The following is a 136,258-nucleotide window of genomic DNA, read 5'->3' on the forward strand; positions in this document are numbered from 1 at the left end:
ATAGCAATTTCGGCCGTTCACGATGGGCTATGTGGTGCCCACCAGGCAGGAATCAAGATGAAATGGATCCTATTTCGACAAGGGATGTATTGGCCTACTATCATGAAAGATTGCATGGAGTATGCCAAGGGGTGCCAAGATTGCCAGAGACACGCAGGGATACAACATGTGCCAGCAAGTGAATTACACTCAATCATTAAACCATGGCCATTCAGGGGATGGGCTTTAGACCTAATTGGCGAAATTAGCCCATGCTCTTCTAGGCAACACAAGTACATAATAATGGCTATAGATTACTTTACCAAGTGGGTAGAGGCAATTCCTCTACAAAATGTTACCCAGGACACGGTGATCGATTTCATTCAGAATCACATAGTGTATCGTTTCGGGTTACCTGAGTCACTTACTACAGACCAAGGCACAGTATTTGTAGGCCAAAAAGTGGCATCATTCGCGGAATCTTGGGGCATAAAACTTCTAACCTCGACTCCCTATTACGCTCAAGCGAATGGTCAAGTAGAAGCGGCCAACAAAACATTGATCTCCTTGATTAAAAAACATGTTGGTCGAAAACCTAAAAGATGGCATCAAACATTGGGCCAAGTGCTTTGGGCTTACAGGAATTCACCTAAAGAAGCTACCGGGGCAACGCCATTTCGACTAGCATACGACCAAGAAGCGGTGTTACCAGCAGAAGTATATTTACAGTCATGCAGAATTCAAAGGCAAGAGGAAATTCCAAGTGAAGACTATTGGAATATGATGCTTGATGAATTAGTCAATCTCGACGAAGAAAGACTATTGGCGTTGGATACCTTAACCAGGCAAAAGGATCGCGTTGCTAAAGCTTATAATAAAAAGGTTAGAGTTAAATCTTTTACGCCCGGTGATTACGTATGGAAGGTTGTCTTACCAGTCGATAAAAGGGATAAACGCTATGGAAAGTGGGCCCCAAACTGGGAAGGCCCTTTCACAGTCGAGAAAGTACTTTTAAACAACGCTTATTCGATTAAAGAATTAGGAGGTCGAAATCGACAAATAACGGTAAATGGCAAATACTTAAAAACGTATAAGCCAACGTTGCATGAAATAAACATCGAATAAGGAAGCAAGAATAAGAAAATAAATAAAGTAAATTGCCAAACTCGAATGTTTTATTAATTAGAATAGAGCATTTACAACTATGGCAAAGAAACTTTAAAAAGGGGGATTGGCCCTATAACTATCGTATTTGGCCCTAAGAGGCTCCATGCGCCTCAAGACATCCTCTTGTTGGGATTCCAGTCTCGATTTCTCCTGTCGAAGATCCAGCTCCTCACGGGCAGTGGAAGAAAGCTTGTCCACCAAGGCTTTCAGAGCTCCCACACTCCCCTCAGGGTCCGCTTGGTTCAGAGCAGCCTTCAACTCTTCGAATTCTTCCATCTTCTCCTCAATTTGATGTTCAGCAAAGAACACTCGAGCAGTAAGCTCCTGGTGTTCTTCATATAGGGGTACAGCTTCATGCAGGAGGCCCAGAAACTCCAGGAGAGGGGTTTTTACAGAGGCAATAATATTCCTCTGCAAAAGCTGGTTAATGAGCCTGGTAAGCTCTTCAGCCAGAGAAAGAGAGGAATGCAATTCCCAAAACAGGTCTTCGTCAAAGGCCAAGCTCCGGATCTGGTTAAGAACACGATGGCTAGCCATGGTTGAAAGGGTGTGTAAGAGCAGGAAAGGAATTCTGGAAAAGAGGCAAGGGAGAGTTTGAAGAAGTTACTGAAGAGAAGTAACCAAGAATGCTCTATTTATAGTATAACAACAAAGGAGTGCATTAATTAGTGGCAATCAGTTCCCAACTCTTCATCTTATGGTTACAGGCCACATAAATTACCACTACCATCATAAATGGCTTTGGCCTTTAATGAACAAAGACTTTCATTGAATCAAGAAAACGTGGTATAAGATGGCAATAAATTGGCTTATTTCCCAGAAACCAAGTAATGACTACGTAAGGGGATGCAAGGGAGTTTGAATGGTGCAACAATAAGCGAATAGCCGTCAGAATAAATGCACAATGGAAACTGAAAAGACATGGCAAATTAAACGTCAAATTATATGGCCTACGTGCCAAAACCATTGTCGAAATATTACATGCAAATTGGCATCGAAAGCCATGGTTAAAATAGTGCCATCATTACATATTGATAAGAGAGAGTCCTAAAGCAGGGATTTAAAAGAGTTCAAACGATCAGCGAAGGTGGCAATCTTGGCATCGAGATCCTTCTTCACGGCCTGGTCAACCTCTAACTCCTTGATAACATCTTTTGTCGAGATGATCAGAGCCTTGGAGTCCTTAGTAAGCACATCCAACTGAGCCTTCACGGCAGGGCCTTCCTCGACCAAATCAGCTCGCTTTTTCTCCAACTTGGTAATCTCTCGATGCAGCTCCTCAAGTTTAGTGTCGACTTCAGAAATTTCATCTGCAATTAAAACCTTCCTAGCAGTGAATTTCTTGAAGTCCTCTTTCATTGCTGCAACTTGAGCTTTACCAGAAGATACTTTTGCTTCCTTAAGGCTGACAGCTTGACCAACTTCCTTAACTTGATGAAAAGTGGCTGAAGCATCCACTAGGAAGGATTGAAGGTTGGCCAAAGCAGCAGCCTGATGAGAATCAAGTTTTTGGCCAAGAAGGAAGACGAGCAATTCCTTAGCAGCATGGCTCGCTTGAGGATCAACTTGGATCTGGTCGAGAAACCCACTGGCGAAAACAATAGCCTTCAGCCGACCCATACTCTCCTCGATTTGCTGAAAATTGGCCACCCCGCTAGATTGAGTAGTCTCAGCAGTGGCATCAGCTTGATGGGGTGGAGAATCCCATTCCAAGGTGCCATCGAGAAAGCCATCCAAAGCTGCCAGCGGGTCCTCCTCAAATAAAGTGTCGAGCTTTTCACTAGACACATGAGATGAAGAGCCACCCTTGGCTTGAGGCGAAGGTTGCACAGTGGCAGTCGATTTTGGAGGAGGCATAGGGTTATCATCCTTGCCTGGAAGAGGTTCTGCTTCGCGAATGGGAGAGGTTGCACCTTGAGTTTCCTACAAGAAAAACCTCTTTAATGCCCTTTTCGATAAAGTAAAATGCATATTAGAGGAGCCAACAAAACATGAAAAATATAAAGATACCTGGCAAGCAGATTCCTTAGAAGGGCTCGAGTTGGTGGAGCTTCTGGAACGGCGAGGAGACTTATGACCAGATTTGCTCCTGACCTTCCTCCTTCCCTCAGATGTTGAGGTCTTTTTAGCCGAGGATGCGGCCTTGGGAGGTTTCTCGACACCTTCAGCTTTGGATTTTGCAGGATTGGGAGCTGGAGAATTCTCACGGGATAGAGGATTGGAAGTGGAATGCTCATGGACATCAGCCTAAAAGAAACAAAACAAACAAGAAATGACTCATATTAGGAAACCACAGGTTAAAATGTCACAAGGTACCCTCGAGAATGGAAAACATACCTGAATGGCGGCGTCGCCACCACCTTCTTTGTCATCAACTTCTGGTTGAGCATCAGATGCCAACTTAGAAGCCCCACTGGTGGTGGAAACACCAGCCCCTTTGGCCCTCTTCTGACTGGCCGAAGCAACAAGCTGAGGTTTCCTTTTTCGACTCTGTCGAAGAATACGTTAGTTCATAATCCAAAGAAATTGAAAAGAAAAAGGGAAAAGCATGAGGAAAGTACCTTGAGCTTGTCAGCAAGACTGACATCATCATCCTCATCATCATCATCATCATCCTCAATCACGACTGGCTTGTCCTTGGAAGAATGAGCCACTGGGGAAATAACTTGAGGAGCTGGTCGGGTAATGACTTCAGCTGTAAACAAAAGAGAAATTAAGAAGTAAAACAGGAAAACCTAGGCCAAGTCGAAGTATTACCTTGACCAATACGCATGTTCAGCGATATGTGGTTGAAGATTTCGACGGGCACATGATACGGAAAGTTCCATAGGTGGTACTTAGTCCAAGTCAGTCGCTTTCGAGGAGGTAGAGCTTGATTGGCCAACACATTTATGTTTACATGGTCAACCCATTTAGGCAAGACCGGTGGAAAGGCCAATGCAAACCTACTCGTAGGCAAAGATGGGAACCTAAAGCCAGTTTTTCGAATAACAAAAGATAGACCCTCCTCACCAGGAGGAACAACTAACTTGGATTTCTTGGCTTTAAATTCCCATTTTTGCCTTAATACTTGAGCTGCTTTCGCAACCGTATCTCGAAGGCGAAGAGTTGGGTAATATACCACACAAAGAACTCTTGAAAAGATCGAATTTCTGCCAGGTGCATACCTTTGGTCTTCTTCGGATCCTGCTTCTGCAAAAGAAAAGCATCTGTCATGCATTGCAGACAATCTACGAGGGGCTTCGAAATTTGAGCCCAATACTCAGACCACCAGGCTTTGAAAGCATTAGTGGCATAATATGAAGGAGCGTAAGCGAAGGGGCTCAGGTTGAGGAGTTTCTTGTTATAAAAATGAACAGTCGTGTCGAAAGCAGAAGCCCTCTTAATAGCTCCGGGGTACAGGACTAGACTCTTGTCAAATAAAGTGTTGGGTAGAACTTGGCTAAGCCCAAACTGTCGAGAAACCAATTGAGGGTTGTAGCCACATAGAGTGTAGTCACTGCTAGCAAAGCCCACAGTTAAAACCCTAGGAGATAAGAGGGTCCTCCAGAGCGTGATGTGGTGTTCTTTGGGCAATGCAGAATCAGAAGCATTAGGGTAAGAATTCCTCAGCCAGAAAGGGCCACGAACAGCCTTGCTGTAAGGAGAGAAACTGGAACGATAATGCTTCAGCTCGAAAAACATGGTAAAGTACTTTCTGAAATCAGCTTCAAAACTCGACGCATCATAAGCAGGGGTCAGGGTCTCGAGCCTGTGGGCATCAATCCTGGTGTTAGAAACAGTTGGAGGATTATCTTGTGCCGGCAGAAGAGATTCGAAGACTGCATTCAACCAAAGTTGAAACAGCCAAAGAGGTCCAGCTGCATTCAGAGAGACGGTCTTGGTATTCCGGATATCCTCGACAGCTTCATTCAGCATTTGATAGAGGTTGCCAAGGACAAGCCTAGCCATAGCGAGTTGTCGACCCTCGTGAAGTAGATTGGCTAAGGGCAAAAGCTTGGCAGGAATACGCAAAGACTTGGTGCAAAAAACATAAGCAGACAGCCAATACAGCAAGAAAGCGACATGTTCAGCATCAGACACCTCACCACTCTCGACATAATGGTCCTTAATGAATCGACTAAAAGAAATGTTGTCAGTAGGAATCGAGATGGGTTTAACAGTGGCAGGTGCAGAGTGATAATCATCACCAATGGGCCATAATCCGGTGATAGCAGCAACATCCAAGAGGGTGGGGGTGATCATGCCAAAGGGAACATGAAGGCAATTAGTGGACCTCTCCCAGAAATAAAGTGCACTCAACAACATAGCAGGGTTATACGAGATTGGAGATCTCGACAGCTGAATCAAGTCGAGAATCCCGACATCCTTCCAGTGTTGCCTCTTATCTTCCTCAACCCTATCTAACCATTTCAGGTAGGCTTTGTCGTTAGCAGAGGGGTTAGGAGGAGCTGAACGAAAGGCTCGTTTTGGGTCGGAAAGAAATGGCATACGGTAAGAAGGTTGAAATGCCAAAACAAGCTCCTCTCCCCTAACGCTAGGGTGAAATGATTCATGTTCTTCAGGGAGACTATTGGGCCTATCATGCTTCACTACTTTCAAAGGACCCAAAATGGCGCGTAAAGTACCATTAACAGAGAAAGGAATGAGTACCTGGGATTTCCAGATAGCTCTCTTCTCTGCGTCGTTGGGGGGTTCCGGGATTGCCACGCGCTTGGATTCATCCAGCTTAAGCTCAGTGGCCAACGGAATGGTCTGCTCAGGATTGGAAGTCATTGAAGAAAACGGTAGATATTCCAGAGAAAACGGAAGAAGATGAAGTGAGAGCGCTGGGGGAAGGAGCTGAAGGTTTGAGAAAAGAGTAAAGCTTGAACGAGGAATACCAAGAGGGTATTTATAAACAGAAGGGCAAACGGAACCCAGGCCGCATTGAGCAGTAATTTATAAAAATTTGGGGTCCAAACGATTATTTTATTAGTTAACTCATGTCACCTCTCAGCTTTTTGGCATAGGTGAAATCATGGCCCTAAAAAGGCTATAACTATCAGCTAGTGGAGAAGTCATCAGACGTTATGGCTGCTGATTGGACTTGAAGATCGAATGGTCGAGAGCACAAAGTACTTGAATCGTTGGAATCGAACGGCTGCGATCAAAAATGCTTGGTGTCTTCAAGCTAAAGCAGTCGACAACCAACATTCTTGGGGGGCAACTGTTAAGCTAAAAATTACGAGTACTACGACTCTCGACACCATGATGCAAAGGTGGGTTCTCGACAGAAAGGGTTATGGCGAAATCGGCAACTCAGCACACGGTGTCCCTCAAAGTCAAGTTAGTGAGAGCTATATCTCGACAAACTCAGCAGATGAAGAAATCTCGATCATCTTAATGGAAGAGGCAGTTACCGAGTAACAAGCAACTACAAGCACGTGCATATACCCACGACGCCACGAATAGCAACGGTTGCCCACGACTCAAAACCATCCACGTGGCAATAGAGTCACGTGCGCGAAGACCACCGGCTAAACGTGGGACATGGCGCCAAAATTCAAAACCCACGAAGCCATCATGCATCCAAGAAAAACCGCCAAGAACGTGGGCAGGAACAGCACTATAAATAGAAGAAGCAGCAGCAGAAAAAGGGGTTCCCAACTCAAACTCTGAAAATTCACCAAAAGCTCCAAATGTCCGCATCAATGAGACTCAAGGAGCACAACGTGATGATGGAGGAGTATGTTGCAGAACCAACGCTTTAGTTTTCTCGTGTTTAAGCTTATTTAATTCCCAGTTCCTTTATGCATTTTCTTGTCGAGATCCACATTTCTTGTTAGTTTTTGTGTTATTTTATGTATGTGACTCCTTTGTAATTGACCCGTGTTTAATGAAATTCAGTTCTGTCTAAACTAATTCGTTTTTGTCAAAAAACACACACACACACAATACTTTGGCAAAGCGTTTTCTCAAAAGGATCCTGAATCTAAACTTCCTTTAGTCGAGCTAAAAGGATATTTGTTTACCAAAAATCCACGTAAACAATTTTAAAAGAAAAAGGTTAGAAAGAGGATCACATGTGATTATTCCTTTGTGCTGATAACATACATATTTGTACAATCTTTTTGTTCTTTTGGGTGTCTTTTCACTATAGATTATGATCAAGGTTTTTGGATTGTTGTGGGGTCATGCTAAAAATATTTTAATTCAACTAATGGTCTTTCGGCTTAAATTGTTTAATATGCAGGATAGGGTAGTGTTGTGGCATGTCTATGTTTCTAGAAAACCTTTTTTTTAATAATAAACTTTAACGTCACCAAGTTAACTTTGAACATTACTGCGATAAATATTTAAATTGTTTTTATAGATTTTACTTTTAGATAGTAATTTGTGTTCCCGAATGATAGCTTAAGTGGAGCTAAGAGACATATAAGTTGAAAGGACAATGTTCAGAGTTCAATCCCTGACAAGTGTAATTTAAATTTCGATGTACAAAAAAAATTTGTAATTTGTGAATTTTCATGTCATCAACTCAATTCTAACCAGACCGAGTTAAATCCACGACACAACCCACTAAATTTTTGCTTGATATTTATGTTTAGTTGGATTCTCACTAAGTGCATGAAGCCAATTTTTAAATGTACTAGTAAGCTTTGAGTTGATTACATGGGTGAGGGAAGAGATGACGCAAGATCATAGTTATATGACTGAATCACAATGAAGATTTTCTTGAAAGGAAAATCATTGGAGTTCGATCTAGAAAGATAATCGTGGATATGGGAATTCTTTGCGTTGCTTCTCTTCAACTTGATTTCTCTTTAACAAAATATTTTAGAAGATTCATATTGCATGTCAGGTATATGAATTTGATTTTGGTGTATCGGATTTGGTTGGAGCAATGGAAGATTTTTTTAATGCAAATTTATATCTTTGAAAATTGTTGGTTAAAATAAATAAGATTAGGAAGTCCGGTTCATCCGTTTCTTAGTTAACCACTGTTGAGAAATGGAGAGCGAGCAACTTGAAATTAAACGGCTAAGAAATGAATAAACAACTAAAGAATAAAGTAAAGACGTAGAAATAACACTCTCAATCGTAAATAAAGAGCTACAAAATAATGGAAATAAGGTAAATGAAGTCCAAGAAATTTATAGTTTATATTCATGTGTTGATTGATTGTTTTTTTACAAACGACCATCATATCCCCAATTTATAGGGTAAATCCTTGCTAACTACAATGATTACAAGACATAAATTACTTTACGCACGCCCTAATCGCTACACTTGAAGATCATGGTCTGGTTTGTGTCTCTTTACTCAAGCTACTATAACAATCTTTTCGTCTCAGCGGAGAAAGATATTAGCGATCCATCTAAAGAATGCAGTCCGCCATTAGAGTGAAAAGACGCTATAAGAATTTCACTCAAGGTATGTTGCCTTTTCGTCTCGGCGTAGAAGGACCTAAGCAACGCTATACGCAATCCATACAAGGAATGCAGTTTTTTCATCTCGGTGAAAAAGGACATAAGCTATCCATTTAATGAACCCATTATGTCATTTGAGTGAAAAGACATTTTAAACAATCCACTCAAGGAGAACAATCTTTTCGTCTCGGAGAATAAAGACATAAGCACTCCACTTAAAGAACGAAGTCCATTCACCTCTGCGGAAACAAGAAATCCACCCAAGGGGTACAACCTTTTCGTCTCCACTTTCTCCTATCATTGCTTAATTGAAAACCTCCAAGTCTCTGATTCTCAAACCTCCGCTTCTTTTATAAACATCATACCTTCTTCCATTTGAGTCTTGAATATCTTTGTTCTTATCGGATTAGCTCTTCTCCTTATTTGTGATTTTTTTTCCTATACACCAAACTCAAATATAATATTATTTCTTGGGCTAAACAAGAAAACAAATGCTCTTATAGCACTGTCCAAGTGACTTAACTTTAAAATCAAACTTATATGTTTCACTGTCTATAATTCTAATTCTTAAAAAAAAAAAAACAAAAAAAAATCTATAATTCTAATATATTTATCGAATTGAAGCTGTAGAAAAAGCGGAATTTAACGGCTATGCATGAATAAAGAAGAGTCTGAGTACCATTAAGTTAATAAAAATAAAATAAGAGGATAAAAAGCAGGATGGAATAAAAGGGGCATAAAACAAGTTTTTTTTAAGACTAAAGAGCCAATATGCTATTTGATTCCTGGTTTGGGTTAATATATTTATTTACTAGGTTCAGATTCAGTCCTTTTCATTGATTTTGATACTGTACATTTTGTTTAAGGTAGTAATTGTCATTTTGGTGCTTGATGTGATACCTTAATTTAAATGAGGGTACGATACTTTAAATGACGTAAAACCTCTTTCTCTCCAATTTTTTTAACTCCTAAAAGCCTCTAGCACCATCATTCATGAGCATTTTAGTATATTATTTCATTATCTTGTCGTTCTTCAGACACCAATTTTCATATCTCACTCTTATTGTGGTCAATAACTCTCTTGTTCTAACATCGCATACATTTTCACTTCCACCACTAGATTCTAGCTTAAAAAGAGCTGCAACAACCGACATGACGTTTAAGATTCCAACAAAAGTTAAAAGGTCTAAGTTTCTCTCTTTCTCCGCCCTTCAATTTCACAATTTCATCCAATCGGGGTACCGTACCAAAAAAAAATTTAAGGGTACACAGAATTTGCCTGTCATTTTTATCTCATTTCCTAATCGTCTAGTTTCTTCCTTGCAAAAGGAAGATATTTTTTCTTAATTACTTTTAGTTTTAACTTTATTATAAACACGTGTAACCAGCAGCTATTTTACATATATTTAATTCACAAACTATTTTATTGTTCGTGAAATTGAAAGCAAAGTGATGTACAGTGTACTTCATATACTCTATTAATTTCTTAATAATTAAACTCTAGAAAAATTTCAGGAGAAATGAAAATGAAAATAATATATAAGAAAAGTTGTTCCAGAAATATTAATAAATAATTCCAAATTAAATTAAATTTCAATAATTCTATAATAATGCTATTGCTATTCATGATCAGGATGAATAGATTGTTGCTTTTTTTGGTAGATGAATAAATTGTTGCTGATGTCAACATATGAAAATGTAAAATAAAATGAGTGTGGATCCAAGTAAAAGTAATTATTTTGAAAGTAACTACATAACCTTTTATTATCTATGTCCATCACATTCGAACCAAAAAAGTTGTTAAAATATATACCTATACATATAAAAGTTGCGTGGAATTGATGGCAATATACATATATAATTAGTAAAGAGAATCACTTTTATTTTCTTTATATGTTTTCTTTACTAGCAATTTTTTTTTTTATGTATGCTGTCACGGCTACTTTACTTATATGATCAAATAATAAAGCCGGTCGGTAAAAAAACACTAAGGTAAATAATGTGGTCAATAAAAGTAAGACAAATGTGATTACCGAAGAAAAAGGGAAGACAAGTGATCATAGAAGAGTTTATGCTTTCTCATGATTCTTTACGTTTGAGTTACAAATTCCAAATGGTAGGTGAAGATATTTTGAACCAGAGATCGACTAGGCTCTAAGCATGAACATGAAGCGGTGAACATGGTGTTGACGTTAATTTTGGAGTTTGTAGTTGATACTTTCTACTAACAAGTATGATCATATATTTATAATAGGATTAGGAAATTATTTCCTTAATTAGCAAAAGAAATAATAAATTAAGTGATATAATATGTAACTATTTAATTGCAAATTAAATGAGACGATATAAGATAATTCTAAGTGAAATTTGATACAGACACATTTCTTGATTTAGTGAGGGTTTGCTATAATCGAATCTCCGATTTGGATTTTCTTCGATTGACAAGATATGTTTCTTATTAAATGTCCCATCAAAAGTGTGGTGTGGTCAGAAATAACAATTTTGGACCCTAAATACTGAAAATGTGCCTGATTTAGAGCCATTGTGAATAGATCGGCAAGTTGATATGTTGTACTGATGTGCGGACTTTGATGAGACCCTTGGCAATTATGTCCAAGACAAAGTGGATGTCGAGGGAGTTGTGTTTCATGCAAGAATGCATGATAAGATGGAGAGATAGGTGTGTGGCTTCTATGTTGTCGCAATAAAGAACCATAGGGTAGTGAAGCGGAAGTTTTAACTCATGAAACTAGTTATGAACCCATCGAATGTTGGAAGTGGCAGATGCAAGGGAGTGATATTCATATTCCTTATATGATTGCGCAACCGTATGTTGCATACAAAAGCTCCAAGAAATTGGAGTATCACCTGAGAAGATTAGCAACGCCGAAGTAAATGTGCTATCGGTGGGTTCCAAGTCAATCTACAACGGATTATGCCATAAGAGTAGTTGATGGGCGTCGTCGTAGAAATAGACCATGCATGGGAGTTCCTTTAAAATACCAGAAGACGTGCTTGATTGCACTTACACTTAAATGATCCTGAATTAGCGCATACACAAACTGAGAAGGTAGTTCATTGCAAAAGCAATGTAGACCTAGTTAATGCAAGATGTTGTTGGTCACCTATGGCTTGACGGTATATGTTGACATCACAATGGGGCAATACAGTATGCAAGGAAGTTTGCACCATTGGCGTGGTCAACATTTTGGCCCATCCATTTTGTGGCGATGAAGGATGTCCGAGATGTAATTGTGTAGATAGATAGCGGGTCTTCTTAGGATGAAACTACCTCAATTATATTCTTTGCATGCACCAATGTCCTTTAGTGCATAAGTCTCGCTAAGTAGCTTGATGCGTGGAGATCAATGGAGTATCACTACCTATGAACACAATATGATCGACATATACCAAAATATATAAATGAGTGTCACCTCGACGATAAAGAAACAAGGAGTGGTACGGTCTGATTGTGGCTGCATAAATCCAAGATCCTTAAACGCACAATTTAGTTGTCGGCAAAACCAAACTAGGACGTTTGACCTCATTGATCTTACGCTCGCCTAAATCACGAGTATATATCAAACCTCTTTCAACCACAAAAGGTAGGACCATCTTAATCACTTCGGACCATTTCTAAACTTTGCAGCTCAAGCATCCACGTGTCTCAGATACTCGAGTAAGGTAACTCTTATCCAAAAATATTATAGGCCCACTATATTGGCCGAACTAGAAGAAATCTTTCACAATTAAGAGAATTAAGTATTTGATAAATATGTTACACGATTATATCACATATATGCATGATTCTCTTCAAGTTTATAACAATCATATAATGTATATATATGTGAATAAGTGACACACTCTTTTTACATAATTTTCTCTCAACTTTACTGAGTAATTGCAAGTACCCACTTTGGTGCCACCATCATTATTCTGGATACATGAAGAAGACTCATTGCATGAGAACACTCCCCTTTCCAGGACGAGGAGCCTCTATTGAATCATCCTTATTGAAGTTAGGAATTCTACATCAAACATATTCATTTCTTAAAGTGGGGATGCATTCAAGTAACAATTTGATCATCAATTTGATGGCAGAATTTTGTGACCAGCACTAGCACAATCTACATCAAAAACTTTAGGGTATAAAAAAATTATAGTGCAAACCAAACTAATTTTGTTGTTGATCTGATCTTAAATATGTTAGCTGTTTGGCACGACCGACCAATGTAGCTAATGGCAGGTTTAATTAGGACAGTAATGATATCAATTAGAAAGTACATACTAATTTATTAGAACTCACACATCCTCTTCTATCCTCACTCACATAACACTAAATTGATTTGGTATTTGTGAGCCCAATTCAACCAGAGCACTCTTGCTATTCTTTGACCCAAATTCCTAACACAGAACCCTTTTCTCCATTGAAGCAAACTTTTTGACTGAAAGTGATGGATAGGACTACACAAGATCCATGGTCAACAAGTCAATCTGGATTAATATCCTTTGTCTTTTCCTATCAATTTAGAGTGACAAGCTGGTCACACGCTTGGGTAGGATTACATAGCCATCACTCACACCATATAATCCACCATCTTTTGCTTGTCTTTGCAAGTCCAGCATCGTCTAATTAATTAAAGGGCTTAATTTTTTTAATCAACTTAACTATTTAGTATTCATGATAGTCCATCCTACCAGATAAATATCTACTGTTACTTGGAACTGTAGCAACAAATACTCTCTAATGCATTTTATATCAGGAAAAAATATACCCAGTGTCTAACCAAAATTAACCGGATACTGTTTGTATTATTGTCCTCTCAAAAGCTCTCCTACCCAATGTCTTACTAATATTTTATTATTTTGGTAAATTCCTCAAGCTCTCATTTCTCGTCCACTTCTCATGTTGTAATCAAGCAACAGTATAGACATCAATATAAAATTGAATATAAGTTTATAATAGGACGTGCCTCAAGAAGAAAATGCAAGGGTTAACTTCTTCCACATAGTTTATAATAGGACGTGCACAAACACATTAAGTATATAAGCCAATACATGCATATTCAACAACACAATCTCAGTTACAACAAATAGTCCTATGTCGATAAAACTCCAAGGGACCTACATAATCTCTATTTTAGCGTATGTCATCTACTCAATGCAGTTCCGAAATTAACCAGATAAATACGCCAACTTCATACTAAGCAGACAGGACAAAAACACGAAAATCTAGTCGGTTGGCCTATGGCGAGCAACACATATATAACAATTAAACCGATATGCGATTTGTTTCTGAAACAAATTAAATTTTCTTCTGGGCATTTCCCGTCAATCTAATTCCCCTAGATATATCATGGAAAAGACGTCTCATGCTACGTACGCAAACTTATATGTTATTTTGACGCGAACACAAAATAATCGCGTGACGTGTCAGGTTCATCATTATTTTCCGCCGCTGGGAAACAACAACTAGGCAACAACTAAAGAGTCCTTCAAAACCAAAGTTTCAAGCTCAGCCATCGGGCGATCCACGGTCCTGATACTAGTCGAAAGACTGTGAACCCATTTCCAAGCCAGCCAATCCGCTGCGATGTTCCCATCTGGGGAAATCCAAACCGGCTCACCCTCCAATTTCGAGAGAGAAGCTCTTTTCTTTACCTATTTCTATTAAAAAGTCTACTAAAAGAAGAAAAATAAATAAAGATCAAACAAGCAATCTTATCCTCGCAATTAATCCACATATTTGTATATAAATAATTTAGATGAAGAATTGTCAATAACGAGGCAATCATTTTTAAGAGGAGACGATCTATAAAATAATGAGGAAGAAATATTTAAGAGAAGTTAGGTTTTGATAATAATTTTTTTTCTCCTAATTGGCTAGTTCTTAAACTACACGCGCGTGTTCAAATCATGAGAAGTTCATACTACTTTGAAGGATTCATTTCAATTCTTGCTAATACTACGAAACAAATATGTTCCACCAAAACTCTCACGTGTTCGATGCTGCTCCAGCGAGGGTTGAATCTGCTTCTGAAATTTGGGTTTTTTTTTTGGTCAAGAAATTTGGGTTTAAGTTATCTCATTTTATCCTTCATTCATGGTGGTTCCGGAATATACAGCAAGAGAAAAAAGAAAAGGGAAAGAAGAAGAAAAGAGACAGGATAATTTGAGTGTAAATTGTAGAAATTACATATATTAACTGGATCAATACTAGCAATTAGAACACCATAAAATTTAGGATAAATTGTGTACCTCTCTCTTGAAGATATCTTACAGGTCCTTTTGATTTGCGGAAGCAAGCACACAATTGTATGCAACAGCAACAAGATCTTCCACTTTATTTCTTGTCAGATCTTCCACTTGATTTCTTGTCTCTGGCAAACTGTCTCTGGCAAACTACTCTTTGATGGAGCGAGCAAGCAGTTAAAGATTGTTCAGAGTCAAGTGGAGATCCTACCCTTTATTAATAAAACATGGAAAACCTAATTTCCATCCATCATGGATATTAGGCTCATTAAGCCCTACACAGAAGTTCACACACTTGTCTATTGGGCTCAACCCAAATTAACTTATATTCACATGTGATTCCCAAAATAGCCTATAAGGATCACATTAACATATAGGCTCACAAGGAAAAAATATATCAGTTAACATTCAACTCATTTTAATAAAATAAAAAGTCATCAATCAATATAAGCCTAAATTAGAATAAAATTGTAACATAAATAAGAGTAAGGACAATGTGGGTTTAATGGTGAGGAGAGAGTGAGTGGGTGATTTTTAAGTAGAACTTTAGAGGAGAGAGTTATTGATTTTCAGTACAAGCTTTAGGTGAGAACCACCATGATTGGAACCCCTTTCTACGTCTGATGAAGGTCTATTTAAACTTTAAGGGATAGTTTGGTTGGAGGAGAACTGAGGAGGTAGAAGGATTTTTAAAATCTGATTTTGTTTGATTCAAACTTTAGGAGGGAAGGGGAGCAAAATCCCTCCACCCTCAATTTTTTGTTCCCTCAAAAGTGCGGGAATTAGGAGGGAAGATAAATTTCAGACAAAATTAACCCTGCACAAATTTAAAAATTCAAATTTTTTATCCTAGATTTCCCTTCTATATTTCACATCTTTTTTTTCCTTCGTTCTTCATACCAAGCGTTGGTCCCCCTCTACAGTTTCTCTCCACCGCCGCCGCCACCTCTCCGGTCTCTCTCCGCTACCTCCGCCTCCTTCTCAGCGGCGCCAGTGAATAAACTAACTAAACATTTTCTACTCATAAAATGATACCAAAGTGAAAATCAAAGTCATATTGAACAATACTCAACAGTCGTATTTCATTTATAGCAAATATAGTTACAGAATAATGACGCAACCAAGGGAAGTAAACAAAACATAAGTAACCAACAACAAACCCGGCGCTTAGGATTCTATATTGTACTTGAAGCTCTCTGCACTAGTTCACCAGTTCAAAATAGTAAAAAAGCAGTATCTAGCATCACTGTTCCAAATTCCAATTACTTTGATGCCTTCTTTTTTTTCACTGTGCAAGGTCTCAAAAATTATGGTTTGTGTTGTGATGAAGGCTTAAAATTATGCAGAATTATTGTTGATGAAGAAGAATGTTATATTGTGTTGTTAAATTCAAGTAAATCTATAAAAGGGTATACAAATAATTTTAATTATAAAATATCTTCTCTCCCCTCATAAACCAAATAAAAATAAGTTAGTTTCCCTCCCCTCCCCTCCTTTGTTTGTTTGTTTTTTTTCTTAAGGAATGGAAAATAACCAAAAGGTAAATGGGCCAATTTGAAAGAAACTAGCCCAATTACTATTATTTTGTGTACAAGACCAAATTAACCTATTTGATTATTAGCAATAAAAAGGTTCCTTTTTTTTTCATTTTGTATTCTTTTCTGTCGCAATAAAATATTTAGAAATTCAGAAGAGTCGTCACCAATGTTTTTAAAGTGGGAAAACATTAGAAAACTCATAAACTTAAGATCTTCGCAATCAGAGTTGGATTCGGGAGTCAATTACGCGTAGGGAAGGTATTAGCACCCTACGACGTCTAAAATATTTAGAAATTCAGAAGAGTCGTCACCAATGTTTTTAAAGTGGGAAAACATTAGAAAACCCATAAACTTAAGATCTTCGCAATAAGAGTTGGATCCGGGAGTCAATTACGCGTAGGGAAGGTATTAGCACCCTACGACATCTGTTTATAAACAGTTAACTCTAATTAATTGTGTAAAATTTATTAGTTTTAAAACTATTTGTTTCACCTTTAGAGAATGATTTCGATAAAAAGATTAGTTTATATTTTATTAAGGAAAAAAGATTATTTAAAAATATGGCTTGACGGTTGTTGATGCCCGCTCCTACGTATCCCCAAAGTGCGATGGAGAATTCAAAGCCACATAGTTCTTGGGGTTTAAATAGATTTTTAATTTGGGATGCCTGACGGGGAATCGCTTCCCGGCCTACGTATTCTCTTTAGAGAGACATCAAGGCAACGTAGTTCTAAAGGGGAAGCTTGAAAAAGCTTGATTTGAAAGTACTGGAGAATGCTTGAAGAAGCTTGATTATGAAAGGTTTAAGGAAGCCGGAATTTGATCATGGGAGGCTTAAAGAAGCCATATCTTGACCATGAAAGCTTGAAGAAGCTTCATTACGAAAGACTTGAAAAAGTTGAAGTTTGAAGTTGAAAGGCTTGAAGAAGCCTCGAGTTAAAGAAAGTAATTTTAGGAGTTTTGAGAAGTTATTTTGAATGAGATCTTCTAAAATTGAAAATGATATTTTGGATCTTTTAATAATAAGCAAGATATCTTGAGGCTTTATATTTTAAGTATTTTAACGGTTTTAATTTGTATCTTAAGAGCATCAGCAACAAAGAAACTTTGTGAGTTTCTTTATGACATGTCATCTAAAATAAAGTTTCTTAACTGTTGCAGAAAATGAAGTTTCTCCATGTGGCAAGCAACTTTCTAGAGAAACTTTGCCAAAGTTTCTCTTCCAAATTTAATGATTAAAAAATAAATAAAAAACAAATAAAAAACAAATAATTATTTTTTTATATTTGAAACAAGATAAGAGGGACAAAATAACAAACAGAATTGAGATGATTGAGTTAATTTTGAATAACTCAACATAATTAAACAAACAGATGAGATATTTGCTCGGCTATCAACGTTAAATTAAATTTGCACTCAATTGCAATTTTTTCTTCACCGTTCACATCCTTTCTGATAGTGATTTTTTCTTCAAGAATGGATGGCAACCACAATTTCAATGCTTTCTACAATTGGATGAAAAACGCTGAACCTTCAAATGATCAAAATACCCAAACATCCCAAAACTCTTCAAATCTTGCACCTTTCCCAGACATGGGAAATATTTCCATGCATCCATTGCTTATCCATTTTGCTCCACAAGTGGCAAATATGGGTAATCCATTTGCAATGTCTAGCCAAAATTGGGGAAATTTTCAACATGTAATTAATCCCACCATGTATGGAGGAGCTTCAGCGGAAAGTAGTGTTGATCAACGGCCGCAAACACCGACGGGGGTTGTTGAAGAGTCTCAAGTTCCGAATCTTTCATCCGATGTCGATGCTGATGCTAGAATTGGTGAAGAAGGTGGAAGAGTGAATGGTCACTCAAATCAGAAAGTAAGATTTACACTGGCGGAAAATACACTTCTGATTCAATCATGGCTCAATATTTCAAAAGATCCAATTAAGGGAAATGATCAAAAATCAGATACTTTTTGGTCAAGGATCACAGAGAACTATAATGAGTATCGCGGTGATTCACCAGAGAGGGGACTGGGCGCACTCAAAAATCATTGGCAAAAGATAAATTCTGCTGTCCAAAAGTTTATTGGGTGCTACAACCAAGCCACTGCAAGGAAAATAAGTGGGACATCCGAGAATGATGTCCTGCAGGATGCATATACAATATTTAATCAAGATGAAAAAGAATTATTCAAGTTTGAATATGCATGGCGTTTATTGAAAGATGATCCTAAGTGGAATTCACAGTGGGGTAGCGATTCTTCAAAGCGTACAAAGAAGTCTGCTTCAAGAGACACATCTACACCAGCATCGGATACGCCAACATCTCATTTACTCCGCCCAATAGGAATAAAAAAGGAAAAAAAGAAGGCCAAAGCAGCTAAATCTCAAGATGCATCCTCTCTACTTGTTGAGCTTAGGGCAATGCAAGAGTCGCAAAAAGAAAGATTGGCAGAAATAGCAGAATTGAAACAACAAAAGGAGACGCATTTCCAAATAAGAGAAAGAGAGTTAACTTTGAAGGAGTATGAAATTATCATGAAGGACACATCTGAGATGACTGAAACACAACTTCAGTTCCATACTGAGTTGTGCAAAAAAATTAAGGAGGTGCATAAGTTGGATTAGACTTTTATTATTATCATATATTATTTATGTTGCATTTGGTGATATTTTGTAATGCTTTAATTTGTGGCCTATCCCAAAAAAAGAGTATAGTTCCATGGTGTCTTTAAAATAGGAATGTAAGACAGGGACTTATATAAAGAGAATTGAATAACATAGCCGCATAGGTCATTTATTGATCAAATTTCAAAATAGCAGCTTACAAAAGTTTTGTTTGCTTTATATTTGTAGTAATAAACTAAAGAGAAAAAACTTTAGCTCTTATTACTAAGGGAAAAAGAATTCATGACAGCAGAAAAGAGAGCTCAACGCCTGAAGTATTTAGCGGCCCTCATCCTGATTTTGCAACGTACCTTCGAAAGAGAGCTCAAGTTCGTGAAAAGGCAGTACATCGTCATCTTCAAGCAGATTTAGTGGAGCATGTTTAGGAACATTTTAGACGTGAAGATAATCACAATTAGATTATATTTGGTTATCTTGTTATTGTATTTTAATTTGGTAACGATAGGTTATTTGCAACCAATTTGTAAAAGATGCTAACCCTAGCATAAAAAAATCGAACCAATACCATCAGAAACGCAGGCTTGAAGCCTTCTATGATGTTGCTAATGTATGTCATGTTGATGAATGAGCAATATTAGCTTAGCTATATGATCTGATTATATTTTCCTACTTAATTCAACTTTGCTAGGGGTGAGAGATCAATATTCATGTTCTACATTTTTTTGGTGCTGAAACCGGCCTCTATGTTGGTGCTCATGAAATGAGTCTGGATTCAATTATGTATGTTCAAGTGGGGAATTTTGTTTTCAAAAAAAATTTTAATTTCAAATATTTCAAATATATTATTTGTTATAATAACTAATTTTTTTAGATAAACATAATAACTAATTTATAAAAGAATGCATTTGAAAAATGAATTAACAGCATAGAAGACCAGTTCAAATGAGAATAACAACATACAATTAAAATGAAGTGCAGCTCTCATATGAAATGATACGTTGCAAAAAGTTAGAAAAATAAGCCTATTCTTTTGCGTTTCTAGTGCCTTTCCAATCTCAAATTAAGTTATAACAAAAATAAGAATTAATTAAAATGAAATATAAATAATAAAAATATAAAAAGGTGAGGTATATTGTGGGGTCCATTTAAGAAACTTTTTAGAGTTGCTGGGTTGGAGTAAAAAGTGAGTAGAGTTGATTAAAGTGGTTTAAATGACATGACATTACCAAAATTTAAATTAGAAACTCTAATGAGTTTCTTGGATAATGATGGCCTTAATGATTTGGGGCTTTATTATTTATGGTACATGTATTACTCAGGAGATTTGATATTCTAGCACCGTGCCTCCGCTTCTAAATCAGATTTGGGGGTATGAATGTGATTGGTTACCGGAGAGAAAAACCATTTCTAACAATATATAATATATACATTGAAAATTGATTATCTTGTTTTTTTTTAAGAATAGGACTCTAATTAAAAAACAAACACAGGGTACAGTGCTGGAAGAAAAAGAAAACAACGAAGAAGAAACCCGGGAAGGAGACGGAAAACAGAACCGGCGATGGAAGAGAGAAGCGCGAGGCCTGGTAGTTCCGGCGTGCGGCACCATGGCTCCAGACGCGGCGGAGGCACGGTGGCAAGGTACGAGATGGTGGTGCGAGGTTGATGTGCAGCGTGGTGAGGTTTAAACAGAGGGAGAGAAGTGAAGGAGATCGATGATGATGAGGAAGTGCAGCGGCAGAAGTGAGGACGAGAACTGGTCTTGGTGGCGAGGAGTGGTTTTATACCAAATCCTTGGCGGTGCAGCAGGTGAGGCAGCGATGGTTTGAACAGCGACGGCGGTAGCCATGGAAGAAGGCACGAAGGAGGTTTGAATGGTTGAAGGTGCAACGGTGCTTGTGATTTACGGTGAAGAGAGAAAGAAGGGTAGATGTCCAGATTGGAGAGAAGAAGTAAAGAGAGAAGAGCTTCCCCTAATTCAATTTCTATCATTCTGAGAAAAGTCAAAGGACCAAAGGGGTGAGTTTTAGAAATAGAGCATCCAACTTAAAATAATTTTACAGATTCATAATCAAGATTCAAATTGAGATTTTGATTGTTTCGTATATATGAGCAGAATTATGAATCCTTAATCATGTATTAGTCTAAGCCATGTTCAACAAGTTCCATTTCAAAAAGGATATTCAATAAGCTCAGTGATCAAGCATGTACAAGAAGCATATAATGAAAGTAAGGGAAACTTACTTGATTATAGCAGTAAAAGAAACTTTCACTCTCGAACATTGCTCATTCCCCTTGTTGCTTTCTATGTTCCGTACCTTCTCTTCTTTCCAAAGGCAAAACTCTAACACTCCCGTGTCTCTTATTATTTTAGAATTGCAGTTCAAAAATGGAACTACAAAACACTAGTAGTCACTCACGTTTCCCCCTCACTCTGAACATCTGAACTTGATCTCATCACCAAACCTTCCCCTCTATTTATAGCTGCAGGTCTAGGCTTTCTTGCTCACCAATCCTAGAATATTTTTGGGAATCATTCCTCACCATTCTTGGAGAGGAAGAAAAGTCCATCTAGAATAATCTAGTTTATTTATGCTATTTTATTATTATTTTCGTAATTAATTAATAATAATTATATTTCTAAAATTATTTAATTAATTATATTTCTAAAATTATTTAATTAATTATTATTAACATAATTTTGGGTGCTGATTTTGATATATATAGTTATATTAAATTAATTTCATTAAAGGTAGGACAAAATTAGGTGTTCACATTTTCAAAACAAAATTAAATTCCAATTAAGATTAAGAAGGTTCGGTTTCTTGTAGGTTTTTTCCGGTTCTATTGGTTGGCTTGGGGTCCGTTGATTTTTTGGGACCTTAGATAGGTTTTGTTGGATGTTTTAGCTTCTAGTCGGGTTTGTTTAGGCTTTGGGGGCTGGTTTTTTGGCGTATTCCCGGGCGTGAGATTTTTTTCTTGGTGGTTTTTCGAACTCTTTCAAGATTGCTTCTTTGATCCCTGTGAGAAGGGTGTATATCTTACAAATTTCTTCATCCTTTATTAATACTTATTTCTATTTTCGAAAAAAAAAGATTAATAAAATAAAAAGAGCCGGATGAAATTAGGGTATGACACTTATAAAAGTTAAATAAACAACATTAATTAATATTAAAGTGTTTAATTACAAGTTTTTAAATTTCGAAATTCAAACATAATGAGATTAAAAAATGACACCAAATATTCGTCTATAAATGCTGTAATTTTACAATATTAATTTTGGAAAAAATGTTAATGTAGATTCCATATATTTTTTTAAAGAATTTAAGAGCATTAATTAATTATTTCGAGGCATGATTCTCTCTATGATCAAAGAATTTTCAAAATTAAAATTCAATGAAAGCATTAAATGATATTTTAAATAAGTTTATACCGAAAGATTCATAACTTCTTTTCCATTTAAAAAAACTAAATAACTGCAATTGTGGACAAAAATTTGGTGCATATATTCTAATCATTATTAAATAATTCTCAAATTTATCACCACATGGATCCATTACTTTATCAACCACAAATGTTTTTTTATAGACATAGCAAAAACAGTTAATAAAAAGTACCAATTTTTGTTGTTTATCAAACGAATATATATGCTATCATTCAGATCTGCATATAGAAGATGAAGAAGTACAGAACTTATGTTTAATTGAGATTAAAAAAATATTGCAAGACAATCGAAGGTCACTTAAGGAATTTTCATATCTTAAATTTCTGAAATTCATAATTTCAGAAATAGATTCGTTACGGACGAGTTGAATTATAATAGAGATGAAATGGTAAAGATTCATGATGAATTGATCAATTGTCTTACTTCAGAGCAAGAGAGAGTTTATAAGAATGTTTTGAATGTTGATTTATCAGATAACGGTAGATTCTTTTTTCTATATGGTTTTGGAGGAACGGGAAAAACATTTGTTTGGAATACATTATCTGCTACTTTGCGTTCAAGGGGTCTTATCGTGTTAAATGTCGCATCCAGCGGAATTGCATCTCTATTGTTACTTGGAGGTAGAACTACTCATTCAAGGTTCTCTATTCCTATTTCAATAAATGAGATATCAACCTGTAATCTTCGTCAATGTTACTTAGAGGCTGAATTATTGAAGAAAAAAAAACAAGTTTAATTATTTGGGATGAGGTACCTATGTTAAACAAACATTGCTTTGAAGCTTTGGAAAATTTTCTAAATGACATTGAAGACATTGAAGACTCGGTCTATCCATGGTTATGACATTCCAATCGTATGAAAAGTTGTGGTACTGGGAGGCGACTTTATATAAATACTTCCTATTATCTCCAAAGGAAGCTGTTCTGAAATTGTGGGTTCTGCTATCAATTCTTTATATATGTGGAAGCATTACAAGGTAATGAAGTTGACTGTTAATATGAGATTGCAAAATGCTACCTCAACTTCTTCAACAACAGAAATAAAAGAGTTTGCTGATTGATTGCTTCAAGTGGGAGACGGTACAGTTACAACCATTGATGAGGTTGAATCTCTTATTGAGATTTCTCCAGATCTTCTTATTGAACAGTGTAAGGATCTGTTACTTGAATTAGTAAATTTTGCATATCCGAAACTTGTGTTTAATTTGCAAAATAAATCATTCTTTCAAAAAAGAGTAATCCTTGCACCAACACTTGAAAGTGTAGAGGAAATCAACAATTTTATGTTAGCAATAATTCCTAGAGATGAAACAGAGTATTTGAGCTGTGATACTCCATGCAAGTCAAATAAAGATTCAGGTGTTAATGTGGAATGATATACATCTGAATTCTTAATGATTTTAAATGCTCTGGAATTCCAAACCATAAAATTAAATTGAAAGTCAACTCTCATTCGGTCGTGATACTCTATCATGCTCATTCGAAACATTGACCAAGCTGCATGATTGTGTAATGGCACTCAAATGATAGTCAACACCCTAACTAAATATATAATTGTTGCTACTGTTTTAAATGGAAACAAGTTCAGGGAAACGACCTTTATTCCTAGGATGAGCTTAACTCCATCTGATTTTAGCATCCATTCAAATTTCAGCGCATGCAATTCCCTGTTACATTATGTTTTGCAATGACTATAAATAAAAGTCAGGGCCAAACTTTATCTCATGTTGGACTATATTTGCCAAGGCCTGTCTTTACTCACGGACAGTTATATGTTGCACTTTCAACAATTAAATCTAGAGAAAGGCTGAAGATTCTCATCATAGTTTACGAATGAATTGTTTCTAGCACTACATGTAATATTGTGTATCAAGAAGTCTTCGGTAATATTTGAAATGTAAGTACTGATATTTCTTACAATTATTTTCAATTTAAATTTTTTTAATAGGAAAACTGATATTTTTTTCTTTTAGTTGTTGACAACATAAAAAGATGTCAAGCAGTTTATTGATCATCTAATTCGAAGGGTTATTAACGCTGTTATAAGTTTTGTTTATCATTTTCAAATGATATCAAGTTTATCTTTGTATAAGTTACTAATTATTACTCTTATATATACTTTTTTCCTTTGTAAGTTCTGTTGCTCAAATATGTTTACATGGCTAGACTACAAGATCAACTTTGAAGTTTTTATTATAAATCATGGACTACAAGTTCTAATAAACTTTCGTGTTGTTGTCATTGTTATGTTTATATTATTTAAATTTCATTGTAATGTATTCCTTAAAAACTTGGTTATTTTTACTATTTAAATGTTAACATTGCGAAGTCTATACATCTCATCAATTTAATATTTTTACTGTGGTCGATTAACCTACATGTTTGAAACATATTTTTTGTTCCACATATGTTCTGTTGACTTAATAAGAGGCTGAACCAAGTAAAAACATATTTCTACTGATGTATTTATACAGTTAAGTAAATCACCGTGCAACGCACGAGTAAAAAACAATAATTTTATATTTAAGACAACAATACAATACATTTATGCAGCTGCGGTATCTGGAATAAATTCTTCATTTAAAAGAGTCAAACCCAATTCAATTAAGCCACTTTCACTACTCCGTAAAAAAAAATACTTCCTCCGTTCCTAATCTTTTGTTGTTTTAACTTTTGGTCTAAATTCCAAAACTTTTGTTGTTTTACAAACCCAATGCATTTTTTCTCTATTTATTCCATGTATACCCTCATTTAATACTATATCTCTCACCTACCACCTCTTATTTTCACCAATCAAAATCATAACAAGTTTCTAAACCAATAACTATAATTCTCTTTCTTCACTTTAACTCAACATTAAATAGGGGTATTTATGTCAACAAATATATCAATGATTGCACTCTTAAACAATGTGCAGAACCTTAAACAACAAAAGATCAGGAACGAAGGGAGTACTCACTCACTAAACTAAATTGATTGAATTCAGTGTGAAATCCCGTTGTAAATTTATTGCATTTTCTTCTTAATGATGAAATGCAAGATAAAACCAATGCATTTTCTTCTTAATAGAATAATGTTCCATTCACACCTCTCTTGGAGGTGGAATGATGAGAGAGATATGAAGAAAATTAAATGAACAGTAAGAAAGAGAAAGTATGAGATGTGATAAATGATAAGACGAGAGTGGTAGAAATAAAAATGGGTGAAAATGAAGTGTTTTAAAAATGAGGTGTGTATATATCATTATTGTAGTACATATTTTGTTACTACCTCCGATCCTATTTATAAGAACTAAAGAGAAGAAAAATCTTAATTCTTTTTATAAGAACTAAATAAAAATTTGTGTAATATTAATTATTTTTTTCCAATGATACCCTAATTAATTATAACAAAATGTGTCTCATTAATTATTTTCTCCTATTCCCACACTCTAACACTAACCAAGGTTTTTAAAATCGGACCGGTGATCAAACCGGTGAGGACATTGATTCAAGGTTCATTGGTTCAACCGTAGTTGAACCGGGATCCAACCGGAGATGAAGATGTTAGATTTCTGGTTTTTTTTTTTCTAGAAACTGTTAGTTTTTTAATGGAAACATGACAGAGGACCAAAGTTACAAATGACAGTAAATGTGAGGGACCACTCTTCTAATTAAATTTTGTGAGGGACTAAAATCATGGCTTTAGTAAACGTGGCGGACCAAAGTTACAATTAAGAAAAAAAAAACGTAACTTGTTAATTTACTCTTTCATGAAAACAATGGAGGGTAAGTTAGCAACCTCTTATAGCTCTTATAGGATTGATAACTCTCACTTACTTTTTTTTCAAAAGTAGAAATTATATATATTGAATGAAGGCGAAGATACAAAATCTAACTCCAAATGACCTGAAAACAAGACAAAAAACGAGATGAACAGCTGACCCCTCAAAAACCCACATAAAAGCACAACACAAATGCCCCAAAAACACTTCTACATACTCAAGGCCCCAAGTGAAAACAAACGCCACCAGCTAAGCAACCATAAAAACAAACAACGTAAAACAACGAAAAACGGCAGCCCAAAAAGAACCTCTGCGGGAAGGACCGGGATCAACATTAAAAAGGGAAAACCAACCACTATGGCAGCGTCCTGCGAGCACGAATATGGGCCTCTAATTGAAGCAAAGCAGTCTCATCTATACAATCGTACCTCATACCTAGATATTTATCCATCAGAAGGGCACTTCTTGCCCTAGTCATAACACCAAAAAGCTCTGAAAACTCTGCTGGTAAAACCATCAACTGATTATTTCCATTTCCTTCCAACGAACTCGAGTCCTTAGCTAACAAAGAACCACCGACAACCCCAATAAGATCCTTCTTCTCCCCACCTCTCTTCTCATACTTTCTTGGTCTTCCCCTAGGCCTCAGATAACCAACCCCACCAACAGATGTCTTCAGCTAAAACCCTATGTTATCCAAAACTGTAGGGTGAAGTGCCACCTTAGGCTCAACAACTAGGCTCCCATCCGTCAAAAGGAGATCCGTCTGATTGGAGCAAGACATAGTCTCGGCAGCAATCTTATCACCGACAGGAATCAACTGCTCCATCCAAAGACCCTGCAAAGGAAAATGAGAAAAAGACACACCTAGAGCTGGAATAGCTTTAAGACGAGTGAGGATGTCATGATCCACAAACAAAGAAAATCCACAAGTTTCCTCAAGTCCCACCTCATCAAAAGAAGCAACACAAGTTCCAAGAGCTTCCCCAACATGCCCAAACTCTTCATCACCCTCCACGGGGACATCAGAAAGATCTCAAGAATCACAAGACTCTAAACCAGACTTCACCCCAAAACACACAGAGCTACACCCGTTCATCTCAACATCCGGATCAAAGGAGCCAATGTCCACACAGTTTGAGATGACAGATATGGGCCTAATGTCGTATTTTCTAGGCATTGAAGTGAAGCAGACCAGTGGAGGGGTTTTTATTTCACAGAAGAAATATGTAGCTGATATTCTTAAGAAATTTAAGATGGAATCATTGAAACCAATGTTAACTCCAATGGAAGAAAGATTGAAATTGGAAAGGGAAAGTGGAGGTGATCTAGTGGGTAGACTCAGGTATTTGACAGCAACAAGACCTGATATAGTTTATGGAGTTGGACTCATAAGTAGATTCATGGACTCACCAAGACAATAACATTGGCAAGTTGCAAAGAGAATTTTGAGGTATATCAAAGGAACAATTGATGAAGGAATTTTTCACTCCAGTTCTACCAAGCCAGAGTTGATTAGATACACAGACAGTGATTGGGCAGGTGAAACTGAAGAGGCAAAGTAACAACTAAGAAACAACAAGTGTGTTTTCATCTTGGAACAGGTGTGTTTTCTTGGTCTCAACTGCAGAGACCAATATTTAGAGTGATTCAATTATTATTAGTAAAAGTATAATTATAAAAGGCTGTTGGCTTTGACATATTGTAATAATTGTAATCACAAGAAAAACAAGAATAAAAACTCCAACGAGCTTCAATATTTTAGGAGAGTTAGAATGTTATTTCTGAGTATTTTTATTCTTATAGCATCTTACTTTTATCAAGGCAATTGAAACAAAATTACCTTAAACCAAATCGAACCTCGATTATCTCAATCGATCTCCATGTCTTCCGCAGTCGACGAAGAGGCAATTAACCTTCAAAATATAATATGAGCATTTGATCAGCTTATAAAAAAAAAAAAGCCCTTTTGATCAAATCGATTTCAAAAACAGAGGACAGAGCCTCCCAGATTATCAAGATGCAGAAATTAAACATCAGTAATCCAAAAGATGAGTGGATTTTGATTAACCTTCAAAGGAGGGTCGTTTCCAATTTCCCCCGCCGGGGAGATGCCTTCCAAACTGTGGGCGGTGGACAGAGTATCTTTGTTAGATCTGATGTTTCATATTATAATGATAACTTTATTTTGACTTAATTACACTTTTAGTCCTCTTAATTTTACCTATGAGTGATTTTATCCCTCAATGTTGTGTTTAGCAGATTTAGTCCCTCAACTTTTTAATTCCATCATTATCATTCTACTTAAAACTTTCAAATTCTTCTTATTATTTCTTTCCATAAAAAATTGTTGATCAAAATTTGAAATTTCAATAAAAAAATTCTACATTCACATCTTTAAACTCTAATCAAATATCCTTCATAATTTAACTAATTTTCACCATTTTAACTTTTAAAATTGTATCATATATCAAATTCACCATAAACTCTATAATATTTGAAAAGAAAGTGAAGATTTAATCATCATATGCATATGAAAATTGAGAGAGACTATTATAAAAAAAACAAGAGAGGCCATATTCGCTTAAATTTTAAAACATAGGGACTTGATTAGCTTGACCAAATTCACACATAATCAAAAGTAGAGAGACAACACAACTATCCAATCATTATATTAGGTAACCGAAAGTGTAATTAAAGTTGTATTTTTACTTTTACCTAAGAATAAATAAGCAAACCTTGAGTAGTATTAATAGTATGTGACAAGGAATTTGTGGCAACTTTGGGGTCCAAGTCCAAGACCGGTCGGAATGAATTTTGTAACACGCAGTAACTTAATTAATGACACTGCATGCGTGTTCTAGTGCAATAAAAACTGCACAATCCTACAAGTTGATCAACTGCATGTGTAATTCCAAGTTCTTCAGACATTCCTCTTCAAGTTCATCGTTCACAATGGCGGGGACTGAAGCCAAAGCCAAAACATCCGATTCCAAGCCTGCAAAGCAGCAACAAGGTAATTCGCAATTCGCACTGCTCTGATGTTTGTTCCTGCATGCATGGTTTTAGCAGCGACGATGCTTTGCAGGTGGGGGGAAGAAGAAGGAGGTGAAGAAAGAGACTAGGTTAGGGCTCACGCATCGGAAAGCTGAAAACTTTGGAGAGTGGTATTCTGATGTACTTCCTCCATTCCTATTTATCTGTCCTGGAAGAGAAGGTTCACACAAATTAAGGAAAGCAATTAAATGTGTTGATTTTCATAAAAATATTATTTGTTTTCTTATATCACCCTTTAGAATATGTATTTTATCTTTCTTCATTTACTGTTTATGTAAGGACATTTCTTGGAAAAACATCAATTAATATTCTCTTGAAACTCTAAGTGGACAATTATATAGGAACAAAAAAATTTCTTCAAAGTGGACAGTTAATAAGGAACGGAGGTTAATAAGGAACGGAGGGAGTATTTGTTTTGACCTGATCTGTGTTTGGTCAACATTGCTAATTTCGATCTGAGTGTGTTTTGTTTGAATTTGGGTTTTGATTGATCAATCAGGTTGTTGTTAATGCGGAAATGATTGAGTATTATGATATTTCTGGCTGCTATATTCTGAGGCCTTGGTCAATGGCCATATGGGAGATAATGCAAGTAAGTTTGTTTACATGGATATAGTTCTCCAGTGTGGAATGCCTTTAATTTGTGATACAATGTGCAGGCTTTTTTCGATCCAGAAATTAAGAAAATGAAGATCAAGAACTGCTACTTCCCTTTGTTTGTGTCTCCTGGAGTTCTGCAAAAGGAGAAGGACCATGTTAAGGGATTTGCTCCAGAGGTCACAGTTTGTGGTTTTGTTGCGCCATGTTATTTAGAATATTATCATTGAATGATTATTCATGGAGTTTCGTTTGCTAGTAAAGTTTTGGAGATCATTGCATGCCTACGTGATTTATTTTCCTTGGACCAAGTTTTCTTAGTGTCTGTTTGGTCCAAAACCATGGTTTAAGCGAAAGCTTGTGTCTAGTAGCTTTTGTTCGAGCAATGAGTTTTTAATTCTCAATGCAAAACCAAACATACTATTAACCAGGGACATACTGTGCTGGATAACGGGATATACCAACAAAAAAATATTTGAATTGGTATTTTTAATGATTGCTGTATAATAATCTATACAGCAGCATTGTTTTCTTGAATGACATTTGATTTTCAAAATATTAATATTTTTTGGATTATGTCTTGCTCATTTTCCAGGTTGCTTGGGTGACTAAGTCTGGGGAATCTGAGTTAGAAATTCCTATTGCTATTCGCCCAACTAGTGAAACCGTTATGTACCCCTACTACTCCAAGTGGATTAGGGGGCATCGTGACTTGCCACTGAAACTCAATCAGTGGTGCAATATTGTTAGATGGGAGTTCAGCAACCCCACACCATTCATCAGGTACTGAGTAATCTTTCCCCCCCTTTTTTCACCTTGTTTTGTTTCTCCATTCTGTATGCCTATTTGTTGGCCACATTTGATGTAATGAACACTTCCAAACTTAATTAAAAGACTTCAATTTTGGGGTTTTCAGCTTTGTTTATGTTTTCCACAACGCCTTGAAACTTTACTTGTTAGTTGTTACCTTTATGAATGGATGTTCATCTGATAGTGATTCTGATGAATTGGTTACAGTGAAGCAGGCTTACAAAATATGTTTTTTTAAGTTTGTTTTCAATCTTAAATTTGCAAGGAATAATTTTTGTTATATGTTAATTATCTTATTGTTAAATATGATGTCAGATATTTTTTCTATAACTCTGTCACTTTTGATTTACATTGTAGAACTTGTTTATAGTCCATCTTGTGGTGCTCATACAAATTTCGATTGCAGGAGTCGTGAGTTTCTTTGGCAGGAAGGACACACTGCTTTTGCAACCAAGGAGGAAGCAGATGCAGAGGTATTTTATTAAATGATTATTTTTAGGAATCTCTCCTTTGTTTTATTTTTATAACCTGCCTTAATTTTGTCATTTTTTGTCTTTGCATGTCTAGTGAGAGTTGGTAAGCACTTATCTCATATTGTGCTTTATGAAGCATTCTGTTTTTTCAAAACGACTTTTATTATATTTCTCTACCTTCCCTTTCTTGTGGTTTTATAGTACTTAAATTAGCTATGAACTTCCATTTGGCTCCTGGTGCAGTGGTGCATACTGCATACTATTTTCTTATACTCATGAATTCATATTTTCCACGAAAGAATGCAGAAATCCCATCTTCTGAAAATTTGTTTGAAAATATTCTAAACTATTGTTGTTGCAGGTTCTTGAGATTTTAGAATTATATAGGCGTATTTATGAAGAGTATTTGGCAGTTCCTGTCATAAAGGGTAAGAAAAGTGAGCTTGAGAAGTTTGCTGGTGGACTTTACACTACCAGTGTTGAGGTACATGTTTTACATTCTTCTCAAATACTGATGTATTGTTTGAATTTTGAAAAGTTGTTTACAAAATATTGATGTTGATTTTTGCTAGGCATTTATTCCAAACACAGGTCGTGGTGTACAAGGAGCAACTTCTCATTTTCTGGGCCAAAATTTTGCTAAAATGTTTGAGATTAACTTTGAAAATGAGAAGGGAGAGAAAGCAATGGTCTGGCAAAACTCATGGGCCTATAGTACTCGAACGGTAAGCCTTGATTTCTTGATTAGACATGCATTGGAGGATTACTCTATATTAATTGCATCTACATTCCTGGCTGTTATTTTATCAGATTGGGGTGATGGTTATGGTTCATGGTGATGACAAGGGATTAGTGCTACCTCCTAAAGTAGCGTCACTTCAAGTCATAGTGATTCCTGTGCCTTTCAAAGATGCTAATACTCAAGGAATCTATGATGCCTGTGCTGCAACTGTGAATACATTATGTGAAGCAGGTATTCGTGCTGAGTCAGATACTAGAGATAACTATTCTCCTGGGTGGAAGTATTCTCACTGGGAAATGAAAGGCGTTCCTCTAAGAATTGAAATTGGGCCAAAGGATTTGGCAAATAAGCAGGTTATCAACTTTCGCCTACCGTTCTACTGATTTTCATATCTGACATTTTGCTTTTACACTGTCAGTTTTCTAACAAAATACCAGATAAATTTGTTCATATTTTTCACAGGTTCGTGCTGTTCGTCGTGATAATGGAGCAAAGATAGACATTGCTAATGCAGATTTGGTTGAGGAATTGAAGAAGTTGCTGGATAATATTCAGCAGAATCTTTTTGATGTTGCCAAACAAAAACGAGATGAATGTATTCAGATCATACATACATGGGATGAGTTTATACAAGCTTTGAATGAAAGAAAGATGATCTTTGCACCTTGGTGTGATGAGAAGGTATGGATCGTATAGTTTCGTCCGAATATAAGGATTCCAGCATTTTGATAATATGCTTGACAAGTTTGATTTTTAAGGCATTGCCTTGTTTGATTGCATAGTCTCAGCTTTTATTTCTACTTGTTTGGCTATCTGATTGTGGTCAATTATGATTTATTTAGCTAAGGTACATTTTTATGTGACAGATATACAAAAAAAAAAATATCAAAACTGTCCTTGAAAGCTTCATTATCAGTTTTAAAAATAATGAAGCATATTTTCTCCTTTTTTTATAACTAATGATGCATATGATTGGGCAACCCTAATGAGCTTCCGATTTATAATTTCCATTCATCATGCACTTCATTTGCTAAAGAATGTCATACATACCAAATAAAACTGAAGATGCAGTTATCGTTCATGTCATCTTTCTTTGAAAAAAGTGTTGATATTGTTGAGGAAAGAAAGACACGACTTGATTTAGACAGTACGATAGAGCGAGAAAGCAGAATAAATCACACAGAAAACTTTGGTCACGCAGTTCAGCCAATTGTGTCTACCTCTGCGGTTATAAAGTAGCTATAGCTCCCTTTATTGATTCTTAATAATCAATTGTGTTTACAATAGCAATTTCTCTCAACTGCCTAATTGTCTCACACCTCTGCAATAGCAGTTTCTCTCAAGCCCAATTGTTGTGTACCCTCGCACACCGCTGAATTGCGGCGCACTTGTACACCGCCCAATTGCGGCGCACTCCGCACACACTTGGTACACACTAGCACATGACACACTTTTATTGTTAGATGTCTTATCTATTTATAGGACACTACTAATTCTAGTATTACAAGATAAGATAATCTAAACATCTTATCTAAACTCATTAGATAAGATAGAGTCTTATCTTAACCCATAAGATAAGATAGAGTCTTATCTAAACCCATAAGATAGAATTCCTCTAACCCAATATCACAATCCCCTTAAATCAAATTCAAATAACTGATAAGATAATGAGCCAATCCCAACAGATATTTTGGAAACCTGATTTTGCAATGTATGTTACTCATTAGACATTACATAACCGTCTTATGCATAATGTTCAAACATGTCTGGCCATGTATGGTGTGTGGTTTAGTGTCTTGATTGTAACAGTTTTCGGTCAATCATAATGCTTCAGGAGGTGGAAGCAGATGTCAAAGCAAGGACAAAAGGCGAGACAGGAGCAGCTAAGACTCTTTGTAGTCCCTTTGATCAGCCAGAACTCCCAGAAGGTATAATCCTTCTTGTTCAAATGTGTGGCGGTGTTATTATGTGACGGTTAAAACCTTTTTGCAGCTTTAACTTCTATATGGGCTTGCCATGAACTATTGTTTTATATTTCTTATTTTATTGGTTAATCCCGTTAACTATTTTGGTGCAATTCTCTGATATAGATATAGGAACGATTGTAGCTCTGTCAATATGCATTATGCAATATATAGAGTTCTATTCTTCATCCCTTTTCTGTCAGTAAATCTCAATAGTCAATTCATAAATAGAAGACTTTTCTGCCCCTAATGAATAATTGTCAGTATATCACAGTTAATGTTGATGTTGCTTATTGAAATCTTATGTGGTTTGGTTTACAGGCACCAAATGCTTTGCTTCAGGAAAGCCTGCGACAAAGTGGTCATACTGGGGCAGAAGTTACTAGATCTTGGTTGTGGTATTTTCTGGAGCTAGTTTGACATTTAACCTTGTCTCATTTGTGGGTTACATAAATATTAGCTTTCTTTTGCTTGAGTACATTTTTGTTTTACTTTGATTTTATACCTATACATATAAAAGTTGCGTGGAATTGATGGCAATATACATATATAATTAGTAAAGAGAATCACTTTTATTTTCTTTATATGTTTTCTTTACTAGCATGTCACGACCCAAAATCCTAAGCCGTGACCGGCGCACAGACTACCACCCTAGCCTGGCAAGCCTCTTCCTCATAGAATCATTTTCCAAACAATTTATTCAAAATATCTTTGTACACATATATAAAAACACTAGAATCTCTTTTGTAATTCCAATAGTTACAAATTAACAACATCTGCCAATGAGTTCTTCCATAACCAGTATTTTAAGTGAAATATAAAACCAACTCGAGCACAATGAGTTCTTCCATAACCAGTATTTTAAGTGAAATATAAAACCAACTCGAGCACTCAAGTTCCAACTCTTAAAATATAACAATAAATCACAATCCCAAATCTAAATCCACCTAGGACTCCCTATAGCTGCAGATAACCAGGATTAAATAAAAGACACCACTATGACAACCTGCTAAAGGAAATAAGTCGAATGATCTGAATCTGACAACAGTCTGCTACTAAGCTGCCTGAAAATCTGTGAAGGGAAATAATGAATGGGGTAAGTCACAAAGACTTAGTGAGCAGTCAACAACCACCATGAACAGGAAGGGGAAACAAACTAGGCACGAGTTTTTCGCTCTCAGCTCAGTATAAACAATTTATATCATCAATAATACCAGTTTAAATCATTTCAACTATGAACTTGACAAAAATCATAAAGTTCATAAATAACCATTTCAAATAAATACAGTTAAAATCATGCACAGATATGAAAAACATAAAACCAGAAATATAATTAATAGGGTCACACATGTAGAACCATGAGGCGGCTCCATCTCGTTGATAGCCCTCTCCTCCTAAGGGATGGCCTCTCCGATAGGGGTGGCTCCATCTAGCGGATAGCCCTTTCCTTTCTCAAGTCACATCGTGTCATCGGGGGAAGCTACATCTCATTGATAGCCCTTTCCTCTTAAGGATTATCTTACCCAAGAGGCGGCTCCATCTAACGGATAGCCCTCTCCACCCGAAATCATGTCATATCTCATCAATCTCATCGGGGGAAGCTTCATCTCGTTGATAGCCCTTTCCGTGCACTGGCGGCTTCATCTAACGGATAGCCCTCTCCTCCCGGAATCAAACTAGCTAGGTGCACCTAGGCCGTTACCTCCGCTAACGGCTACGGGGTTCTATCAAGGATCCCCAAAACCGTTTTCTCAAACCAATACAAGTCTCATCAACAGTCTCAAAATCATTTTCAAATGCTCATCAAAGCTTTTCAAAATAACATTCTCAATATCAACTTTTCAATGCTCATCAAAGCTTTTCAAGTTCACAATCTCAATTTCACATAATTTCCAAATTAACCCAATGTCATTCTCTTCTCATACCAATTCATAAAACATGCTAAAAATCAGTTTCATAAAATCAACTTTCAGAGTTCAAGAATGATAGTCAAACATACTAAAACACGTTTCCCCAATTTAGATAAATAGGTCACATGTTAAAGTAATTAAATCAGTTATAAGACTGTTAAAAATATGTCATAGCAGTTGAAAACCACTCACCGTTACGAAGAACAAACACGATTGCTCTCCACAACTGCGCGACAACCAAACGAACCACTAACCGGCAGATCTGAACACCAAAAATCAACTTCAAACCTTCAGCAACAATTATCTTATGTCGTACTACCCGTGAGCAACTATGAAATCCCCAATTATGTACCCAAACCCCTAAAATAATCCTACTCAAGTCTAACATATACTATAATATCATTCTTTAAATCTATAAGTGATAGATATACCTCAATAACCCGACTGAGTAATCGTGAAGCGGTGGGTACTCTTCTCATTCTTTAGCACAAACCCTATCTCCCAAAACCATGCCCAACATCTTTTCCACTTGCAAGATAATTTCTCTTCACCAACGTCTATTTGATGGTGGGGGTATTGTGTAGTATTTTGTTTCCTTTAAAGAAGAAAGAAAATTGAAGAGAAGAGAAAAGAACCAAAGCTGCGCACAGGAGAAGAAAGAAAGCAACGAGCACAGAGAGAGAAAAGAATTGTTTTTTTTTACGGTTTCAGCAATTGTGGGTGTGGGGCTGCGTGGGTTATGGGGTTAGGTTAGATTGTTTTTTTGCTTTATTAAATATATATGTATATATTTTTTTTTTTCTATTTCCTGTACCTTTTTTTTAACAGGATGTTTCACCTATGTTACTCTTAATATCAACAAGCACACGTCAACTCAACTCAATGACAGAAACCAGTAAACGGCCGAAGCCTCTCAGAAAACGGAGACACACGTCCCAATAAGTTTACTCGGCTGAAGCCTTCAGAAAACATTTGGCACAAGCCTCAGAAATAGTCAATATAAGCAAGCATGCAACATTGCAAGCATAATAATCATAATCCAATGGCAATCAATATAAACATCTTCATCTCAAACGCAGGCAGTGCGATAAAAGCAGGCAAGACTCAAAGACGCTCTAAAACTGAGTTACCCTTACCTTCGTGAGTAGAAGTTGTGCATGGAAGTTGTGAACCTAGAACAAGGAAACACAATCATCAACACAAGCCTCACTAGAAACAACACTATCTAATAACACTGATCTAAACCGGAAAGAAAGCTTTTAAAGCTTCAGAGTTCCTATTTAAGCACAAATTGACAACAGAGACTTCGTTCGCTAAAACGAGCATAACTCGAGCTACAGAACTCGGAATGACACGAAACCAACGCCAAAATTTTGACAATTGAAAGAGCTACGCAATGGCTCAGGTCATAGAGACCCAAAAATTATTTTTGGACACGGTACCCTAACAAATAGGTTTCGGCCACTCTCAAAAATCGGGTTTCCGAACTTTTTCTTCGATCTAAATCGATTCCTAGGTATTCTTAGGCGATATCTAGGCCAGGGAAACTCTCTTAAAAATTATCGGGTCGAAAACTGTCACAGGGGTATTTTGGTCAATATTTTTAGCTCGGAAACTCAAAATCAGAATTTCGAAAAACAAATTAAATGGGGTCGATACCAACGACGATTATGACGACTAATCCTACTGATGCTAAGCTCAGTCGAGAGTTTTTGACTCAAAAAGCGGAACCTTTGTCAGAAATGGGTATTTTGAGCAGAATTGAAGTTCGGCGGCGATTCGGCGAGATTCGGCGAAATGTAATCCGCTAGAAGTACTCTTGGGTTAGTAGGGAATAAGTTTAGACAGAGAAATCAAGTTATTTGGACAGGTTTACAAAAAGCTCAAAACTTTGAGCACAGAAAGACAGAGAAAAGCGACAGAATTTACGATCAGAGGTAAGGAAAAACATCAGTACCTTGAGGCCTACGCGTAGCAACGAACTGTGGGACGATCAGGCAAGAATCGGCGAAAAACTCTTCTCCTCCTCCTCCTCTTGAAGCCGCGGGTTTGGGTGTGTGTGTTGGGGATTTTTTTGTTTTTTTTTCATTTTCCAAGCTATTTATAGGAAATGGAAAACGCGGAAAAATGAAAATTTCGGGATTCCGGTTTTTCCTGTGCCATCCTCTGTAAATTCTAAGATAGGTTCTGGCGACAGAATTCCAGAACTCAAAATAGGTTTCTCGGAATTAAGGCAAACGATCCAAAGTCGGTGTAAATCTATTTTACCCGAAAAACTACTTTTTGCAGTTGATGTCGGATGAGAAAACTTCTTTCTGAAGAAAGATTAGAAACATCGAAAGAAATGGGTGTACGCGTGTGAAATCTTCGTTTGAAACTCCGAATAGAAAAAGTCTTCATCAACCGTTTATTCTAGGTTTCTTGAGCTATCAGGGTTTTAGTTTCGGCAAACCTCCGAGAACTAGAATCGGACGTTCGTACATTCCAGGGTTTCGTATCGAAACGCTTTTCATGGAAAGGAATAAGATAAATTCTTATAATCCTCTGAATATTTTTGAATTCCGCTTCTACAGTGCTTTAAGAGCGGATTAGCCTTTTACTAACGCTTTCGCCCTAAGGCGGAAGTGAATAAAGCTCGTTCTATAACCTATAGTGATTATAGTACTATTCTTTTAGTCATTTTCTGAACTTTCTTCTTCATAATGCTAATCCAAACATTAAACACAAGTCAAGTTCCCCTCACGCTGACACAAATCCTATGCGTGAGTTGGAAATTAATTATCTATTTAATTCTAAAATCCTGAGTCTTACAACTGTCATTTGTGATAAGCTGCACCAATACACAAGAAATTAATAAATACTATTCTATTCTCACAAACTGTGTCAATGAAAAAGCTGTAAATAATCTTGTCTCATGCTGTGGTTTATGGAGTAAAAAAACACAATCAGAGAAAGTGGTTCATGATGAATTATTTGGTTTAACCATATACTCATATTAAACTTTAGCAAGGATGTAATAGATGGAAGAAATGTTAAATTTCAAGAGCAAAACTGGTTACAATTCATGACACCAATAGTCAGGGTTAGGGGCAAATCAGGGGTAATAGAATACGAGAGCATAGAGGAAAATCATGAGCCATATTTTACACGTTTGATAATTTTAGTCAACATTCCTTCATCAGGGTAGGCCTTAAGTGCAAAGTTTATAAAATTAGGAGATTGGTAAAAAAAATTATAAATTTCACAGAATTTTTAATTACTTGATCCATATTAATTCTCAAGCAAGGTTTTATGTAAAAATCTAGGTAAGAGAGTTAATTTCATCAGAGTATGAATGTTCCTATCTCGAAAAACTAAAATTATGATGTTAACTTATAATATTTACCTGTAGAAGATCTCCTATGTATACAACAAGAGCTCCATGTACAGGACGCACATCTACCCATTGATTCTCATGAAGAACTTGAAGACCGCCAAGTTGGTCTTGGAGAAGTAATGTAATGAAGTTACGATCAGTATGTTTGGTAGTACCAATAGCTAATTCAGGTTCAGGGCATGGTGGAAAGTAGTGACCAAAACCAAAGAGTCCTTCAGCACAAGTCAGTTCTTTTAGGTAAGAAGGGCTCAGTCCCAGAGCCTCTGACAATAACTCAAGGATTGTAAAACCCAATTCCTTTATTCTTTTTGAATACTCAATCACAATATCTCTGCAAGTACACACTCAACTCATCAATTACTAAAATAATTCAAATGGACAGATCATGAACCATGAGTACATGTCATGTAATGTAACAATAGGGCAATCTACTAACTTGAGTAACTACTAGATTACCTGTAAAAGTGCCTTGTTTGAGTTTAAGTTAATTACGAACTTATGACAATAAGCTCTCTCAAACACTAGCATAGGTGTATGTGCCACGAAAAAAAATAAGCTCTTCCAACACGTAGCATGTGTTAGGGAAAACTTACGTAAATACTAAATAGCTTATAATCTACCTAAAAGTTGTTTTTTATCTTATTTTCATAAGTGGGTCTGAATAGTTTATGCAATACGTGCTTGAACCAATTTATTTGAGCTTAATCTGTTTAGTGTTTACCAAAACTCACTCATATATCATAGAAAAGATGAAATATTAGTATTTACCAAAAATTACCTGCATACTGATGGTATTTCATCTGGTTTAGGTGCATCAGCTAAACAAAATGTATCTCTCCAATTAGCAGTTTGGCCACTAAACAAGCTAATGTTGGTATAATACATAACTTTTTTCTTCAAATCCCTGGAATGGAACTGTTTTCTAACCTCAGAATCCTGCTCATGAAACCTCCTGATTCCATCAATCATCTCATCCAAGACACTAGTCGGAATTCCATGATTAATCACCTGGAAAAATCCCCACTCATGACATGCACTTCGAATTTTACCAATCACCTCTGAATGTTCATCAGTGAGGTCTATGAGGGGAATACTAGTCAACTTGGAATTTTCAGGAGTGATGTCCAAGTGCTTGTTAGCATGGAACATGCGTGGGATCTTGGTTATCCACACTCTACAAGGCCTTTAACACCAGCTTTTGAATCATCAAAGGCTTTCACTTCAGCTTCCCTATCATAATGAGTGGAATCTGTGACTTCCTCTAACTTCTTTGTGTTTTTTACCACCATGTTGAGAGTGAATTAACCAGCACCTGAATAGCAGTGGTTGCTGCTTCCTTCATTTCTTTTTCTCTCAGAAGCTACTGGCCTAGCTACAGCTATATGATTTTTATTTATCACTTTTCTTTTTCTTGTACCAGTGAGTCTTCATCTTACTACATCAGCCATCAAGTCTTCATTAATTTTTCTCCTTGCTCCAACAAAGTTGTGACCACACAAAGTTTGGATCTTGTCTTCATTTTACTTTTAAAAGAACGTTTTCCGCCATAAATATTATCAAAATATGAAATCTTGTAGAGAACAATTAAGATGTTATCCAAGTGTTTAATAGTAATGTATTATGTTTTTAGAGGTGTAAATTTATTTATATATACTGTTCCCACAACTTAAAAATTCGGGATCTGTCTTTGCATATGGTCATTCAAACAAACGATGAGAGAGTCGAGGGAACCACCTCAACGGTGAGGGTCACCGTCACCTACACTACCCCATCTAGACGAATTTGGATTAGGTGACGAGCAGCCCACGAAGGCTTCGTTTGGATTGATGTTATATAAGGTGCAGAGCGGAATGAAACATATTGGAAGGGAATGGAATGGGATGGAACATAATGAAAACCCCTTACCATTATTTTGACACTTTGTGATGGAATGGAATAAAGGTTGTGGTGGGACGTATGGCCGCACAACCTGGAGAACGGTAGGGGCAGAGGGAATTTCCGGTGGAGCGGTGAAATGCGTAGAGATCGGAAAGAACACCAACGGCGAAAGCACTCTGCTGAACCGACACTAACACTGAGAGACGATTATTTGAATAATAAGCGGAATGGAATGAGTTTTAATTATTTTTTCCCTCTAATATTACCATTAATATAAAGGTCGGCTTCTGTTACCATTACAAGGGTCATTACTTCCATCTCCGAGCATCACAATGAATAGAGTCCATTATATCAACTCACCGTTTCAGATTGTCATCCTTTAATTTATTTGTGTAACTGGTGGAATGCTATGGGTCCGCCTACCAGACACAAAGGAAAAACTGGTGCAAATTTGCACAAGGGGGAATGGGGGCTATGAGTATGAGTGTATGACCACTTGTAGTGGATTTTCCCGGTTTTTCTAATCAACTTCTTCATCTCCATTTCATCTTCCTCATTTATCCTCATCATCATCTTCTCACCATCTTCATCTTCACCTCCCTCATCCATCTTCATTCTCCAACAACAACAAACTCAAAGTTAACTAAACTCATAATCTTTGAAAACTAGCATATGGCAATAGCTTAGCAAGCCACTGAAAGGGAAATACATGCCAATGAGATAAAAATCAAAATTTCAGATCCCACGAACACTACATGCTGAGGAATAGATTAAGATTATTCAAACTATACAAATAGATGCCACGATTTTTTTTTCTGAATAATGTGAAAAAAAAAATTATTTAGCAAAAAGGGGTAAAAAAAAAAATTTAGCAAAGTGGGGTAGTTTTTTGAGAAAACGCCATGTGCGCTATGCCACGGACGGTAAATCATGGCCTAAAGTCTGTAAACAAAACGCTTTTCCGAACGTGTGGCCAGAACCTCGGTTTCTAAAAAGGCTACAGTTTTATGTTGCCTAAAGTTTCTTTACATTCACACCAAACTTTTTTTTTCTAAAAAATTTGTATAAATTATATTAACTTATGAGAAATAAATTATTATATTTTTGTATAATTTCATATATATGAGTTTACTATATTTATTTGTGTTATTTATAGATATTTATTTTAATGAACTAAATTAAATCTGGGCTTTTCTCTTTATTTAGATATTTTCACTAAAATTGTTATATATATGTAAAATTTCATGAATTAATTATTGTTATTTGTGTTCTTTATAAATATTTAAAATAAATTTAAAAAACCCCATATTTATTTTTTATTTAAAATAAATATTTATAAAGAGCACAAATAAAAATAGTAAACTCATCAAATTATACAAAAATAAAAAAATATGGAAAACTCGGGGTTCTGCCCACGCTTAGGAACGCGTTGCCTTTTCAGACTTTTGGCCACGGTTTAGCAACGGTATCACAACGGTGTGGCCTTTTCTGAAAAACTACCCCGTTTGCTAAATAAACTTCTTTTTTCACATTATTATTCAGAAGAAGAAAAATTCATTAAACAACCTACACATAATCATTTAATTTTTTAATAACTTCTAAAATATATATTTACAAAAGACATTTAACTTGACTAATTTCAATATTTAATCTATATAAAATATATTACTATGTACAATTTTTATTTTTCCCAACTTTAGGTCAATAGTTAATATTTTTGCTTTTGGTCGAAATATTTAACTTCACAAGAAGCGACATCATATTCATCACTAGCACTAACCAGCTCCAAATAGGTTAAAAAGTGTTATAATATATTGTGTTTGTATTTACTATGCTGCTGCATCAACTTTTGAGTAGTTATGACAGCTGACATATGCAGCTGTTTGCACTACAAAAAAAACGGGATTTAGCGGCGGTTTTTTAGTGTCGGTTAGTGCAGCCGCCGCTAAAACGCTAAGTTAATATTTAGTTTTGTGACTTAGCGGCGGTTGAGAAATTGATAGCGGCGGTATAACCGCCGCTAATGTTTAATATTAAAATATTCATGAATCCACGCTTCGCTCCAAGACGCGGCGAGAACTTATATTCCTCGCGCCCTCTCCAATTTATTAACAATAGAAACCCTATTTCCCCTCCATGTTCCCTATTTCCCCTCCATGTTCCCTATTTCCTTGTAACCGCTCCACCTCTTCACCCAATTCTGATTTCGTTGTTGACAAACAGGTGCATAAGCCTTCACCGCTTAGGATCCTCTCGCTCCTTGTTCCAATCGCTGTTCTCAGGCTCCATCTCTGTTCGCTGGTCCAGCTCTGTTTCTGCTCGCCAAAAATCTCCCTTTGCACTGGGTTTTCTTCCTCAGGTAATTGCACTTCTTGACTTGGACTTTGTTCATTGTTTACTCCCTTTGTTCACTATGTCGTTCATGGCAAGAAGTGGGTCTTGAATTTTTGTCATTTTGCAATTGCTAGTGGAAGGCAGCGTGGTCGTCTTTTCGTTTGAGGAGGAAGTTCGAAGAGGACAGTATTGGGTTTGTGCGTTATTGGCTTGAAGGCAAGCGGTGAGTTCATCGTTTTACAAATGTAAATTTCTTTGTAGCTTTTAAAATCCTTGGTGCTTTGGTTCCATGCTTTCCTTGCTCCTTCATTGCGCTTCAATATCATACTCTTTCTCCTTTTGCTATGTTCTACTGTTTGTTTTTTGGGTTAAGTTTGTGCTTCAAAGTGTTCACTGGGAGTTGGTCTGCTATGTTGTAGTGTTTCGGGTATAGATGGATTTTTGTATTGTAGAAGATATTATTACATATCTAGCTTATTTATTAAGTCAATGGTCTCGTGCATTTGTGTAAAATTTGATGAAAGTTGAAGTAAGTTTGCCATGATAAAAAGTTAAGAGAAGCTAATGGTAGATTAGGGAGGATTACCATACTTATCATACAAATTCTACCTTATTCCCACCAAGCTACATGATTATATAATCTTAGGAGCATAAGGAACTAATATATATCAGATATAGTATTGCAGCAGCTATCCACAAAACACGTGGTACTGTCCTCATCATTAGCAGCCCCAACTTAAGCCCATAGTGTTACTTTAGAGAGCTCATTTTTAAGTAGTGCCCAGGGTCCAAGTCCCATTCATAATAGAAATCAGACCTACTATGATGATGCAGACCCATTTGAGCCCAAGTTGCACATGGTTATGAAAATTCTTGAACCAATTGATTTGTTTTATTGTCATAGTTTATACACACATTTACTAGTTATTGATGATGCTACTGCGTTCTAATGCAGTCACCTGTTGTTGGCTTCTTGGTGTTATCCTGAATTTAAGGACAAGGTAAACATGAAAAATACTAGTGAACTATATGATATGTGCTCCACGCTTCAATTGATTTTATGATTTGGTTACTAGACTTTTGATGTTTGTAAATATTTATTTGATTATCTTAATCTTTTTCATTCTATGTACTTATGAACCTATGATTATCTTTTTAAGAATTCAAAAGTCCTTTGGACTTCCAAAATGAATGCTCTTATTCATTCCCTACACTAGTAACATACTTGTAATACTGTTGTGATGGGTTTAGAATGTGGGAGATTCATTTGTAGCCGTAGAGTTGGTGGAGTTTAGGCAATTGGTTCATCAAGGATTGCATTGTAAAACATGGTTCATCTTGGGCCACCTATTCTGTTACAAAGGCTTTAAGATAGATTTGGTTATCTATTAAAATACATATAATTTAAAGGGCTTCTTTCACGATCTCAAAATAAAAGCTCTTCTCATTTTCTTCACTAGATTTATGTGCTTTGTCTTTTTCTATAAGTATATATTTTTAAAGAAATGCTGGTGAAGCTTTTAGATCACCTTAGAGTGAACAACTTTTTAATTTTTTATTAGTTTGATGACTTACTTGATTTCTTAACTCTAATTGCAGGGGTTTAATATATCTTTTCTTTCTTTCTGGAGTTGTGTATCTTGGTACTTTGATCCTGACGTAAGGTAGCTTCTATCTTTTATTTTTACATACACTTGTTCAGTATCAAATGGAAACTGTACCATGTCAATTTTACGCTCTTTCTTTTTTGTTGTAATGTTTTTAGATTCAAGTAGTACTAGGTTCTATTTATTTAAAAAATGTGCCACCTTATTGCTTTCAGAATTCAATTGCCTTGAAGTTTTAATTTTCATTGTCAGTTGGCCCATTTTGAATGCTTGCCCGTTATTGTGATTAGATTGATCTTTTGTTCGAATATTAAACATATTTTATTGAGTTGATTGCTGACTAGTTTAGTGTTTGATGGCATGGTTTGTTGATCACATGCATGATGTAGAACTTGAAATGACATTGTATATTTATAGTTTTATGGCAATTCTAACCAAAGTATTATGTAACATTTAAATATTCTTGACTGTCCACTTAGATTTTTTTTCCTAACTAAGCTATCATGTTTGTAATTTATTCGTAGTAATTTGTTCATATGGTCATAACAGAATTCAAGTACTCAATGATGGATAAATCTTGGATTAAAAAGCCACGAAATTCAGCTGAATATATTACAGGACTAAATGGTTTTCTCGATTTTGCATTTGAACACAATTCCAGTTTGAATACAATAATCTGTCCTTGTGATAAGTGTGGTTTTAATAAGCGGCTCACGAGAGATTAGGTGCTTGATCATTTGTTATGCAAACCATTTCCGGATGGTTACACATTTTGGTATCGTCATGGGGAGACAAGAGAAAAGGAATCTGCCGTTAGAACACCAATAATAGAAGAGGGCCCTCATAATGAAGATCCAATTCATTGTATGATAAATGATGCTTTTGGGATCTCTAATCACATGAATGAAGAACCTGAAGTGCGAAACGAAGAATGCAGTGGGGATGACAACGCAATTCCAGAATTGAATCAGGGAATACAAGGTGAGGCCAAGGAGTTTTATGAGCTACTTAAAGATGGGGAGAAAGTTTTGTATGATGGATGTACAAAATATACAAAACTTTCCTTTTTAATTAAGTTGTTCCACATCAAGAGCCTTTGTGGTGTTAGTGACAAAGCTATGGATATGATTATTGAGTTGTTGCACGATGCTTTTGAACAAGCAAATATACCATCGTCTGGTTATCAAGCGAGAAAAACCGTTGACAAGCTTTGCCTTAATTACACTAAGATACATGCATGTCCAAATGATTGCATGTTGTATTGGGGGGAGGATAAAGATAAAGAGAAGTGTAAAGTATGCAATGCATCAAGATGGAAGATTCCCAAAAAAATGGAAGTGTCGGTATATATGTACTTCTTAAGAGGAGGAAGATACCTGCAAAAATTCTACGATACTTTCCTTTGATCCCTAGGTTGAAAAGATTATTCATGTCTTCAAAAACTGCTGAAACCATGACATGGCATGCTAAGGAAAATAACAATGATGGTATGATGAGGCATCCTAGAGACTCTGAGGCCTGGAAGCAGTTTGATTTGGCACATCCTGAATTTGCTAGAGACCCTCGAAATGTACGCCTTGGCTTAGCAAGTGATGGGTTCAATCCCTTTGGCTCAATGAGTAATAGCTATAGTATTTGGCCAGTGGTACTTATTCCTTACAACACCCCACCGTGGACTTGCATGAAGTCAACGAATTTCATTCTTTCAAGTATCAGTCCTGGGAAGCGACAAATTGGAAATGATATTGATATTCATTTGCAACCACTTATCTTAGAGTTGAAAGAATTGTGGGAAAATGGAGTGGAGACATATGATGCCTCAAGAAATGAAATATTCATTATGCGAGCTTGCCTTTTATGGACCATAAGTGATTTCCCTGGCCTTGGGGTTTTATCTGGATGGAACACATACACTGGGCTAGCTTGTCCTGTTTGTAACTTTGATTCAGTTCCTGTTCGTCTTCCATATAGTAAAAAGTCGTGTTTTATGGGACATCGTAGGTTTTTGCCTACCGGACATCGATTTCAGAAAAGTCAGAATCGATTTGATGGAAGTGTTGAAGTTAGAGATCCACCAAAAGCATTATCTGGTTCAGACATTTTAAATCAAGTTAAAGATATAATTGTCACATTTGGTAAAGAACCTGAACCTGATCCTGAGTCATCTAGCAAAAAAAAGAGAACTCGTAAGAAGAAAACGGTTGATGGGAATCAAACACAACAATGGAAGAAGAAAAGCATATTTTTTCAACTTCCATATTGGGAGTTTAACAAGTTGCGTCATAATCTTGATGTGATGCACATTGAAAAAAATGTGTGTGATAATATCATTTTTACTTTGTTGAATGATAAAGACAAACGAAAAGATCATGTGGATGCCCGAAAGGACTTGCAAGCAATGGGCATAAGGAGAGACCTTTGGCCTTTAGAGGATGGTAAAAAGTGTCCAGCAGCTTTGTTTACAATGACAAAGGAGGAGATAAATCTTATGCTCAATATTTTGAAGGATGTGAAAGTGTCAGATGGATATTCAAGCAATATTTCAAGGTGTATTGACACTCATCAAAATAAGATTTTTGGGCTGAAAAGTCACGACTCTCATGTTCTAATGGAGCAGCTGCTACCTTTATCAATAAGGAATGTGTTACCTCTCCAGGTTTCTACAATATTGGTTGATGTATGCTCATTTTTCAAATCATTATGTGCCAAGGTACTTGATCCTAAAGATTTGGACAAGCTCAACGAAAGAACCAAACTTACAATGTGTCATTTGGAAATGTTGTTCCCTCCATCCTTCTTCACTGTTATGATTCACCTTATGGTTCACTTGGTCGATGAAGCCAAACTTGGAGGACCCGTGCACTATCGTTGGATGTACCCTATAGAGAGGTATACATCTTAATTTTTTCCCATTCATTACATTTTTATTTGCATGTTAAGATTAAACTCATTTGTTTTACATAATAGGTTTTTGGGAAAGTTGAAATCTTTTGTGCGTAATAGACACAACCTGAAGGCTCAATCGCTGAAGGTTGGAGATCTGAAGAGATGTTAACATTTTGCTCAAGATACCTAGAAAATGAGATAGAAACCAGATTTAATCGACCAAGGCGCGTGGATGATGAACCTCTTCCATCTCTTTCAACTTTGTTTCCTTGTATTGGTAAACAAGTTGGAGCTGCAACCAATTTCAATTTAACATCCAGAGAAAAACTACAGGCACATCGACATGTGTTGATTAACTGTAAAGAAGTTGAACGCTTTATTCAGTAAGTATGATTTATATCATATCTTTTCTCATTCAATATCTAATCATCTCACTAACAATCACAGTTTATATAGGGAATTTAGATTGATAACCAAGTTCAAGTTAAGGGATCGTACAAGCTCATCAAGCGAAATAGAAAAGGCAGTTCATCGAGGCATTGTTAGTTGGTTTTATGATCGTGTAAGTAGCCATAATTGTACACGATGTATTATGCTTTAGCAAGTAATCCGCTGATACATTTTTATTTGACAGATCATAAATGATTCCAATGAATCACACTCTAATGATCTTCGTGCACTTGCTCGAGGCCCGCTTCAACAAGCAAGGAGGTTCAATGCATATAATGTAAACGGATACAAGTTTCGAACCTTGCAACGAGAGGAGTTGTTGAAAACACAAAATAGTGGTGTATATTGTAGCTTTGGAACTAAAAGCTATGCAAGTTCTAGCGATAATAGGCCAAGAGAAGGTTTAGTTCCTTATTATGGGAAAATAGTTGACATGATTGAACTAAACTATTATGGCCGATTTGCGGTGACTTTATTCAAATGTTAATGGGTCAATACTACACACTTTAGACATGTGAAGAAAGATGCATTAGGTTTCACCTCAATCAACTTTTCTCATCTGATTCATACTGGCGAACGGGAAGATGATGAGCCGTATATTGAGGCTTCTGAAGCTCAATTGGTTTATTTCGTGGAGGACAAAAAGGACAAAGGATGGTGTACCCCGGTACATATAAAACCAAGAGACCTTTATGATATGGGCGAAGATGCTGAAGATGCCATATATGAAAGTGAACCTTTTCAACCACAAGACTTAGCCATGGGTTGGCCTGAGGGCAACATGGATGTACAATTGTCAAGGCCTGGATTGAATGTAGAATTTGACTAATTGTAATTGGTTTTAAAGGCATTAGCTTCTTGATATCATTTTGTAATATTACTTTATTCTTGTATTTGGGTTGAAGCACCTTTTGTGCTTCCTTCTATGATTTTTTATACATGTCCAATAAAATTGTAATATGGCAATTGTTGTAAAAGGTTAACTTGGTTATATTCCTTTCTTCTTTTTTAAGTTTAATTTGTTGCATGCCTTGCTTTACCTTTCTTAGCTCTTAATTGAATCTTCTTAATTCTTGTGTTGTTCTCATAATGAATGAAGGTATGGCATCAAACAACAATGATCCTGATTTGCTTGATGCTGACTTGGACACTGATACAATACACTCAGACCATGAAACTGAAGTCCAATGTAATGAAGAAGACAGTGGCCGGTCTTGGACAGTTCAAGTGATAGGTATGATTTTTTGTAATTTAGTAGTGCTTTATAAATTAGTGTTAGACAAATATATAATGTATGTGATTTTGTGTATTTTTTTGTTAGATTCACAAGGGAATATTAAAGAAAAGGATTTAAAGGTAACAGAAGTTTGGAAGCTCCCTCCTGGTGAAAAGGTAATAATTCCTTTTGATGGAGCTGTACCAATGGGAACAAAAGTTGATGGCTTATTGGGAGGATGCCTTGGTGTATTGTCAAGGGACTTTGTAGCCTTTCCCATACGCTATGAGAATTGGCCGGCTGTTTCAAAGGTTAAGAAAGATGCAGCATGGGATAATACTATTAAGGTATGAATGTGAAGCAATTTTTGAATTATGAAATTCAGTTTTATTGTAACTAACATTTAATGTTTTTTAAGGAAAAATTTTATTGGGATGAACGTTTTGAAGATGCTGCACGTTCTTACATTATGAAGGACATTGGGAAGAAGTGGAGGAGTTTTTGACTTAGATTGTATGCAAAATACTATCGCAAGAAGAAAAGTTTTGAAGAGAATATTGCTAACCCTCCACTTTCAATTCCTAAAGATGATTGGGCTGAGTATCTTATTTACCGTTCCAAACGGAAGACTAAGGTATTACTTTGAACTACAGTGTTTTAGATTGAAACCATAGTAAGTCTAATTACTTATTTTCATGTTTACAGGAAATGTGTGAAAAAAACCAAAAGAATAGAAGCAAACTCACTATTAATCACACTGGTGGATCAAAGAAGCTTAAGAGAAGAAAATATGAAATGGTTACAATGATTTTATTGAGTTACATTTACTTGTTGTTTTATTATATTTTGATACTAACGATTAACATGTATTTTTTAATAGGAGGCAAAGACAAATAAAGAAATTAGCAGAGGAGTTTTATATGTTGAAACTCATAAGAAGCATAATGGGTCATTTATTAATGAAGAAGCACAGACTATATGTGTAGGTTTTTTTTTATTGTAATTGTAATTTGTTATTTAGGATGCACAAGCTATACTTGTACAATCATTATTTAAGTGTTGTTTTTATTATCATTGTAAACTCATGCAGGAAAAGATTTGTAACATTGAAAGCCAAGGCACCACCTCAGCTAAGCCATCTCAAAATGATTCTCTTGGACAAGTCTTAGGACCAGAACGTTGTGGGAGAGTTCGGGGCATGTCTTTTGGAGTGTGTCCTTCCCAAGTTTTTGGGTCTAGAATTGAAAGATTTTGTGGCACTACTCCCTCCTCTTCTACTGCTAGTGCCACTGACATGCAGTTGCAATTTGAGGTTGATAAATTACAATCAAAAGTGGCATCAGATTCCCAGTTGATTAAAGAAATGGCAAACACAATCGCCCTTCTATGTCAGCAGACAAATGTGCCTTTACCTGCTTCAGTTTCCTCAGTTACAAGTGAAGTAAGTTTTTTCCATTCACTCATTAGTGTGATTTGGTGTTTTTTGCATTGATATTTGAATTGCATGCTATGTATACTGTACATCTTATTTCTTTTGTAACATTTTCATTTGCCTCAACTTTTTTGGAACTTGCATTGTCAATTGATTGGCTACTGAAATATATAGAAAAATTATCATGCTTCAAGGTGATATATGTTTCAGTGTTAATTTCTCATTCTGGAAGTAGTAACTTTATTTTGTGCGTATTCTCATGATACTTATTGGAATTGAATGTTGCTTGGTTCATTGGGAATATAACATAGTAATCTTAAGTATGTACATGTTAAATTGAGATTGGCTTTTTGTTGGTAATTATCTAGGTGTTGTTATCATTTTCTTGCTGCCTTCTTGTTGTTTGTTGGTCGTGGTCTCAGTGCAGGTGAAAGGAATATAATGGAGTTTTGTCTTTTAGCGGGCCTTTTAGTGTTGTAGTGTGTAGGAATGGGCTATGCGGATGCTGTTGGATTATTTTAAGTCTTTAGAATTTAGCTTTCATTTTGTTTGATATTTTGCTTGTTTCATTCATTCTCAGTTGATTCGCTACTTTAAGTGAAACGTAGAAAAATTGCTTCAGGGTGATATCTGTTTTAATTTCTCATCAAACCAAAACCACTTTGCCTCTCAGCTTAACAATTTTTCTGCATAATTTGTGTTGGGCAGTAGTAACTTTATTTTGTGCGTATCTGTCATGATACTTACTGGAATTGAATATTGCTTGTTTCATTTGGAATATAACAATCATCTTAAATATTATGTACAAGCTTCAGATCCTGATCATGATGTATATCATAAAAAACACGCACAATTTTGAAGTTCTTTAGCTTGTTGTAATGTCCTATGACCATACTTAGGATGTTCATAAGGGATATGCTCTGGTATTTTATGAATTAGTTCATTGTTATGTAACTTTATTTAATTTTAAGTTTCCTGTAGAATTAACATTGTATAATGCAAAACCATCTGCTGAAATTGAAATGCTATGTATATTATTAATGTTTGGGTGCAGAAGTTTTGATGGTTGGGTTGTGAATTCGAGTGATTGGTTGATGTGCTTTGAAATTTTTAGTTTTGCAATTCGTTGATTCAATCTTTAGTGTCTTATTTGTGTTTTTGTTTTTTTGCAGACAATAGTGCAAGATGTTGTTGCCCAATTTCCAACTCAAGGAGAAGCTAATCAATCACAAAATGATGAAGCAAATGAACCAAATAATGTTCGAGGTTGATATGGATATCTAGTTTACTAGGAAGTACTTATTCAATTCAATGAAACTTATCCTAGCCTTGATGAGAAGACTTTTAATTAGTATTTTGTTGTCTTAGACGTTTACCTCCCTACTGTTGCAGGTTTTGCTATTGTTTATTTTGTAGTACACTTTTCTTAGAAGACTATCTTATGTAATACTATTATGTTTTATCATCATTTAATGAACCTTTTAATTTTATCATATATATGATGTTTATCTATTTAGTTTATCATATAATGGTAGAAAAAACTAATATAGCTTAAAGATGAATTTTAATAAATAAGAAATTGTGAGGAAAAGAAATCAGAAAAAAAAAAACGCACCTACTATCTGGGTTAAATATAAACCTCGCAATCGCAAATGTATATAGCGGCGGTTAAAGCCGCCACTAAAGGAAATAAAACTAAAAACAAAAATTTTAGATTTTGCGTCGGTTATAACCGACGCAATAAGCCACATATATTTAGCGGCGGTTACAACCGCCGCAAAAAAAACCGCCTCCAAATATTTAGCGTCGCCAGTTTTTACGTCGTTTTTTTAACCGACGCCAAGGGTTTTAGTGGCGTTTATAACCGCCGCTAAAGGAAAAATTAACCGCCGCTAAATCCCGTGTTTTTTGTAGTGTTGTATTCTCCTATTTATGTCAGTTGTATGTTACAGCTGTTGGTATTCTCCTGTTCTTCTATATAAGGATATCACATCTTCTGTAATCACTCAGATTATCAATAATACATTTTCTGTTATATTTCTATTTCTCTCTTCTCTCTCATTGCTTCTCTAATTCTAACAAAGAGAACATGGGCCTCCACCGAAAAAGGCCTGAAAGAGAAAAGATCAGACCCAAAAAACTAGGGAAAAAGTTCTAGAACCATTGATCCCCACTTGAGGCAGCAAAATTTTCCAGAACAGATTCTTCTCCCTTCTTCTCCCCTGACACCATAATAACTCCCCCATAAAAATAGCTATTCTTGGTTTATTAATTCCATTATTAACAACCTTTTCCATAATTAAAAAAAATTCCAATTTTGAATTACAGAATTAGTCAAGATATCCTGCGATTCATTAATTCCATTAATAACAACCATTTCGGAATTTCAATTAATCAAATCATCCTCGTGGTGAGAAAAATACTTTCGTTCCTAATATTTGGATAAACTACATACATATAAGTTTTATTTTAACTTTCTTTCTTTTCTAATCATAAATTTAAGTTTTATTACTTTCAAAACAAACTAAAAACAAATTAATAATGATAATCATTATATCGTTCAAAAAATAATGATAATCATTATAGTGTTAATAAGTAAAAACAATATATAGAATACAGTTTCAAAAAAAAAAACAATATATAGAATACGTTCAGAAAAAAAAACAATATATAGTGTGTAACAAAATCAATATGTGGTTAGCCTACTGTAACAGAACACCTGTTGTTAGCCTAGAGATAAGGAGTCAGCCTAACAGCAAGTAGCTAGAGATAAGAATAAATAAATCAGAATACAATTATGTTTGAATTAGAGGATTTGTTATCTAAGAGATAACGCCAATAGAAGCAGAAATAAGTGCCTAGTACGTAGTAACTAAGTGATCCTATATTTATGTATCTTTTAAATTTAGATGTTAACTAAAATACTATAAATACCTTGTCAAGCAACACTAATAAAACTCACCTGCAACATCAACTTACACCAAGAACTTCATTGAATTTTTAGATGCTCAAAGAAGGTTTGACGGCCACCACATATTCGGAGAAGTAACCGAGACTCTAATTTTCATAAGATTTTTAGTTGATTCTTCGAATATTGGTGGCATTCAAACCTTTTCAAGTGTCTCTGTTCATATCATTCTTAAATTGGTGGCATTAATAACAGTTTTTTTACAGTTTTGTTATGTTCTTGCTTAAAGTATCATTCTTAAGTTGTTACTTAGTAAAGTGTTTACATTTGTGCATATTAGTGAATGAGCCTGACAATTAAGCATTATACTTCCCAGGTCTCTATAGCCGAGAAGCAATCCAACAGTGTTTTAAAACTCGGCTCGGTCATCGACTCGGTGGGGGTACTGAGTCAATGAGTCACTGGTCGGACCAGTGAGTCACCGGTTCGAATGTTTGACTCGGTGTGTATTAAAAAGTAAAGAAAAGTACAATACAATATAAAGTTAAAATATATATAATGAATCACGTTTAGAGATCAATAAATTAGAGGTGGTGTATTGGTAAGAGTATTGCACTTCTTCCTTCAGATCTTGTCTTCGAGTCCTCCCCACCACCTTTTTCATGATAATTTCAATTTTTTAGAATTAAATGGATTGCTGGATAACTAAATCAAGATGAATTGGGCCTAGATGCTGTCAACAAAATTTAAAAAATCGAAGGCCCAATATAATAGATAATATTGGACAATCAAACTTGTAAAAAAGTATTGGACAATCAAAGACCCATTGTCAACAAAAAAAAAAACTGGTGACTCGCCGGTTTGATAAAAAACCGGCCGAGTCACCGAGTTAACCACTGAACCGGCCGGTTCAAACCGGTTCAAGCCGGGTGGAATGCTCAACCGATCAGAAGTGTGGCTCGGACCGGTCACGTCACCAAGTCCCGGTCCAACCGGTCGGACCGGCCGGTTCGAGCCGAGTCTTAAAACACTGCAATCCAATGTCGAGACCTAGGGCAGCGCTGACATCAATGCAGCTGTTGCGTCGCTCAACGCCTAGAAGCTCGAGATGTCCTCCATTGAGCGCTCCCTCCAGTCCCTCCTCTCCGTTGTCAACACCCAAGAGAGTTTTCGCCAAGCCGTTGGCTACACGCTCTAATGCCGCCTCTTCTACATCCCCTCGTCCACCATTTATGTTGGTGTCGCCGGCATTTATGACTACATGCCTCCCGGTTGCGCCGTCAAATGCAAAGTTGGTCCAAACATGTTATAAAAGCTTATTAGATAGCATGTAGAGAAACTTGTGTAAATAGTTTAAAACCTTGATATTATAGCTTATGTAATTTAGAAAAGGTTTTTTCCTCTTAGTGTAGGGACTAATAAGAAGATTGGCAGTGTTGTTGTGTTATCTCTGATAGCTAGAGCTCTAAACCACTTAATCATCAATACATTCCTCTACATGGAATCTGTAAGAGGATTTTGTATTTTTCTGGTGAGTCTCTGATTTATGGAAATATAATTAAGAAACAAACAATTGTGGTATCTTCCTATGAACCTGAGTATAGAACCTGACCAACACTTTTTGTGAGCTTCAATGGCTCACCTTTCCTTCAACTCATTATGCTGTACTGCGATAGCCAATCAGATCGCCATATTACTGCTAAAGAGTTTTGACAAACCCGCCAAGTGACCAAACATACTGAGATCATTGGCACGTTGTGCGTGAAAAAACTTCAAGCCAAGCTCTTCCATTTGATATCGGTTTCATCTTCCAATCAACTAGACATATTCACCAAGCCCTTGGATCCTCAACCTCTCTTATCTTCTTTCCAAGTTGTGACTGATTAATATTCACTCTCCATCTCTTGGGGGTATTGGAGTATTAATTACACAGGTCACTTGTATTTTATAAGAATCTAGTTTGTTAGTTACTAATTCTGTTTTAGTCTTAGCTAGTTTGTTCTCGCTAATTCTCTTTTTACCTCATATACATAAACATTTGATGACATGAAGTCATGAATGAGTACAAGGTACATTTCATTCCATACATTGTGCATTTAATCAACACATATATTATTCATTTATTTCATTTTTCCAAAACATTATGTAAATAATGATAAATGTCACTTATCATGGAAAACCAGAAACTGGCATTTTATTCAGGTATATTACAGCCAGCTCCATAGGAATGATATCAAGAGTGCATTCCCATGTTCAATTCACAACCTGAAGGGCTCCAAGGAAGAGTTCCCATCAAGGCCCTTTGCATAATAATGTGCCATGAAATCTTTGATGGTAACATCCTTGTAGATTGGTTGGTTTTCTTCTGAAAGCAGTTCCTTAATTGGACCATAAACCTTTGATGTACCTTCAATTGGGTCAAGGGAATTCACAAAGAAGCTTGCTATAGAAATTCTTGGCCCTATGTTCTGTGCTAAGACCCGGTGATACACACTGACAAACCTGTCATTTGTCATAAGCTGCACCAATACAAAAGAAATTGATAAATATTACTCTATTCTCACAAACTGTGTCAATGAAGAAGCTGTCACTAATTTTGTTTCATGATGTTTTGAAGTGTTTGATAAAAGAGGTTTATGCGGTGAAAAAACACAATCAGAGAGTGGTTCATCAATTATTTGGTTTAATCATATATTGAACTTTAAGAAGGATAGAATAGATGAAAGAAATGTCAAATTTTCAAGAATCAAACTGGTTATCATTCATGACAACAACCAATATTCTATGTTGGCAGTCACAATGGTCATAGGATAACATAAAAAAAATCAATTATTTTTACTTGAGGGAGGGTCAGGCTCGATGTAACGGTAAGGTTGCTGTCACGTGACTCTAAATTTATAAAAAGGTCTAACTCAACCCAAAAGCTAGCTCAAGAGTTGAGGGTTGCTCTACCAAAGCATTTGGTTGGCCACATCTCTAACCAATGTGGGACTTCTAACACACCCCCTCACGCCCAAGGCTGGACATCTGGAGCGTGAATTAACATTAAAGGGTGGTCCAATTTCGGGGGGTCTCCACAACAAATGGATTTAGGATAGGCTCTAATACCATATGGTTGTGCAAACATTAACTCTTGAGCTAGCTTTTGGGTTGAGTTAGGCCTCTTTCATGAAAAAAATGCTAGGTAAAACTACCTACATTAGATCCAAAATGTGAGTCTGACCCTTCTTGAGCCTCGCACATAACAAAAATTTATAGCACCAAATCTTCCCTTTATAGGTAAATATAAATATAATTGTACCTTTATTGTCAAGAAACATGTTTCTTAGATTAAAATTAATAAAAGAAAAGACAGGGAAGATCATAGCTGTGCTAACTGTTAAGAGGAGGAAAAAGTCCAAGACTGAGAAACAAGAAGGAAAGTGTCATCATTTTCTCGACAAGTAAATAAAAACAAATTGGTAACAGATATTAACTTGTAGCTATCGAAAAGGAAAGTCCAACTGATGTGGTACACGAACTGCTGAAAGAAAAGGGTGTCTGAATGAGATTATCTGAACCACTGAAAGTTAAAGCAGGGATAATAAAATACAAGAGTGCATAGAGGCAAATCTTGTGCCATATTTTACACGTTTGATAATATTAGTCAACAATCCTTCATCAGGGTAGGCCTTATGCAAAGTTTATAAAATCAGGAGATTGATCAAAATAATAATAAATTTCACAGAATTTTTAATTACTTTATCCATCTCAATTCTCAAGCAAGGTTTTACGTGAAAAATAAGAAAGTTAGTCCCACCAGAATGCGGATGTTCCTACTCATACAACTAAAATTATGATGATGACTTATAATGTTTACCTGTAGAAGATCTCCTATGTTTACAACAAGAGCTCCATGTACAGGACGAACATCTACCCATTGATTCTCATGAAGAACTTGTAGACCACCAAGTTGGTCTTGGAGAAGTAATGTAATGAAGTTACCATCAGTATGCTTGGTAGTACCAATAGCTAATTCAGGTTCAGGGCATGGTGGAAAGTAGTGACCCAAACCGAAGAGTCCTTCAGCACAATTCAGTTCTTTGAGGTAAGAAGGGCTCAGTCCCAGAGCCTCTGACAATAACTCAAGGATTGTAAAACCCAATTCCTTTATTCTTTTTGAATACTCAATCACAATGTCTCTGCAAGTACACACTCAACTCATCAATTACTAAAATAATTCAAATGGACAGGATCATGAACCTGAGCCATGAGTACCATGTCATGTAATGCAACAATAGGACAATCTACTAACTTGAGTACCTACTAGATTACCTGTAAAAGTGTCTTGTTTGCGTTTAAGTAAATAACTAAATTAAGAACTGATAATAATAAGCTCTCTCAAATACTTGCATATGTGCATGTGCTACGATAAACTCAAATAAGCTCTTCCAAACGGCGTAGCATGTATTAGGTTATGTAAATAGCTTATGACCTACCTAAAAGTTGTTTTTATTTTCTAAGTGGGTCAGAATAGTTTATGCAATAAGTACTTGTACCAATTTATTTGAGCTTAAGCTGTTTACCAAAGCTCACTCATATATCATAGAAAAGCTGAAAATTTAGTATTTATCCCAAATTACCTGCATACTGATGGTATTTCATCTGGTTTAGGTGCATCAGGAGCAACAGCAAAACCAATTGTATCTCTCCAATTAGCAGTTTGGCCACTAAACAAGCTAATGTTGGTATAATACATAACTTTTTTCTTCAAATCCCTGGAATGGAACTGTTTTCTAACCTCAGAATCCTGCTCATGAAACCTCCTGATTCCATCAATCATCTCATCCAAGACACTAGTCGGAATTCCATGATTAATCACTTGGAAAAATCCCCACTCATGACATGCACTTCTAATTTTTCCAATCACCTCTGAATGTTCATCAGTGAGGTCTATGAGGGGAACACTACTCAACTTGGAATTTTCAGGAGTGATGTCCAAGTGCTTGTTAGCATGGAACATGCGTGGGATCTTTGTTACCCCACACTCTACAAGGCCTTTAACACCAGTTTTCGCATCATCAAAGGCTTTCACTTCAGCTTCCCTATCATAGTGAGTGGAATCTGTGACTTCCTCTAACTTGTTTGTGTTTTTTACCACCATGTTGAGAGAGAATTAACGTGCTTTCTGCTTCTTTTTTATCACAAAAGGTAGAATCAATGTTGAGTATAAATGGTGGCTTCTAAGGTGAGTCAATGACTCAAACTGTGCATTGGGAGCAAGTGGTGAAAATAATTCTAAAACTAAACAAAAATGAGTAGCGGGTAATATATCCCTTTCTTGTACCAATTTGAAAGGACAGAAACTTGCATGAACCAAAGAAACACCCGTATCCCAACTATTTATTTTCTCAAAAGAGTGACTTCAAAATCATAGTAGGTAAGAGCAAAGGACTTTTCGCATGCCTCATTTGTCTTATAAAAAAATTATATTGCAACAAAAAGCAGGACAGATCCACTTAAGAATAGAGTGGGGCATGTGAAATTAGATTATAAAACCTCATACCAAAACAAAATGTTGGTCTAGTGGTAAAAAAACCTAGATCTCCATAAGAGTAAGTTTACAAGATGAAACCTCAGGAAGGTCATTTATTTGGAGAGACTGTCATTGTATCCTAAACATGTTAACACCGTTAAGGACTAAAAAGATTACAAAACCTCATCATACCTTCTTCTCTATCACCTTTCATCTTCTTCCTCCCTTTATTTTCTTCCGAGCCAACCCCAACTCTTATGGTAAAGACTGTAAACGTGCATGATTGTGCTAGTACTGCTCCCTTAAGCAACCCTGCTTCTTATCGTCATTTAGTTGGCAGTGTTTTATACTTAACTACTACATGGCGTGACAGTTCATGAGTGTTCCGGGAGAATCTCGTCAACAATGGTATCAGAGCTGATGGTTAAAAGGATGGACTCACACTTGAGGGGAGTAATAAATGTCTTTTGTATTTTTCTTGGTGAGTCTCTTATTTATAGAAATATAAGAAACAAACAATTGTGGTATTATCTTCTTTTGGACCTGAATATAGAACCTGACCAACACTTATTATGAGCTTCAATGGCTCACCTATACTTCAACTCATTATGCTGTACTGCAATAGCCAATCAGCTCGCCATATTACTGCTAAATCGAGTTTTGACAAACCCGCTCTTCCAGTCAAGCTCTTCCATTTGATATCGGTTTCATCTTCCAATCAACCAGACATATTCACCAAGCCCTTGGAATTTGGATCCTCAACCTCTCTCTTATCTTCTTTCCAAGTTGTGACTGATTAATATTCACTCTCCAGCTCGTGGGTGTATTGGAGTATTAATTACACAGGTCACATGTATTTATAAGAAGTTGGTTAGTTACTAACTCAGTTTCAGTCTTAGCTAGTTTGTTCTAGCTAATTCTCTTTTTACCTCATGTACATAAACATTTGATGACATGAAGTCATGAATGAGTACAAGGTACCTTTGCATTTCATTCCATACATTATGCATTTAATCAACAAACATATTATTCATTTATTTCATTTTTTCAAAACATCATATACATAAATGTCACTTATTATGGAAAACCAGAAACTGGCATTTTATTTAGGTATATTACAGCCAGCTCCATAGGAATCATATCAAGAGTGCATTCTCATGTTCAATTCACAGCCTGAAGGGCTCCAAGGAAGAGTTCCCATCAAGGCCCTTTGCATAATAATGTGCCAAGAAATCTTTGATGGTAACATCCCTGTAGATTGGTGGGTTTTCTTCTGTAAGCAGTTCCTTTATTGGACCATAAACCTTTAATGTACCTTCAATTGGGTCAGGGGAATTCACAAAGAAGCTTGCTACAGAAATTCTTGGGCCTATGTTCTGTGATAAGACCCGGTGATAAACACTGACAAACCTGTCATTTGTGATAAGCTGCACCAATACACAAGAAATTGATAAATATTACTCTATTCTCACAAACTGTGTCAATGAAAAACCTGTAAATAATCTTGTCTCATGCTGTGGTTTATGGGGTAAGAAAACACAATCAGAGAAAGTGGTTCATGATGAATTATTTGGTTTAACCATATACTCATATTAAACTTTAGCAAGGATGGAATAGATAGAAGAAATCTTAAATTTCAAGAACAAAACTGGTTACAATTCATGACACCAATAGTCAGTGTTAGCAGTTGACTATTATCACAGATATACAATGGTCATAGGATAACAAAAAAAGTAGACAGAAAAAGCAGTTATTTTTACTTGTCATATGTAAAAAGAAACAACTATATATTGTGTCTTTATTGTCAAGAAATATGTTTGTTAAACTAATATTAATAAAAGAAACGACCGAGAAGATCAGAGCTAGGCTAATTGTTAAGAGGAGGAAAAAGTCCAAGACTGATAAACAACAAGGAAAAGTGTCACTATTTTCTCTACAATTAAATAAAAACAAATTGGTGACTGATATTAAGTTGTAGCTTTCTAAAAGGAAAAAGTCCAACTGAATTGGTACATATTTTGCTGAAGTAAGATTAGGGTGATTGATTGAGATTATCTGAACCACTGATAGTCAAAGCAGGGATAATATAATACTTGAGCACTGAGGCAAATCATGTGCCATATTTTACACGTTTGATAATTTTGATAATTTTAGTCAACATTCCTCACAATCCTCTCAAGGGTAGGCCACATGCAATGTTTATATAAAATTAAGAGATTGATCAAAAGAATAATAAATTTCAGAGATTTTTTAATGGCTTTATCCATCTGAATTCTCAAACAAGGTTTCCAGTAAAAACATCACTGAGAGAGCTAGTCCTACCAGGATGTGAATGTCTCTAACTTGAGGAGATTGCTACCCTAGATGATAATCAAAATAAAGAAAGTTATGAAAATTGATAATAGTAACTTGTAATATTTACCTGAAGAAGATCTCCTATGTTTACAACCAGAGCACCATGTACCGGATGAACATCGACCCATTGATTCTCATGAAGAATTTGAAGACCACCAAGTTGGTCTTGGAGAAGTAATGTAATGAAGTTACCATCAGTATGCTTGGTAGTACCCATAGTTAATTTAGGTTCAGGGCATGGTGGATAGTAGTGACCCAAAACAAAGAGTCCTTCAGCACAATTCAATTCTTTGAGGTAAGAAGGGTTCAGTCCGAGACCCTCTGACAATAGCTCAAGGATTGTAAAACCCAATTCCTTTATTTTTTTTGAATACTCCATCACAATATCTCTGCAAGTACACAATCAACTCATCAATTACTAAAATAATTCAAATGGATAGGATCATGAAATATGATTGCATGTCATGTAATGTAGCTGTTGGGATTGGGAACTCTTCTAACTTGAGTAACTAGTAGGTCACCTGTAAAAGTGGTTTCTTTGCGTATAGGTAAATAAATTAATTAAACACTTATTACAATAAGCACTTATCGCATAAGTGCTTATTCATAAGCTAAAATGAGAAACTTATTGAAATAAGCTGAAAATAGGTTATAGGTTATAATCTCTTATTCATAAGCTAACTTGGACAACTAACGAAAGTAAGCTTAAAATAGCTTACAGGTAGGTCATAAGCTATTTATAAACTCTCTCAAACACTTGCATGAACACATATGCTAGAATAAGCTCAAATAAGCTCTTCCAAACAGCATAGAAATTTTGAGCTTATTTCAATTAAGCTGTTTACCAAAACTCACCCATAACATAATAGAAAAGCTGCAATATCTAAAGCATAGCTGAAAAATTAGCATTTACCCCAAATTACCTGCATACTAATGGTATTTCATCTGGTTTAGGTGGATCAGGAGCAACAGCAAAACCAAATGTATCTCTCCAATTAGCAGCTTGGCCACTAAACAAGCTAATATTGGAATAATACATAGCTTTTTTCTTCAAATCTCTAGAATAAAACTCTTTTCTAACCTCAGAATCCTGTTCATGAAACCTCCTGATTCCATCAATCATCTCATCCAAGACACTAGTGGGAATTCCATGATTAATCACCTGGAAAAATCCCCACTCATGACATGCACTTCGAATTTTACCAATCACCTCTGAATATTCATCAGTGAGGTCTATGAGGGGAATACTAGTCAACTTGGAATTTTCATGAGTGATGTCCAAGTGCTTGTTAGCATGGAACATGCGTGGGATCTTGGTTATCCCACACTCTACAAGGCCTTTGACACCAGCTTTTGAATCATCAAAGGCTTTCACTTCAGCTTCCCTATCATAATGAGTGGAATCTGTGACTTCCTCTAACTGGTTTGTGTTTTTTACCACCATGTTGAGAGTGAGTTAACCAGCACCTGAATAGCAGTGCTTGCTGCTTCTTTCTGATCACAAAATGTAGAATCAATGCTGAGTATTTATACAATGATTAAAGTCCGATAAGGAGAGATGACTAACTCAAATGGAAGTCAAGGAGGTATAAAAAATGTTATATAATTAAACATATGGGCTGCTTTCCTTGTTCCAGAAAACGTGATTGTTTTCTGGCATATGTAACTTAAGTCAAATAATATTTATGTTTTTAATTTCTGAAAATATTATATTTTCTTAATTAATAGTTTATTTTACCAACAAGGTGTTGGTTTAGTCGTAGACAAATTAAATTCTCATAAAGGTGAGGTTGCAAGATCAAATCCCGAAAAAGTCATTTATTGATAAGGACCTATTGTATCACGAATGGGTTAACAATTATAAGGATAAAAAAATTATTATTTTTATTTTCTATAATTTGATTTAATAAAAATTATTATTTAGAAAACTAGGCCAGACAGATCGGTTCAATCGGTCCAACCAGGGACGGATATAGTGACCAATATGATGATGACCCAAGTTTCAAATAATGAAAACATGGTAAAAATAAATAATTAAGTTTTAACTTTGTAACTCAAGTAAAATTAATTTTCTGTTTTATTTTTCCTCGGGTTAATTTTATTAATATATTTTATAAAATGTATTTACACCAATCTTTTCAAATAATACGTACATACATTATAATTTATTCTATAAAAAATATTATATACTTTTAAAAAATAATTATTTTTTATCCTTACATATCCTTTTTTTATCTTTCACCAACCTCACCATCACCATCCTCTTTTTATCCTTCATTATTCACGATGTTCTTCTTCTTTAATCTTCACCATTGTAATTTGTAACCATCATCCAACCTCTTCCTTTTCTTCATCAATCATAACATTCTCTCACCACCATTCTCTTCCCACATTAACCCTACCTCACCCACAATCATCTTCTTCATCTCACTCACCTACATCACCCACAATCATCTTGCTCATCTTACCCATCATCATCGGCTCTTCCAATCTTCACCATCGAGGTGGGGCTCTCAATTACTCATCTTTCCTTGATGTTTTTCAACGTTTTTGGCTAAGTATGTCGTTTTTTTTTCACACCTGCAGTAGGTGTGAAACACACATTTTTTTCTGTCTGGTAAATTAATTTTCTCACTTTTAACTGTGAAAATCATCATGATTTCTCACTTAAAAGTGCAAAAATCAACTTAAATTCGCAGTTATAAGTGTGTGCTGTAAGGATCATAATGCAACATAAAATTCTCACTTTTAAGTGCAAAACTCACCGTACTTTCTCACTTAAAAGTGCGAAAATCAACTTAAATTCATGAGTGCGAATTTTTATTTTAACAAATACTATTTTGGGTTTATGAAAAAAGAGGGATGACGTTAAACTAAGGGGGAATGGAACCAAAATCAATCCCCTAATTACTTTATGCTTACAACTAAACTAATAAAAAAATTTAAATTAAACTGATTAATACTATATATATTATTATTATTATTATTATATATATATAACTTTTTTTAAACCTAAAAAATATAACTTAGCTTCATTATGCTATACTTAATTTTTCTCGTTCAATTGTGATTAATATTTTAATTTTTTATACATGGAAAACAAGTTTCACAATTAATACCGACGACAACTCCGGTGAGGAGCACGACACGGATGAATAGTGCAGATAGTCCAATCATAACTCTGGTGGTGGGAGAAGTGCGTCTTCAAGTTGATGGCAGTTGGAATCCTTCTGTGCATCGTATGGGTTTCGGTGCAATTCCGAGGGACTCCATGGACAATTGGATTTCGGGCGTGTCAGTAAGCCTGGGCACGGGCTCCCCCTTCGTTGCAGAGTTGGTAGCAATGGAATCTGGTCTCCTCCACGCTTGGGACCTTGGCTACAAGAATGTAGTTTGTGTTGCAGATTGCAGTCAGGTCGTGGAAATTGTTCAACAAAAAGTGACGTTTCTAACTACTGGAAGAATGAAGCAATTTTAAGAATCAGGAACCTACTAACAAGAGATTGGACAGTGAATGTAGGGTTAATCCCGAGGGAAAGGAATACTCCTGCAGATACCATGACACGCCAAGCAGCACGAGAAGGGTTGAATATTTTGACGGCATTGTGTGCTCATAGTCTAGTGTAGCTTTGCTTTTACCGTTCCTATGTATAAAACAAATATATTTAAAACAACTTTTATTTTAATGTAAAATCATTTTATAATTTGAGTTTTACTAGACATATAGATTTAATCCTAGATTTATATCAACATTTGAAATGAATTGAATTGAGTGGAGGTTATTGGAGAAAAAGGGGCTCACACACACTGACAGCATCGTAGCGGCAACATCATCATCATCATCCATTCTCAGCAAAACAAAACAAATCACATTTTTCTCACACATCTTTCTTTATATATATATATATCTCTCTCTCTCTCTCTCTCTCTCTCCGCGTGAGTGAGTGAGTGTGAGTAGATTCATTCATACGCAGATCTCAATTCGCAGCGTTAGGGTTTTGAAGGGTTTTTCCATTTCTTCAATGGCTACGCCGTTTCCCATTCCCCTCACTGCAGCTCAGGTTCTTCTTCTTCTTCTTCTTCTTCTTCTTCTTCTTCTTCTTCTTCTCTCGTGAATTCGTCAAATCTATCTTCTTCTTCTGTACTGTAATCTGTGTTTTCTTGATTGGTTCAGGTTGGGACTTACTTCGTTGGCCAGTACTACCATGTGCTTCAGAATCAACCAGAGTTCGTTCACCAGTTCTACTCTGATGCCAGCACCATGCTCCGCATCGATGGCAGCGCCAGAGACACTGCCACCGCAATGCTGGTATATTTATTCCCTTTTCTGTATCTATAGCGCTTCTTTTTTGTTTTTCTTGTTTAGGATTGGTACCGTTTTGTTGACCTGCATTGGATGTGAATAGGGCTGCTATGCTATGAGTCCGAGTAGGTTTTGTTGTGTGTGTGTGTGCTGCTTATGGTCAGTGTTGTCAAATAGCGGGTATCGCGGAGCTATATCTGAGGGCTCCCCTCTATCCGTTATTTGCGCCTATTTTCTGCTCTGGGGGGTTGAATTAGCGGATTTTTGGCTTTCAATCATGGTGGGTTTTAGTTGACTGGTTTCACTTGTTGCATTTAAACGGGATATAAAAATGAGGTCATCACATTCTGCTGCGGCCATTTCGGCATTACGATAGTCTTTACGTGTAACTTTTACAATTGTTGCGTGGCGTGGCTTTTTGCACTGCCGCTACCTCATTATTATGGCTTGCGTCATGTGATGCAGACCGCACTATCAAACCATGTTCAACGGTGTGAACTCTTTACATTTCAAATGGATAAAAATCATTATTTGGAATTTAATGCATGCTAGTTTTATTGATTATAGTGTGCCCTTATTATCTGGTATTATTGCATCCTCTTTTGAAATACTCCTGTCCATTGCACTTACTACGAGTTTAACTTTATAAGCTTATGGGAACAACCGAAAAAGAGATGTATTTGAATAATGAGCAACTTGTTCGTTCCATATCACAACCTAGTAACCAGAATGTTTAATGCCTCAATTAGAGTTGTTACTTCCTGTGGTTTGTTACCAGCTGCTTCTTTTTTTCCCATAGATCTCTCAGTTGTTGCTATGGATCTCTATTTTCTTTTATGTTTAGCTTGGAATAACTTGCACTTGGACTTGATGGCAGCCTTGATTTGACTTGTCAACGATGAAGAGTGTACTTTTTGGCATGCCCTTTGAGATCTTTTTTTTTTTTTGCGGACTGAAGGAGTCATAATTTTGTTGTGTTAGTTGGCTTTGTTTGTAGGAAGTAGTTCCTTGCGTTATCATGGATTTATTAACGCTCTTTGTTTTTTTTCTGACAACTGTTTGAAGGATCCTTCATTCCTTCCTAAATCGTTTATGCAATTTGTTGAAAATTGTAGATTTGCATTAGCAATGATTTGTTTTATTGAACTTAACATTAATGTATCAGCAGTTGGAAAAGAAAATTTTAAAATGGCAATGGACTACATATCCTCGCTTAGTGGGATTAGGTTTTGGTTGTTGTTATTGGTGGTGGTGTTGGTAACTGACGGCATATAATACTATGGATTCACCCAGGTTTCTGTCTTTAAAGATGCATTGTCTTGATGATTGAGGGCTTAAACATCTTTTTCTTGTTTACCTTCAAATTTAGAATATGAATGCATGAAACAGTTTCAACCTCCCTATATTCTCACTTTATCTTGGATCCTTCCAGCCTATAATCCTTAGATAGTAGTAGTGCCCTCTTAGTACTCTATTAAATACTTCATATGTGAAAACTAAACTGATAAGCTGTTCATTCTGCTGATAGATTTCTAACACTTTATTTAGTACTTCATTTTTTAAAGAGGTTTGGCATCTTCAATTGTTTATGGATGTACAATTATAGTAAAACTCTTATAGCTCATGTGAACTAATTAACTAAAAAACTTTTTGTGGTGTGGGCAGCAAATTCATGCACTGGTTATGTCACTTAGTTATACTGGAATTGAAATCAAGACCGCACAATCTCTGGAATCTTGGAGTGGTGGTGTTCTTGTGATGGTTTCCGGATCTGTGCAAATTAAGGACTACAACCAGAGGAGGAAATTTATGCAGACATTCTTCCTTGCGCCCCAAGAAAAAGGTTTTTTTGTGCTTAATGATATTTTTCACTTTGTTGAAGAGGATCACTTTCCCCACCACCAAGCAGTCTTTTTAGCTCAGAGCAATCTTGATTCCAAACTGAATGCTCCGAGTACAATTAATGAGCCAGGTAAGTTCTGAGTCAGCTTGTGTTCTTGTACCTGAATTGAAAAGTTATCAATTTTTGCAATATAAATTTGTTTCTCCATATGTAATTATTTGAACTCATGTCATTGTGTCTGTGTCTCTAATAAGAACCTTGGGGGAATATATATATCACAAAAGCTAGTCGTTCTAGTTGGCGAGCTTAGGCCTTATAAATACCACACTAGAATCTCATACTTCCAATGTGGGGCTCAAGTCCCATGCCTTGTAGTTGGATCCTAGCATCTCACTCTGCTCCGTAGCCCCGGGGCCCATGCTGGCTAGCTGGGCACTGGCCCTTTGATTAGTCCTAGGTGAACTTGCACCGCTCATTTTGCAGCTAAGAGACATGGGGAAAGGTTCGGATATGGTGATACCAATTGATAAGAACACTGAGAGAACCATACCACAAAAGCAAAGCTAGCTGCTGTAGTTGGAGAACCCAAGGCTTTCTAAATCCCACACTATTATCTTATACTTCAAATGTGGGACTTATGTCCCATACCTTACAATTGAGTCCTATTAGTCTTCCCTTGGGTGTTACGGTCCTTTTATGTGATTATGGATCTCATCTAAGTTCACGTATATCAGGCTGCTAATCATGTGTTCTTTAGCTGTTTTGCTAGTATCGAACAGTCTCTAGTTCATATGTTCTTTTAGTAAGAAATCCTAAGTCAAGTTCATAAACCTCAAGCCATTATCTTCCCCACATTCACTTCTACTGTTTACAGGTACCATGTTTGTAATTTAGCATTATCGCAATTGTCTTGGCTACATCATTATCAGTTGTCAACTGCCTCTGACCATTATTATCTCATTGAAAACACTTAAAAAACACTAAACTCTTCAAATTGGTTGGAAAAACTTTCTGTTAGCAAATTGAAGGTTAGCTTTAAGTTTCAGATATTGAATGATAAAATCGGATATGAATTTCTAGTACCTGAAATTGAAGAGTTTTGCAAACTTAACCTTGCCCCTAGACCGAAATGCAGATTATGGCTGCAAATGTTTGGCTATTGTTTTACTTTATAAAGTTGGTGGCTGTCAATGAAGCTTATCCATAAACCAAAACCTCAATCCGTTATTATTAATGATAAAAGTTGTCCTTGAAAAAAGAAACAATTTTTACTTCAGAAAATTTTAGGGAAGTGACCACTTTGGCTGATTATGCAATACAACTCATTCTGTAAACTTTTAGATTTCAAGTTATTAAGAGCCATGCATTTTTCAGTATCCAACTATCTGCTTGGGGAAGATATCCAGGCTCGGGAGTTTGCTGCTACAAATGAGGTCAAAGAAAATGGTGTAGTTGGTAATTATGGATTTTCAGAGCAAGGAATGCAGCGAGGCCCTGATTCTGAACATATTAGGGAGGATAATGCTGTTGAAGAGTCAATTGGTTTGCTTCAATCCTCAGGGAATCCAGTGCAAGACCATGCACCTGCATCTCCTGAGGAATCTGCCGGGGAGCCACAAAAGCACACTTATGCCTCCATAGTATGTGTTAATCATCATATTAATCTCTAAATTGTGTTTTCTGTTGAAATTCAGTTATGACATGGGAACTGACCATTTTATGGACTGTTATTGGAAGTTACGGGTTGCGAAAGGACAATCTACACCATCTGCGGCTTCTCAGCCTTCTCATAAGCATGTGTCCTCTTCAGAATGGGATCCTGCTCCCCAGAGTAGCAGTCAGCAAACTACTGCTTCAGCAAATGCATTTGAAAGGTCTGAAACTGAGGGAGTGGAGGAGCTTCCTGCAACAGAAGATGAAGGTTTTTGTGTGTACTTGTTAAGAATTGATTATTATGTTCATCCACTTGTATAGTTACTTTCTGGTATTGAGCATATTTTCATGGCTCACTGTGAGCTAAACTAATATGTTTAAAAGAAGCTATGAAGTGTTTTTATGTTTAGACCGTTGGTATTTATCATATATTCATTGGTCTCTACCATTGATCTTTATTTCCTTGTAAATGCTTGCAGATGAAATCAAATCGGTTTACGTGAGAAATTTGTCACCTACGGTGTCTCCTTCTGAAGTTGAAGAGGAATTCAAGAATTTTGGTAGAATCAGACCTGATGGTGTTGTCATAAGAAGTCGTAAGGTATATGCATTTTCATATTCAAATTCAAATATAATATTAATTTTAGTACACTTATGTCCCATTATGATTTATGATCTGAGCTTTTTACTTATACCCAGGACGTTGGTGTTTGTTATGCATTTGTTGAATTCGAAGATATGTCAGGAGTTCATAATGCAGTCCAGGTTTGGATTTGCTTGTAAATTATAAGTTTGAGATGTGTATTACCCATTAATTATGATGTAGTTTCATGTTTGTTGTATTATGTTTTCAGGCAGGATCTGTTCAGATTGCGGGAAGACAAGCATACATTGAAGAGCGGAGACCAAACAGTAACATTCCTTCTCGAGGAGGAAGTATGCCCTTCTTTTGCCATCATTATTTATATCATTATTATTATTATATTTTAATTTTACTTCCTTTTTTCTCCTCAATTTCTTCATCATGGATGGTTCCAACATACTGTTTTGGACATATAATTGTGGTGAAACAACCTATCTCTGGTTCCAGTTTTACTAATTGAGGAATGAGTTGATGGAACTGGTAGTGGATTCTTGTGTGACATGCATTTTTGAGCAATTACATGTGCTAATTTTTTATAAGGATGACATTAGGTTTACTGTGATCGTTCAATGTTCAAATTTGTCAGCATCACTGTTTAATGGTGCTTCATGCATGTGACATCCGGATGATGATATGTTGTCTGGTTTAACCAGTTTATGCTTCAGTGAAAAACTCATCATAAATTTTTCAAAATGATATTCTAACACGATTTTTTACCAGCCATTTATATCAAAGACTGAACAGTCACTCTGGTCCTTGAAAGATTAGTGGTCGCTCAGTGTGGGTTTCTTAGCTATAGAAATAGGCATTTTCATCCATTAAAGAAAAACAATCAAATTTAGTTCCAATAAGATGAAAATTACCTTCAATTTAGTCCTTGAAAGATGAAAAAGCTTTTCAGTTATAATGCCTGGAAAGACTAAATCGAACATCTTTCATCTTTCAGGAACTCTTTTGCCTATTTTTGTATTTGAAGGACTAAATTGACCGTTCCCTAATCTTTCAGGGTCCAAAGTAACTTATTCAGTCTTATACTAGTGATGACATTGACACTGATCATACTAAGCAGTTTTTATAGATTTACACCCACTTCCTCTTCCATCTTATTTTCACTAACTTTTTATTCATATCCCTATGTTCTTTTCCTATCACATCACCCATTATATCTCTCACTTCTCTCTTCTATTATTTTATCTCTCCAAGGTGGATGAGGAATTTGGGTGTGAATATATTTGTTGTTATGCTGAGTGAATAGTTGCCAGTTTCCACCTTCTGTTTTCCTTGAAGTCTTCCTGTTTTTCTCAGCATAACTCAACTATTCCATATTTTCAGCTTTGTTTCATCACACATTCACACTTGTTTTCACTCTGTTAACAGGACGGGGTAGAGGCAGGGGAGGCTATCAATCAGAGGCACCAAGAGGTCGTTTTGGTTCTAGGAGCTATGGCAGGGGAAGTGGCCAAGATGGTGGTGATCGTGAGTATACCAAGTCGAGAGGAAATGGTTTCTATCGACCCAGTCCGCGCCAAGAGAGGGGATATTCAGGACATCAAGTACCAAGAAATGGTCAGAATCTAGCTGAGTCGTGAAGCAAAAAAGAAAAACTAGCAAGCGTATCCATCCAGTTTTGGGTTCTTATATTTCAGCTCTAAATAGTCAATTTTCAATAGATTAGACCAAATATTGGATATATTTAGTCTTATATTAAGATGCTCAGGGAATATGATGGTGAGATTTTCGTTTCTGATAAATTTTGTTCATGGGCTTCTGGTTTATTTGTTACTCTAGGACTTATATGTTTGGAAATTACATGACACATTTTTAGTCCCAATGGGAATTAAAAAAATTTAGTTAAGCCTTTTCTTTAAAGTAGCCAGAGTTTGTACCAATTGCTTGAATTATATTGGTGTGCCCATTTCTATTTCCATAATAACTGATGTAATGCATGTGTTTATTTATATTTTGTATTTAACATCTTATAACTGGAATTTTTTAAAAAAATTGCCAACGTTATTATCTTATATACAGAACATGATAAGAAATTATAAATTATTAACTGAGATATAATGAAATAATAAAAATTAAGTTGATAAATAATATAAAGTTCTCTTTAATTTCTCGTTGAACTTGACGTCATTTTGATGAGGACAACACCACCAACAAAAAGAAGAAAAAAGATCTCAAGCTTGAATAGTTGTAATAATATGTAGTTCTTCTAATGCTTTCTAGCTTAGGTCTCAATAGGAAGTTCATGCTTAGTATTGAGAAAGTTTTGCCCTCTTAATCTCTTAGAATGTGTTTTTTTTAAAACAGAAAAAGAAACTAGCGCCTCAAGAAGGCAACACCAAGAGCATCAGCTTGCAACAAGGACGAATCACCAGCCAAAGGTGCACTCCATAATAAGGAAGTGCTCGTACTAGAGGTTCCAAACTTGGGTTGTCCATTGTCTTAAAATGCGTTTTAAGTAATAATGGAATATTTTCAAATGTAAAAGACTTAGAAACTGTAGGAAAAATACTTCAAATAAAAGGTTTTCATAATAGGGACAACAACTTTTGGTAATAGATTACCATATATGGACTTGCTGATACTTGAGAGAGAAACAACTTGTGGAACGATTATCAGATCCTCTTAATCAATTACTAAAAGCTGTTGTGAGTTAAAACTTTTGTTTTTCAACATGCTCGAGTAGAGGCTTCTCATTACTCATAATATTCACTAGGAAGTATTTATGGTTATGAGATAGGCTGCTTATAAATTTACATATATAGACACAATATGGATGTCATTATCAAGTTTTAATTTTATCTTTCATACTTAACACCCAAACTTGTGTGCATAAATCAAAACGTAGCTAAATATTTCTCATTTTCAAGTGTGTTTGTTCTGGTTGATAAGACTGCCTATTTATGGGAGTTGCAAAAGGAATTGTGAAGCTTAATTTACAGCAACATGGATGGGTTGCTTTAGCATATTTGGGTGTTGTGCAGATTTCAAGTTTAGACAATCCAATGTTTAATCTTTTTAAGAACAGATAGTTGTTTCATTGAACCTTACAAATGAAATTTATGACATAAACTGAATTTCCAAATATGTTTCATGATTGAAATTGAAATATTGTTTAATGTCACTATATAATTTGCTCTTATAATGCCGATAAAGTACTTATGTGTAAAAAAAAATAACTAATGAAACTCAAATAAATTATGAGGATTGTTAACATACATATGTGTTCCTAAATAAAATTTTCCTGCCGTAATTCATTCACAACTTTTCATCAATCTTTTAGAAAAATCTTTCTCCTTACACAACAAAAATATTTTCAATCTTTTAATAAAATGAATCTTTCTGCTTAGACAACAAAACTATTTTCATACTTTTAATAAAATCTTTATCCTTGCACAACAAAAATATTTTCATAATTTAGGTTTATTTTAAATCTTGATCTAAAACATATTATGCATTAATTGCTGAAATGATTAATCAAACAAAAGAAATAATATTGTTACTCAATCAATTAATCAAACCAAAGAAATGATATTGTTACTCAGACTTTGACCAAAGTTTCATACTCACAAAAACCGTCCTTAGTCACCCGTGCATAATGCACGGGTATAAGTACTAGTTAATTTTAAATGTAATAAACAAAACAATTTTTCATTATCAAGACAGTTTTACTTTTATTTATTATAGATATGCGTTGTGTTTTCCATTTAAACAAATTTAAATGTGGGATGTGCCTGGATGATTGAAGAGGCACCGCCTGAAGTGATTCTACTTATGGACGCTGATGTATTGACTTCTATGCCCCGTACCACTTAATATACTTATCAGTTTATTTCAAAAAAAAACATTTGTTTGTTTACCACTTTAAAAATTGGTTTGCAGTGCATCATTAGAAAAAGCATTAGTGAGCTGGCTATTTATTTGTAGCAATTTCATTTTTAAGAGTATGTACTAAAAAAAGAATTTGTTGACTGTTTGGTACATCTTTCATAGCTGTACCTTGTGGTGTTTACCATATATGTCCAATTACAAAAGGTTATACCCGAATCAAGTCTTGGAAATTATGAGATTCTAAAATTAGTGGGTATGCTTTGTAATGACACAGTTGCAACTCATGCAAGATAACTTTACAAACAACTAATCCTGAAATAGATGGAAGTCAAAACAATTGAAATTTACACATCATAACCGAACTAAATCAAGGGTTGAAAACTATTCATTGCCCTTTGATTTGCTGTTCTAAGTGCGCAAATGCCTATTTCTCTTTCTCCTTAACCTTCATGTAACGCAGTCACCATCCTCACCTTCATTTCCTTTCTTTCTTCCCAATGCTCAAAAGCAATTATTAAAGCAAGACAACAAAAACAAATCCTATGATAAACTCTAGTGTAAAAACTTTCATATCCATTCGTTTTCCTTCTTGATGTTGCAATTCCATCAACACTAGGCAAAACAACAACAACTTTGTGAAGTTCAATCTATAAAGCCTTTCATTTCCATTTCCATTTCCGCCATCCTTTTATGCAAAATTCCAACATTATTTAGTAGTGGTATAATGTCTAACATTTTGGCATGTTACCAACTCATAGAACTCAATGTCATATCTGCACAAGACTTGGCTCCCGTTGGTCGATCCATGCGAACTTATGCAGTCGCATGGATCGATCCAGATCGCAAGCTTTCCACCCGAGTTGATTCTGGTGGTGGTACCGACCCGACTTGGAATGATAAGTTTGTCTTTCGAGTCGACGAAGATTTCTTGTATGATGATGCATCAACAATAACAATTGACATCTATGCTCTTCATTGGTTCCGAGACATCCTTGTCGGCACGGCCCATGTCCTCGCTGATGACCTCATCCCACCACAACCATCTAAGCCTTTCCACAACAAAACCAAATCTGCTGGTATGCGGTTTGTAGGGCTCCAAGTCCATAGGCCCTCGGGTCGCCCTAAAGGGGTTTTAAACGTTGGTGTGGCGGTCCTTGATAGCTCCATGCGGAGCATGCCACTCTACACACATAACAACATCCCAGCCATTGGATATCACCATGATCATGATCATGATCATGATCATCATAATCAACCAAGTCATCAAGTCATGCCGGAGCTTCGGCGCACCAAGAGCGACACTAGCTCAATGATCGGCTCAGAAGCCATGGCTCACGAGAAGCTAGCCAAGGCTAAAAAGGGAAAATCAAGTTCCGTAGTTACGCCATCTGAAGCAAGCACAAAGAGCAAGAAAAAGAGTAACTCCACATTGAGCGGCTCATATGTGAAGGAAAGCCCAAAGAAAAAGGGTCATAAAATGGGCAAAACAAAGAAAAACGTGTTAGCGGTAGACGGCTCACCAAGCCACTTCAAGGCCACGCCACGAGCCGCAACACCAAAGATAAATGTTGGTTATGAAGTTAAGTCATCGCCTAGGAGGGAGTATCAAAATACTCCAACCGTAACGAGGGCTTATAATAATACTCATAAAGGTGGAGTGCGTGCCACTCCATTGCATGCATTCGCAATGACGAATGCAGCAATGGCAATGGAGTATGGCACTCCATACAGATCAAACATGGTTCATCGACCTATCATGACGGACTCAGAGCTGGGTCCGTCAGCTTCAGAGGTAGCTGCGGCGGTGGCAAGACAACCAATGGTGGAAGAGGGGGAGAATTCTACAATAGGAGGGTGGAGCTTGGAAGAAAGTGAAGAGGGGCTACAACCTAAAATTGAGAGGTGGCGGACGGAGCTGCCGCCGGTGTATGATGGTGGTGAGAATTCTTCCTTGCCAGTGTCTAGCAAGAAAGAGAAGCACTCACGCAGGCACACAGATGGTGGCAGTAGTGGCAAGGGTGGTGGTAGGAATGGCTTGTTCTCTTGCTTTAGTGTTATATGTGGTGTTGAATGCTCCATTGTATGCGGAGGTGATAAAAAGAAGAATCGTCGTCGTAGAACCCAGTCAGTGGACAATTCGAGCTTTCTATGAGGAGAGAATGCAAGTTGGGTTGCAATACACTTGTTTTAACCTTTTTTTTCAATAAAGTCTTGTCTTTCTAATGAATTCCAAATCTTCTTTCCAATTATTTATTAGATTATATCATTTTGATGATGAATAGTTTATTTTCAGCAATACTACTTGGTACGAATACATTTATACAAGAAACTCAACATTTGTTTTCATACCACCCTTCTTCGGTCTATTTGGCATTTTTATTCTTTATTCGAGGAGAGTGGGTTTTTTTTTATGACATCAAGGAAAAAAAAACACAGTCAAGAAAAGTGGAAAAAGAAAGAGAAAGGAGATTATTTGTTACAATAATCCACAAATAATCATATTTTTCATTTAAAAAATAGTTTAGAAATTTTGCGTATTTTATCTTTCATATAAAATTGATGAACTAAATATAGAGCGTTATTCCGGTATCCTTTAAAAATTTGAGGATTTCGAACCCATCTGTTTACTATTTAGAGTATAAATGACTAAATTACAAATAATAAAATTCTATTATCAAAAAAATCATGATAAATTAAGCCAAAAGGGTATGAAATCCCCCCCCCCCATTTTTTTATGTGTGCCATGCGTTGTCAAGGAAAAATGTTTTCAAAAATTATTGCTTCTCAATACTATATCAATGGGCATTGCAGCTATTTTCTCTACAATTCTCTTCAGCAAATTAATTATTCGCTCTTAAATCTTATATTCAATGGTTCAGATTAATTAGTAAAAAGATGAATTGATCGAAGTTTATAAACACTTCACATTTTAAAGGGGCAGCAGAGGAGTGAAGTCAAGTTCTCCTCTGCCAGACATATCATATAAATATTTGGATAAACTAACGAAAATAGCTTATAACTTGCTTATATAAGGAACTTACACCCAATTATAAGAACTTCTTTTCAATAAACTTCTCAAAGTGACTTATAAAATGAACGTTTATATCATACGCGCTTATTGCTATATGCGTCTTTAAACTGAACATAACAAGTATACAAACACGCTATTGGATAATTCAGTTGGCTTATTATAACTAAACTTCTTTTAGTGACTAAATCCAAGAGCATCAATCTACTAATGGTCACAAATTCTTCTGGAGAACAAAAATGGTAAAATTTAATAGCTTACAGTTCTGATTTATGGCAGTAATACAAAATCCAGCAAGGTATATAATACAACGTAGATATTGCAGTAATATCCTACTGCAAGAACTCTCTTGGATCAGTAACGTAACCAGTCAATGCAGATGCCGCAGCTGTATATGGTGAAGCCAAATATATTTCACCTTCCTTGTGGCCCATTCGGCCCGGGAAGTTCCTATTTGTAGTGGAAACACAAACCTGCACAACCAGAACATAAGCAATTGAGTATTTAGATTCTCAATCTCATCATCGCTAATGCCGAACTTCAAGGGTATGCAAACCTCCCAAAACCCAAAGGCCCCAACACTCTTTCAAATGACAAGGTAGATCACTCTCTCAACCCTTCCTCACATTTATAGCCAACATGCCTTGTTTCATTAATTGTACCTAAACTAGTCCCTCTCACTTAACTATAAAAAAAAATAGTGATATGAACCATTTTATTTCTTATCATGCAATTGTGTAGGAATGAAAAAGTTATTTCCTTGTATTTGGATTATCTTTAGCCCCCCAAAGACAGGTCAACGCCAGTATCAACACTTCGTTCAATGTTACAAGGATAATAAAAGTAATACACACGGAATTTGAGCTATAACAGAATCAAGGAACTTGCCTTAGGTTCATTCATGCGTGCATATGTATCTTTTGGGCCACCCAAACAAGCACCACAACTAGGACTAGCTGGTGTGTCACACCCAGCTTCTTCAAATATCTGTGAGCAAGTCTTACCACCAGATCCAGGGACCGGAAGGCTGTATACGTCCATCCAAACCTGAAACTCCAATAACAGAATATGTTTGAATAGATTCATCTACCATTAGTTCCAACAAGAGATTTATTGATGATGGTGAATCAACTGATACAATATATAATCATGATTATTTTTTCTGACCTTCTGTGTTGCAGGTACAAGAAATGTGGGAACTTTGACCGTTTTACCCTGCAGATGGAGACATGGGTTTCTTCATTAGCTTGTGAAATTCAGAAGAGACATTGGAACAGTCATGTCATAAAAAGCTCTATAAGACAGTAAATGCTGCATTGCAAGAAAAATACCATACAAGACAATATGCAGACCAGGCCTACATAATTCTAAGATAAATATCAATCATACAATACTCCCTCCGTTCCTAATTATAAGACCTAGTTTTAAATTTTTCATGTTCCTAAATATAAGACCTTTAACAATAATCTAGCAAAAAGTATTTTACTCTTCCATATATGTTTTCAATTCCAAAGTTTTAATTACCATCTACCATTAATTAGTGAGAGAAAATGACAAAGGGAAAATATGGAGGAATGTAAGCATTTTTAAAAAAACTAATACACTAATTAGACACATTTAATATTTTCTTAATAAGCGCAATTTGTTGTATTAGGTCTTATAATTAGGAACGGAGGGAGTACTAAATAAGTCAAATGTTACAGTAAATATTGCCTTTTACATAAATGTAGTAAAGAAATCTAAGACTCAGAAAGAAAAGCTGGAAAAAAATATCGTATCAAAACTCAAGTCCAACATCTTCCACGAATAAAAGGTTATAAATACACCGATACGCAATAGAAAAATATGATGCTTACTGATGCTAGAAAAATTTTTGCTGCAGCCATAAAATCCTCTGTTTTTCCACCTGTACAAGATCCTATGTATACTCTGTCAATCTTCACATCCTTGCACTCTCTTGCCAAAGCACGGTTATCTGGTGAATGAGGCTGCAATATTTACAAGCATTATATTAGCAGAGGAACATAATGGCAGCATCAGGTAATAACAACATAAAGAGGCATGGAAAATAAAGGCAGAATTAATAAAGCTACTAGAAATGTAATGAAAGGACTAACCTTTGCCACCAGTGGTTCCAATTTTGAGACATCAAATCTATACTCAGAAAGGAATCTAGATGCCAACCAAAAGAGGATATCAGTGATGAATAAAACTGATTACTAATGAATACTAATAGTTTAGCAGCTACATCCAGTTTTTCTCCCCTATAAATATCACATACATTGTACCACGATTAATCCGTGAACAATGTCTCGTTCTTTATTGTCCTTGAATTATTTCCATGTCCATCATGTTAATCCTTGAACTATCTCGACAAAAACTACACTGGAGGACAAGGAGAAAGTTTGGGGACTACTTTTTGTGGGAATTTCGTGTGAGTCTAAGTTGGAAAAGGATGTCAAGATCAGGGACCAAATTGACGGTTTAGTTGCATTTACATACTACCACTTTTCTATCATAACTTATAAAATCAAAAAGATAAAATGTAATCTATTGAAGACAAGATAATACGTGGAGCATTGACTTTTCCTAAACACTTAATGTAATAGGATAGAAACAAGTTAGAAGACTATGACTACCTTGCTTGCTGGTCACTATAAACCGGTTCATAGGCTACTGATGTCTTACCCTGCAGATGAAATGGAGAGAAAGCATTAGAAGCAATGATGGACAACAGAACAAGAGATGGATACCATATGCATAGGGAAAGCATCATTCATGGGAAATCACACATACCCACCATGTCTACACAACAAAATTTAATGATGTGGCATATTTAGCCAGCAAGATTAATTATTACAAACCAACAAGATAGAAAAAGAAAAACACAGTACTTATACTACTAAATCCTAATCAGGATTACCTGTGACAGAATGAATACTTACACTACTCTGAATTTTTTTTTTTTATACGCAAATGTTAGTTGTTAGAAATGTTAGTAAATTAATCCCTCCTCCGGGTTCGAACCCGGGACCCTTCACCCCCCCCCACCCAACCCTTATGTCCCTAGCTCTTACCACTTGAGCTATCCTTCGGGGACTTACACTACTCTGATGATAAGAGAGTAAAAGTGTAAAACAATTACAAAACTTGAATCTTTATTTCGAGATCATTCAAGATATTCATAATTATTCTAAAATATAATCAAGATCATGACATATTTGCTAAGGACTAAAACTCCTTTAACCTAAAGCTTTCTAAGATTAAAACTGTCATGAAACAAGAAGTGAGAAGTGACACAGCTAGAAACTGGAATGATCATTGTCTTTGTCATGAACCAACTATCTCAAAAACTTAAGTTGTCTGGTGAAGACACAAAAATGGTTTTACATTATATTTCTAACACGCCCCCTCACGCAAGATCCCATTGGGCATGACCTGTGGACAATGTACAGAATCACCTACGGAATTCTCCTTTTTTTATTAGAATAATGGGGGAACCAAGGGTCGAACTCTATACCACTTGGTCATAGAAGCTCTGATAGTATGTCATGAACCAACTTCCCAAAAGCTTAAGTTGTTGGGAGAGGACACACGAATGGTTTTATATTATATTTCTAACAGTCCTGATAGAAATTTCTTGGAAATCAAATACAGTAAGAACTAAAACTTCTAGATTAGATTTGAAAAGCTTCAAACAGAAAGAAAACATAGGAGATCGAGAATCAATAAATTTGGACATTAAATCATTTACTAACGCTGTTGTGACTTGTGAGTACCAACGTGAATTACCATCAGAATGATAGTTAATGAAAAGAGCAGTTGCCACCAGTATGATTCATGTGAGAAACCTCTAGAATGATTGTCAGTGGGAAGATGAACACTAATAGTATGCTTCATCTGCGGGACAAGTCTGGAATCAAAACGCACTAAAACCACAACTGGAAGATCAAACAAACACCCAAAAAGAACACCATGGCACAAACCAGGGATAACTTCCCACAAGGAATGTCAAGAAAAATCAACTTAAGGCAACTAAAAATGACTCAAACCTGATGATAGCATGAAGAACACTCTAGATCTGAGTGTCAAACATGGCAGATCATAGCCCAAGGAACTCAAATAGCTATGACAAGGTGTAGAATGGGGAAGGTGGGGCTTGATCAGGCTGGAAATGGTACTGTGAGGCCAACATTGGTGAAGGTGAAAGGCAAGAGATTCTAGAAAAATAGGACATGGATCTAATACAGTAGCTGCAAAAGGAGCGGCTGCTGCTAGAGAAAGAAAGGCAGGACCCCAGGAACAACAGATGGACAGCCATGCAATTTCAGGGGGCAGCACAAGGCTTCATCTCAGAGATCTGGTGGCGGTGCAATTTCAGGCCCTGGCCAATTTGGATACTTCAGAGGAAGGTGAAAAGCTGCATGTGACAACAGTAGATCTGACATTCACAGTTGCAGAAGAGAGAAAAACTAAACTGGTCTAGGGTTTGGAGGTCAGAATTTCTCATGGCCAATAGAAAACAAAGGAGGGCATAATAAAACCCTTCACTTGGTCGTTCCTCTGAATACGATCTGTTTAGTTTGAGAAATAAAATAATTCCAATTTTCGAAGAACTCAACAGTGGAATAACGACAGGAAGGCATTTTGACATTCTGATGTGACACAACAAACCACCAAAACCTTATTCAACTAGTACGTATTATACTCCTAATCCTAATCAAATAAGAACAAAACCAGGAAATATAATAAAATATAAAATAACTCCCAAGAGATCACCTAAGATGCTCTAAATTACATTCAAGATATTATGAGATATTTACTAAATATCAGTGTTGTTCATTGCGGATGGTGGAAAGCCGAAATCCCGCCATACAAGACAAATAATGGCGGAATATGGCGGGAAGTGGCGGAATATGACGGAATATGGCCGCCATATGGTGGGATATCGGCCATGGCGGAAAGCCAAAAAACCGCCATGGCGGCGCCATGACAGATATTTGATAACACTGCTAAATATTCAAACAATGTCAAAGTTCTGACATAATCTTCTGTTAAAAAAAAACCATTGAGAGAAAGATCACAGAAAATGTAAACATAATATAACTTCAGAGGCAAGAGATTAATTTCAGTACATCTTCTCAGCTGTACAAACCTCAAGATATTTATATGTAGTGCTATCAGCAGGAACAACACCATTCTTTCCTCCAGCTTCAACAACCATGTTGCACAAAGTCATCCGTTCTTCCATCTGCCCAGAGGGACAAATTACCAAAACAATATTTATGATCAAAACAATAAGATTCAGAGATTGAAGAAAAATTGACAGTTACATCATAACATTTCACAGAACATACTTACAGTTAAACTTTCAACAGTGGTGCCAACAAACTCCATAGATTTATATGTTGCACCAGCTACACTTATTTCACCAATAATCTGGAAGGTGAATCATACACTCATGTAAGGATGTAATTTTATATTTTGTATATGCAAGCAAGCTAATTAGACAACTCATAGCCTCATGACTATGATATACCTAACACACACAAATGTACAGGATCAAGCATACTTACTTGCAGAATTAAATCCTTTGCAAGCAAATAATTGGGCATTTCTCCATCCATTACAAATCTCAGAGTTGGAGGCACCTGCATGTAAATGTATATCAAAACAATTCTCTCTCTTATTATAAATAAATAAAACAAAAAGGTATCTTTGTACTTGTATTCTAGTCCAAGAAGTTTTGAGAAACTGCTTATTTTTCTATCTACTCCAATTCTTTTCTCTAGAAATGTGCAGGTAACTATTGGTACAATTTAAAAGCAGCACATGAAAAATAGCTAACAATGAAAAGCTAGAATATGCTATTTCAAATAGAAGAATTGCGAACATTGAGAGAGAGTCCCAAGTAAACAGAAATTTTAAAATTAGCTAGCTGTCAAGCTACTAAGAGCAGAATGAAATTACAAGCAAGAAAAATATAAATTAAACCTATTAGAGTCCATTACCATTAAATCACAAACCTAAGGATAGAGTTGGTAGTAAAAGGCAAAGAGAATAAAAAAAACATAAATGAGTCCACAACATATTATCTATTAACAACTATAGGTATGTGTACGAGTCTTGTCATTGACACCATGTCCCTCCCTCCCATCTTCGAGATAACAGAGCAATCAAATGCTGCAACTGTGTTAAAAGGATGAGCCTTACAGTTTTAGATATAATAGTAGGTTGTGAACTGGGATAATGCTCTTATAAGTTATCCTATATTACCCTTATAAATATAGAAATATGAAGCTAAACAGTCAGATCAGTGACCCTGTTAGAATTTGGAAATCCTAATAGCCAACAACAGGGCAAAAGGGAGAGCAATAGGAATATTTTTGGTGTTTTTTTATATTTAAAACAGAAAAGGATGCTGGAAAGTAAAAGAGAAGAGATAAGGAGAGAGGGATGCAAAAACAATCCCAATGGATTTCAAAGAGGAGAACCTTCTTTCTAAGGGTGGAACCCTTCCAAGGGAAAATCCCTTTACAAACTCTAATTCCCAAATCATACTCTAACCTAAGGAGAGTACCCCTATTTACAATAACTAACCCAGCTAAAGAAATAAAGATAGACTTAACCGCTAAGAAATAAAGATAAAGATAGGCTTAAGATACATATAGACTAACTAACAGATAAAAATAAACTAAACCCCTAATATTTAGAACACTAACAATCCCAATAATTTGAGAGAAGTTTCTCTCCTCGTCTCCTATACCTTCTAATAGTATCTAGATTCTAGACCTGTTTTCATGTTGAAATCCTAGCCAAACCCCAAAAAGAAATGCAGATCCAAATAATTTGTAGATCAGACATCAAGATTGACAAAAGGGAAAAGTATTAGCTATGAATCAAGCAAGAATAGGGTGTTGATTCAAGTCAATATGCTATTTTGTGAAAGCTGATAGCTATCTTGTTCCATTCGTGCAATTTACCTAAATCTTATTTGAGGTAACAAGATGTCATTGTCCTGCACTTTTTGGATCATAAGAAGACTGTTTCCGATGCAACTCCATTGACACGTTATGATTTGCTTCTCATGAAGTTATTTACAAATTTGGGTGTGATATTTTACTGTGGTTTCTCTTAAGATGGCTTTAGGGAGAAAACAGCACCGTGGGAGAAAGTAGACATGTTAAGGAAAACAAAACAGAGGCCCCTAATCACTACTGGTTTTAGCAGGGTTTACAGTTTGAAATTGAATGTTAACAGATCTATTGCTTGAATGAAACCCCATCTAGTTGCAAGGGGATATGCATAGATGATATAACTACAATAGTACTTCTTCTCTGGCAAAGTTGACACCAACTCCTCTTTTTTTATCTACTTCGCTACCTCTTATAATTACTCCTTGCATCAGTTGGATGTAATGAGCATACTTCTTCATGGTGACTAATAGAGAACAGTGAAAACTGCGTACAGAGCAACCATCTGGATTTGCAGTTCAGATAAAAAATGGGAGCATTTTTTGCTCACATTAGTCATTTTATGGCTCAAAGTAGTCGCCTAGGAATTTGTTTGGTGGGTTTAGAGATGTATCTTCTATTTTGGATTGACAAGGGGTGCTAGTGGTGATACTAAGTTTGGCTAAATATTTTGCTTATTATTTTTGTAGATGATATGATGATCACAAACAGTGAGGATATATGTGCAGAAAAATAACAAAAGCTAGCTATAATGAAAGAAGAGGGAAAAGACCCAAAAGGTTTAATTTTAAAAGCATGTCATGTTAGGAAGGCACAAAGTGGCACTGAACTCAAGTTCCCAAAGTGAAAAGAAACATATTTTCAGCACACTGAAGTCTGAACAACATTATTAGACCTTAGTTAAACATAAAATTACCTTAAGCAAAAGCTTCCCTGCTCCCAACACGAAACCTGCATCGGTATTACCAATCCCTGTAGCGAATTGACCAAATGCTCCAGCAGTACAAGTGTGAGAATCAGTACCTAAGAGAACCTAGAGGCAACAAAACGAAATTAGCAAAGCAGGAACCAACTCTGTCAAACAGAGCCACAATACTTCACTATGCTTTCAAATAACTTCTAAACTTTGTCAAACCTCTCCTGGCCTGCAATGACCTTCCTGAGCAAGGGCAATGTGGCAAACACCTTTGTAGTCTGGATTTACCTGCATTGTTATAAACCCACTTTCAATGCTGCTGCGTTACAGTGCTCTTTAATAATGGAAACAGCCCAGTTTCTATTGAAGAACTCAAAATTGTACGTACCTTAAAATTACTAAGATCCTTAATATCATAGAAGTACTTGATATTCTGCTCATGGCAGAAATCTCTTAATATGTCTACATTGCGATTGGCACGTTCATCACTTGTGAATATGTAGTGATCAGGTATTATTACAACCTTTTCACGGTCCCAAACCTTCAAAGGAACAATGCAGTCATGAAATTACAAAACTTGGGTCTTAAATACAAGGAGAATGACTGTCAAGCAATCCTACAAATATTAGAATCCTTATATGCGCCGTGTAAACATAACTACTTAACCCAAGATAATTTTCCGGCAGAAGCTACTGGATATGTATTATGCACAAATAATTCTCAAGGTAAAAGAATCAACAATTATTCGTGTAATGGAAATGAACAAGTGTTAAATTAAACCACCAAATTACCTAAACTCAATAGAGCAGAACATCCAATCCAATCACATATAATGTATTTTCACACATAACCTCTATAATATGAATAACCAATGCTAGTTAAGTTTACAACCATCAAAATTCAAAATTACAAAATGAGACAATGAGTAACAACTAACAACCAAACCAAGTTACCTTGGCATCCTGACCAAACTCTCTCTTGAAAATCCCAATAGAGCCAGGGCCACACACATCATGTGTCATCAAAATATCAACATTGACCCAAACATTGTCCCCAGGGGTCAGGTGGGCCTTCTCAGAAGCTCTGGCCAATATCTTCTCTGTCATGGTCATCGCAGTCTTCACCTGAAACCAATCAAACAAACCATAATCTTCAACAAAGACTCAAGAACAACACAAAAAATCCAAAAGGGTATTGAGAAAACAAAGCAACGGAACTGATCCAGTGGTAGAAGGTTGGCGCTGCAATTGCTGAGGCGCCGCAACGGAACAAGAGATTCTCCTGGGAGCTGGCTTCTGGCATCGTTGGGAAGAAGAGGAAGAGGAAGAGGAAGAGAAAGCAGAGAGAGCAAGATCCTTCTTGGTGTTGAAGAAGGAGGTGGAAGACGGAGCAACAATAGAGGAAGCCATTGATGATGTTGAAGCACGAAAGCAAGAACAGCAGGATGTGATTGTGGCGGCTGATGAAAATGGATACTTCAGATTTATTTGTTTGTCTTTTGTTTTTGTTTTTGTTTTTTATTTATTTATTTTCATTTTTCATTTCTTTTTTCATGTGATCTGAGTTTGCTTGATTCTATTTTGCTTCTTGCACCTGAATCAGGTGGACAGGAAGCAACACATAATCGAATTAGTGCTTTGTGGTTTTGAACATATTCATATAAATTAAATGATTAATATAAATATTTAATACATTATTTTTATACCAACAGTAAAATTCGTCGATAAGTTACAAACGATTTTTGAAAGCCGCCGAAGAAAAATTACCGACAAGGCCAATACTTACGGTTTTGTGTTGGTAATTAAGCATTATCAATGACTTTTGGTCATAGGTAATCAACTTTCTATTGTTATAAAAGTTGTAAATTTCTTTGAACAATGTGAACTCATGGATCAATACCCTTGGTATCGTTGTTAATGATAGTTTTGAGGCAACTTTCAAAAACTTGTTGAACAATTTTCCATTCTCAATCCTAGCCTAAAACATGAGGGTGCTTCAGGCAGCAAGGTTGTACATGAAGGGATGATTTGTGAGTTAAAGAATGAAATTTTTCGTTCCTTACCCAGATGCTCTCGGCAACCCTTAGTAGTCTTGACGTGTTTCCCACCTTTGGATTTAAATTTTGGCTTCTTTAAGGCTATGTAATTGTGATACTTTTTCTATTTCCCTTATCAAGAGAATTGATCCAATGGATTCATAGATATATTCATTTACTTATTGTCTTGTTTTCTTATAATTTAAGACAATTGGCAAGTACTGATTCTATCTTACATGGTTGGAACCTTTCTCTACTTCTAAAACCTTCTTGTCACAAAAGTTCAAGTGTGGTAATCAACTTTCCGCTTTTGTTGTTGGGACGAAGAAGTTTCACTCTTATATTTCTACATTCAAGCTCAAATTTGTTTAAGTTGGTTGGTGGCGTCCTTTTTAAGAACGTATGAAACGTTGTCCTATACAGAACAAAGTCAATTACCATTTCGAGGATTTCCTTTGATCCTATCTTTGGATTACAACAAGTTCCGTATGGAAATTGAGTAAGAAAATCACTAAGAGGTTTGTCTCTTCGCTGCCTTGTGCTTTTATCAATATACCCTTCCTGAATGTTCGTCCTCGTTTAGGTAATTTCCCCTTATTGCATTCAGAAAATTCATGCAGGGGCAACTGAGAAAATTGTTCCCATCAACAATTGAAGAAGCAGTGATAAATTTGAACCAGCACAAAATGTTCCTCTTCAAGGTAGACAAAAATTATTTGCAAAGCGAAGCATTTGCATTGTCAACGTCCATGATTTTCATGGCTTCCATGCATTCGGAAAAATAATCCACATGTTCCCTTGGGCTTGCTCTTTTTGGAAATGAATCCAAGTCCATCTCCTCGAGCAAGCTTAGTCGTAGATTCAAAGATTGAATATCACCAATGAAAGACACATAGATGGCTCCTTCGAGGCGCAACAAATGCAGAGAGTCAACTCAGTATATCTGAAATCTCTTGATTCTAGTGGAGCACGATGTGAATTCATCATTTTGTCGATTCCCACAAACGACGCCAAATGTTCTTCCCGATATTGCTTTAATCTCCTTGCTGCTGGTGGTGGTGCACGACCTAAGATGGCTTAGGTTGCGCGACGAAGCTGCATTGACAAGGCAAAGAGCGTACTGCAGAACATACTCTGACGCCCAAGTCATCGGACAACTTTTTCTATTTCCCTTATCAAGAAAATTGTTCCAATGGATTCATAGATTTCTTCATTTACTTATTGTCTTGTTTTCTTCTAATTTAAGACAATTGGAAAATATTGATTCTCCCTTACATGGTTGAGACCATTCTCCACTTATGAAACCTTCTAGTCACAATTTCTCGTGTGGTAATCAAATTTCTGCTTGTTGTTGAGGTAAAGAAGCTTCACTCTCATATTTCTGCATACGGGCTCAAATTTGTTTAAGTTGGTTGGTGGCGTCCTTTTTAAGAACACATGAAATGTTGTCCGATGCAAAACAAAGTCGATTACCATTTTGAGGATTTTCTTCAATCCTATCTTTGGATTGCAACAAGTTCCGTATGGAACTGAGTTAGGAAATCACTAAAAGGTTTGTCTCTTCATTGCCTCATGCTTTTATCAATATACTCTTTCTGAATGTCCGTTCTTATTTAGGTAATCTCCCGTTACTGCATTCAGAAAATTTATGCAGGAACAACTGAGAAAATCCTTCCCAATCATCAATTGAAGATGTAGCGATAGATTTGAACCAGCACAAAATGTTCCTATCAAGGTAGACAACAATTCTTTGCAAATCGAAGCATTTGCATTGTCACCATCCATGATTTTCATGGCTTCCATGCATTGGGCAAAAGAATTCACATGCTCTTTTGGGAAATGAATCCAAGTCCATCTCCTCGAGCAAGCCTAATGGTAGATTCAAAGCTCGAATATCACCAATGAAAGACACATAGATGGCTCCCTCGAGGCCCAACAAATGCAGATAGTCAACTCTTAGATATGAAATCTCTTGGTTCGAGTGGAGCACGTTGCGAATTCATCATCCTGTTGATTTCCACAAGCGACGCCAAATGTTCTTCTCGAGATTGCTTTAATCTCCTTGCTACCGGTGGTGGTGCACGACCTAGGATGGCTTAGGTTGCACGACGGAGCTGTGTTGACAAGGCGCGTACTGCAGAAGATACTCTGGCACCCAAGTCAGCGAGAGAGCAAAGAAGAATCTTAGAGTCTTAGAACACTTAGCTGTGACATGATGTTCCTTAACTAAGTCATCTCGTTTGCCTTTACGGTGCTCACTCAATCGAGATACTTTTATGTCAACTGGGTTGCTATTGAGTCTTTTAGCCCGACCGTAATTCACAAGAATGATTAAGGTGAAGATTAAATAACTAAAATAATATGTATTGTAATTATTTTGAATATAATGAAATAAAAAAAATTAATCAATTGTCACTCCAAGACATAAACTAAAAAATATTTTTAATACGAATAAAAGAAAACAAATATCAAAGTGTTTACATGTGAGAGAACGAAGGCAGAGAGAGACAGAGATACAGAGACACAAGTTGCGGTTTCACCTTTTACAAGTTAAAAATGACTTTCCCTTTCCCTTTCCTTCGTTACGCGTGTGGCGGGAACAAATCACTTTGCTTCCTCTGTCAGTGACTGTGTCTGTGTCTGGGGTTTTATTTATGTTTTCGAAGAACCCTTCAAACACTCTTCTTCACTTTCATTTCTCTTCAACCACAATGCACAGACTCGCCGCCCGAAACGCCGTCGTTTGCTGCTTCCCTCGCTGGCGCTCCCTCGCTCTCTTCCTCCACTCTCCTCCACCTTCTTCATTCCTTCCCTCTCGCTTCCTCCAGTAACCTCTCTCTCTCTCTCTCTCACACACTTTTGATTTTGTTTTTCTATTTGTGTCTATGATTCGGTTTCTTTCTTGAAGTTGATTAAATATTTATTAATTATTATGCTTCATCAATATCATCCATTTTTTGTTTTTTTTTTCCATTACTCTTAGTTGTGTAAATGCTATAAAATTTCTTTCAAACATGAAAAATGGAGTAAACTCTTAGTGTATGTTTGAATACACCGCGTAAAACTCGGTGAGCCAAAATTCTGATGGACAGAAGCAACTTCCCTTAGCTTTTATGACTGTCCAATGTAATCTTGGCTTCGCGGTGGGTTTAAACACGCGGTTAGTATTTTGTTAGATTGTAAGCCGAGTATGTAGTGAATGTTATCATTCTAAATTTAGAAAAAAAATGGTCTCCTTTGTTGGAGGTATAATATTTGTTGACATGATGAAATCCTAATGATGTAAATTTCTATTGTCTTGTGGTGTGGTGTCTAAATTGTACAAACTGTTGATGGACAGAATACATGGACATCTAGAAAATGTATCATGCTTTAAAGATACGAAAGTTTTAAGGGGGAGCAGTAAAGTGAACAAGAAGCTCAAAGTACCAAAAAACGTTTTAGATGATAAAGATCTTTCTCACATTTTGTGGTGGAAGGAGGTAGGTCAGTTTTTTTTTTTTTTTTTTTTTTTATGGCATCTAGTTAAATTCCAAACTTCTATTCTCTGATTTTATTCTTTGATCATCAATCAAGGATTCTTTTCTGATACCCTTGCACTCTCTTTCTTGTTTCCTTTCCAAATTACTGCAGAGGTTGCAGATGTGCAAAAAGCCTTCAACTGTCCAGCTAATACAAAGGCTTGAATATTCTAATTTACTTGGCTTGGATTCTAACTTGAAAAATGGAAGGTGAACACTTATTAAATTGAGGGTTGCTATTTTATGCTTTTCCTTTGTCTTTTTGTAACTGAAAAATGAGAACATTAGTGCCTGGTTTCTTTGTGAAACATTTTTCTGCAAATCTCTTAGCACTTTTCTGTATACATGTTCATCATTTTTTATTATATGTGTGCAACTGGTTGGCATACTCTATTCTGCCCCATTATTTCTATTCTCTGTAAATAAAATTTCTTATTGGCTACATAAGTTGCAATACTGGTAAGTTCTTTGTTGTTCAGCTACATGCTCATAACAAACGGACAAATATCAACAAGAACACAATTTATAAATGTATTTTTATTTAATTGACTACTCTTAATTCTTAGCCATTTACACTAGCTATTTTTTCATGGAAGATTGCAAATATTTGAACTCTCTTATCTCTAGTTTATTGAAACATTCTTGCAAATAGTTGATGGAAAAATAATTTTTTTGTTTGTCTAGTCTGAAGGAAGGATCGCTCAACTGGGAAATGTTGCAGTTCAAGTCAAAATTTCCTCGTCAAGTTTTACTCTGCAGAGTATGTTAAAATTGTACCATTCATGGACAGTTTAGTCAGGAATTGTGGTTTTGTAAATTTAGTCTGAAGGAAGAACATTTGCCATTCTCATTCCATAATAAAATTCCGTTCGTTCTTTCACTGGTACACTAACATTAGCTCTGTATACCTACCCTTAATTGAGTATGCTTTCTTTTGGTATCTCTTTTTCCCTTTTTTATTTTCTTCTCAGGTTGGAGAGTTCTATGAAGCTATTGGAATAGATGCTTGTGTTCTTGTTGAGTATGCTGGTTTAAATCCCTTTGGAGGTCTGCGATCTGATAGCACTCCTAGAGCTGGTTGTCCTGTTGTGGTACTGACATTCTTATTCGTGTACATGTTGTGTATTATTTATCTTTGCTGACAAACTTCAAACTTTTATAGTGGTGCCCTGATTGGTTATACTTATTTTCTCCAGTAGTTTGATTTTATTGGTAACTGTTAGTGGAGCGTACCAGAAGTAAAAAGTGGTCAAGCTTTTGTCAATTATATTTTATACGTAGTGTTTGTGCAACAATAAATGTGGTACAGATGCCATTCTATGAATAATGCTGGTATTTGAGCGGTGTTGTATGTTGAACTTTTGTTCATAGTTTCATAGTTTTGACAGCTTGATCAATATTCAGAGTGTTTATGTTTGATCAGTTTGGTTGTTGATATGTTATATATGAATCTTTGGTATTTTCTTTGGTCACAGAATCTTCGACAGACTTTGGATGATCTGACGAATAATGGTTATTCAGTGGTGAGTGTAGCAATTAAATAGTGTTCCACTTTTTTTTCTTTTCTTTTGTTGGTAGCATCGTTTAAAATGGAATCCCAAATTACTAGCCCTTATTTATGCACATGCATTTTGTACATTGTTGCTATGATGTTTACCAGCTTACCTGTTTTATGAATAAATGTATTTATACATTTTAGTCTTAACAGTGCATTGTGGAGGAAGTACAGGGCCCAGCTCAAGCTCGATCTAGGAAACGTCGCTTTATATCTGGGTAAGTACAACATTCTCTATAAACCATTGGTGTCTCGCTCTCTCTCTTGGGTCTTGGTGGAGCTTGCATTGGTTTGAGTGAGGAAAACAAACTTGTTCTTTCTGCTAATGTTTACCTTATATGTGAGTATTAAATTGATGATTAATGGATATGCTTCTATGCTCCTTTTCTTTTAAGATAGAAGAATTTTTTTAATAAATAGAAAGAAGAAAAGGTTATATGCAGAGGGACAGAACCAGAAAAAAAGGAGGGGGGGGGGGCAAAAATTTAACACATTAAGCAAAATAAAAAATGTTAAATCCTTGTGAAGGCTGTGAAGAATGAACACTATAAACATATTATCCAACTTCCCTTACACCTTTTGTAGATCATCACTAACTAGCATTGAATTTAGCTTAACAATAGTGGATTGAGCTTGATTCCAATAAGAGGGTAGGTCATGATCAGTCATTTGGAGGGTTGCTAAGTGATGAAAGGTCTCTTACAATTTTTGGGATCAATAGATCCCATACATCAGTTGCATAAACCTAGGCCTTTTCCCATACATCATAACATGTTTTGTATGAAGAGAAATGCACCATCAACTTGGGATCAATAGATTCCCATATTAATGGTAAAATCTAATAATCAGCTTGTTTCCTTTCATCTCTCTGCCTCGTTAATGTCGCATGATTTTTTTGATGTGGTGATAAAAAAGACCTTGCCTCAAAAGTCCAAAACCAAACCTCAACAACATTCTACCAATCCATAGTGGATAGGTGTTCAAGCTATCTTACATAATAATGCTCATGTTTGTCAATTTTTTCAACTAATGAAAATTTAAATTTCTCTTTTTTATTGAATATGTTACTTATTGCAAATCTTAATGACTTGATACTTCTATTTTTGTCTCCTTTGTGTTTTATCCGTCCTAGCTAAACCAACCCTTTTGGGTTTTTACTTGTTCATTATAGTGTATGTGTGTGTGTCTGTTTGCTATAACCATATTTGCATTTTAGATAACCTTTATGAGATTTGTTGGCTGTAGAGCTCATGGAATTGAAATATTTTATTTCGCAGATAATTTTAACATATTTGATTAATTTTCCAAGTATGTCATGTGACCGACTTATTGTTCCAACTATCAGGCATGCTCATCCAGGAAATCCATATGTATATGGACTTGTTGGGGTCGATCATGATCTTGACTTTCCGGAACCAATGCCTGTAGTAGGTATGTATTTTCTTTCCCTAATTATACTAATAATTAAAATCTTAATATTATAACAATGACCTTTATTATATCTGGTCTCTTCATTTCTCTTTAGGCAATCTCATAGTTTTAGTTCTGGCTTACTTTTGTAGCATTTTGATAGGCCTTCTGTATGGGCATTTTAGAGATGAGAACAAGGGATGAGGGACAAGGTCTGGGACAAAAACTCAAAGTATTTCATGAAGGTATCTATTTTGGAGGGGAAATAGTTCTTATAAAGGGTAGAACAACCCTCACCCCTAAGCTAGCTTTTGGGGTAAAGTTATGCCTAACACAAATTCTAAGATGGTGTCATAGCTTATCCTAATTGGAGACTACTCATATATGGGCTCCCCACAGATGTTATTTCCTGCAAATTCCACGCTTCAAATGTCCCTGGACGTGAGAGGGTTTGTTGAGAAGTTACACATTTGACTAGAGATATAGCCAAAATAGTCATTATAAACCCTCGCCCCTAAGCTAGTTTTTTGTGTAGAGTTAGGCCTAACCTAAATTCTAAGAAAAGGAGTATTTAATTAGGATTTTATTCATGTCATTTCCTTTATTTTGTTTCCTGATATGTCTTTCTGTTTAAGGGGTGTATTTTATCCTCACTGATTTTATTCATGTCATTTCCTTTACATACAACATGCTTTGTCATCAAAAGAAAAGAAAGCTTCTGATAATAGATGAAAATGTCTAATTATTTTTTTCCCCTTACCACTCGATTTTGATTATTTGCAATTTTCCATTGATACTGCATCTTTTTTTATAGGAATATCTCATTCTGCGAGGGGCTATTGCATTAATATGATTCTAGAGACCATGAAGACATATTCTTTAGAAGACTGCTTGACAGAAGAAGCAGTTGTTGCAAAGCTTCGTACTTGTCAATACCATCACTTATTTCTGCATACATCTTTAAGAAGAAATTCTTGTGGTTCGTACTTTCTCATTCTTTTTTTTTGTAATGAAAAGTTAGACCAAACATGGTGCTCATATATAGTCATTTAATATGAAGGACATGGCAAAGCACATATTGTCAGATTTACTAATATTCCTTTTGGTACCTAGATTTTTCTGTTTTGGTGGATCCTATCCTCTACTTGCATTTTTCTGTTACACAGTCGTGTAGCTTAACTAGGTAGCATTCAAATTTTCTGTTTGATCAGTTAGTTTGCTAGAGATAGTTGTCACTAATAACAGTTCATTGTTAACCATCACTTTCAAAATTCTGATGAATTAACAACGGTCAGAATCTATTGTGTAGTTCTTTCCTGTATTAATAAAAATTAATTTTTTTTATGACCATAGTCATTCCAATCTGTGGTGTAAAGTTCATTGTTCTTTATGAAAAAATAAGTGTATGCATATAAAAGAATATTATGAGGGAGATAGAGAGATACTCTTCTTGCTCCATGGTACCTCAATGCTGAAGAAATACCTTAATGCCTAAGATGCTCTTGTGGAATTATATTTGAGGATAGAGATCATTGTTAGGTATAAAAACCATTCATGTGCTTCCAACAATTTAAAATTTTGGGCCAGATGATTTATTATACAGCATCACTTCTTTTGGGTTTCCTGTATAATACTGATGTGTTAGAAAGCTACCCTTCTTGCTTCAGTCAAACACAATCCCTGGCATATATGATATACCTTACTTTACCAAGGTGGTTTGCATGGAATTGTTTGAGATCGTTGATTTTGCTTCGTCACTCCTTATGACAACAATATGATATACAAATGTCTTTCGATAAATGGAGTCATAATGAGAATGCCAAGTGATTGAAACTTCTTTGCTGAAGTCCAAATTGCAAGATAGTTAAAATGGTAGATATCTTTAACATGCTATCTCTCCTGGGTATTAGAGTAAACTGTTTAGTTGATTAGTTTCTAAGTGTGCTCACTAATATCCAGTTGCCCCTGAGATAGAGTGAGCACAGCTACACTAGTGTCACTTTCAGCTAGTTATTGGTGCTTAGGTGTAGCTAACAGCTGGTTGTTATGTTAGTTCCACTGCTTAAGATAGCAGTCTCTTGTAATATTCTAACTACCAATTGAATGAGAATCAGATTCAGTTTTTCAGTTTTCTATGATTCTATCAACTTTTGACACTGGATTCATTGAATTTGTTTTCAAATTTAATTTTATAATAAAGAATGGGAGTGGAAGAGATTGAACTCTTGACCACTTTGTCATGAAGGCTTGGATTACATGTTGAAGATCAACTCTTCCAAAAGCTTAAATTGCTATGGGGAGTCCTAGAAATGATTTTATCTTTAATGTATATGAACAATATTGCTTTCTATAAGTGTAAGTAATCACTCCATGTATATGTGCATGTGAATTAAAGGTGCTCACAGATTGGGATGCAGGGGAAATCGCATCCGAAATGAGCATGAGTGCAAGTTGGGTTGGGTTTGACAAATATTTAGTGCTCAGCTCGAACCGTACTCATTTCATCAAATCTTGATTGGGTCCGTTTGGGTCATCATTTTCTGGCAGCTCCTGAAGGAAAAAAGAAGAGAGGTAGGGAGGTCAACTTGATTTCCCGGAGAAGTAAGAAACAAAATATAGTGGCAAGGTCAAGTGCAAAAGCATAGTATCAAGCCATTGCTTCCACCACCTTTGAGCTTATACAGCTCGGTCACTTAAATAGCTAAGGCTTCAGATGATACTTATTTATGATAATCAGGAAGCTATGCACATTACCTCAAGGCTCAAACCCTCTGTTTCATGATAAGATCCAGCATATTGAGATAGGTTGTCATTTTATTAGAGAGGAGATCATATCAGGGGACATCACTGCTAGCTTCGTCAATTCAAACAATAGTCTTGGAGAGGTCATAGAATCAGTTATATATGTAACAAGCTTGATGCATATAATTTATATGCTCCAGCTTCGGGGGGAGTGTTAAAAATAATGTAAATAGGTAGGATATCTTGTAATATTATGATAAGATAGAGTTATCACTGTTAATAAGGAAACACATATTATGTATTTATTGTGCATAGTAAATATAATACACACTGTTGTGTAGTTAAAACATACGGATTCAATGTAATGTTGTCTCTTGGTTTCTCGTTATTCAACAAATTATTGAAACTGTTATTTTGATTATTTCAATTATCATTCTGAATTTGAAAATTTGTCGATCAAGATATCTTGAAGTACAAGTTTACCTCTGAATTGTTGTTTTGCTGTGAAATGTTACAGAGAATTTCTTCTCTCAAATATTTATGCCATAATTATAGTTTTATGCATCTTTGTTTATGTCGTTAGAGTAGCGTTTTTCAGGGACCTGCAACTGGGGTGAATATGGTGAGGGGGGCCTCTTGTGGGGAGAATGTAATTCCAGGCATTTTGAATGGTTTGATGGGAACCCTGTTTCTGATCTTTTAGTCAAGGTATGATTCAAAATATGTCAATACATTGTTGGCTTTTTTTTAAACAAAAATAAATGGATTGTGTATAAATGAGTTATTTTAGATTGTTACATGCATATCTCACTTTGGAACATAGGTAAAGGAGCTTTATGGTCTTGATTATGAGGTTACATTTCGGAACACAACTGTATCTTCAGGAAATAGGGCTCGACCTTTAAGTCTTGGAACATCTACCCAAATTGGTTGGTATATTAAACATTGTTTAATGCCCACAGCTCATTTTCTTTCTCATAAATCTACGTCTCCTGCATTTTTAGGTGTCATTCCAACAGATGGAATACCTTCTTTGTTGAAGGTCTTACTTCCTTCAAATTGCAATGGATTACCAGTATTGTAAGTACAGGATTCTTATATTGTTTTTATGTGGTATCTTTGGAAATTATTCAAACATTAACATGATATATTAACATGATATATAGGATTCTTAGAACTCCCACATTGACTAAAGATATGACCAAGATAGCCTTTATAAAGGGTAGAGCAACCCTCAACTCTTGAGTTAGCTTTTGGGTTGAGTTAGATCTCCCAAATTCTAATATGGTATCAGAGCCAGTCCAAGATTTGTTAATTGGAGGCCACCCATTTTGGGCCACTCACAGATCTTAAGTCCTGCAAATCCCACACTCTAGATGTCTAGTCCTGGGTGTGAGGGGGTGTGTTGAGAAGTCCCGCATTGACTAGAGATATGGCCAAGGTTGCCTTTATAAAAGATAGAGAAACCCTCAACTCTTGAGCTAACTTTTGGGTTGCGTTAGGCCTCCCATGTTCTAATAAGGATCAAGAGAAAGGGAAACTAATGTTAATTCAAATATTCTGTCTAAGAATTAGTTTTCACAACACACCCCCTCACACCCAGGACTGGACATCAAATCCTTATGGAGTCCTAAGACATTACATACGTAGCGAGCTGGATGCACATGAAGCATATGCTCCTGCATTAGGAGGAGGAGTATTGATTGTATGCGGTTCTTTCTGTATTTTCCATTATTATTTTCCTTTTTCCTTTTATTTTTTTCATATGATGTACTTTGCATGGATAGAGTAGATACACTGCTGCAAATTCTCTCCCTCCCTGAGTTTAGGTGTTCCTTTTTCTGTAAAGCTTGCATAGATGTGTGTTTCATCCTTCTTAATTTAATGTGATCTAAATTATTAAGCTTCAAGCATGCTAATATTTGTTTATTGTGGTTCTTAGGTATGTAAGGGATCTTCTTTTGAATCCTCCTTCCTATGAGATTGCATCCAATATTCAAGGTGATGTCCAATAGTCCTGATCTTGATTTGCCTTTTAATTTAACTATTATTTCCAAAGCACATTTTATCACAGTACATTGTTATATAATAATAGTTATAACATCATCATCATGTTATTTTAATTCTAAATATTGGGCTCACTTTCTCCTGCTTCTGTTTGGCAGCAACATGTAAACTCATGAGCAGTGTAACTTGCTCAATTCCAGAATTTACATGCGTTTCTTCAGCGAAGGCAGGTTATCTATTTACTTCTCTGAATCATGAATCCTATTCCTCTTAAATAACATTCATGTCTCTAATTGAGTGAACAAAACTTAGTGTTTATACTTTCCTAGCAAAATTCAGCATTATTGATAGCAATTCAAATGTGGCCATTGCTAGATCCAGATTGGCTATTGCGGCGCCATAGCGAAAAATAGCGCAAATAGCGGTGAATAGTGGAGTAGCGGTGAACCCCCAGGCCGCTACGCTATAGGCTATTGCGCCGCTATAGCGCGCTATTAACAAGCCTGGTTTGACCTAATGTCTTAAGTTTTTGGGAGTTTGTTCATAACACAATAGATGAAGAGACAATTGTGAATGGAAACCATAGAAAGAAATAGCTGAACAAAGGCCAGTTTTACCACAGGTGAGAAGGTGTCTCCATAATCTAGACCTAAAATCTGAGTGTACTTTTTAGCCCTAAACTAGCTTTGAGGAATCTATCTTGTCATTAGGCCAAAATTTCCGGTAAGTCCATCAACAGCCAACAATTGACTTCCTGGTAGACAGAGGAACAAGTTCTCAGGTTCCACTACATTCAAAAGCATGCATCTCATGTAACATTGCTTGTTTCCTCATAGGATGAGGTCAGGCTATGAGGAAATAATTTTGGAATGGAAATAATTTACATAGAAGAATGGAAATAATTTACATAGAAGAAAAAAAAGCTTGATGTGGAGAATTAAGGCAATGATGGCTCAAACTTATGTATTGAGAAGGGTTACAAGTTGAGCGTATACCTTTTCTAAGGACAATGTCAAGGTGAGACTCAAGAGGCAGTGCTAGAGAGCTATTGAAGTAGTTGGATTTGATGTGAAGTCTATGGAAACCTCATCATTGACAAGAAAAAGTTAGAGGCTGATTTATTCCTGTACTATTAATGATGATAGGCCTAGAAAAGATGGACACTAGTGGTGAGCTCCTCAACGAGATGATGTGAAATTTCAGGAATGTTGGAGTATATAGTTACTCACACACATTGTATTATAATTAAATGTAGCAGTAGAGTTTCTGGTATGAGTTAGTTAGAGCTGAATTTACAGCCACCGTAGAGTTGTTTACCATTTACTAACTAACTGAACTAAATCCGTTATCTTAGTTCATCTATAAGAGCATTGTACTGCTTCTATTCATTCAATGTTCAATGTGGGTATAGTGGGGTCAGCCCAAAATTTACTCATGTTTAGCATTTTATTTCAAAGGCATACTAAAGAGGCGAGTGGCATGAAGAAGCTGGTCCATTGTTTGAGTACCTTTACCTGTGTCTCTCTATTGGGGCAATGCCGTATTGAAATCATGGAATCCCCCCATAAATTTCTCCCAAATAAGCCGTGATGGTTCAAAGGTGTAAAAACTCCCATGAGGTTGCAATAAACCTTAGAGGGGCTAAGTATCATTGGTATAAATGACCTTATCCTAATTCCAAACTGAATCACATGAGCAGGAAATATTTGCTTCAAAGAGGGATGAATTATTGATTTAGTGATATTACATAGTAGTACATTGATCTTCGCCCACGTTACGTGCTTGATGGTAACAATAAAGGGGATCCTTTGTTGACTGATACAGGCTTTGCTTTCAAAAGAGCAACGAGACTTGCTGAGTTTTGTATCCTAATTACTCTTGATTAAACTTGCTATTTTCCAGTCTGGTTTTTGTTAATATATTTTAAATATGTTTTATATTTGTTGTTTTACCCTTTTATTATTTTCTTACACAAATGTATTTTCCTATTTTATTCACTCTTCACTATATTTGTGCAGATTGTAAAGCTACTTGAATGGAGGGAGGCCAATCACATTGAACTTTGTAGACTAAAGAATGTGCTCGATGAAGTATTGCAGATGCACCGAACCTCTGAGCTCAATGAAATTTTGAAACATTTAATTGATCCCACATGGGTGGCAACTGGATTAGAAATTGATTTCAAAACCTTGGTGAGCCACAAAATTTGGATTTGTTTTTCTTTCACTTTGTTCATATGAAAAGAAGGGATAAGTCACACTTTTTTATATGTTTATTGAGGACAAACTGACTTTGTGGTAGGGATAACTTGAGCCTATCACTGGTAGTTCTGGCAATTAAGTTGATAGGTAGTGTGTAGGGCTATTTTATCATTAGGGTAAAGTGGTGTAGTAGGAATAGGAATGACCTTCTTGTCCTCTTACATAGTGAGGCACTAAGATTTGAATGTGGATCTTTAGGGTATGGTTGAAGGACCACTCGACAAGAGTGGTCTAACCTGTTGTCAGTGACTGAAACAGGAAGATGGGACGTAAGTGAGTAGATTGGGACAGATGCAATGATGAATGATTCTTGGAAAGGTGGTGCATGGGGCTCGCATACCAGCAAAACAAATGGTGCCTGGAGGCATGTGGAGGACTTGTGACTATGGCTGGTTGACACTTCAGAGATGGTTGGAAGTCTGGTTTTGGAGTTGTTGCCGGAGAGTGTGGTATCTTGCACTAGCAGTGTTGGCCGATAAAGGAAGAAGACGGGTCTTGCAACTAGGACAGGCCTGCTAAGGTTGCTAGGCACTCTAGATTGGTTGATGAAAGGTTGAGACAACAGAAAAGAGATTCCTAAATCTGAAGTTTTGATAGCAACTTGAAAGGAATTTTATTAAAACAATGGCACAATGACAATTTACAATATATAGACTAATTGTAATAAATGCTACCCTAGAATTTACAAGGAACAAAGCTGGTCTAAAAACTGAAATAAGGATATAATTCTGTACATAATAAAGGAAGAATTGATGGAAACAAATTACACGCTAACTATCCAATGTAACAATACTTATGATCTAACTTGGGGATATTGTGTAACATGTTGCATAAGTTCCTATCATGTTATTGCAATAAATTTATCCAGACCTCCACGTCCATAAGTTCAACAGTTTGCTAATCAGTTGCTAGTTTACAGCAATCAAGTAAATACGGATGGCTATATTTACACGTCCTAAAGCTCCTAGAATTCTTTAATCTCTGCAATTCATATTCTATTCTCCTTTGATTGTTTAAGTACATACACAGTTCTAAATTTGATGTATTTTTTAATTTGGCTTTTCTGGAGTTCCATTAGAATTCCAGGCACTGTTAAAAAATGATGCTTCTGTCATTTCTTGCTTGGCTGATTTGTTTGCTTCAATTGCATTGGATTGGAGACTTTCCTAATGAAATCATTCTTCCAGGTTGGTGGATGTGAATCTGCATCTGGTAAGATTGGTGAAGTCATCTCTCTGGATGGTGAGAAAGATCAGAGAGTCAGCTCCTGCTCTATTATTCCTAATGAATTTTTTGAAGATATGGAGTCTGCATGGAAAGGTCGAATAAAAACAATCCACATGGATGATGTACTTACTGAAGTTGAAAAAGCAGCTGAGGCCTTGCATTTAGCAGTAGGTCTTTGTAACTAAGTCTTGCCTATAGTTGTTTGCAAATTGCAAGTAAAGTGGATTTGGAGAGACATGTTTATGTTTCATTTATATTTTTTGTCCCACAATTCTTGTAGGTTAGTGAAGATTTTACTCCTATTGTTTCTAGAATAAAAGCTACTGTAGCTCCACTTGGAGGTCCTAAGGGAGAAATATCTTATGCTCGGGAACATGAAACAGTATGGTTCAAGGGCAAACGTTTTACACCAAACTTGTGGGCTGGTAGTCCTGGAGAGGAACAAATTAAACAGCTTAGACATGCTTTAGATTCTAAAGGTAGAAAGGTAGGCGAGGAGTGGTTTACCACTCCGAAGGTGGATTCTGCCTTAGCAAGGTGTGCTTTTCTAATAAGTGTGCAGTTATTTGTTTTTAAATTTTGTCAATTACTTCTCTTTTTCTTTGCTTAATAATTTATGCTGTCTAAACAATTTATTTCAGGTACCATGAAGCAAATGCCAAGGCAAAAGCAAGGGTCTTGGAACTTTTAAGGGGGCTTGCCACTGAATTACAATCTAGTATTAACATTCTTGTCTTTTCTTCCACATTGCTTGTTATTGCCAAAGCTTTATTTGCTCATGTGAGGTTTGTAAACATCTTTAGTTCTTCTGCTTAATTTTTGTGGATAAAATAAAAATGCAACCTTGGGGCTTCATTGCATTGATTTTTTGTCACTGACCTGAGTTCCTTTGAAACTAAAGTATTAAATTGTCCATGGTGTAGCTGCTCTACTATAGCAGTTAGCTCAACCAGTTACCTGGAAATGTGAAGGCCAGGCGAAAAATGTGCTATCAATCTTGTAGCATTATGTGTTTGCTAGGATTAGGTTATTTATGGAGAGTGCCCCATTAATGGTTAAGTTTTATAGACAATTATCTTTTTATAAAAGTAGATCAAATATACAAACAATTTCAATCATACCAACATTTCAAGGAAAATCTTCCAGTAACTAACTTGAATCTGTCTTAAACTATTTCAATCTGAATGTGATTTATGTTGCATTTTTCTATTGTGTTTCAAAATTCATGGTTGTAAAATGTTAGATATTAATGTTCTACTGAAATCATCAATGTTTTGTATTCTTGCAAGATGTACATTAATTATGTTCATTGATGTCTTGCAGTGAAGGGAGAAGAAGGAAATGGGTATTTCCTACCCTAGTGGAATCTAAGGGGTCTGAGGTAATATACAGCAACTTGATGAGAATTGCTTCAGGACATGGGATTTTCTATTGTTGTTGTTCTACTTAGGTGTCTCCGTTGAATTGTCTGTGCTGTGCTGTTCATTCAACTTATCTCATTTATGATGGACTAGTAAGGTTTATTAGGATAAAAGAGGAAAAACACCAGTTACGAGGAGGATGAAATGTCTCATAAAACAGGAAAAGCTAGACTCAATAAAGAACGTGAAGAATATTAATTTTTTTTGGTTATGGCCATGAAAATTGCATGGGCCTCGAAATATTAAAACTTTTCATATTTAACTGAGATGATAAAATCGGATAGAAATTTTTATGAGATTAATTACTGTAATGTTCCTGCTATGTAGAATGAGGCATAAGAACCATGTTTCTTTTCTGCATCTTCTTATGCCTCTAACACGTTACAAGTGATGACCTTCTGAGTTAGGCTACCTGGGTATTTGTCGTCAGTGCTGAATTTAGTTTTGGATGTAGACTACGATACCATCAGATTGAGCTCTATTTTACCAAACAAAGGATGGTTATTTTGCATGAAAGTGGAAAGAAAGCTCAACAATTTTACTCTTCTAATGAAATGGGGATGCTAATGTTCTTCATAGTTAGTAACAATAGAGCTAGAATTGTTTAATTGCTATTGTTTTTTATGAATATGAAGTCAAGTACAACTCTTTGAGGTGAATTTTGAAGCCAAGTGTTTTCTTCCATGGGGGCTGTGATAAGAACCTTGGGAGATTCATAACACCAAAGCTAGCTGTTGTAGTTGGAGAGGCCAAGGCCTTATAAACCCCACATTAGAATCTCATACTTGTAGTGTGGGACTCAAGTTCCATACCTTGCAATTGGGTTCCAGAACTGGAGTCAAATTGGAGTAGTAATTTTGGTAGAAACAAGTACATTAATATCATTCCTTAATATCCTTAATATGTGTCAAAACATTAAAGTGACAGATACTAAGGAACGGAAGGAGCATATAATATACGAGTTTGACAACGGCTCAACTCTGATTCGACTGTTGAACTTTGAACCAATACGTCAACTGATTCAATGACTGATTCGACTTTAAAAACATTACTTACTTCTTAAAGGGGCAAATTTGTTAAGTGGATTTAACACTAAAACTCATAAGGGAATTATATGACAAAATAATTTATTTGATATGAATTAACTGTTCATCTAGTTGGGTTTGAGTCTTCTTTGGAATTATCTACATATACATGACTATTTTTAATATCTCATATTGATTGTGTACTTTGTTTTTAGTCTATCACAAGTATTAAAATTTTGGTTTAGCCCCTCCAAAGTTTGTTGTCAAGCTCCACCACTGCTTCTTTAGTAATAACTTGTATGGATTCAAAATGTCATGAATGCACTATGTTCTCTCGTTGCAGGATGTGAAGCTGTTGGACAAAAACCATGGGATGAACATCGTTGGTTTGTTACCATATTGGTTCAACATTGCAGAAGGTGGTGCTGTGCGTAATACTGTTGATATGCAATCATTGTTTCTATTGACAGGACCAAATGGTGGTGGTAAGTCAAGTTTGCTCCGGTCAATTTGTGCTGCTGCACTACTTGGGATAAGTGGGCTTATGGTTCCTGCTGAATCAGCCTCTATTCCATATTTTGACTCCATCATGCTTCATATGAAGTCATATGATAGTCCAGCTGATAAAAAGAGTTCATTTCAGGTTTGTTGTTGGTTCATATTGCTCTTATGTTTATCTATAGTGAGATATCATACAATATTGATTGTCATTGATATGTTCATAAACTCTTTCCTTCTTTATGGTAGTTTTTTTTTAGAGTGAGAGGCACGGGAGAGTGAATCTGCGCGCTTTCTGTAACATCTTTTTCAGTTTTAACCCCTCTAATATAGAGCCTACTGTTCTGTACTGTGAAATACTAGATTCAACATAATTTCCAAACCCCAGTGGAGTCAACATAATCTGAGAAATATACAGTTCTTTGTTGCTTTATGGAATTACAGTTCATAATTAGCTTAATCATTTTATCCCTCTTATATATGTCTCAGGTAGAGATGTCCGAACTTCGATCCATCATTACTGGAACCACCAAAAGGAGCCTTGTGCTTGTTGATGAAATATGCCGAGGAACAGAAACCGCAAAAGGGACTTGTATTGCAGGCAGCATCATTGAAACTCTTGATAGAGTTGGCTGTCTGGGTATTGTGTCCACTCACTTGCATGGAATATTTGCTTTACCACTAAACATCAAGAACACTCTGCACAAAGCAATGGGCACAGAGTGCATTGATGGACAAACGAAGCCTACGTGGAAACTAACAGATGGAGTCTGTAAAGAAAGTCTTGCTTTTGAAACTGCCAAGAGGGAAGGAATTCCTGAGATTGTGATCAAAAGAGCTGAAGATCTTTATCTGTCAGTTTATGCTGAGAAACCACATTCTGCAGAAAATTTCCCAAAACAGGAAAAACATTCTACTTACATCGATGTTAATAATTTTAATGGAACACACCTTCATCCCAAGAAGTATATATCTGGAGCTTCTATTGAGGGAATCAATTTAGCTAATCCAATTGAAGTTTTACAAAGGGAAGTGGAGAGTGCTATCACTGTAATATGCCAAGATCTTATAATGGAACTCCAAAGGAAAAAGATTGCGTCAGAGCTCACCAAGATAAAGTGTTTCCTAATCGGTAGAAGGGAGCGACCACCTCCATCTACTATAGGTTCGTCAAGCGTCTATGTGATGCTCAGACCAGATAAGAAACTCTATATAGGAGAGGTATATCTCTGACTTTCTGTATGTTCTCTTATTGTCAAGTAGTTATCTTTTTCTTTTATCTTTGACTTTGAGTAGTGCTACATCATAGCCTGAAAATAGCTTGACACAATCTTGACAGAATTTACCCTTATAAAATAGAGAACTGATTCGTCCAAGAATCAACAGAAGTCCTAACCTATTCTGGCTCATATTCTGTAGTAAATTGACTTATTTCTGTTTATCTAGCATTTTCCTTTATCTTTTTTTTTTACCTCTATGGGGGGCTTAGGAGCTGGCATAAAAAATGTTTTGAATTGTGTCTATCTCTTCATGTCATGTTTCCCCTGCATTTTATCTGTGATGCCTTTTAGCATTATGATAAAAACTTCTAATTGATCAGGAATTGTTTGCACGCTATTATGATTGTATACTGTTCCTTTTGAGATTTTTTGTCATTTTAGTTGATTTCTTTCTTTTTGGGTTGATCTGTTAACAGACGGATGATTTGGAGGGCCGGGTTCATGCACATCGATCAAAAGAAGGAATGCATGATGCAACATTTCTCTATTTCCTAGTTCCAGGAAAAAGCCTGGCATGCCAAATTGAATCTCTGCTCATCAACCAGCTTCCTAATCGAGGTTTCCAATTAAGCAATCTAGCTGATGGTAAGCATCGGAATTTCGGCACATCCAACCTGTATGTGTAATTACATTGGTTGACAATCTTCACCTCATAGGCTCAGAATATTATCATGGGCGGGTTATATAGAACTGGTGATTTTGATCATCTTTATGTTCGATTGGTGAAGTTTAGGATGCAGTGGTGTCTGCAGCATTTTTGTAGAATTAGTTGCTGAAGCTGCAGTCAAGTCCACATCTTTCAAGAAAGTGGAAAATTTTGTATTAGCTTGCATGTAGAAAAAACTGTTCTATCCCAGCCAACACACACTTAAATTGGTTTCCTTAATACTGCTTGTTAGCACTCAGCATTCATGGTAAAATTGGTCAGTTGCTGTGGTTAATTTCAAATGTTACATGGACTAGTCTCCTATCGGAGAAATGTTGTTTGTACAAGGATAAACCAGCAAAATTCTTTAGTAGAAATGCTCTAGACAATTGCTATTGTTAATATTCCGGTGGAGTTCAATTGTGCTTTGCTCTTGCTTCTGAAAAATAGATAAGCACCACTCGTTAGCTAACATGGACCTTAAATCAAGACTTTCTTAACTCTTTATGCACTGGCAGTTTTGATATTTTAATGAGTCTACTTTAACAAGGTATTGCACCCATCTATATTGATTAACGTGGAAAATTGTTTTTATCAAGTTTCATGAATATGATTTTTCGATAAGAACTAGTAGAGTTTACTTGCGCTCTATGTTCTCTTTACACTTGGAATGACTAGCCCTACAACTTTTCATTTGTTGGAAATTTTTAAGCCATCCGGAATAGGATCTAAGTTTACCATTTATGTGGTGTTTATTGAAAGCCTTATGATATCTTATCATACATTACACAAAAGGTGAAGGTTAATAGGTTAACGTTCACTTAAGTATGATGCCAATTTCAATTGCACTAGTTATGCTTGGATATCTGTTGGTGCAAAATTAAAAAAAATATGAAAAAAAGCCCAAAAAAAACTTTTCTCTGTGTAAAAAAAAAGATTGAATTAACATCCATGCACTGAACTAATTATTCAATTTTAGTTTGGAGAACATAAACTCCAAATATAATGTTCAAAGTAAAAATAAAAAATAAACATCCCTCTACCACCCCAAGCCACCACTCCATGTCTCACATCAAACAAAACTAGTGGGACTGGGATAATAGGATTTGAACAACCTTTAGTCTCCAAAAAAGAGTTCAAAAGCATTAGCCACCTTATTGTTAATTTGTCATAAAGGCTCAGCAAGGCATGCAAGAAGGGTCTACTTGTAGCTAAAGCATCGACCATATCTCATTAACATGATTGTTTTCCAATTCTACCAACAGGAGGGTTCTAACCAACATAGATAGTCTCAACACATGCTGCTGCGAGTCAGTTCCAATTCTTCTAGGGTTTGATCAGCCAAACCATGACAATTGACAGTCTGCGTCAGACTTAAGGCAGGGACGTCCTCGGACCGTGCAAGAGTTTCCTTGAAGACACTGAACCTGGGGAAGAGTATGTCATCATAAACATGTTGCACCAGAGATTGAAACCTTCTCTGAGGGTTATTTTGTGGTATCTCTTGTCTCCTCCTAAATCAATTGCAGCAGCAACTACAACAAACAAACAAGAATTAAGCACAGAAGAAACAAACCACAACTAGCCAAGACATATAAGAAAGAAAGAAAACATAAAATTAATTAAAATATGATTTAGGGTTTGTACCTTTAGGAACGGAACCAGTGTTGTGTTCTTCTTCTCCTACTAAATCCTTCTCATTCGAGACGCCAGGCATCGCCATCAGGTGGCTGTTGAGAGAGGAGAGGAGAGGGTAGGGTTGAGACTTGAGAGAGGAGAGCAAGAATGGAATGAATCAACGTCAACATGCATGAACATGAACAAACGACCACGCTTAAGCCCAAAGCTTTAGAAAAAACAGATAATAAAATATAAGAGATAAAAGTTTTTGAAATAGAAACGACAATAAATAGTTTTTGGCTTAAATATATTTTTAGTCTCTAGAATATATACCATTTCTGATTTTAGTCCTTTTACAATATTTTCCCATTTTTCATCCTTGAAATAACATACTATTTTTTAATCCTTGAAATATCTAACATGTTGCTTTTAGTCCTTAACATTAAGTTGTTCATCTAAATGTAATGGTCTGAATTAATTACTTCACTGAACACTAAGAGCATCTTTAACTATGATACTCACTAAAGTATTTACATTCTACTTTTTACAACTTCCAATAATACCACATTATCTACATCTTTTTATTAATTTTTACTCCAACCCAACAACTCTTAAAAGTTTATATAAAAAATTATTTTATTAATTGCAAGTTTTATTTAAACATTTTACATTAAACAATAACAAATGTAAACACACTTTTCATGACTAAATTGAGTATCTACACTCACATACTCTAACTAGCCATGTTGAAATTAAAAATATGCTCCAATAGTAATAGATATTGGTGAGAGTATGTATTTGACATTACATACTCTCATTTGAGATGCTCTAAGTGCTTCCACTAACCTCAATAACAATACACTCAAGTAACTCTTTCAAGCAATAGCTAAATTCCACTAACTTAAAATCACATTACTAAACAAAGAGAATAGGTAACCTTCTTCGTTCTTCCAAAATTCTTCAACAAAAACTAGCAATGTTCCTTGTCTAGTCACAATTCTCCGTAATCGCTGGTAGAACAGAATGCCTTAAAACCTTCTTCATTCTTCAAAAAATGTTTCACAACAACAAAAACTACCATTAAGAGCGGGGTAAATCTCTAGGCAAAGTACAATTACAAAGAATTAATTATAGTCACATTAGGCCCTATCAATTTCATTTAAAAGAAATTTAATTATAGTAAAAAAACACCTTGACTTGATTAATATAACGAACCGAGTTCCTCACAAGTCTAACTCACTCTCAGCTTGCGACATTTATAATTTTGATCCATGTTCGCGAGGTGGTACCAAATATCAAATGAGATTAAACGCTACCATCACATAGTGCTAGAAACATTTGATTTCTTCAACTCTAAAACTACGATTTCATTATAAGTGTCATCTAAATCAATCATCATATTACTCACCTCACTTAAAACGTGCAAGTTTTTTGTCGGATGTGATAGAAGTGTGGACGCATCTGACCTACGTGACAAAAATAAAAAGTGTAAGTTCAAACATTAAAGAGAACAATCAAAGAGAATGAGAATAATGAAATACGTGTTTTTCGCGATATATTTTAATAATTGAACAATGAGATTTCTAGCTTCCCCATTAAGGTTGCTAGAAATGCACATTACATTACTTCTAACTCTATTCACAAACATCTAGCTCACAGACATATCTAAAGATATGTTCTTGCCTTGTTATGCAAAAATAAATTATAAGCTTTAATCCAAACATATCTAGTTCTATTGTTTTAGATTATCCTATTAGGGGTTCTCCAACCGCAAGTACCACTTCCAACTGAAACAAAAAAATACAATTAAAAAAAGAGAATTCATATATGCTAAACAAAAACTAAAATACCATTACTAACATGAGATGAAGAAGACCGATAACAAGAACTAAAATTTGGCAGTTTGGCACACAAGAATTAAAAATTAAAATGTTAACGGCTTCAAGTTTCGATGCCGCACTATATTTTGCTGCAAGTAGCTCACAACGTAAATTTGGCTGCCTTTTAAAGAAACTCTCCACTTTTTTTCTTTTACGGGCAAAGCCTTTTTTATAAGACATGATCAGTTCATACAGGTTACAGTTGGCTTCTTCTAGCACGACATTACAACAATCCTTGTCTTTAGTGTCATCATACAACGCAGAATGTTCGACCCACTATCATAGGAAAAAAGCTCCTTAACTTGATTAATATGACGTACCGAGTTCCTCACAAGCCTAACTCACTCTCTGCTTGCGACATTTATAATTTTGATCCACGTTCGCGTGGTGGTACTAAATATCCAATGAGATTAAATGCTACCATCACATAGTGCTAGAAACATTCGATTTCTTCAACTCTAAAACTGCGATTTCATCATAAGTGTCATTTAAATCAATCATCATATTACCTACCTCACAGAAAAAGTGCAATTTTTTTTCCAGAATCCCAGAATGTCGGATGTGATAGAAGTGTGGATGCATCTGACCTACGTGACAAAGATAAAAAGTGTAAGTTCAAACATCAATGAGAACAATCAAAGAGAATGAGAATAATGACATACGTGTTTTTCGTGATAGATTTTAATAATTGAACAATAAGATTTCTAGCTTCCAATTAAGGTTGCTATAAAAGGACATTACATTACTTCTAACTTTCTATTCACAAACATCTAGCTCACAGACATATCTAAAGGCATGTTCTTCCCTTGTAATGCAAAAATAAATTATTAACCTTAATCCAAACATATATAGTTCTATTGTTTTAGAGTCTCCTATTTGGGATTCTCCAAGCGCAAGTGCCACTACCAACTGCAACAAAAAAATATAATTAAAAAAAGAGAATTCATACATGTTAAACAAAAAAGAAGATACCATTACTCACAAGGCTTAACATGGGATGAAGAAGACAGATAACAAGAGCTAAAATTTGGAAGTTTGGCACACAAGAATTAAAAATTAAAATGTTAACGGCTTCATGTTTCGATGCCTCTCTAGATTTTTCCGAAAGTACCTCACAACGTAAATTTGGCTGCCTTTTAAAGAAACTCTCCACTTTTTCTCCTCTTACGGGCAAAACCTTTTTTATAAGACATGATCAGTTCATACAAGTTATAGTTGGCTTCTTCTAGCACGACATTACCTTACCACAATCCTTGTCTTCAGTGTCATCATACAACGCAGAATGTTCGACCCACTATCATATTGCTTGTAAGTTCTATTTCAACTGCAATCTTTTCTTTATGCGTGAGTGGGATACAGTTTACTGCTACATTGTGAGTTCTCCAGGTCCTTGTATATGCTTCAGTTTCATTGTTTCCTGTACCAATTATTTATGTTATGTTAAGTTTGTACTTGTCAGAAATCTTTTTAGAAGGTAGAAGCTTCTTCAACTATGCATTGTAAAGAAACAGAGGCAAAGTTTGTGCAAGCAGCATCATAGAATACTGAAGCATACACTGTAAGCGATACTCTTAAACTATACATTGATCATAAATAATTGAATGTTGATTACATTTCTACTTTGAAGTTTGAAATTAGTCAAATTCTGATCAATACTTATGTAACACCATATCATATTTAAATCTTGAGGCATAAACAAAATCAAGTAGTAGAAATTCAAAGAAATCAAATACTTAACAATTAAGAACTAACTTTGAGATATCACAGGTAATGACCGTAGTTTTTTTTTTTTTTTGAAATGAAATCTAGAATGAACTGCATTCCCAATTCAGGGGTTTATCTAATCAAATACAACATATTATGAACAATATTATTAAAGCTACATTAAATTCATTACAAAAGACTATTCTAGAAAGGATTTATATCTTATTGTGATTTGTTTGTAAGCAAGCTCCAAATAAGAATGAAATAACTAAATGTGAACTACAAAAATAAAAAAATCTCCTTCTTTCTCTCTTCAATTGTGATAAGAGTCACGTAAGTGACTTAAAATAGAGAAAGAAAGAAGAATGCTGCCATAAAGTTTAATATATATATTTTTATATAACTTGTTAACACTTCCACACTTGATCATTTAAACTTGCTCAAAGTGATCATAGATTATATCATAGAGTTCCTTATAATTTTTAGAATGATGATTCATCTTCATAATATTTTTTTTTCTATAACTCTATGAATTAAATCTTATACTGCCAAAATCAATCTATACTCAAAATCCTATTCAATATATATGTTTTCCAAATCATAAGGTATAGTGGTAGTTTTCTACAGTGAGTAATTTTCTAAGATCGGAAGGATCTAAAGGTTCGCAATTTCTATGTACTACTCACGAATGTAAGGGTAACTCAGTATAGAGTGTCTTTGAGTCTTATATGCTTTTATCGCACTGCATGCGTTTGAGATGAATGTGTTTAATTTGATTGACAATTAATTGAAATATTGGTATGCTTGCTATGTTGTATACTTGCTTATTTGAAATGCTTTCTGAGACTTGTGCCAAATATTTTCTGAGGCTAAGGCCGTTGTTAAACAATAGAGACATGCGTCTCCGTTTTCTGGGGCTTCGGCCATTGATTATTGTTGAAATTATGAATAACATGTGGTTATTCTGAGTTGATTATTGGTTTGGAAATTGCCGTTGACTGACTTGGCATATAGGGAAAGTGGCAATGAGGTGGGTGTGGTCCCGCGTGATTGTCCCGTCTTTCGAGGCGTTATAAAGTGGCAATGAGGTGGGTGTGGTCCCGCGGGATTGTCCCATCTTTCGAGATGTTCTAAAGTGGCGATGAGGTGGGTGTGGTCCCACGCGATTGTCTCGTCCGTAGTGGCGCTAAGTGGCGATTAGGTGGGTGTGGTCCCGCGTGATTGTCCCATCTTGTGAGACGTTATTGATCGATCCATTTTGGTAGCAGCATATAGTTGCATTATAAGGAACTAACACCTGACCCTATGTTGTTGGATTTTAGTTATTGGTTTATTGATATCTGATTTGATGTTATATAGTTGAGGTTATTATTATCTGAGCTAATCTATGTTAAGTTGTTGATATATGAGTTTAGTTATATTGTTGATTTTGTTTATAGTTGGATTAACTTAAGTTGCTAGTTTATTTACCGTGCTAGGTAATTAAATTTGAATAGCATGATTTTCTCCTTTATATGTGATAGTTGCATGGAGTTAACCCTTTTTATTTGCTACTTGTTATTTGGGCGCTTAACGCTATTAGGCGATGAATAGCCTTCTGGCGATGCTTAGCCATGCTGAGATGGAGGAGGGATAGTAACCGGCGGAGCAAGGATGGAAGAAGTTGTATAGTTTTCCTCTTAGTAGTTTATGCTTGAGTCTTCTTTGTTATCTGAAAACTCTGTTACTAAAACCCCGTTTTCGCCACTGTTTAAGTGTGCGTACTTATTTTGGAAACTTGCTTATGCTATTGTAAGGCACTATTATTATATGTCAGGAACGGGTTGTTTAATTAAAACTATGTTATGTATTAAACTGTGTTTAGATGTTTTGAAAAGAAAAAAAAATTATCGTGTTTTCTTAGGATTACGAAATAGTCCTTAGACTTTGTTAGGTTACTAATGTGACTCCTCACTTGAGAAATTGGGGGCGTTACAAAGTCTGGGAATGAAACTTCTTAGTTAAGGTAACAAGACCATCTTGTCACTCTACGGCTTGGGCCCTACCCAGTGCTTGGACTTCTTTGGTCCGCCCTAGCTCTTCCTCAAGCTATCGTTGCTCCTCCTGGTGTGATGAAGGTGTTTGTATGTATGGACATTCTAACACACTTTAAAGTGTGCTAGAAATATACTTTCTTTCTTTCTCTATTTTCCTGTTTAATTTCTATAAGAAATCTAGGACTGACATGTCTTTGTTCAGGTAACAAGACCATTCTAAGCTCAATTCTGCAATAAAAATTACATATTCTAGAGTCTGGTAAGGGTTTCTGAAATGCACGACATTTCGTCCCAAAAACTGATTTTTCTTCAGTCTCGGATCAAGACGGAGTCAACTTCAAAGTCAAAAAGAAAAATAGATTAGTGCATAATTTTTAGAACTTAGAGAAATAGATTAGTGCATAATTTTTCGAGACATCACAAAAAGATGAACATTGCTTGAAATGTTAACTTCTTGACAAATGGTGATTGAAGAAGCAAACATAACATTAAATTAAAGGCATAGTTGAATAAGTAGCAAACCCATTCTCATCCAACATGGATAGAAAATGAAATGCTCCTACTTTAGAGTAATTCCTAATTACAACCCAAAGTTCCAAATACATATAGGCTTTAAACATATAATTAATAAAGTATCAAGGTCCTTCTCAATGTAAAAGTTGCCACATAGAGAAACAAAGGAGGAGATTGAGAAAGAGATAGGCAGGGGAACAAAGAGAGAGTGATGATGGGGTGAGATTCACCTATGTCCTAACCATGATTGATGAGCAAGTGAAGTACCCTTAGGGAACCAAAATATCTCCCAGGGTTACATGCAAGAGTTTTGAGTTCCACATCCTTTGATGCTTGATGCAGTCTTTAAGATGATGATGAAATGTACTACTACATATGCTAAGTGGGGAAGTAAAACACTATCCCTCCTTAAGGTTAGTAAATTGGGCTTGAACTCCTTAGTTTAGCCACAATGAATTTACAGGTAAAGATTAGTGCATAATTATATTGATGAAGTAGATTAGTAGCTCGGTTTGCCTTTGGGATGAGCTTAAATCGACATAAGCATCACATGAACCAGTCTCCAAAACTTGATATATATTTACCATTTGAAAACCGAACTCGTTGGCTGATTTGATTGGTTCAATCGAGAACCGGTTAAGTGGCTAGTCTATTTAAAGAAAAGCTAGACCACAAACCAAGGTGAGCCGAGTCAAAATTTGTGAACTTTAGTGCTATTGAACAAGCTAGAGTTGGCTTGAACTGATCATATTTTAAAAAAATTAGAAAAATAATATTTTTATTTTAAATGAAATAAAAAAATATATATTATCCTTTTATTTTTTGCACTTCATTTTTATCTAACAAAATATATATTACGATGATTTTATATTAGTTTAAAATTTGATTTCACTTAATTTCTTAAGATTGTGTGTTAGTAAATTATTTAATTATAGTATACTATAAAAAAAATTAATTATTACCGGTTCAAAAACGATTGAACCATGAAACTTGAACCAATGTCTTAACTAGTTCAATTTAAAGGTTTGTGAATTGCAAACAAGTTCCTTTGACCAACCTCTCCTTTACCGCCTTTTACCAGTTGTGCCACCATCACTACCACCTTCATCAGTGACGACGGATTCAGAACTTTTTAATTGTGGGGACAATATACACAAATGAATTTGTCACAAAAACATAATATATTACAATATATTTTTTAATATGTATTATAATTTTATCCTACAAGTTTTAATGCATGTTTGGATACACAGTAAAAAATTATGACGTATATATAAACAACTTCTCTTTACTTTTGTGATTATCAACCATAATTTTACTATTACTAATTTTCAATCGTATAACCAAACGTTAGTTGTTTGTTTCAAGCCATTAAAATATTTTTGCATAACTAAAATTAAATAACTGTAGGTATAGTTAACTTTTGGTTCACACATAGTAACATTTAGGTAATACACCCAAATAGACTGAAGAAAATAAAAAAGTTTGTTGAATCCTGAGCAGAATCAAAGCTAACAAGTAGGGAAAGTCTCAATCTTTGCTACGCACTTTCTTAAACTTGATAAAAAAAAATTAACTTATAGACACATGAATAGAGATAGAAAGAAAAGAGATGTGATAAGAAAAGAAGATTGAGATATGAGGAAATAAAAAGTAAATATGAAATAAATAAAAGAGAGAATGAATATATCATTGTTGGATTAAAAATGTATCTATCTCTAAATAATAAACATAAAATTAGAAGAACTATAATATTTTGTTAATAAAATAACATTGCTAGCTACTTGCCCCCACAATAGTATTTGTGACTCTTATATATCTTTAGCTCCTCCACACAACCCATCGACCACCATCTTGTAAAGCCTTCATCTAGTCTAGGCCACTGCAAACCATGACCCGAACCCCCGATTCCCAATGAACTAGAGAAAACATAGTCTCATCTTGCTCGAGTAAAGTTTCTTTATTGAACACCCTAATTGTACTAAATCACAATCTTTCCCTGCCCATACGAATCACCATCGCGCCAGCAATGAAAGAGCTGAGATTTGTACACCACCACCGTCAATGAAACCCCCAAACTAATGCAAGTCAACACATGTAACCAATGTCGTCACCATCCTTTCTTACTTTTACCCATGCCGACACTTGGAACCTCAACACCATCGTCTTCTTCATGGTCTTAATCACCGCCCATAATCCAATGTCAACCACCATTTTCCCTCCATTTATCCAAGCACTCTGAATCTCTAAGGACCACCTGGAGTGTCGGGGCCTCCACCACCATGAAGCCTTTCCACCCTCGTTGTCTCTTTCTTTCCTTCTCGATCTCTCTTCCTTTCAATCACTCTTGTTCTATTTCCACCCTTATTGTAAAACATCTTCTCGTTGAAACAATGCATTTCAATTTGACCTTCTTCGTCCCACCCAAAATTGAAACCGACGATGCCTACACTCTTTTCATTGTGTTGTTCACCTGCACCTCACCCTCCACAACAACAAAGGTGATACGATGGCTTCAGCGAGGGTTGAAACGACAAGGATGTTGGTTTGTGAAATTTCTATACTACATCATCTATTCATTGGCATACCGTAAATTACTTTTTCAGTGACACACAATAGGAGAGAAAACACCTCCCAACTACCGAACAAGTCATCAGTGGCATGCTGGGGAGGTCAGTAGAGACCCGCTCCTAAATAAGAGCGCCGAGGAATCTCCCCAAGAAGGGTTGCCCACCAATTGAGGTTTTACTGACCCTACCTAGGAGAATTCGAACCCTTGTCCTATGGGGAAGTGAGAGTTAAACTCGCAATCTGAAGTCTGAAGTCAGTTGTGTCAACCCATTTTACCACCCATTTAGATTTTGCCACCATGGACTAAAAGTATATGGCTTAATAGCACTTTTGGCCCCCCACGTTTCAAAAATGTGCAATATTAATCCCCCACGTTTGAAAATAGCATAATGGTACCTCAACGTTTGTCTCCGTTAACAGTTTTGGTCCCCCACCAATTTTCCGTCCAAAAACTAACGTTTTTTGCTGACTTGGAAATTTTAATAAAATTTAAATTGATAAAATTAATAAATAAAAAAAAAATCTGGGACACTCATCTTCTTCATCATCTTCTCATCTTCATCTCTGTTCTCTCTCCTCATCCTCATCTTCATCTACAAAATCAACATTTTTCTTCTTCAGTCATCCTACTCCCTTCAAATTCCCCTTCTTAAAAACCTCCAACACTGCCGATTCTCCTCTCTGAACACAGAACCGTTGAATCCTTTCACTGAACCCACACCGTTGAATCCCTCAATCTCGTCCCTCAGCTTCTCCTAACCCAGATCTGGGCATAAGTGTGGGCGAGATGAAGTAGTGGTGATTCAGCGGACTTGGGTCTCTATGCGGTGGTGGTTCGGCGCGGCGCGGCGTGATTTGCACGATGCTGGCACTGGTCTGGTCGTGCGATTCACAGCGGAGGGGCGTTGCTTTCGTTGCTTTCACTGGGTTTAGTTTGCTGTTACTGTGGTTGTGGCTTCTTTTCACTGGGTTTAATTTATTGTGGTTGTGGCTTTATATTGTTGTGGCTTCTTTTCACAGTGGATTCATTTTCTGCAGCATGCTTATATAGGAGGTCAAAATTGTAGGTTCAAATTGCAGAAGAACTTTTGGATTCTATCCAATTCAAGAGTTGGATTTGGTTGAGTGCTAAAACTCCAGGGTTCCCGTATTCTCAATTGATCTCCAATCCTATGCATTTCCTGAATTGTATCTAATATGGACAGATTTGAAGCCTTGAGGGTTGAGTTTGTTACTACAGCTACGGGGTTCTTTTTGATTTCATATTCATGTAGCTCTATATCTGGTCTGTCTCGTTTTAATTTATTTTTGCTGGTTATTGTCAAAAGAATAAGTTTGTTGTGGCTGGCAAAGAAATAGCATTGTTGAAGACCAGCCATGGAAGAATGAATCCAAGTGTGTGATCTGGGTTTTATGGGCAAGGTGATGTATTTGTAGGGAAGATGAAGATGTTTTGGAGAGGAATATTTTTTTTCTGGGTTTTCTAGGTTGATGAAGATGATGAGGGAGATGAAGAAGGGGATATTTTTCTTGGTTTTTAAGTGTTGTTAATATTTTAATGAATTAATTTTTTTGCTCAATTACATATTTACCCTCAGAACGGTTAGTTTTTGGACGGAAAATTGCTGAGGGACCAAAACTGTTAACAGAGATAAACGTTGAGGTACCATTATGCTATTTTTAAACGTGGGGGATTAATATTGCACATTTTTGAAACATGGGGGACAAAAAGTGCTATTAAGCCAAAGTATATTCATCCCAATTTGTAAACAAGATAAATCGATTTTGGAAATTTTTGAACATTTACCGAAGCCAAATTCAGTAGGTAGAAACATACCTACCTTTTCCTAATTTCAATGGAGAGCTGAGATAGTGATCAAACACGTTGAGGTCCCACGGCGTGAATATAGGAGCATAGGAATCAAGAATTTCTTGAAAAGCTTCACCATTTTCTTCACGTCAACGTTGATAGCAAGCCCATACCTGTGACAAAAAATGGAGGTGCAACAATGGTGGAGGCTTAGATTCTCCTTCAGGAGTGCTACCATGGTGGTGTGCTTTCTCAACATAGTCACTGCGATCTTCTTGCTTCATGGCTTTCTTGCTTCTTCCTACACTCGCAACAAACTGTCCACCGCAAACTCAAACTCAGGTTGGTCCCCTTCTCTCTTTCCTGTCAATTTTTGCTTTCTCATGTGAAATTTCTATCCTTTGGGCTGAAATAGATCATGGGTATTAGATATTTTCGTTGATCATGCCTTAAAGTTAAGATTTTTCTGGTAAAGTTTGTGGCTTTTTGTGTGATTACATGAAGGGGGGTGAATTTGTGTTTGTTCTTGATAAAAACTAAATTTTGTGAAACTAAATATCCTGTAAGATGTAATCAAATATCTTTATCCGAATTAACATATCCTGTAATAGATTTAGGATTTTTTGTATATAAGTTTCATGATAGTTATCTAAATTCTCTGCTTGAAGTGTAGCAAAGCATTACTCCAATCAATCCCAAAGGCTTTATTCCTTATGTGAAGGACAAGAATTGGTTTTCATTTCTACATTCTCATTTTGAACATTAGACAATTTAGCATCATATAAATAGCACTGATTCTTTTAGGAAATTCCTATAATAGACTAGTATACTGTGGAGTATATGTTAAACTTGCTTGTATGATGTTTTCTTATTTTATTTTATTTAAAATTGCAGCTCAGCTCAGTTACATCAAGGAATCTGAAGAGATTCGTCTTGCCATGTTACCATTGGAGCTGATTAAAAGAGTGAGTTTGTAACTGGTTTTGTTGTTCACCATATTTATTATGACCGTTTGTTGTAGATGAATGATGCCCAAGTGCCAGTTCTATAGTTAGCGATAGAGAAATAATTTTTGTAGAAAGCAATTTGAGCATTTTTCTGGCAAATGATGGTTTATTTTAGAATTTCTGGAGCTGACCTGAAACCTGGTGTTGGGTTTTTCAATTCATCCTCTAGTTGGAAGACTAGTAGGTCATGTTTCAAATTATTCACACACATAGGGTTTGCCTTATACTCAGTTTTGTGTGAAGTGATTTTTTCTAATGACTTGCATGCGCTACCTGTCTCAGTTAGTCTTTCTCCTGTTAACCTGAATTACAATGTACGTTTTTATACTCATCTTTCTGGTACAACGCTGAAAATTTTATTGTTTCTGCAAAATCCGTTTGTTTTTACCTTGATTGTGAAGTCAACTGATGGTCAATGAATGAGAATACAAAAGAGTTTATTACCATCACCTACCAGTGACAGTAACTAGCAGCTCACCGACATCAGATGCTCAGAACTTCTTAGAACCTGTAATTTTTCCCTGTACTTAGTCTGATCAGAGGTCATGTGATATGGGCCTCCAATGAGGGTGTATCGCAGAAGAAAGAAGGGGTGCAGGGGTAGGATGGGAAGTAGTGGAGGGAATCTGTTCCTAGAGGACGCAAGAGGATTAATCACATTGAAGGAAAAACCCATGCTGAGACAGATCAACAATATGACACATGGGTTGATGAAGATTCTCTCATTATGACCTAGTTTTGGCACTCTATGACTCCGTAGATTGGCCAGACTTATATGTTTTTCCCTACTGCTAGGGAGATTTGGAAGAATTTGGCGCAAACATATTCTATGAAACATGACTCTCAGCCTATTTAAAAATTGGAAAATAAAGTTTTCAATTCTAAGCAGGGAAACCTTGAATGGTCTCTTGATTGAATTGGATCAATTTCAGAGTTTGACGATGAAGTGTGATGAAGACTCTACGGCACTGACCCAGTTTATTGAGAAAGCACGGATCTTTAAGTTTCTCTCTGGGCTAAACTCTAAGTTTGATCTCATTCGGGTTCAATTTCTGTGTCAGGAGAAACTCCCTTAGAAACACAGTTCGTGGTGTGGAAAGTCAGAGGACAGTGATGACGGAGAAAAGTCAGTTGATGGTTAGGCCTTAGCCTCTAGAAAGGATCCCATAAAAGGCTACACTTCGCTCGAACGGCCTAACCGTGACAATGGATTGTGCACTTACAGTAAGAAGTCTGGCCACACTAAAGAGATTTGTTTCAAGCTTCATAGAAGGGATACAGTCCTTGGACGTATGGGCGGGGGCAAAGGTGCTCTTCAGAGGCGCGCAAATCACATAGCTTCTGACTTGGAGATTGTGGATGAAGACCCATATGTTCCTCAATCTCTAAGGCTAGAGCCATCTTCTTTTGTTGGAGCCTTGAAGGTACAGGCCAGGGACATCTTCTATAGGTGGTATAGATGGGTCTTCTCCCACAACCTCCAAGACAGAAGTCGCATGATTTGTGCGCCTCTAAGAGGTATCTTTGGATCCGTAGATACGTCCAAGGACTTTATCCCTTCCATGAAGTTTAAAACAAGTTTTTTAGTGCGGCCAGACCTCTTATAGTAAGTGCACTATCGATCATCACGGTTAGGGTGTCTGAAAGAAGTGGATCATTTTCTGGGACCCTTTCTAGAGGCAAAGGCTGTACCATCAACTGGTTTGACGTCCATCATCACTATCCTCCAATTTTGTTCACCACGAACTGAGTGAAACACCTCTGGGAGAGAAGGGAGTTTCTCTTTACCCAAAATTAGAACCAAATGGGATCTAATTCAGAGTTTAGTCCAGACTCCTGAGAGAAACTTAAAGATCCGTGCTTTCTCAATGTCGTGGAGCCTTCATCACACTTCACCCTCAAACTGTGATACTGATCAATTCAATCCCGAGACCATTCAGGATGCAATTAATAGCCTGTTAGGGAGATAGTTCCCTACTTAGAATTGAAAACTCTATTTTCCAATTCATAACAGCCTGAGAGGTCTTGTTTCATAGAATATTTCTGCACCGAATTCTTCCAAATATCCCTAGCAGTAGGGAAAAAAGCATATAATTTAGTCAGAGTGCAAAAACCAGATCATAATGAGAGAGTCCTCATCAACCCAACGTGTCATTGTGGATCTGTCTTAGTAGGGGCTTTTGTTTTCAATGTGACTCATCTTGCGTCTAGAAGATATGACCCTTGCAATATTGGGAGATCATTGTGGGTCAAAGGTGGTAAGGAGGCGGTTTTCCCTTCTGGAGCGAGTTTCTCGTCTGTTTTGGGAACCTCCTTTTCAACCACAGTGAAGGACGAAAAAACAAAGCCTACAACAGAGAAACAAAGAGAAGAAAAAAAGGAAACTGAGGGGAAACTTGTCAGTTTCCCTAGTAAAGATATCATATAGATCTAGTTTTTTTCAAATTTTATTTCCTTGTATTTATTTTCTTAATTAGGTCTGTTATAGTCTGCATATTGTAATCACCAATTGTAATTTTTAATTAAGAAATAAAATTCAGATTACTTTTTCTCTCTTTTCAAGTACTCAAAATACATTTATCTGTGAATCTGAGTATCTTCCATCTCAGGTGAGGGAGATTGAGCAGGAAGTATACAGTGAACCAGAAGCAGCCCAGAAAAAAGACGCAAAGAAGACTGCAGCAGTTGATCTGTCTAAAAGGTTAAAGGACTTGCGTTCCTTGAATGATGCTGCCGGTGTAAAAGGTGTTTCTCGTTTCCCTCTACGAACCTTTCTCAGTCATAACTCTCCTGTTGCTACCCTGTTTTCTGAAAAGTATTGCTTAATAATTATTCCAATTCCAGCATATTTAGATTATCATTGTGATAGCATCACGACAAACTGTACTTAATAAGTTGAACAGCATTAGCCATTTTAAGTGAGGATCTTTCATACGTGCTGATTTTAATGGTTATTTTTTGTGTTTAATGGATTGTTGGATTAACATTAATAAATTCCTTGTAGGTTTGAGCTTATTTATTTATTTTTTAAAATTTAAATAAATGCTCAATTATATGGGCAGTTCCATCAAAGAGCTAATTTTTCTTCTTGTAATATCTTGGCTACACTATGTTTGGAGGCTAGGACCCTTCTCTTTAATATAAATCCTACAACAGATCTGCATATTCTTACAGAACAGTTTCTAAATGCAACTCTATTTCTTACTTGTATTCACCCCAAAACCTACCAAATCTCCTAAAGCTTCATTAAGAATGCCCTGCTTCCAGCACCATTGCAGCAAGTTGTGCTTTTAATGTCCAACTTATATGGCCCGATTTATTGTTCCTTATATAGGTTTCATGCCAGCTGTTTTCCTACTCAACCATTAGCCCTTAGCCAGCCTCACTCGAGTTGACAAGTATTTTCTACATACTAAATGCTTAATTGCATTTTCATTCTTTTTTACTATATTTAATTATTGATTTTGGTTCCCTAATACTCCTTTTTTGCACAAATTCGATACGTCAAGTTTTGAATTGTTGCAACTAAGTCTATCCATCCTTTTCATTCTACTCGGAAGTCTCAAATTATTTTTCCACACCTAAAATTGATTAAATTATTTTAAACTTTCATCCGCTCTAAGGTCCTGTGTGTTCACTTATTTTGATCTTTTGTGTCTTTCACTTATCTGATACCAAGATTAAACCTGGAGCTCTGAACTGCCATGATATTGTGTTCAAAGCTGACATGAACCAAGCTTAAACTATTATTTTACAATATTCTATTTTGTTCCTTTCCTTTCGAAAGACTTTGTTTTTTTAACCAAATATACATGTAGCTGTTTTACAATACCTTGTGAGCACTGAGAATAGACTTTGTTTCTGTTGAATATAATTTTTTCTAGAATTTGCTGTACAATGTATCTTTTGTTCCAATCGTAAGCACACATTTTGAAGCCTGAATACTTTGATTAAGATCCTCTCATTTCACTTGAAAATGTCAAGTGAAAAATTGTGTCTATCTCTTTCTTCATAAATATTTAGAGGGTTCCACTTGATTAATACATTTTAAGTGATGGTTGAAGATGACAAAGTCATATCCAGATGAAAGGATCCTGATCCATGAATCATGAAGTATTTTTGTGAAGAAGCATTCCTAGGTTTAAACCATATTATTAAAATTGTGTTGGCATTGGTTTTTATTTTCCTTTGATGTTTGTTGTTCCCAGCTTTGGAGGAATGGCGTAAAAGGAAGATGGAGAGGGCTAGACAAAGACAATTGGAGAAAAATGGAACGACCTCTTCACAAACTTGACTGGAAATACTCTCCAATATGTGATTAAGTGATGGTTGAAAATTGAAATGCTAAGTACTAGTCACTACTTACACTGTATAGCTGATTTTTGTAGTAACTTGTGCTGTAAAGACATCTTTCTTGCAAACAGAATTTGATTGTGATTGATACTATGTAGCTCATCTTTTACTTTTATTTTATTTATTTTTTAGCAAATAGAAACAAATAATTTACCATCTGCCTTGATATTGTTTGATGATTTTAAGATGAGTCTTATAACGAGTGCTTCCAAGAAGTTACTCTGATACTGTTTCTTTATGCATTCAGGTAAGAATACACATATTAAGAAAGTCTTTAGCTGCTAGTCTGCTGATTTATACAGGCTGTTAGTCTTCTCATGTTTTCGTGATTCTAAGATAGGTGCAACAATTGCTAAACTAATATTGAAATCCAAATGTAAAATATGGTAATCTGGTTATTCAGTTTAAGATGTGATTCTCAAATTTAAATTATATTTTGTGCCTCCTGGGTTATCAAGTCGAGAGGAGGAGCTTATCGATCGCACCTCCCAGCTCATTGAGTAATTATAACAAAATACTTGACCTGAAGGAGGATCCGACAGAGGGGCCATCACACTAGCGTCGTCTGAGCAGCTGATGGTTTGAGAGTAGATTTTGTCATGTAGGACTTTTCTCTTCATTTTGTTCATGCGGGTATACTTTGGGGTAGAATTCGGTATTGTGCTTCATGCGTGCGATTACAGGAAGTATGTCGTGTATGAAGTCTTTTTATGTGTGATGTACTCTTCGTTTAGTGTGCAGTTGATTTCCGATCTTTCTTTTATTTGAGCCTCATGCCAACATGTCTTTTAACTATGTTGTCCCTTAATTATATGTATTTAATTGCACTCTTACTTATTTATGCATCTTAGTTTTTTTTTTTAAATTATTACTTGTGTTTTCCCAAAGGTTAAAAGTGGTTTAGTATGTTTATTTCCACACTTAATTAATTCCCTAAAAATCAGAGTACAGATTACACAATATTTAAAATCATATTTTGTTGTTTTTACTGGTGCTTGATTACAACATGAGAAGTGGACGAGAGAAATGAGAGCTTGAGGAATTTATCAAAATAATAAAATATTAAGACATTGGGTAAGAGAGCTTTTGAGAGGACAATAATGCAAACAGTATCCGGTAGAAAGTATTAGAAAGTTAATTTTGGTTAGACTCTGGGTAAATTTTTTCCTGATATAAAATGCATGAAAAAGTAATTGTTGCTACAGTTCCAAGTAACAGTAGATCTTTATCTGGTAGGATGGACTATCATGAATACTAAATAGTTAAGTTGATTAAAAAAATTAAGCCCTTTAATTAATTAGACGATGCTGGACTTGCAAAGACAAGCAAAAGATGGTGGATTATATGGTGTGAGTGATGGCTATGTAATCCTACCCAAGCGTGTGACCAGCTTGTCACTCTAAATTGATAGGAAAAGATCCTTCACTTTCAGTCAAAAAGTTTGCTTCAATGGAGAAAAGGGTTCTGTGTTAGGAATTTGGGACAAAGAATAGCAAGAGTGCTCTGGTTGAATTGGGCTCACAAATACCAAATCAATTTAGTGCTATGTGAGTGAAGATAGAAGAAGATGTGGGAGTTATAATAAATTAGTATGTACTTTCTAATTGATATCATTACTGTCCAAATTAAACTTGGCATTAGCTAAATTGGTCGGTAGTGCCAAACAGCTAACATATTTAAGATCAGATCAACAACAAATCAATTTAGTGTTTTTTTACCAACCGGCTTTATTATTTGATCATATAAGTAGCCGTGACAGCATACATAAAAAAATTGCTATGAAACATCCTGTTAAAAAAAAAAGGTACAGGAAATAGAAAAAAAAAATATATACATATATATTTAATAAAGCAAAAACTTATAATAATAATAGTTAAAAAAAAAAAAAAACAATCTAACCTAACCCCATAACCCACGCAGCCCCACACCCACAATTGCTGAAACCGTAAAAAAAAAACAATTCTTTTCTCTCTCTGTGCTCGTTGCTTTCTTTCTTCTCCTTCTTTTCTCTTCTCTTCAATTTTCTTTCTTCTTCAAAGGAAACAAAATACTACACAATACCCCCACCATCAAATAGACGTTGGTGAAGAGAAATTATCTTGCAAGTGGAAAAGATGTTGGGCATGGTTTTGGGAGATAGGGTTTGTGCTAAAGAATGAGAAGAGTACCCACCGCTTCACGATTACTCAGTCGGGTTATTGAGGTATATCTATCACTTATAGATTTAAATAATGATATTATAGTATATGTTAGACTTGAGTAGGATTATTTTAGGGGTTTGGGTACATAATTGGGGATTTCATAGTTGCTCACGGGTAGTACGACATAAGATAATTGTTGCAGAAGGTTTGAAGTTGATTTTTGGTGTTCAGATCTGCCAGTTAGTGGTTCGTTTGGTTGTCGCGCAGTTGTGGAGAGCAATCGTGTTGGTTCTTCGTAACGGTGAGTGGTTTTCAACTGCTATGACATATTTTTAACAGTCTTATAACTGATTTAATTACTTTAACATGTGACCTATTTATCTAAATTGGGGAAACGTGTTTTAGTATGTTTGACTATCATTCTTGAACTCTGAAAGCTGATTTTATGAAACTGATTTTGAGCATGTTTTATGAATTGGTATGAGAAGAGAATGACATTGGGTTAATTTGGAAATTATGTGAAATTGAGATTGTGAACTTGAAAAGCTTTGATGAGCATTGAAAAGTTGTTATTGAGAATGTTATTTTGAAAAGCTTTGATGAGCATTTGAAAATGATTTTGAGACTGTTGATGAGACTTGTATTGGTTTGAGAAAACGGTTTTGGGGATCCTTGATAGAACCCTGTAGCCGTTAGCGGAGGTAACGGCCTAGGTGCACCTAGCTAGTTTGATTCCGGGAGGAGAGGGCTATCCGTTAGATGAAGCCGCCAGTGCACAGAAAGGGCTATCAACGAGATGAAGCTTCCCCCGATGAGATTGATGAGATATGACATGATTTCGGGTGGAGAGGGCTATCCGTTAGATGGAGCCGCCTCTTGGGTAAGATAATCCTTAAGAGGAAAGGGCTATCAATGAGATGTAGCTTCCCCCGATGACACGATGTGACTTGAGAAAGGAAAGGGCTATCCGCTAGATGGAGCCACCCCTATCGGAGAGGCCATCCCTTAGGAGGAGAGGGCTATCAGCGAGATGGAGCCGCCTCATGGTTCTACATGTGTGACCCTATTAATTATATTTCTGGTTTTATGTTTTTCATATATGTGCATGATTTTAACTGTATTTATTTGAAATGGTTATTTATGAACTTTATGATTTTTGTCAAGTTCATAGTTGAAATGATTTAAACTGGTATTATTGATGATATAAATTGTTTATACTGAGCTGAGAGCGAAAAACTCGTGCCTAGTTTGTTTCCCCTTCCTGTTCATGGTGGTTGTTGACTGCTCACTAAGTCTTTGTGACTTACCCCATTCATTATTTCCCTTCACAGATTTTCAGGCAGCTTAGTAGCAGACTGTTGTCAGATTCAGATCATTCGACTTATTTCCTTTAGCAGGTTGTCATAGTGGTGTCTTTTATTTAATCCTGGTTATCTGCAGCTATAGGGAGTCCTAGGTGGATTTAGATTTGGGATTGTGATTTATTGTTATATTTTAAGAGTTGGCACTTGAGTGCTCGAGTTGGTTTTATATTTCACTTAAAATACTGGTTATGGAAGAACTCATTGGCAGATGTTGTTAATTTGTAACTATTGGAATTACAAAAGAGATTCTAGTGTTTTTATATATGTGTACAAAGATATTTTGAATAAATTGTTTGGAAAATGATTCTATGAGGAAGAGGCTTGCCAGGCTAGGGTGGTAGTCTGTGCGCCGGTCACGGCTTAGGATTTTGGGTCGTGACAAAGTTGGTATCAGAGCTTTGGCTGTAGGTCCTAATAGCTGTAGACATGAGGTAGTGATAGAATCTTTCTAGTAAATTGTGAACCGCAGCACAACTTACTTCAAAGATGCTATTAACGCCTCATGAGAGTCGTAATGTTGTTTTCAAGTGTGATTTGAGTTCGTTCCTCATTCACTGAATTCCGAGTCATGTGATATGTTTGATGAATATTCTTTGTTCAGTGAGGATGCCACCTAAATTAGGATTTTCGTTATACAATGAGTTATCTTACTAGGATCATCTTAAAGGAGGTCGTGGTCGGCGTTGTGGTTTAGGCGAAGGACCATTGCCTGTAGGCGCTGGTTAATTGCTGTGTAGCCGATATTAACGTGCTTATCTTGGGGTTATGAAATTCAGGGATGTTAGAGCTTATAGTTGGTACGAACGTGTTGGAGTGGTTGTTGGACAGCAACAAGGGAACCCACATAAGAAAATTTATGGGAGTCAGTTAGAGGTTAGACTGAGGAAAGTAACAACAAGTAGGTGCCACTAGATAGATTGAGGTCACGGTGATTGGTTTTGGGTAGCTAATTAATTCTCCTACTTTACACATGCGAGTAAGGATCCACAAACGAATATTGGTTCTTTAGAGAGATTGTGGACATAACTTTGATGCGCATACATTAATGCGGTATAGTTAATATAGTTCTATCTTCTGATTGTGGTATATGATTAGATTGATGGCTTTATGCGTATGAGAGCACTGAGATCACCTCTGATAGCATAAGATGGATTTTCTTAGAAATTCAAGAATCGTTTCGTAATAGAGAGAGCTAGAGAGCTTAGCAATTGATTTGAGATGCTAGGGCAGGCCGAGGACAGTGACTCTAGAGAGTGGTTCTAGTGGATACTTGTCAGGATTTGTTCAAAGTCGTAGAGTAGATTTTAGGGGTCTTTACAATCCATTTTTATTCCTAGAAGCATTTTGAGCAAGATCTACACGTTGTCCTACTTGTGTGAAGTTTCATCCCGTAGCTTGCTTTGGAGATGATTAGGTGTGCTGTTAGTGCGATTGAACATGTCATATTACGAGGAATTTCCTTGTGGTTGTGGTGCAACCTTTCTCTAGTAATGGATAAGTGTTATTAGGAGTAGCTTTAGCATCTTACCTGCTCCTACAACACTTGTTAGACGTGTTATGAGATTTTTGGCCGAGGACGTGTAGTACCAAAAATTATGGTAAATTAAATGGTAGTTGAGGTTGATGATATGTTAGGAGAGTGGAGCTCGAGTCTTTGCTTTGACTCATCAAGATGCTTAGGCAACCAATGTAATGACAGTAAGTATACTCTTCATATGATCATGAGATGATTACGTTTGCTTAATGCTAAAGATCGATACTCTTTTTATCATTGTAGTCAACTTAGTGAATTATCTTCTTTCCTGAATAAGATGTTGGACGTTGCTGTACCTCTTTGGGAGCATTTGGTAGTTGAGTTTGTGCACCATTCTTTTTAAGGTATCCATTGGAGATCGATTGAGAGTTGTTGATAATCGTTATAGCTTAAGACATGATTGATTTTAATGTGATCTTTGGATATAGATTGGTTAATCTTTTAGTCAACGATACTTTGGACTGTCATAAATAGGGTAGTGAGATTTAAAGTACATGGAGAATCTTTTTTCCCATTTCCGGAGAGCGAAGTGGACACCTCATAATCCAATTTCAGCATTGAAAGGTTACTACGAAAGAGTTGTAGGTGATAATTGATCTTGGTAGAAGATATTCAATTAGAAAAAATTGAAACAAGAAGAGATTTTTGTGGTGGGTGTTTTGCAGAATGTATTCCCTAGAAAATTTCTTGGTGTACCTTCCAATAAGGGGATAGAGTTTTCCATATACTTAGTTTCTGAACCAGATTTATTGTGAAGAATAGAGTCAAGACCATAGTTATGTGTTGACTACAGGCAGTTGGAGAATATGATGGTATTAAAAAAAAAGGGAGACTTAGTGATCTAGGTACCATAAATGGAAAATTAAGAAAGAAAGAATTTTGAAGACCACTTACAGCACATGTTGTGACTGTAATGGGTTGTTGGTCATGCCTTTGGACCTAGTGACACCACTGCTGATTTAAGAATTTAGTGAACCATATCTTTGAATCCTTCTTTGAGCATTTTATGATTGTGTTTATTAATGATATTCTTAGTTATACTGAGGATAAAGAAGAGCTCTAGAAGCTTGTTGATAGTGGAGTTCCATTTGGGGCTTGCCCATTTCAACTTAATGTTGAGTGTTGACTTACATGCAAATTCTTTTTACTCTGGTAGATGTTAGAAAAAACTCAAGGTTAAGAATTGAAGAGGATTTTGATGGAGATGATGTTAGTGGTCCACCCAGAAAACAATTTTAACACTTATAGTTTTGGTGGAAAGAAGAAGCTTTTGCTGTAAAAAAAAAAAAAAAAACACCCTGGTTGGAAAAAAAAAAAAAAGAGAGACTTCTGAGTTTGCTAATTTACTGGTTAGAAGCTTTGGCAAATTGATCACAGTCATCTTCCTATTGCTTCATGTGATAATCCTAGGCAATCATGTAGTCCATAATTTCCTAATTATTGTATGGTTACTTGGTGCAACTGTGGCCATTACATCAGGTAGTTGCCTGAAGGATTCTAAGCCCTTTTATTCATTAGTTCCAGTAACACTTAAATATACTGTATGATAGCCTTTCAGTTAAAAAAAAATTGCAAAGGGTGAAGATGGAAGAGGATGTTTAAAGTGAAAAGATTTTATAGTTTTCATTAGACTTTGTTGACATTTAGTGATTTGAATGATAAATAGGTGTGCCTAATGTAGATTGTTTGAGGAAGAAATATTAGAGGAGACTCATCGTTCTTCATACACCATACACATGAATTCCATAAATGATTCAATACTTGAAAGCACATTTATTGGTGGGAAGGAATAAAATAAAATAAAAACGTAGTGGAATTTGTTTCTAAATGGTATGTCAAGGAGGTAAGGATAAGCACTAAAACCCAGTAGAGGTGCTTCAATCTATTGAGATAAGTGAAAGTGGATAGGTATTGCTATGAATTTCATGATAGATTTTCCTAGGACATCAAGGGGTTATGGTTCCTTAGGTGTGATTATAGATTGATTGTCAAAGTTGGCACACTTCTTGCCTGTGAGAGTACCTACACTGGAGCTGTGTATACTAAGCTATACTTGGATAAGTGTGATTATTTACTTGCTGTACATGTGTCTACAATTATTGGAAAGCTCAATTCATTTCACAATTTTGGAAGTCTTCCTTGAATTGCTTTGATGACTCGCTTGAATTTAAATATTGTTTATATCTTGAGCTAATGCTCATACAAGCATGAGAGAGACTATTAAGATCTTAGAGGATATGCTTTGGGTCTGTGTTCTACAACAAAGAGGGAGTTCAAAGCAGTAGTTGTCTTTGTTTGAATTTGCTTATAATAACAATTGTCAATCTAGCATTTGGATGACACTATTTGAGGTTTGGTATGGTAAGTGATGCAGGTTACCAAATAGGTTGGTTTGAAATTGAATAAGCTAAACTTTTAGGCAAAAATATATACATATATATTTAATAAAGCAAAAACTTATAATAATAATAGTTAAAAAAAAAAAAAAACAATCTAACCTAACCCCATAACCCACGCAGCCCCACACCCACAATTGCTGAAACCGTAAAAAAAAAAACAATTCTTTTCTCTCTCTGTGCTCGTTGCTTTCTTTCTTCTCCTGTGCGCAGCTTTGGTTCTTTTCTCTTCTCTTCAATTTTCTTTCTTCTTCAAAGGAAACAAAATACTACACAATACCCCCACCATCAAATAGACGTTGGTGAAGAGAAATTATCTTGCAAGTGGAAAAGATGTTGGGCATGGTTTTGGGAGATAGGGTTTGTGCTAAAGAATGAGAAGAGTACCCATCGCTTCACGATTACTCAGTCGGGTTATTGAGGTATATCTATCACTTATAGATTTAAAGAATGATATTATAGTATATGTTAGACTTGAGTAGGATTATTTTAGGGGTTTGGGTACATAATTGGGGATTTCATAGTTGCTCACGGGTAGTACGACATAAGATAATTGTTGCTGAAGGTTTGAAGTTGATTTTTGGTGTTCAGATCTGCCGGTTAGTGGTTCGTTTGGTTGTCGCGCAGTTGTGGAGAGCAATCGTGTTGGTTCTTCGTAACGGTGAGTGGTTTTCAACTGCTATGACATATTTTTAACAGTCTTATAACTGATTTAATTACTTTAACATGTGACCTATTTATCTAAATTGGGGAAACGTGTTTTAGTATGTTTGACTATCATTCTTGAACTCTGAAAGCTGATTTTATGAAACTGATTTTGAGCATGTTTTATGAATTGGTATGAGAAGAGAATGACATTGGGTTAATTTTGAAATTATGTGAAATTGAGATTGTGAACTTGAAAAGCTTTGATGAGCATTGAAAAGTTGATATTGAGAATGTTATTTTGAAAAGCTTTGATGAGCATTTGAAAATGATTTTGAGACTGTTGATGAGACTTGTATTGGTTTGAGAAAACGGTTTTGGGGATCCTTGATAGAACCCCGTAGCCGTTAGCGGAGGTAACGGCCTAGGTGCACCTAGCTAGTTTGATTCCGGGAGGAGAGGGCTATCCGTTAGATGAAGCCGCCAGTGCACGGAAAGGGCTATCAACGAGATGAAGCTTCCCCCGATGAGATTGATGAGATATGACATGATTTCGGGTGGAGAGGGCTATCCGTTAGATGGAGCCGCCTCTTGGGTAAGATAATCCTTAAGAGGAAAGAGCTATCAATGAGATGTAGCTTCCCTCGATGACACGATGTGACTTGAGAAAGGAAAGGGCTATCCGCTAGATGGAGCCACCCCTATCGGAGAGGCCATCCCTTAGGAGAGAGGGCTATCAGCGAGATGGAGCCGCCTCATGGTTCTACATGTGTGACCCTATTAATTATATTTCTGGTTTTATGTTTTTCATATATGTGCATGATTTTAACTGTATTTATTTGAAATGGTTATTTATGAACTTTATGATTTTTGTCAAGTTCATAGTTGAAATGATTTAAACTGGTATTATTGATGATATAAATTGTTTATACTGAGCTGAGAGCGAAAAACTCGTGCCTAGTTTGTTTCCCCTTCCTGTTCATGGTGGTTGTTGACTGCTCACTAAGTCTTTGTGACTTACCCCATTCATTATTTCCCTTCACAGATTTTCAGGCAGCTTAGTAGCAGACTGTTGTCAGATTCAGATCATTCGACTTATTTCCTTTAGCAGGTTGTCATAGTGGTGTCTTTTATTTAATCCTGGTTATCTGCAGCTATAGGGAGTCCTAGGTGGATTTAGATTTGGGATTGTGATTTATTGTTATATTTTAAGAGTTGGCACTTGAGTGCTCGAGTTGGTTTTATATTTCACTTAAAATACTGGTTATGGAAGAACTCATTGGCAGATGTTGTTAATTTGTAACTATTGGAATTACAAAAGAGATTCTAGTGTTTTTATATATGTGTACAAAGATATTTTGAATAAATTGTTTGGAAAATGATTCTATGAGGAAGAGGCTTGCCAGGCTAGGGTGGTAGTCTGTGCGCCGGTCACGGCTTAGGATTTTGGGTCATGACAATAGGGTTACTCTGTCTTGATTATTGGATTTGAAATTGTTGATATATATTTGTGCATATGCGTTGTTGGATTGTATTGTGTGGCCTTCGTGGCGTTATTAAGTGGCGATCAGGAGGTGTGGTCCTATGATTGTCCCGTCTTGTGAGACGTTATAAGTGGCGATGAGGAGGTGTGGTCCTATCATTGTCCCGTCTTGTGAGACGTTATAAGTGGCGATGAGGAGGTGTGGTCCTATCATTGTCCCGTCTTGTGAAACGTTATAAGTGGCGATGAGGAGGTGTGGTCCTATCATTGTCCCGTCTTGTGAGACGCTAAGTGGCGATCAGGACGTGTGGTCCTATGATTGTCCCGTCTTGTGAGACGTTATAAGTGGCGATGAGGAGGTGTGGTCCTATCATCGTCCCGTCTTTTAAGACGTTATTGATTGACTCATATTGTTGGTTTTATTGTCATCTGATATGTTAAGTGGTTGATAGCTGAGTTAATCTATATTGTTGAGGTTGTTGATATCTAGTTTGATTTATATTGTTGAGGATTATTGATATCTGATTTGATGTTATATTGTTGAGAATTATTGATATCTGATTTGTCGTTATATTGTTGAGGATTATTGATATCTGATTTGTCGTTATATTGTTGAGAATTATTGATATCTGATTTGTCGTTACATTGTTGAGGATTGTTGATGCCTGAATAAATGTTATGATGTTGATATATGAGTTGAGTTATGATGCTAGTTCATTTACCATGCTAGGTCATTAAATTTGAATAGCATGATTTTCTCTTTTATACATGGTAATTGCATGGAGTTAACCCTTTCTATTTGCTACTTGTTATTTGGGCGCTTAACGCTATTAGGCGATGGAGATCCTTCCGCCGAGGCTTAGCTGCTCGAGTTGGAGATCGAGTCGTAAGCGGTGGAGTAGAGGTGTGAGAAGCAGCTTTGCTTCTCTTCTTGTGGATTATGTTTGAGTCTCCCTTTCTTTAAGAGAACTCTGTTATTAAAGCCTTGCTTCCGCCACTGTTAAAGTGCGCATGTTTATTCTGAACCTTAATATGGTGTTGTAAGCTATTATTACTATATATCGGAAAACAGGTTATTTAAATAAAGTTATCATGTGTTTCCAACCCTATGGTATTCATTCTCATTTTCAAAAAAATTACCCTTGGATTTTAGGGATTGTAGAATAGTCCTTAGGCTTTGTTAGGTTACTAATGTGATTCCTCAGTTGAGAAATTGAGGCGTTACGGGGTCTTAGCACATAACATAGGCCCAAGAATTTCTATAGCATGCTTCTTTGTGAATTCCCTTGACCCAATTGAAGGTACATCAAAGGTTTATGGTCCAATTAAGGATCTGCTTTCAGAAGAAAACCCACCAATCTACAAGGATGTTACCATCAAAGATTTCATGGTACATTATTATGCAAAGGTTCTTGATGGGAACTCTTCCTTGGGCCCCTTCAGGTTGTGAATTAAACATGGAAATACACTCTTGATTTGTTTCCTATGGAGCTGGCTGTAATATACCTAAATAAAATTGATTTGTTTCTGTTCTGTACTAGGGCAAGCTTACGTAAGAGAAAGACAAAAAGTAAACCCTAGCAGAGCACTAAAATAGCCAAAACTACCATAAAAGGAATATTCTCATTAATGTTGAAAAGTTGGTTTCGTACAAGTGGATGACCTCCCCTTTTATAGAGGGGGTGGTCATGATATGGACCTTTCCTATATTTGGGCCTGACAATCAGGGCCCAAATCCCTGTACATATAAGACAAATCCAAAGGAATCTTCCAGCTGGCTTGTGGGTCCATCATCTAAGGGAGGGCAATGAAGCTCGTTGTGTCGTACTTCCCGCCATGGCTATCTTCAATGGTTTATTGTTCATTTTGGGCGGGACATAATCTTCTTTATGTCCCGCCCAGTCCAGTTTCCATGATAAGTGACATTGTTTTTTTGTTGATAATCATGATAAGTGACATTTATGTATTATGTTTTGGACAAATGAAATAAATGAATAATCTATGTTTGTTGATAAAATACAAAATTTTAAGCTGCCTTGTATTCGTTCATGTCATGACATCAAGTGCTTAGTTTGAAAAAATAGCTACCTTATATTCATTCATGTAATGACATCGGCAGGAAAATGTAAAGAAAATGACTTACCTACATATTTTTACTTAAAATCTGTAAAACATTCTGCAGGAAATAGCCAAAATTTATGTAGTCTTCAACTAAGGATCAGACATCTCTAGGAAATTTAACCGCCAAAGGAGGGGAGTGCAGACCTTTCTTAGCAGGCCATTCAGCTGAAACCAAAATAAAATAACATCTTTCATGACTGTTGTATATTTGCTTCTTTTAATTTCTAAGACAGGTTTTCTCCAAAAGTAATGTGTAAAAAGATTGTTGTAGAGATGTATGGCTTGGATCTTTGAAACCTGAAAAAAGCATACTTAGAGTAAAATGCAACCAGAGTCGTAGATATACTATTGATGAATGATTTGCACTATTGATGGGTTTCCAACGAAGTTATTTGATGTTTGTTTAGGAAGATATAGTAATAGAACACATGAATCTTCTCTGGATGTTTCAAGAAAACCTTCTGATTTCTAACTAGGGCTGTGCAAAAAAAAAAACCGGTTCTTAGAACCAAACCAAAAACTGAACTAGACCAAACATGTTGGAGACTTGGAGCTACAC

General features: G+C 36.0%; 9 protein-coding genes, 4 long non-coding RNA genes and 1 pseudogene across 24 annotated transcripts; 7 read left to right on the forward strand and 7 right to left on the reverse strand.

Annotated features, from left to right (window-relative positions):
- Positions 1-26,329: 26,329 nt before the first annotated feature.
- On the reverse strand, positions 26,330-28,333 carry LOC130722811 (uncharacterized). The gene is made up of 2 exons (XR_009014104.1): positions 28,258-28,333; positions 26,330-28,102 (listed from the first exon to the last, which is right to left on the reverse strand). It is a non-coding gene; the product is annotated as an uncharacterized LOC130722811 (long non-coding RNA).
- An 808-nt stretch (positions 28,334-29,141) lies between these two features.
- On the forward strand, positions 29,142-32,698 carry LOC130722867 (proline--tRNA ligase, cytoplasmic-like). The gene is made up of 11 exons (XM_057573724.1): positions 29,142-29,202; positions 29,275-29,363; positions 29,743-29,835; positions 29,903-30,019; positions 30,436-30,623; positions 31,057-31,123; positions 31,485-31,607; positions 31,696-31,848; positions 31,934-32,218; positions 32,328-32,546; positions 32,648-32,698. The coding sequence occupies exons 1-11, from the start codon at positions 29,142-29,144 to the stop codon at positions 32,696-32,698; spliced, it is 1,446 nt and encodes a 481-aa protein (XP_057429707.1).
- Positions 32,699-34,551: 1,853 nt separating this feature from the next.
- LOC130726844 (uncharacterized) lies at positions 34,552-36,483 on the reverse strand. Its single transcript, XR_009015025.1, has 3 exons — positions 36,171-36,483; positions 35,932-36,001; positions 34,552-34,901 (listed from the first exon to the last, which is right to left on the reverse strand). It is a non-coding gene; the product is annotated as an uncharacterized LOC130726844 (long non-coding RNA).
- Positions 36,484-38,521: 2,038 nt separating this feature from the next.
- LOC130722869 (1-aminocyclopropane-1-carboxylate oxidase homolog 1-like) lies at positions 38,522-40,440 on the reverse strand (annotated as a pseudogene).
- A 2,590-nt stretch (positions 40,441-43,030) lies between these two features.
- LOC130724481 (uncharacterized) lies at positions 43,031-52,411 on the forward strand. 8 transcript variants are annotated; one of them, XM_057575705.1, is made up of 13 exons: positions 43,032-43,352; positions 43,462-43,550; positions 44,283-44,328; positions 44,927-44,986; positions 45,484-47,823; positions 47,902-48,203; positions 48,277-48,382; positions 48,455-49,101; positions 49,370-49,504; positions 49,592-49,833; positions 49,905-50,120; positions 50,192-50,284; positions 50,367-50,469. In XM_057575705.1, the coding sequence occupies exons 5-6, from the start codon at positions 46,232-46,234 to the stop codon at positions 47,987-47,989; spliced, it is 1,680 nt and encodes a 559-aa protein (XP_057431688.1). In that variant the 5' UTR covers positions 43,032-43,352; positions 43,462-43,550; positions 44,283-44,328; positions 44,927-44,986; positions 45,484-46,231; the 3' UTR covers positions 47,990-48,203; positions 48,277-48,382; positions 48,455-49,101; positions 49,370-49,504; positions 49,592-49,833; positions 49,905-50,120; positions 50,192-50,284; positions 50,367-50,469. The 8 variants fall into 8 exon arrangements, 7 of the variants coding, with proteins under 7 accessions (XP_057431693.1, XP_057431688.1, XP_057431690.1 ...); XM_057575706.1 differs by having other exon boundaries at positions 43,033-43,352; positions 44,927-44,991; positions 48,268-48,382; XM_057575704.1 differs by having other exon boundaries at positions 43,033-43,352; positions 44,927-44,991.
- A 3,510-nt stretch (positions 52,412-55,921) lies between these two features.
- Positions 55,922-59,137, reverse strand: LOC130724520 (1-aminocyclopropane-1-carboxylate oxidase homolog 1-like). The gene is made up of 3 exons (XM_057575760.1): positions 58,449-59,137; positions 57,686-58,007; positions 55,922-56,345 (listed from the first exon to the last, which is right to left on the reverse strand). Exons 1-3 carry the CDS (start codon positions 58,967-58,969, stop codon positions 56,085-56,087), a joined length of 1,104 nt encoding a protein of 367 aa, XP_057431743.1. The 5' UTR covers positions 58,970-59,137; the 3' UTR covers positions 55,922-56,084.
- Positions 59,138-60,350: 1,213 nt separating this feature from the next.
- On the reverse strand, positions 60,351-63,205 carry LOC130724519 (1-aminocyclopropane-1-carboxylate oxidase homolog 1-like). Its single transcript, XM_057575758.1, has 3 exons — positions 62,620-63,205; positions 61,764-62,085; positions 60,351-60,768 (listed from the first exon to the last, which is right to left on the reverse strand). The coding sequence occupies exons 1-3, from the start codon at positions 63,138-63,140 to the stop codon at positions 60,508-60,510; spliced, it is 1,104 nt and encodes a 367-aa protein (XP_057431741.1). The 5' UTR covers positions 63,141-63,205; the 3' UTR covers positions 60,351-60,507.
- A 2,255-nt stretch (positions 63,206-65,460) lies between these two features.
- On the forward strand, positions 65,461-72,007 carry LOC130723446 (nuclear transport factor 2-like). Its single transcript, XM_057574502.1, has 9 exons — positions 65,461-65,757; positions 65,871-66,005; positions 67,665-67,971; positions 69,217-69,482; positions 69,580-69,763; positions 69,975-70,096; positions 70,195-70,260; positions 70,350-70,431; positions 71,516-72,007. Exons 1-9 carry the CDS (start codon positions 65,719-65,721, stop codon positions 71,725-71,727), a joined length of 1,413 nt encoding a protein of 470 aa, XP_057430485.1. The 5' UTR covers positions 65,461-65,718; the 3' UTR covers positions 71,728-72,007.
- A 2,692-nt stretch (positions 72,008-74,699) lies between these two features.
- LOC130722870 (uncharacterized) lies at positions 74,700-76,127 on the forward strand. The gene has a single exon (XM_057573727.1). The coding sequence runs from the start codon at positions 74,700-74,702 to the stop codon at positions 76,125-76,127; it is 1,428 nt and encodes a 475-aa protein (XP_057429710.1).
- A 1,015-nt stretch (positions 76,128-77,142) lies between these two features.
- LOC130723651 (3-isopropylmalate dehydratase large subunit, chloroplastic-like) lies at positions 77,143-86,385 on the reverse strand. The gene is made up of 14 exons (XM_057574760.1): positions 86,111-86,385; positions 85,847-86,017; positions 85,282-85,434; positions 85,113-85,181; positions 84,894-85,010; positions 82,580-82,654; positions 82,365-82,442; positions 82,159-82,254; positions 79,643-79,692; positions 79,121-79,175; positions 78,860-78,991; positions 78,171-78,218; positions 77,892-78,050; positions 77,143-77,476 (listed from the first exon to the last, which is right to left on the reverse strand). The coding sequence occupies exons 1-14, from the start codon at positions 86,300-86,302 to the stop codon at positions 77,336-77,338; spliced, it is 1,536 nt and encodes a 511-aa protein (XP_057430743.1). The 5' UTR covers positions 86,303-86,385; the 3' UTR covers positions 77,143-77,335.
- A 3,022-nt stretch (positions 86,386-89,407) lies between these two features.
- On the forward strand, positions 89,408-106,823 carry LOC130723692 (DNA mismatch repair protein MSH1, mitochondrial). 3 transcript variants are annotated; one of them, XM_057574803.1, is made up of 23 exons: positions 89,408-89,755; positions 90,269-90,410; positions 90,562-90,659; positions 91,134-91,209; positions 91,421-91,540; positions 91,925-91,972; positions 92,158-92,222; positions 93,350-93,435; positions 94,229-94,393; positions 96,755-96,864; positions 96,980-97,085; positions 97,161-97,236; positions 98,099-98,157; positions 98,322-98,389; positions 100,182-100,355; positions 101,612-101,818; positions 101,932-102,188; positions 102,293-102,436; positions 102,975-103,032; positions 104,441-104,483; positions 104,568-104,740; positions 105,085-105,816; positions 106,292-106,823. In XM_057574803.1, exons 1-23 carry the CDS (start codon positions 89,583-89,585, stop codon positions 106,499-106,501), a joined length of 3,390 nt encoding a protein of 1,129 aa, XP_057430786.1. In that variant the 5' UTR covers positions 89,408-89,582; the 3' UTR covers positions 106,502-106,823. The 3 variants fall into 3 exon arrangements, with proteins under 3 accessions (XP_057430786.1, XP_057430785.1, XP_057430787.1); XM_057574802.1 differs by having other exon boundaries at positions 104,441-104,740; XM_057574804.1 differs by lacking the exons at positions 89,408-89,755; positions 90,269-90,410; positions 90,562-90,659; positions 91,134-91,209; positions 91,421-91,540 and having other exon boundaries at positions 91,935-91,972; positions 93,282-93,435; positions 104,441-104,740.
- Positions 106,824-108,892: 2,069 nt separating this feature from the next.
- On the reverse strand, positions 108,893-110,137 carry LOC130722287 (uncharacterized). The gene is made up of 3 exons (XR_009013868.1): positions 110,002-110,137; positions 109,550-109,607; positions 108,893-109,186 (listed from the first exon to the last, which is right to left on the reverse strand). It is a non-coding gene; the product is annotated as an uncharacterized LOC130722287 (long non-coding RNA).
- A 7,326-nt stretch (positions 110,138-117,463) lies between these two features.
- On the forward strand, positions 117,464-124,171 carry LOC130723739 (uncharacterized). Its single transcript, XM_057574863.1, has 4 exons — positions 117,464-118,997; positions 119,550-119,620; positions 122,272-122,407; positions 123,871-124,171. The coding sequence occupies exons 1-4, from the start codon at positions 118,841-118,843 to the stop codon at positions 123,954-123,956; spliced, it is 450 nt and encodes a 149-aa protein (XP_057430846.1). The 5' UTR covers positions 117,464-118,840; the 3' UTR covers positions 123,957-124,171.
- A 1,650-nt stretch (positions 124,172-125,821) lies between these two features.
- Positions 125,822-134,682, forward strand: LOC130722428 (uncharacterized). Of its 3 annotated transcripts, XR_009013949.1 has the most exons (6): positions 125,933-126,218; positions 126,388-126,457; positions 127,488-127,553; positions 131,709-131,872; positions 132,042-132,111; positions 134,413-134,682. It is a non-coding gene; the product is annotated as an uncharacterized LOC130722428 (long non-coding RNA). The 3 variants fall into 3 exon arrangements; XR_009013948.1 differs by having other exon boundaries at positions 125,822-126,218; positions 127,488-131,872; XR_009013950.1 differs by lacking the exon at positions 127,488-127,553 and having other exon boundaries at positions 125,935-126,218.
- Positions 134,683-136,258: the final 1,576 nt, after the last annotated feature.

The sequence above is a fragment of the Lotus japonicus genome, chromosome 6 (genome assembly GCF_012489685.1).
Source record: "Lotus japonicus ecotype B-129 chromosome 6, LjGifu_v1.2".
Taxonomy (NCBI): domain Eukaryota; kingdom Viridiplantae; phylum Streptophyta; class Magnoliopsida; order Fabales; family Fabaceae; genus Lotus; species Lotus japonicus.

Coding starts and splice junctions, on each gene's coding strand:
- LOC130722870 (XM_057573727.1), top strand. CDS start 74,700: ATGTCTAACATTTTGGCATGTTACCAACTCATAGAACTCAATGTCATA.
- LOC130723692 (XM_057574802.1), top strand. CDS start 89,583: ATGTTTTCGAAGAACCCTTCAAACACTCTTCTTCACTTTCATTTCTCT. Junction 98,390..100,181: donor CATGCGTTTCTTCAGCGAAG/GCAGGTTATCTA, acceptor ATATTTGTGCAG/ATTGTAAAGCTACTTGAATG. Junction 102,437..102,974: donor GCTTTATTTGCTCATGTGAG/GTTTGTAAACAT, acceptor GATGTCTTGCAG/TGAAGGGAGAAGAAGGAAAT.
- LOC130724520 (XM_057575760.1), bottom strand. CDS start 58,969: ATGGTGGTAAAAAACACAAACAAGTTAGAGGAAGTCACAGATTCCACT. Junction 58,008..58,448: donor GAAATACCATCAGTATGCAG/GTAATTTGGGAT, acceptor GTGTACTTGCAG/AGACATTGTGATTGAGTATT. Junction 56,346..57,685: donor ACATAGGAGATCTTCTACAG/GTAAACATTATA, acceptor GTATTGGTGCAG/CTTATGACAAATGACAGGTT.
- LOC130724481 (XM_057575705.1), top strand. CDS start 46,232: ATGCAATGCATCAAGATGGAAGATTCCCAAAAAAATGGAAGTGTCGGT. Junction 47,824..47,901: donor TGGATGTACCCTATAGAGAG/GTATACATCTTA, acceptor TTTACATAATAG/GTTTTTGGGAAAGTTGAAAT.
- LOC130723651 (XM_057574760.1), bottom strand. CDS start 86,302: ATGGCTTCCTCTATTGTTGCTCCGTCTTCCACCTCCTTCTTCAACACC. Junction 85,011..85,112: donor GTCATTGCAGGCCAGGAGAG/GTTTGACAAAGT, acceptor TGTTGCCTCTAG/GTTCTCTTAGGTACTGATTC. Junction 79,176..79,642: donor TATAGTGACCAGCAAGCAAG/GTAGTCATAGTC, acceptor GTTGGCATCTAG/ATTCCTTTCTGAGTATAGAT.
- LOC130723739 (XM_057574863.1), top strand. CDS start 118,841: ATGGAGGTGCAACAATGGTGGAGGCTTAGATTCTCCTTCAGGAGTGCT. Junction 119,621..122,271: donor CATTGGAGCTGATTAAAAGA/GTGAGTTTGTAA, acceptor CTTCCATCTCAG/GTGAGGGAGATTGAGCAGGA. Junction 122,408..123,870: donor TGATGCTGCCGGTGTAAAAG/GTGTTTCTCGTT, acceptor TGTTGTTCCCAG/CTTTGGAGGAATGGCGTAAA.
- LOC130724519 (XM_057575758.1), bottom strand. CDS start 63,140: ATGGTGGTAAAAAACACAAACCAGTTAGAGGAAGTCACAGATTCCACT. Junction 62,086..62,619: donor GAAATACCATTAGTATGCAG/GTAATTTGGGGT, acceptor GTGTACTTGCAG/AGATATTGTGATGGAGTATT. Junction 60,769..61,763: donor ACATAGGAGATCTTCTTCAG/GTAAATATTACA, acceptor GTATTGGTGCAG/CTTATCACAAATGACAGGTT.
- LOC130722867 (XM_057573724.1), top strand. CDS start 29,142: ATGGCGGGGACTGAAGCCAAAGCCAAAACATCCGATTCCAAGCCTGCA. Junction 29,836..29,902: donor CCATATGGGAGATAATGCAA/GTAAGTTTGTTT, acceptor TACAATGTGCAG/GCTTTTTTCGATCCAGAAAT. Junction 30,624..31,056: donor AACCCCACACCATTCATCAG/GTACTGAGTAAT, acceptor TTTCGATTGCAG/GAGTCGTGAGTTTCTTTGGC.
- LOC130723446 (XM_057574502.1), top strand. CDS start 65,719: ATGGCTACGCCGTTTCCCATTCCCCTCACTGCAGCTCAG. Junction 66,006..67,664: donor ACACTGCCACCGCAATGCTG/GTATATTTATTC, acceptor TGGTGTGGGCAG/CAAATTCATGCACTGGTTAT. Junction 70,097..70,194: donor TTGTCATAAGAAGTCGTAAG/GTATATGCATTT, acceptor ACTTATACCCAG/GACGTTGGTGTTTGTTATGC.